The sequence below is a fragment of the Cydia amplana genome, chromosome 5, assembly GCF_948474715.1.
Source record: "Cydia amplana chromosome 5, ilCydAmpl1.1, whole genome shotgun sequence".
NCBI classification, from domain to species: Eukaryota; Metazoa; Arthropoda; class Insecta; order Lepidoptera; family Tortricidae; genus Cydia; species Cydia amplana.
Window position 1 is genome coordinate 16857672 of NC_086073.1, and position 123170 is coordinate 16980841.

At 37.6% G+C, this 123170-nt stretch overlaps 1 protein-coding gene, 1 long non-coding RNA gene and 7 other non-coding genes across 9 annotated transcripts; 7 read left to right on the forward strand and 2 right to left on the reverse strand.

Moving 5' to 3' along the window:
* The first annotated feature begins 27046 nt into the window (after nt 1-27046).
* LOC134648518 (uncharacterized) lies at nt 27047-27789 on the forward strand. Its single transcript, XM_063503040.1, has one exon. The coding sequence runs from the start codon at nt 27237-27239 to the stop codon at nt 27609-27611; it is 375 nt and encodes a 124-aa protein (XP_063359110.1). The 5' UTR covers nt 27047-27236; the 3' UTR covers nt 27612-27789.
* Nucleotides 27790-35710: 7921 nt separating this feature from the next.
* On the forward strand, nt 35711-35782 carry Trnaq-uug (transfer RNA glutamine (anticodon UUG)). Its single transcript has one exon. It is a non-coding gene; the product is annotated as a tRNA-Gln (tRNA).
* Nucleotides 35783-39572: 3790 nt separating this feature from the next.
* On the forward strand, nt 39573-39644 carry Trnaq-cug (transfer RNA glutamine (anticodon CUG)). The gene has a single exon. It is a non-coding gene; the product is annotated as a tRNA-Gln (tRNA).
* Nucleotides 39645-48419: 8775 nt separating this feature from the next.
* LOC134648401 (uncharacterized) lies at nt 48420-102669 on the forward strand. The gene is made up of 2 exons (XR_010096886.1): nt 48420-48508; nt 102552-102669. It is a non-coding gene; the product is annotated as an uncharacterized LOC134648401 (long non-coding RNA).
* A 1952-nt stretch (nt 102670-104621) lies between these two features.
* On the forward strand, nt 104622-104693 carry Trnaq-uug (transfer RNA glutamine (anticodon UUG)). Its single transcript has one exon. It is a non-coding gene; the product is annotated as a tRNA-Gln (tRNA).
* An 8394-nt stretch (nt 104694-113087) lies between these two features.
* Nucleotides 113088-113159, reverse strand: Trnaq-uug (transfer RNA glutamine (anticodon UUG)). The gene has a single exon. It is a non-coding gene; the product is annotated as a tRNA-Gln (tRNA).
* Nucleotides 113160-113294: 135 nt separating this feature from the next.
* Trnaq-uug (transfer RNA glutamine (anticodon UUG)) lies at nt 113295-113366 on the forward strand. The gene has a single exon. It is a non-coding gene; the product is annotated as a tRNA-Gln (tRNA).
* Nucleotides 113367-113791: 425 nt separating this feature from the next.
* Trnaq-uug (transfer RNA glutamine (anticodon UUG)) lies at nt 113792-113863 on the reverse strand. The gene has a single exon. It is a non-coding gene; the product is annotated as a tRNA-Gln (tRNA).
* Nucleotides 113864-115788: 1925 nt separating this feature from the next.
* Nucleotides 115789-115860, forward strand: Trnaq-uug (transfer RNA glutamine (anticodon UUG)). Its single transcript has one exon. It is a non-coding gene; the product is annotated as a tRNA-Gln (tRNA).
* Nucleotides 115861-123170: the final 7310 nt, after the last annotated feature.

Genomic DNA, 123170 nt, shown 5'->3' on the forward strand with positions numbered 1-123170 from the left:
CAAATTGCGGGCATTTTTCTCTGTCACTCTAATTACGCCTTCATTGGAGTAAAAGAGAAAGATCCCCGCAATTTGCGAATTTCGTTTTTCGCGGTAGCCCCTCTGATTTTAGACATACCTACCTTCTCATATCATAGATACCTAGGCTATGCATTTTGTAATCTTTTTTTAGGGTTCCGTAGCCAAATGGCAAAAAACGGAACCCTTATAGATTCGTCATGTCTGTCTGTCTGTCTGTCTGTCTGTCCGTCTGTCTGTCCGTCCGTATGTCACAGCCACTTTTCTCCGAAACTATAAGAACTATACTGTTGAAACTTGGTAAGTAGATGTATTCTGTGAACCGCATTAAGATTTTCACACAAAAATAGAAAAAAAACAATAAATTTTTGGGGTTCCCCATACTTCGAACTGGAACTCAAAATTTTTTTTTTCATCAAACCCATACGTGTGGGGTATCTATGGATAGGTCTTCAAAAATGATATTGAGGTTTCTAATATCATTTTTTTCTAAACTGAATAGTTTGCGCGAGAGACACTTCCAAAGTGGTAAAATGTGTCCCCCCCCCCCGTAACTTCTAAAATAACAGAATGATAAAACTAAAAAAAATATATGATGTACATTACCATGTAAACTTCCACCGAAAATTGGTTTGAACGAGATCTAGTAAGTAGTTTTTTTTTATACGTCATAAATCGCCTAAATACGGAACCCTTCATGGGCGAGTCCGACTCGCACTTGGCCGCTTTTTTGTTGATGGTGCGGAACCCTCCGTGCGCGAGTCCGACTCGCACTTGGCCGGTTTTATAATACTTGTCATTAAGTTTTTGGAAATGCTCTGGAAATTACAAGAAATGTGATTTTTACACATTTACTAAATAATTTAATCAAAGTTAGATATGACTATGCGTTTAATCAGTTTGATAATACGAGTAATATGGTGATATTGATGATAATGTAAACAAAGTACCTACTACCTACGTCATTAATTCATGATAGCCATATGTTTTTTCTGCGGTGGTAGCACGGTCGCATTTTTATCCCCTGTCAGCAATGTCAGCATGTCTGTCACGTTCTAACAAGTATGTAAGTGTGAAAGTGACAGGCATAGTGACAGGCGATAAAAATGCAACCATGCTGCCACCCCTGGAATTCCCTCTAATATGTTGATGTATGTAGCATTATCTAAACTACTCTTCTCAAACTCTTCTTCTTTTTAGGGTTCCGTATACTTACCCAAAGCCCCAAAGGGTAGAAACGGGACCGAATTACTAAGACTCCGCTGTCTGTCTGTCACCAGGCTATATCTCATGAACCGTGATAGCTAGGCAGAAAATTTTCGGAAATTTTCACAGATAATGTAGGTTTGTATTTCTGTTACCGCTATAACAGAAAATACTTAAAATAGAATAAAATAAACATTTAAGCCCATACAACAAACGTGTTTTTTTGCCGTTTTTGTGTAATGGTACGGAACCCTTCGTGCGCGAGTCCGACTCGTACTTGACCGGTTTTCTTCTTTTCTTCTTATTACTTTGGTTTTAAACAGAAGGATGTTGTTGTTGTTCTCATTTAGATAACCAATTCTTTGAAACGATACAATTACGTTCTTAGAAGCAACATTGTCTCAAAAATGACAATGATTGACTTATCTGGATTCAAAGTAGCGTAATAGTTATCAGGAGAAAATCTCGCAAAAATCACAAGTTTATTGTACGACCATGAAATGAGACCTTATATTTTAGTGAGTAAGGTCTATTTTTGAAAGGGGCAAAATCGATAGTTTTTTCGCTTGTCACGATTTAAGAGCACAGAAGATTAGATACAATTTGAATTTGAGCAACGTGTCTAGTGTTGAATAAGATAGATTTACTGGAATTTATCTTAAAAACATCGTTTGAAAAATATCTGTCTTTCACATTGAACTTAGGGATATTATGCCAGTATTCAGGTAAGTAGACGGTATGACGTGAGGTCACCTCAACATAAACATAAGTAAATAAAACAAATCCCGTTGGACAAGTCAGAGCTAACTTGCACTTGAAAATTTAAGGTTAATTAAAGATATCTGAGTCAACTTGTTAATATCCTATTTGAGATACAGATACGGATGTTTCTAAACAAACATCCGTTAACATATCTTATCTAATTAATTAGATAAAAGATTAAACATGTCGATATAGGTACGAGTGAGTTGTTTATGTATGACACCTCATATAAAACTTTGTTATCAAGTTCTAGTATTCCATAATATGTTAATAATAAGATATGCTATTGAAATAGGTAGGTATGTATAGGTACGATACCTATAGTCAGTATTAAATTATAGTGACGGCCAGGCCAGAGTACCTATCCAAAATGCCCAAATATATCGGAACACATCCTTATTTCGAGGTTAACAAGGGTATGTACAGTCGCCTTCAGATATATCGGAGCGGCCAAGGTGTTCACAATATCTGAGCACGCACTCATAACGTCTTGACAATAGAGATGTGTTCAGATATTTGCGAGCGCCTTGACCGCTCCGATATATCTGATGGCGACTGTCTGTAAGTACAAAGAACGTGCCTCACTTTACTCCTTACGCATCTGCTAAAACAGCGACAATAGCAACAGGAATGCCGGCACAAAAACCTGGCATTCAGTGCCCTTAGGGCTCGCGGGTCTGCAATTTGATGACTCACACGTATCGGGTACGTATCTTATCGAGACACGTGCGGTGATTCATGCAGGTGACATGTTGGTGGTTAGGCATTGCGTAAATATTGTGCATGAACTTTAGGCAGTACGAGTTAAGTGTAACTTTCATATGGACGGTCGTAGGTTAGAATCTAATAGGAACTTAACTTACGTAAGCAGCAAAAATCTGTTTTTAGTTTTAATAAATGACAACTACATACAATTGGGATAATCGACCTATCATTTAGCTATCCGGGTTATGGAAACAAGGGTAGGTATACCCCGGCCACACACTCGACGAGTGGTATGGGAAGTAGTGTAGTGAGGGAAGTATGCATCGGGGCAGTATGGCGGCCGACGACGAGTAGCGCGGCCACACTGCGTCTCTGCCTACTCCCCTCACTACTTTCCAATTTCCATGCTTTCCAGGACATTTTTGTTAAAGGAAAAACATTTTGAAGAGAAAAGGAAACCATAATAATCCCAGAAAGTCTAGTTGCTTTCTAAATGATCAAGAACTCTGGTTTTAAAGATTTGCAAAAAAAAAATACGTAGATAGCGTCTGACGAAGCCAACTCTGTATGGCAATAGCATTTGCAATGACGATTTGAAGTGTAGAATGTCATGACTAATATCAAATTCTTTAAAAATATGTCGTTTCTAGACTGTCCCTCACTTTGTACTGTCCAAGTCGGACTTGAACGCCATAGGTAAATACCTACCTATCTAAGCCTAAGTAAGCCTAGCTACCTTCTTAAACAAGAATTACATCTGAGCGATCGCGAGCTATGGAGGATGGAACCTAAACACAAACATACGATTCGAACTTCTAAAAAATATATCAGTAAAACCATTAATTACTGTCACTATGAGTCGAACCGTCCCGACACAGACTGTTCCAGAGGTTAATAATAGTGATTACGCACTGTCGTCTAGACTAGAGATTTAACACGATATCCTCACAAGTTCGCACTTCAATATGAAACTCATGAGAAATCGTCAATTGGAGAAATCACTGAGCGGTAGATGAAGTTACCTGAGGCCTTTCTCACACCCAACGCACCTTGAAAATCAGTTTTCGATAAATTGTTGCGTATTGCGACTTGTCAGAGCTGCCAACGCAGACGCGTTGTTGCCGTGGCAACAACTCGTCTGGTTGCGTTGCAGTTGGCAACTAGTCATTTTTGGATTCCTTCGTGCTTAAAAGGCCTAAGCGCAGGCTTACAGCCAAAAAATTGACGCTCGAAGTCAATTATGCCTACAGATTTAGGTACACCTCGTAACTTGAAACTTGTAGGTATTACTTGTATGAGTTATTCCCCTTTCCAACCGCTCTCCAACCCTAGTTCAATTCAATTCCAAAAACAGGCGCCAGGAAATTCCAAGCAATTTTCAGTAATTTCCCAGCCATGTGTTGATAACTGATAAGTTGATAACGACCACTTATTTCAAATGACAGTGAAGTGCACCGATCAAGTGTTATTCATTATGCGGCCAGTGTGGCTACCACCAGTTTGGCACTGACATAAACGCCGTCGAGAACGTAATTTACTTTCTATAAGTAGGTACATCTCGCTCATACTCGCATATTAGTGCAAACGAGATGTATAGAAAGTAAATTACGTTCTCGATAGCGTAAATGTCAGTTTTGACACTGTCAGTGACTCATGGTACGGGCTCAGTTAAGATTGTTGAATGCTGTTTACGTAGGTACTCACTTCAGCTGTAATTTTATTATATTTAGGAATTTTATATCGATTTGGTACTTGTCGGGGAATTTTAGAAAGTTTTTCCCCATCGTATGTTTGAGATTATAGTAAGTACTTATCGTTAAGTATAGATAATCGTTTTGACTTTTTCCTCTTGTTTTATTAGGCTATAGGTACATTTAAGGCGAAAGCAGAAGTGTAATTTCCTTTTTAATCGAAATCAAAAAGGAAGAGTCTCTCTTTCCGTTGGGATCTTTTTTTAATCGACTTAAAAAAAAATCAAGGAGGTAATTCTCAAGTCATCGAATTGAGGGATATCCTAAACTATAGACACACCTATTTGGTTTGAGTATTTTCGATATAAGGTGGCTAAAAAATAACTGCATTCCCGTTGCCAGGGAGGTTTTGGGATTATACTGAGCAACTTTTACTATGGGACCAACCTCGATATCACGAAAAACAATTTACCCTCCCATAGAAAATGGACCATCCAAAATGTATGAAACAGCCAAATTTTTTTTCACGATTTCGGTGTTGGTAGCCATAGTAAAAGTTGCTCAGTATAATCGCAAAACCTCCCTGGCAACGGGAATGTACTTAGTTATTTTTTAGCCACCGTGTAACTCATTTAATTTTTTTCTCGGAAAGCGACATTTCGTGAAGTGGAAATTGCTGTAATGTTGAAGACCGTGAAACGGTGGCATACTGTTTTGTGAGGTTGGTATTTTTTGTGTAAACTAAAACGTTTTTTTAAATTAGACTTTATTTAACAATGACGCCAACGTCGGGTGTCCCCTAGGTAGCTCTAATTTTCAAAGCGGCGCCAGGGTCGACTGTATAACAGATTTTATAGGGCAATGTTCCCAATTAAAAAAAAAACCGGCCAAGTGCGAGTCGCACTCGCGCACGGAGGGTTCCGCACCATCAACAAAAAATAGAGCAAAACAAGCAAAAAAACGGTCACCCATCCAAGTACTGACCCCGCCCGATGTTGCTTAACTTTCGGTCAAAAATCACGTTTGTTGTATGGGAGCCCCACTTAAATCTTTATTTTATTCTGTTTTTAGTATTTGTTGTTATAGCGGCAACAGAAATACATCATCTGTGAAAATTTCAACTGTCTAGCTATAACGGTTCGTGAGATACAGCCTGGTGACAGACGGACGGACGGACGGACAGCGGAGTCTTAGTAATAGGGTCCCGTTTTTACCCTTTGGGTACGGAACTCTAAAAATGACGCGTCCGCTGACCTGTTTTGTTGACAAACGTGTTGGCAAGCTGCCTGATGATGATGATGGCTGGCGCCTGGCGCCTGGCGCCTGGCGCCGCTGTGAGTCGCCGGCGTCTTGCAGCTACAGTCAGAGTCAAATATAAATGATAACAACCAAAGTCGCTAATTATACCTATAGCAAGTTAAGTACTTATTTCTATCACTACATAGTATAAAACATAGTCGCTTCCAGTTGTCTGTCTGTCCCTAGTATGCTTAGATCTTTAAAACTAGACAACGGATTTTGTTGCGTTTTTTTTTAAATATACAGAGTGATTCAAGAGGAAGGTTATGTATCAATGCCGGGACGGGTCGATAGTCTATTATAAGTCTTCCTGCCTTGCACAAGTAAACTGTGGAATGAAGAGAATGAACTGATTGTCGGCCACAGTATTTCCGGACCGATACGACCTTCAAGAAAAGAGCATACTCCCATCATAAATTCCGGTAACGTACTTGCAACCTTTCTGGTGTTGTAGGTGCCCAATCTATTTAATGCAGAGCTGCTGACTGTACATGACAATCCGCACAGTAAGGTTTCGTGAACATTTTTGCGAATAACAAAAAAAATCACGATTATTTTAATTAGAGTATTTTAATTTAAATAACAACATTTGTATTAAGTACCTTAGTACAGTTAGTAGTGTTAGTAAGTACCTATTACAAATTTATTAAAATGCAATATATTAGGTACATAAGATACATTATTTGTGCTGCCAATTAGGTAACAAAATCATTCCGGAAAATATTAAAGTCAGTGTATAGGTACCTAAATAAATGTGATATTTCAATATATTTAGGTACTTATTTTAATATTTGTAACCTGTCTTGTGTCACGCACTCACATGGTTTTACTGAGAATGTACTTTCATGGCGATATTTTTTGCACAGTTCAACAAAAACTGAAATCGCGAGAAAAAAGTCATAATGCTCTGATTCACAGGGCAAATAAAAATATGCTATTTTATAAATGCCGCGAAACATCGTAAGTCAAAAATTAATAGTCATTCCAGAAAGGCATCTATTGCACTCTTAATACGTTTCAATTTTGAATGCGTTTTTTTGTCTATGCATCGACTCATGTCTATCATGAGTCAGCTGAACCTTGGAGACGAGCTCAAATAAAAGTCAAAATGTTGTAAGCGCATATGATTTTCTATAAACTTATGATTGTTTCATAACAATATATTTAAGCGTGATTCCGTTAAAACGTATGTGATGTATCGATTATATAATCTCACGATTTTACAGCACTACCGTGTAATATGATCGGTTGACCTGTCGTTGATTAATTTGTTTACAAACAATTATATGGCGATGTGATCGATGTGTTATTTTCGTAGTATTTTTATTATTAGGAAACATGTGTGTATTATATATCTACGACTCAACAAATTAATTCGAGGAATAGTTACAAAAATAATTGAATTAAATGCAAGATCTTTATATAGGTCTCTGGGTGGCTAGGGGATCAATAATAATAATATTATATCACAATCATACAATAATAATATCAACAAATATCTTTGCATAAGAGTAATGATTCAACGTTACTATGTTACAGTAACGCTATCAGGTTTTTCATATGACATAACTCACATAACCCGTCCTATCCTTACTCGACCAAGACAACTAGAGACCCGCCGCAGAAACAAGCCCATAGATTCCCTGGGTCTAGTTATCTTGGTCATTGACTCATGTCACCGGCCAGGACAACTGGACCCGTCGGAGAAGAAAGCCCATAGATTCCCTAGGTCTAGTTATCTTGGTCGATGAGTCATCTCACCGAATTGGTGCGTGTGAGCCCGGAGACGGTGAGTCATGCGCCCGCGTCGGTATGCGACGAGTTTGCTGGGGTCCAGGCTAGGGGTTAGGACATACAGGATACTCCGACAAGTATTTGGGGACTTGACACCTCATTTACTTAAATAAATTATAATTTTAGAGTAGAGACTCCTTTCAGGATTCAAGAACTTTACAAAACATACCTAAACCGCATACCTAACATAGAATAAAAATGGAAAAACCAGAAAAACACTAGAAATCGCCGTAATACAAGTGTTGTTCTGTTCACGAAATGTCGGCAAAAAAGCTTATTTAAGGGAGATGTGATGACATCAATCAGACAGAAGCACAGGTTTTTTAGACACATATATGTATATAGGTACCTACATATTTCAAAATTAATGACTAAATGAGTAATTTTTAAACAAAATTCGCCGTGAAGATAAATAAGTAGTCGAGGCCGGCGTGGCGTCTTATAATTTAGAATTAAATAGTCTTATAATATGTAGTTATAATTTAGAATAGAACCAAAATATCTAACGGTACAATATTTGTACCCCGAAAGTTCCTTTACCACCTCCACCACGCACTTCGCAACTTACTTCGTTTTTCGCACACAACGGGCTCATTAACTCGTCAATGACGATTATGATGTATCAATATGAGTATGAGAGCAAATGTTGACGTATATGGAAGCGTGACGTACCTACCGTTGCACTGTGGTTGTAAGCCAGGGAAATACCGGTAACATCCTGCTCAGGGCTCAGATGCCGGTCGAGGTGAAGACTGAGGCGTTATGATTGTGTCAATTTAGCTTTATGTTAGAGTTTGTAATCTTATTCTTCAGCACGGATATGATGGTCGTTGTTGTCTATTTTTTTGTCCGAGCGATCAGTCATTTGAGTATTAAATTGGTACAAAAACAGGACGATTCGTTATTAAATCATTAGCTAACCGAAAAAAGCTGTCATTTTAATATCTGAAGTATAAAATTAGTTGCAATTAGGTTTTGTCAAGTTAGTGGGTGAACTCACTTATCAACTAACGTCTTAATCTTAACTTGTCTTCAAAAGTAACGTAACACTCAGTCAGTGCACGGAATACAGTCGTTAGTACGAATCGACCCAAACTAAAGGAATTTCCAATATGGACTGTTTTATCTACGGCGGAAAGATCCTCGTAAAAACGTTACTTGGAATGTCATTTTGCTTATTGAGGGCGAGATATACCTGGCAGGTACTTAAAGAAAGGGATTGTTTAAACATTAGCTAATGCTTACCAGCTTCACTGTGCCATGGTCGCATTTAAAAGTTTACTCGTGTTTCTATTAGTGTTTTGTATTGAGGGAACTTATTGCAAGCCAGCTTACGGTAAGTAATACTTTTCACGTTTAATTTTATAGGGCTATTTATTGTGTCAAATAATTATGTTTAGTTTACATAGTCCACGAATATACTGCCGCCTACTGTTAACGTATAATTTGAAACCTTATTACAAAGGTATAAGGTCCACCAATGGTTAGTAAAGAGTGTTGTTGTTAGTCTTAGACTAAGACTCTTAGTACATATTTTTGAAGTGAAAACTTCTTTAGCAGCGCTGGGCACTTTTTGAGGTGGGGAAAAAATTATAAACTCGAGAGCGTAAGGACCGTAATGGGACCGTAAGGACTACTCAATGACATTAATATAATTCAATAAAGCTACATCTTGATGAAATCGCTAATAAAAGTGAACTCTTGTACTGGTGAATAAAACTCAAAATACCATGACCAAATATATTTAGATGCGAGGTCTGCAAGGTAACTTTACAATTTCTCAAATTTTAAACAAATAAAGCTACATCTTGATGAAATCGCTAATAAAAGTGAACTCTAGTACTGGTGAATAAAACTCAAAATACCATGACCAAATATATTTAGATGCGAGGTCTGCAAGGTTACTTTACAATGTATATTCGAATTTTAAACAATTAGAGTCTGTGCGGAAAGAGAAGAGTCGTAGAATGTATTGGACCCCACACATTTCACGACTCTTCTCTCTCCGAACAGACTCTAACGCTACAAATTTGAATTTCGAATTTTAAACAAGCGTAAGGCCCTATTCGCATGGCAGCTTTTTCAACGCGCGTTAAAAAAGCGTTTGAATGATACAAATATATAAGGATACATGTGTAATAATTCACACGACTGCGACTGTGACTGATGATGGCTTGACCGTCTGTGTAAAAAAGGGGAAGAAAATGAGTGAGTACTTTATAAATATACTAGATGAAAACCCGGCTTCGCTCGGGTGAAATGTAGAGATTTCTGTAGTTATCGGTTCTCAAGGAATATTAAAGGCAAAGCAAGGCATAGATTTGTATAGCATCGTTCATTGTATTTAATAAATATAGGAAATTAAAACTGCAAAAGTCAAGAAAAAATATGTTGACGTAAGACGTAAGACGCTTCGTAAGACGGACACGTGACCTAATCAAAAAACTGTTACAATGTCATTGAATTTTCACTACTGCCGGCACTCCCGGAGTGCAACCCGTTGCTTGTTATTTTTATGAATTTGACGTCATGTCCTGTAGATGAGAATCGCTATTAAGAGTGCCTACAGGTAAATTCCAATGTAGCGTTACTAGCAATTTATTTTATTAATTACTATCATCTTTCAAATGAATAATCCTCGCTTTCAGATGAGCAAGCCGTGGCTCCTGGTATTTGGTCCAGAATCTGGGGATGGGCCACGTACCTCAACCCGTCGGGTTCGGCTGTCGATACAAGTGCGACCGCTCCCGTGCTCAAGCACGATGCCAATTCAATTCGAATAAAAAACCCACCAGTTGTCGAAGCAAGGCAGTTCACTGCCACAACTATACCTGGCAATTTTACAGCAGCAGTACAATCCTTAGCAGATTATTCTGTGGAAAATGTAGAGACAACTACATCTATGATATCAGTTCAGAATGTTCAGATCTCGACAACAACAGAACAACACTCGTTAGAAGCTAATACATCATCTAGAGTTATAACGTCAGGCCAAAACAATACGTCAACATTGGAAAAATCCGTGACAGACTCGCGGGAACCAAAAACGTTAACTACACCCGTAGAGTCGGTCCACTATAACCCAATAGCAACTGAAGAACTTGTGTTAGAACATCATACAGAACCAAACCTATCAACTACAATTATTAATCAGGACGTTTCGCCGACAACTGAAGAACCTGCGATAGATGAACCTGAAGGAATAAAAACATCTACCACACCTACCGTGTTAGATTTAATCAACCCCATAACAGCAGGAGAGATTGTTACAGAAGAACCTTTAGAACTAGAAGTGTTACCGATGGACCAAAATAAACCTCTGAAACCAGAAGTCACAACTAAATCCTTCATCCCGGATACAGACAACCCGACAATAGTAGAATCGGTAACCTCGAACTATGTATCAGCATTTGACACCCCGGCAGTATCAGAAGGTTACGCGACAGATTACCCATTGGCACCAGAAGCGTCAACCACAACCATCGATATAGACCAAAATATCCTGACATCAAAAGAACAGCCAGTGACAGAACAAACTTTTGAACCAGAGGTAACAACTATATCATCCATCGTGCCGGATACGGATACCCTGACAACAGCAGAAGAACCACTAGAATCGGAAACGTCGACCTCTGTATCAGCTTTGGACACCCCGATAGTAATAGAAGAACCCGTGACAGAGCACCTATCGAAACCAGAACTGTCAACCACGCCTATCGCGATGGACCCGGATCTTCCGAGATGGACAAATGAGCCCGCAATGGAACAACTATTTGGATTTGAGTCGCCAACCACCGCTTCGGCCTTGAACAACGCAACAACAGAAGCACTCGCGGCAGATTACCCCTTCGTACCAGAAACGACAACCACAGACCAGAGAGACCAGAATACAATTACCAAAGAAACCGTAACAAATACGGGAGAACTTCCTTTAAAAATTGAAGTGTTTACTGGTAAGATATCCACACAATCCACCCGCGATGACGATCAAGAGTCTATAAAAAGAAGTGAAGCAGTGTCAGGTAAAGACGAAGCCACAGAAAGAAGCGAAGGATCGATACTAACTGAATTGGTCACAAGTCCGTACCCAGATGTAGCCGTCGCGGTGTCAGAGAGACAAGAAGAGCCTACATATAGAGGGGAAGCGTGGATAATGTCTGAATCTGTCACTGGCCAGTATTCAGGAGTAGCTCCTGCGGTTACAGTAAAAGAAGAAGAGTCTATGGACAAAAGCAAAACGTTAATATTCTCTGAAACTGCTATTGAACCAGATGATGCCATTACGTTGCCAGGTAGAGGCGAAGAGTCCATAGAAAGAAGCGAAACGTCGACACTGACTGAAACTGCAACTGCTCACTACCCAGAAGTAGTCGTTGCAGTGTTAGGAAGAGACGGAAAATCCACAGAAAGAAGCGAAGTATCGATACTAACTGAACCTGCTACAGATTCCTACCCAGGAGTAGACGTTGCAATGTCAGGAAAAGAGGAAGTATTCACAGAAGAAAGTAAAGCATCAATACTAGCTGAAACTGATCCATACAAAGAACTACAAGAAATGTCCGTTTCGACGGTGACAAACCCCAGTCAGTTTTTAGAAGTAGAAAAGGCTTTATCCACACGCGTGATCGAAGTGTCCACGAACGTAAATGCCGCATCTACATCTGTAAATGAAGTTGAAACAATGTTTACAGAACAAGATGAATTTGCTGCACCAAGAGTGTCGAGATCACACAGTGCAGGATATCGACTCAGTTTTGATCATCTTCCTTTCATGTTTTTATTCTACGCAGTATATTTTTGAGAGCTTAGTATCAACTTAAATTTAAATTCATTGGTTAATTGGTTGATTGTAAATTATAAATAGATGAAATTTTATGGAAGCCTTCATGACTCTGACGATCAAAAATATGACAAACTGTGAGTAAATGTGACGATTTCAATTAAAAGGATAAGACTTCAAGGAAAGAACGTTGTCGATAAGGTTGATTTTAAATTTAAGCTTTATAGAAATAACGTCTTTGACAACCGAGAATAATTACCCTTTTGGTTGAAAACAGGACAAATGATTTATTTATTTATTTCTTAATGTTACAGATGTATATTTAGAATTTAATGATAAACAAGTAGCTATCAGTCCATTTTTAGAGAGATTTAAAATTTTCCATTTTACTTATCGTAAAATCATTGACCAAGTTATTTTGGTGGAAATGTCTATTTTGGTTGCCGTTATCATATCCAAATCACATACATGTCTTATATCTTTAATGTCAACTTCTAAGATATAGGTACTTATAGATATTTTGCACGTGATTTAATATTTGTGTTGTTTTCAAAAATATCTCTTATAAGTAGTTTACTTTTGTAGGCCAGTAATATTTGTAAACAAAATTCTTTATTCCTCGATTGGACGCAGACTATTTTTTGCATTGAATATTCTGACTGTGTAAGTCCTGACAATTATATTTAAGTACTTAAATATATAAAAGTTTGTTGACACACAAAGCGCAAGTTTCTCAATTAAATAATCATAATTGATTACATCTTATCTTATACCTTTAAACCAGCGGTCGGCAACCCGCGGCCCGCGGGCCGCATGCGGCTCTTGAACCTGTCACTTGCGGCCCGCGAGCCTCCCTGGCTATTTTGTATGTAATATTGACAAACGATAGTCTAGTCATAAATATTAACAAAGTGCCGCCCGCGTCAACTTCGTTATTAACTACTATGTGGCCCTTGGCTGCTAAAAGGTTGCCGACCGCTGCTTTAAACGAGCAATTCTTGTATATTTATTTATTTATATGTATATATATTACGGGGATCTCGGAAACGGCTCTAAAACATAAAAATAATTCGGCGGATTTCGATGAAATTTACTATATAGGGGTTTTCGGGGGCGAAAAATCGATCTAGCTAGGTCTTATCTCTGGAAAAACGCGCATTTTTAAGTTATTATATGTTTTCCGAGCAAAGCTCGGTCTCCCAGATATTTACTATTTAATCTACACGCATAAAATAAATGGCCGTATTTATCTCAAGCTGTAAGTAAGCATATCTAAATTATATATTCAATGAATGTTTACTCTATGACACATCAAATAGGTAGGCTAGTTCCAAGCATGATTATATTATATTACCTACGATAAACATTCACCTAGCGTGAATAACTATCCGGTGGCGAATGCACTAGTCCCAAAACGCACTATTAGTCAATACACTCTAATTTCGAAAGCCCCTCTTCTCATAAGAAACTAGGCCCAAAATACCATATTTCCAAAAAGGCTCATTCTCGATTTACACGAGAACCATTGAGAACTAGTCCCAAAATACACCTTTCCCAAAATACCCCAAATTGTGTTCACCTGTGCGTGGCGTAATACTTTATTCTCATAATGCGTAGGTCTCAAAACACTCTAGTTCCAAAATACCCTATTTTTTTGGAATGTCTCTTTATGACTGCTTTCAGCCGTAATCATTACCCGTTTGATGCCTAAAATATTTTTTTCAAAAATAGGATTTATTTAATTATTATTTTGAGCTATACAGGGTGTAATCGTTAAGTGTTGCTCGGCGATAGTTCCGTAAATATATATCCGTTCCACGGATCACTCTTGATAGAGCTACGCTTTACGATTGGCATTTTGGACGATCAGATAACATTATAAATTAATAATGATTGTTTTGATAATGATCATTGCTCCGGTGATTCCCTGGCTGTTTATGCACGTTATACTGTCTAATCTGTCTAATGAATATTGATTGCTGATTATCGATGAGCTTTATTATTGCCATGCCACATCTGTGCCATCAACAATTGTCAGCATTCAGCATTAAAAATATAAAAATAAATCAATATTGCATATAAACACACAAATTATGGCTCCTCTTCACGATGGGCCAACGCCGGCCACTCCAAGGGATGCATTTATGCGTTAGAGGGAGCAAGTGATATTGCTATCTCATTCTACCGCATGGCTGCGTCCCTTGGAGTGACCGGCGTTGGCCCATCGTGTAGAGGAAGCCATTATACCTAATGACCTTATCTAAGGATACGAACCCGAGACCTCCTGATACGTAGCGGGAGCATCGCTTTTATATACGAGGGGTGTTCAAAATATTCTCGGTATGAGAATGAAAACAAACAAGTACGAAAAGTTTGATATTTTTATTTTTCAATATGTTCATACACTTAAAAGATCGATCAATTATTTTTTTTAATCCCTCGTAAAAATGTTTTTTTTCTTTCGTGTAAAAATGCTCCTCCACTGCCGCCTTCAATGCTTCATCGTCAGAAAATTTATTTCCACGCAGATCCTTTTTAAGATTGGGGAGCAAACAGAAGTCGCTGGGGGCTAAGTCCGGACTATACGGTGGGTGAGTAACAGTTTTAAACCCACATTCAACAATAGCTGCCTTGGCAATATGAGCAGTATGGACGGGGGCGTTGTCATGCAGAAGCATAATACCTTTGGTTAACTTTCCTCGCCTCTTTTCTTTAAATACATCCTTTAATTGACGTAGAATGTTAGCGTAGTACTGTCCTGTGATATTTACACCTTTTTCTTTATAATCGATTAGTAATACTCCTTCACAATCCCAAAATATCGTGGCCATGACCTTGCCAGCTGAAGGGATGACCTTGAACTTCTTGGGATGAGCTGAACCCTTAATGTGCCACTGCATGGACTCTTGTTTACTCTCTGGGTCATAATGATGAACCCAGGTTTCATCTCCAGTAACTATTCTTTGCAGCACCTCATCAGGATTTTCACCGCACAGGTCAATAAAATCGGAACAACAAGCTACACGCATATCTTTTTGAAGCCGAGTCAGCATTCGCGGAACCCATCTTGCACTTACTTTTGACATATTAAGATGGTCATGTATAATATCATGTACGGTACTGTAGTAAAACTCCACAATACGATATAATATATAATTTTAATCGATTACTATTACACGGTAGGTACTACAATGATCCCCTATAATAGGTAACTTTGTTGAACACCTTTCGCTTGTCCCAAGCGTCCGAACCGTACGGCCGTTAACCTTCGAATCCCGCCATGCTCCCACTTGCCGCCAAACCAACCTGACAGCTGTCACCAGCTGTCATAAGTGTCATAACTGACAGCTGACTTCCAACCGATTTTAATAATACCCTCAAATGATTATTAATTCAGTCAAATCACCTTACACTCGTCCATCCTGACCGCGTGTATGTCCCCATACACGTAGCCAGAGTGGTTGTATTAAAAGAAACTATACTTTCACCTTACACTCGGCAAGTAAGAGCATCGTGGTTTACAAAATATCTAAATGTAAGTCATGATTACGTACATCAACATTACAAAAAAATATATATATTACAAATGTTAAACATTAGTTTACCCAATCCAACTAGATATGAGCGCCGATAGGCAGTTAGCCGGCGGCGGCGCGCCGGTCAAAATTGGTCGGCGGCGGCGGCGAATCGGCGGCGTGGCCTTGAAACACCTTCGATGAATGAAAAAAGAATTCAAACCAAAATTTTACCGAAAAAACATGTTTTTGCTGTAGGAAAGTTATGAAATAAATGCATTTTTTATTTTCAATGATAATTTATTGAATAATGGTACGAAAAAAAATGATATCGTATAAACTGTGGATAAGCGGTATCGCGCGGCATCAGAGGCGGTCTTAATCTTGGTGAGGCACTGGCCGTAAGATCTTAGCGAGGCCCTTATCTTTTGAGCTAAGTTAAAAATTGTGAAATAACTGTATCAGGGAAACGTCTTGTCGACAGTCCAAAGAAAATCGAGCTCCGTCATTAACCAATATCGATTCAACAAAACCGATTTATGTCAAAAAGTGAGGCCCAACGCCGAGCTCCATGTAACACCGAAGACTTGATTTCGACGCCTCCCAATGCGAGGCCAGAGGATGAGCTGCAGGTAAGCATACAGCTAAGAATCGAACGCCAAGTGTAAGCTTGGCTGACGGCCGAACGCCTGGAGCGCCGATTGCGGCGCGCTTCTGTGCAAGGCCGAGCTGCAAGAGAGCAGAGCGAGGGCGCAGGCCGATAAAGACTGAAGCCATAGTGTTAAAGATCTGGAGCTTTCTTGCGGGCGCATTCGTGCGACGCCAAAGGCCGAGCTGCAATGGAGCTAAGATCGGATAAGGACCAATGCTCAAGCGTTTTAAAACAGGCCGAAAGTTGAGCTCCAAACAGGGCCAAAAACTTGCAGGTTCAGATAGCGGCTTAATTCCATACGAGCGATGCAAGGCCAAAGATTGAGCTGCGAGAGAGCAAAGCTTGAAATTTAAACAGTGGCCAAGTTTAATTGAGACCGGATTCCGACGCCCTTCCGTGCGAAGCCAACGGCCGGACATTTGGACGTGGAAACGCTTAATATCTCAAAATTAACCCCCTTTTATGCCTTTTAAAGACTTTTAACCATGCTTGCAATGGTTAAATTCGCGGTAAATGACGGATGGTTAGCTGGCAAAATTAGTTAAGCATTGGATCGGTTAATCGGTAATCCAAAGATGTGGGTTCGAGTCTCACGTTAGCCAGAGTTGATCACAGTTAATTTTTTAATTGTGATTGACATATGTGTAGTGTATATTATATACAATCTATAAATTGTAATGTGGAACGTTCCACAATAAAATGGAAGGAAATCAGTATGTTTATTACAAGCATATTGATGTTAAAATTGATATTAAATCATTTCGTTTCCCCAAGACTACTACGCGGTTACTAGACAGATAAGTTTGCATTTGCCTTCGATATTTTTGAATTATATGGGCCTAAAATACCTTGTGAATGCCTATAAACTGTTTGAAGTGGCGCCGTTAATGATCTAAACTCGATTAAAAATATATTAACTGATTCCGAAAGTAGTAGTAACTACCAAGGTCACGCCGATGCCACGCCGATAGCGCAGCGTCGGCGGCGGCGGCGCGAAAATTTTGTCGGCGGCGGCGGCGCGCCGGCGCGGCGCTCATATCTAAATCCAACCAACATAATCAACAAAACAATCAAATAGGAATAAATTATCCTCCTACATTGTCAAAGGAGGTGTAGGTATTCTATTTTTCCCTCTTTCTCTCTTTTGTTTTTCGCTTATCAACTTTTCAATTTTCCATTTTTCTCTCTTTTAGCGAAATCAATTTCACAACCTCGTGAACCCATCCATTCTCACGAGGCACCATTATTTAAAGAAATATCATTTTACTAACCCATCCATTCTAGTAAAATGTATTTCATTCCAAACAACCCAAGCAGATTTCGTGAACCCATCGATTCTCACGAGTACATATTATAAAATCTTATGTTGCTAGCCAGTCCATATTAGCAAAAATAGATATCACAACAACCAGTTCAACATAACATTATCCACAATCAATAATTAACAGACTATATTAAACATTTATCCATAGAAACTTCTACATTCGTATACTTGGTACCAAACACCACCATAATATACTTAAAATAACAGCAAAATCGACATATTCAATCACCGTGTGCGACAAGTACAATATATTTAAACATCATCATCACCATCTGACATGGAGCAACTTATATCATCATGAGAATCGCTATCCTGAACTTCAAGGGCAGCTATATGCACCCAAGGCATCATGCGGTCTGACGCAACAACTGTAGATCGCTTGTGTCTACTACCAGTTAACCCCGGAATAGCAGCCACTTTATAGCGATCATGACCTAAAACCGTAACTACTCTATAAGGACCAATATATGATGGCATAAGTTTTGTGCTTTTGCCGTCATTGTTGAAAGATACCTTCGTTATTTTAACCAAGTCTCCTATCTCGTAAATTCTAGCTGGTTTCCTATTTTTATCGAAATTCTCTTTTTGTTTTATCTGGCTCTCCTTGATTTTATCCTTAACCTCTTCTCGTATGGCTGTCACGTCACTATTTTCTTGTAAACTCTGCCTAATCTCATTAAGCCTCGGATCTACCTCAGCGTTCATTGAAACTCCAAACATGACCTCAGAAGGAGCCCTGCCGGTTGTCTTCTGTTTCGTGTTGTTAAGGCCCCACTGCACAATACCAACTCTCTCATCCCATTCCCTCTCGTCATGATTCAGGTTTTGCGCCGTCAGTGAGTCCAAGATAGAACGATTGTATCGTTCTACTTGTCCGTTCGATCTCGGACTCGCCACGGCATTCAAAATATGCTTTATGCCCTTATCAAGACAAAATCTACGAAAGGCATTGGATGTAAAACACGAACCTCGATCACTAATCAATCTGTCTGGAAACCTAAATGTATAGAACACGTCTTGTAGCGCTCGTATTGCATTCGCGGTGTTCGTATTCCTGACAGGGCGAATGAAGACAAATTTGGTAAAGGCCTCCACCAAGACTAGTAAATGAGTGTTTCCCCGTTTCGACCGCACAAAGGGCCCGAGATGGTCGATGTGCACGGTGTGAAAAACAATATCAACCTTTTCAATGACATGCAACTGTCCTTCTTTTGAATGAGATGACTTCTTGGCATAAGCACACTGAACACAAGCGTTTACGTACTTTTTGACAAACTTTGCCATCTTCGGAAACCAATAAGTATCTTTAATTCGATCAAGTGTCTTTTCAACACCGAAGTGACCCATCTCATCATGATTGAGACGGCACAACTGCCATCTCGCGCCCTTCGGCACAACCCAACGTAATTTACTTTTATCGCCATCTACACATTTGTACAGCTTGTTGTCCTGAATTACGTAGCTGTCCTTAATGTCCTTCAACTCGTCAACATCTATGTCTGAAGAAAGAATATCCCTGATTCTATTTAGCTCAGTGTCCCCTAGTTGAAGAGTTTGTAACCAATCGTCACTAGTTATAGACATTACTGATGGGTAAGAGTCTAAAGCGTCGAGTGTTTCTTTATCTGGAATAGGATTCCGAGACAACGCATCCACATGTGTCATTTTGGAACCGGAGCGGTATTCGATGGAGCATTGAAATTCTTGTAAGAGAAGCCACCACCTAGCCACACGTGGTATGATGTCTCGTTTAGAAAACGTACTCCTTAAAGCACTACAATCCGTTACGACTTTAAAGTCTTGGCCTATCAAATAGACGCGAAATTTCTTTAAGGAGCATATTACCGCCAAAGTTTCCAGCTCATAGGCATGGAAATGTTTTTCCTCAGGGCTAGTCTGTCGGCTATAAAATGCTACCGGACGAAAAGTGTCATTGCTACCTCGCGGGCGTTGCAAAAGTATACCGCCAATCCCTACTTTGCTTGCGTCCGTATGTAATTCAGTCTCGGCATTGGGGTCAAATATAGCTAAGATTGGTCGCTCTACAAGTCTATCTTTCAGAAGGGTGAACGCATTTTCTTGTTCATCTGTCCAAGACCAGGCGGCCTCCTTTTTTAATAATTTACACAATGGGTGTGCGACTTGTGCAAAATTTCTAATGAATTTGCGGAAATATCCGACCAATCCCAAGAACTGTCGAACCGAGTGTTGATTTGTGGGTCGAGGGAAATCTAAGACAGACTGTATCTTCTTGTCACCCGGTCTAACACCGGCAGCACTAATTTCATAACCGAGGTAATCTATTGACTCGCGCAAGAATTTACATTTCCCCAAATTCAACGTCAGATTGGCTTCATCAAGTAATCCCAGAATTTTGTCTAATCGATCCAGACATTAATCTTTAGTTTTACCATAAATCAACACATCGTCTATGTACGCAGTAGCCTCATTATAACGAGCTGATCCTAATACCCTGTTCATCATACGCTGAAAGACAGCGGGCGCGTTTGCAAGACCGAAGGGCATACGATTAAATTCGTACTGCCCGTCCGGTGTTACAAACGACGTCAGAGGCTTGGATGATTCCGATATTGGGACCTGATAGTAGCCCGATGCCAGGTCAAGCGTGATGAAATAAGCTTGTCCCGAAAGTCTTGCGATTTCATCTTCGATTACGGGCATCGGGTAACGTTCTTTAACCGTAGCTGAATTTAGTAACCTATAGTCAACACACATGCGCAAGTTACCATCTTTTTTCCGTACTAATATTATTGGGCTCGCAAATTCCGATACGCTCTCCCGTATAATATCTGCCTCTAACATATCATTTACCATACTGCGAACTTGTTCGCGTTCTTTGTGCGATAAGCGATATGGGCGGTAGACTACAGGACGCTTGCTATTTAATTCAATAGACATTTCGGCGGCATCAGTACAACCTAGCTCTTTTAATTCAAACGCAAAACAATGCCTATATTTATGCAATATATCATAAAGTCTCTGCCTGTCCGCATCGCTTGCACATTCACCTGTATGTATCAAGTCCTTGTCCAACTGTTCGGGCAATGAAATCGAATTGCTACCAGGAACAATACGCTTGACAATTTGAACTTTTACTGCTCGACACAAGGTCATTCCGGCAAGCAGCTGAACTCGGCTTGAAAGGGGTATGATATTTAAGTGAGCTTGACCATTTTTAACTTGACAAATACCTTCACATACAAAATACTGTTGACACGGTTTTCCAACAACTTTGCCACTTACGAGAATTTCGCCATCAATACTCGGTTCAGTAACGACTCTAACAGTAGCAGGTCCACCTATGTCAACACATGACAAAACCTTAACCCTGACTGACCTATCATCATCTATCACGCTCTTTGGAGCTGGTATTTCTTTTCCAATATCGTAGAACATCAGATTTTGGGGATCCTTAACGACAATTATATGGGGTAGCTCCGTGAACGACTGCCCTACCAGTATCGGAGAATCAAGAAGATCGTCATCAACTATATGGACTTTAATTTGAGCTGGCACACCGTCAACAGATAAATCAGCAACTACACTTCCATACGATTGCACAACCTTATTGCCAAATCCTTTAAAAGGGACAGGAGCATTATTGGACACGAGCCCTAACGAATTTGCAGCGAATTTTGTTATTAAGGTTGCTGCACTTCCGAAATCTATGAAAGCTGGGAATTGCGTATTGTTAAACAAAACGTCCTTATAATATTTTGTGTTTGATGCAACTGAATTAATGCACATCTGTTTGCGAGCTATCTCATCTTTAGTTTCAGTGCTGCCTAGCTTAGTTCGACAGTTGTCGGCCGCATGACCAAACCTATTACAATTTGCACATTTAGATATGGGTTTAGGGCATTTCGAGTAAGGATGACCTTTCTCTTTACAATTGTAACAAGTGATTTGATTATTAATTTTAAATTTGTCACCATTTTTATGATCTGCATTACTATTAATGGACTTGGCATCTGCAACCAATCTATTCTTAAATTGAGGTCGCTCAAAACTCTGTGAAATGTCTTTATTTGTAAGTAGAAACTGTAGCAATTGATCGGGTTGTGAGCATCGAATTGCGTTGGCTGCAGATCTCATAGTTCTATCGTTTAATCCGTGTATTATGCAGTCTACCGCATGCTTACCTTCAATGCCACATCGATTCAGGAGAGCAATCTTCTCGTAATAGTAAACTTCGATCGGTTCATTGAACTTACTTTTACGCCTGAGCATATCTTCGAGGGATTGGCCATAATTCTGTTCATACGGGAATGCTTCTTTAAGCTTATCCTGCCACTCTGCCCACGTGAACAGAATGGTTTGCAAGCTATCGTACCAGGTTTTGGCCAATCCCTGAAGCTTTTGCACAGCAAAATGTACAATCGTTTTGTCGTCCCAGCCGTAGACGGTGGCACATTCATTGACCTTCTTAAGCCAGGTGTCTATAGTTTGGGTCTTCACCGACGGGTCAAACTCTGGCAGAATATTTTTATGGCTTAATTTGCCACTGTTATTATCGAATGGGCCATTCTGCGGCTGAGACGACTGTGGTTTTATTTTTTTAATAGAGCTTAAAATACTAGCTACATCTTTAGCAGAAAAACCAGGGCTAGCCGACCTTTTACCACGCGTTCGACCTCGCTCCTCTTCATGGTGACGTGTATGCTTCTCCCCTGAACGTGGCTTCGAAGATCGTCCACCGTGTGCTGTGTTGCCTAGATTTGTCACGACGGAAACCTTACTAGTAGTGCCACGCAATCTCTGCTGCTCTGAGCGAAGCTCTGCCATTAAATGTTCCAGCTTTTCACATTTTCGTTGCAGGTCCTCCTCTGTTCCCCGGCGACTACTGCTGCGTCTACCAGGGCTGCGACTCCTATGACGAGTGTGACTTACATTAGACCCGCTGCGTCTGGTATAACTTCGGCTGCGTCGACTACCTCTATGGTCTCTCCGAATTGGACTGCGGCTTCGGTTACGCGTGCGGCTTCCGCGAGAATCCCCTCGTCTTTCAAGAGTTCGGCTTTTCCGGCTAGTGCGATTGTCCTCTCTCATTCCGCTTTCGCGCCGAGCACTAGGCGTTCGCAAGCGCCTGCTGCGGTCTGGTTCCTTGTCACTCATTATCTGGAACTCGTAAACAATAACATATATGTCTCAATGTCATAATTAATTAAAACATGTTTATAGAGAAATATTAGTATTTGTTAATCATCATTTGTCCCTCTGCACGCATTAAACTAATTGCATAGTGTACAGTGATTATTACATTATTATTGTCGAAAAACTAAACTTAACTCTGCTTTCTCTATGCTTAATATATTTGTCATATTAAGGTATTTGCTGAAAAGGTCTTTCAATGCTTACCACGTGGTTGCTAAACCATGTGTTATGGCTTTCAATAATTTAAGTAAAGGTTCACATACTCACTGTCAAGATATAAGATATATAATAAGCTAGCGACCCGCCCCGGCTTCCCACAGGTTAACAAATTATACTAAACCTTCCTCTTGAATCACTCAATCTATTAAAAAAAAACCGCATCAAAATCCGTTGCGTAGTTTTAAAGATCTAAGGCTACATAGGGACAGACAGCGGGAAGCGACCCTGTTTTATACTATGTAGTGAAGTATCGCAAGTATCAAATACCTACTATTATACAAGGAAAGGTTAGTTGCCGTCATACAAAGTAGAATATCTTTATAGGCCTTTATCTCCTAAACCGTGCATCGTAGCACAAAAATAATGAAATTTTCGTTCCCCTTTAATACCCCCTACCCTGAATAACCTATCACATGAGGGCATGAAACATTGTTATCATCATCATATCACTGTGTATTTATGTCTGTGTATAACTTAAATCATCAAGAAATAAGAAGATTTATATTGTAGAATCTAAATAAAACATTAAGCTTCATATTGTAGTTGTTTTTAGCTTCATATTGTAGTTGTTTTTTTTTTTTCTTATCTACCAAACTATTTCAGGGGAAATTCGTGACAGATTACACAAACAAAGCGCACAGCAATTTCGACTATTAATTCATTAAAAGAACCGTTAGGTAATCAAGTATATTATTTCTAAATATTACAGTTCGTAAAAATCATTATTTTCGTTAAGGTTTTTTTTTTATAATTCAAAAGTACAGTCAAGAGAATGTCATTATACGTAAGTCAAATTATTAATAAATAATTGACATAGCTTTATCTTTGTACGCGCATCTAGCCATAACAATCATAAGTGTAACGAATGTTCTATACACATACACAGACGCAGCACATACTTAAATCACGACACTGACAAAATATGTGGGCATGTACTTACCACGTCTGATCTGTAGTAAAACTCCACAATACGATATAATATATAATTTTAATCGATTACTATTACACGGTAGGTACTACAATGATCCCCTATAATAGGTAACTTTGTTGAACACCTTTCGCTTGTCCCAAGCGTCCGAACCGTACGGCCGTTAACCTTCGAATCCCGCCATGCTCCCACTTGCCGCCAAACCAACCTGACAGCTGTCACCAGCTGTCATAAGTGTCATAACTGACAGCTGACTTCCAACCGATTTTAATAATACCCTCAAATGATTATTAATTCAGTCAAATCACCTTACAGTACCAATAGAGAGATTGGTTACTTGTGCTATAGATTTTACCTTCACTCGACCATCTTCCAATATAAGTTTTTCCACTTTATCAATATTTTCTTGTGAAGTAGCTACTACAGGCCGGCCAGGTCTAGGGTCATCTTCAATACTCTCCCTTCCGCGTTTAAACTCGCTTGACCACTTTTGAATGGTAGATAAAGAAGGAGCAGACTCACGGTAAACACAATCCATTTCCTCTTTTATGGTTTTTTGATTTTTACCCTGTTTTGTCAAGAATTTTATCACGCATCGATGTTCTAATTTAGTTAACATTGTCAATTCGCACATGATGTTCATGTTTGTTCAGCAATTGCAGAAAAACAAAAGACTATCTCGGTTCGAATTATACTTTTTTTTAATGTCAATGAACAAACCTCAGCGGCCAGTAACGAAAGAAATTTTAGAAGAGGTCGTAAGATATCAATACCGAGAATATTTTGAACGCCCCTCGTAACTCGTTACTTAATTCAATAATGTACAATTCTTGTCAATTTGTAACCAAATATTTTCAATCATATTTTTGCTTAGGACTATAAAAAAGTTTTTCTGTACGTTTTTTTTGTTTTCTTTCTTAGTATTTTCTTTTTTAAAGTCTTAAGTACTAATATGTATTTCTGATTATTTTACGTCATTGACTCTATATTTGTCATTAGGTAAGTATACCTAATAAAGATAAAATCAATAACTTTCACGAAATAGTGTCATATTTCTGAAAACCCCATAATATATAATATTACTAGTACCTAGTACTTATACTGTAATCTTATCACAGGTGTAATGTGAATTGAATTTCACTGAAAATAACAAAATTTCGCGGAATTTTGTAAATTCTTTCGAACTTGGGAATTTACTTTTTAGTCATTATTATTTATCAGTAAATATCTGAAAAACAATAAACCCGGACATAGAAAATAAATTTCCTCAAGAATATGTAGGTCGCAAATTATTTAGGACGTTCTAAAAACACTAAATCTCAGTTTTTAATACAGTTTTTTTGTTGATTCTAATCAGATTTGTATCTATCTAAGAACTACGCTGTCAATTTAATTGTAGTTGTTACCTACGCCTGTATTTTATGTACATTACCTATTACAGTAAATAAATACAGATATGGACTTGCTACTTAATTTTTTAAATTATACTTCATTTATTCGAAAATGTAGAATTCAATAATCACATCTAAACTAAACCTATCTTAACCTATGGGGTCTAAATTACTTATATGTAAAAATATCCCCTATGCCGCTCGCACTTGGGAGTGTACCCACAAAACTGGCCGCGTTTCCTCGCTGGATGGCAATGCCAGCTGAGCGAAGCACGAGCCAGCCCTGCGGTCGCCAGTGGAACGGATGAGAAGAATATATTATATCAATTTATAAGGTTTGATATTGCTAGAATCATTCTACCATGATAAAAGGAAGTAAATAACTAAATATTGAGGGTCATGAACAGGAAGAGCCTTGATAAAATCCAAGGTCACAATCACAACAGTACTAGGTCAATGACTCAACCTGACCAAAATATACTTCTAATTTTAAATGCCACGGTCATGAATCTGCCAAAATACAAACATATTAATAGGTAGCTGTATATGTAGGTACTTAATCAATAACTCTTTCCTGTTTTGTACCTTATAGTTATTTTATTACGTAATTTTTATTTAAGAATTGTCTACTAACAAAAAACATAATGACGAGCATAATTACAAACCCATACCTAATGGATACAAAAAATAGAGTTGGTATGTTGGTAAAGAATACCTACTTATTAAAAATACTTATCTGGGTACGCTACATATCATAACTGGTGAACAAGATAATATTCGTTTGCGAAAAAGCTAAAGTTTTATTTTGAGTTTTATAGTACCCATACCAACCCATGCAAAGCTATTAAATAAATATCTTATTATATTATTTGTTAGTTATCTATACATAAAGAGACAATAAATTACCATATAATGCATAGAGAATCAAAACAATATGAAGTATTAGAAATTATACTAGATATCCGCTTAGAACCGAATTGTCATTGCTAATCGTAGAGTAAAACACCCTAGGACCGAAACGTATCACTTTTAATTAGCATGCATGAGAAATGAAAAGTAATTATCTCTTCCGTTTACTATACTAAAGTACCTAACTTATTGGATTATGATAACAGAATACGCAAAGGTACCACATTTACACATTGATGTTACAAATGTAAACATGACGTAGTAGCGTAAGACTAAATTAAATACAAAACAAAACAACATAATTATAACGTACTTACGTACCGTAAACCGGGGTGACTTTCCAATGCAGGGGCAAATTCGATATTTCAGTTTTTCAGCCGTTACATATTTTTATTCGGATTTTTTAGTAGTAGGTAAACAAGTATGTATAATAATCTAACTTGTTACACGAACAGTTCGAGAAAATAATGAATAATGATAATTTAGTGGCAGTTTTAAAACTATCAAAGTATCCCCAAAATTTCCTAAAGTCACCTCGTTTTACGGTACTACCTAATGAGAAAATTAAAACATTTTTTTAACCCGTTAGAAAGGTGGACACCTGAATTCGTCGGGGAATAACAGCTCTACAATTACAAACGCCGAAACTCGATGAATGAGTGACGCATTGCTAGGGGAATCCTCCGCGGGGAAGGGGCTGCGCACACGCCGGCGCGGCCTATAAAACGAGCACATGCGGCGAGCTCGAATCATTCTTTATACAACCAGCCAGTAAGAGGCAATCAAAATCTCTCCAGCCAGTATCAACACTAAAAAAATCGATACAACTAGCCAGTTTTTTAAAAAGAATAACATTCCAATTTCAAAAATGAAGCAATACTCGATCGTCGGCAACAAGAAGAAAGTCACCATGGAAACAAACGCCACGCGCCTAAAGGTCGTTGGCAACGGCTGCGTCATCATAGTCAAAAGCAACCGGGGACACATCGAGGTCATCGGCAGCGACTGCAAGATCGACGTTGTTGATAACTTTGGGACCATCAACCTGGTCGGAGCCAGTGGTCTAGTGACAGTTTCCAAGCGCTATAAGAATGATGATATTCAACTTATTGGTGCATCTTGTCACTTATTAGTGGATGGGAAAGAAAAAGCTACATTTGAGCCGTTCTCTGCTCAACTGTCGCCGTTCAGCAAGAACTTGGATGACGTTATTGAGTCGATCTTCACCTTCGTCATGCGTTGAAGAAATGAGACTTAGTTATGTGATTGAACTTTGCCGCTCAGTGCTATCTGTGACGCGTTGTTTTTGATAAGTGACGCGTTGTGCCAGCCGGTGCGTGATATGATAAGTTTGATACCAGTGATTCCTCGTATCAGTTTGTAAGGAGGCCGCTTTTTTCATCTGAATGTAATTTAAGTACGTTCTGGAATTGTAGAATGGAATTACGTTGTTTTTGAAAACTGTGTTGTTTTAAATGCTTGCTTAGTATCTGTTTCTTAAATGTTAGAAAAAAAATGATGTGAAAATAAAATAATGAGAGCTATTTTTACTTTTATTATTTAATTTATCCTTACTGTTACACTATACCTTTTAGTTCTATTCTAATTATCTTCTCTGGCTTATTTTTTAGCAGCAGAGCAACAGGATATATTTTAATTCTAGAATTTTTTTAAAAAGTTAAAGCGTTCCGAGTGAAATGCTTCAAAACGGAAAAGTTCTCAAAACACTTGCCTAAATATGTTTGTTCATTGATAAACCAATGTAAATAGGTATGATTATGATTAAGTTTAAATAACATATAATAACACGAATGGTATTTATTACTTGATCGTATATCATACAGGGTTACCTATCGGTCCCAAAAACCCACATGCCTCTATTAGATCAATTATTAATCACCAAGGAGTGGTGACACTGTTACGTAGGGCTGGCGAAAGTTAGATAATACTCACTATGACATCATATTTCATTCACGGATACATAATATGACGCACTTTTTTCAGTGTAGGTACATGATTACATTGATTAATTGCACTACGAGTAAAAAGTTTGTCATAATATAGGTAAGTACCTATGACTCTTATGAGTGTAACTTGTCTAAATGTTTGTGGTTAAGTATGTTATCAAACAGTTCCCAGCAGCAAAAGCAGAATCGACAAAAAATCTATTTAATTATTGAACTTTGTGCAGGTTAGTTAATTAATTAATTAAGGTAAGTTAAGGCTAAATTTCACGAAAATCGGTTTAGAATTGCGACCAGTGAAGCGAACATTCGGACATATGAAAGCATTTTAACTGTTAATTATTTGTCTTTTATGTACTTAATACATGTCACGTATTTGACTACTCTGTAAGTGGTATGTAGGTATAGATGGTTATAAAAAGGGTTTATCAAAGGTTTATAAACTATAGTTTGTTAAAGGACTCTCATTTCAAACATAGACAGAGGTAATCATACTATCTTTGTCGTACACTTGTACTAGCACCCAAGAGAAAAGGATGAGTATAGTTTTTTTTTGTTCTCATTTCCTGACAATTTGGTTTGACCAACTATAGATGCTTATCAGGATCGGCGACAGCCCTGTGTACACGGATAAAGACATTCCGTGACTGCCGGTAGTTTGGTCTCTAGTTAACACATTTGCTGTAATTACCATACCATAACTTCACCATATAATTGCGCAGGGTGACATCGGTTTTAATTTTTTGGGGATAAGTCCCGTATATATAAGTTTAGTCAGTGTATTTCAAAATGCTCTAATTTGTTTTGATTCTTGATATTTAATTGATAGTCCTAGCCAATCTACTACACTATCCTGTTTTTGTTACAATTGTTTATTAAAGTTACAGAACGTTTTGATAAATTGGGGCAATTGAAATACCATACTTACTGTCAATTTAGTAAAATTAGTGGTTATATTAGTGGTTATATATTCTCTTTGTCTAAAATGAGAGCTTTAAAATATCTTTAGTATCCTATGTCTTTATTTTATCGTCTGTAAGTCCGTGATCAGTTTTGTATTTTTGCAGTAATTCTTGAAAATACATAATCTCCATCATCATAATTTGTATTGTATTGTATTGTAATCTCCACTAACTACCGTTTCTGTGTATTCTCTCAGTAAAAAACGGGAACAACCCAATTTACATAGATAAGTTCCGAGAATCTTAATTCCCGATTGCGTGGGCGCATGCTTGCCGACATCCAGGAATTTATCACAACCAAATATCATCTCTATGACATAGTACAATGAGACGAAAACCGAATGGCAGGTGTTTGGACTTAATGTGTTATGGATTTGGATGCGGGAAGTAAAGAGTAATGTCCCGATTTCGTGCCAAGTTCATTTACAGGAAGCTTTAAAACAATAATGTGTGAATTTTCCTGCCAATGTGCCATGAAGTCTTCAGCGAAACTAGAGCATATAAACGTATCAAGGTGAATGACATTTGTAAACAAAACTACCAGCACGTACTATTATTTAAATATACGCAATGAAGGCCACTGCATTTTTAAAATACATACCTACCTACTATATATTATATTTAAAAAAAAATCACATCGTGTCGCTTGTATCGGTTGTAATCAGCAGATGGTAATTGGATAACATGCTGTTTGTTTGTTAGCGTGTTGTTGACTTGTAATGTAAGATATTAATGATAACATGATTTATATAAAAGAGGCCAAAGGAAATAAGGACATGTGAGTAATTATTAGTCCGCCCCGTCCGGATATTCCTGGGATTTCCCCGGCCCGTCCTTGTTACGTCGATGCACGTCCGGTTTATATCCGGAATTCGTTCTAATAACCATCTGGCTTCATATTGGAAAATAATACTTTCAACACATTACCGGTTTGAATCATACTTTAATATTGACTCGATTGTTTTTAATAGCTACCACATTTTTAAACCAACATGTTTAAATGTAGGATATTTTACGATCAAAAACAAAATTATATTAGAAAATAATTCGGAAATATGTTGCACACCGTTCACAATAATAGTGTACGTGTAAGTATAAGTATACGGGGGTATGTACTCAGGTTAGTGAGTACTGAGTAGTAGTTGATTTAAAATTCAGTTCAAAAATAGTTGTTATAAGTACAACGGTATTAACCTACTTTACTAATCGTAGCCAGAACCCCATAGAAAATGTAAACGCTAATATGATTAGCCTCCTAACTTTCATGTAACGGACAACTGGTTCAGTCCATTCTAACTTCTAAGTTTAAACTTTCTATTCCAGACTTGGCAACGATTTCAAAATTGGAACATTACTTCACAAGAATTAAATGATAACGCGTTGACGTAAGATTGATAATTTTGAAGACTCTCATGGCCCCTATAAGGTAAGAAAGGTGTTGAGTCAGTAGTTTCCTGTTAACGGCCAAAATACTAGTGAATAATAATGCAAACAGGCGTAGCTGATTAGATTAGATAAGATGGTCTCAGTCACAGTAGGTAATTATATCAATAGTGAATGTCTGCTTACGTATTTAATTTGTATTTATAAGTAGTAAAGTATGTAGGTACAAACTCTTTAACGAGATGGATAAGCGGCGTATAAAAGTAATACATACATGTTTTAAACCAATAAAGTCAAAAGAAATTAAGTAAAATCACAGTTTATAATTTCATTTCAAAATTTACTTTGCTAACAAGTAGGGAGGGTGTAGGTAAATCACCTCATTTTGTATCCATATTTACAAAGCAATCAACAATATTTTGATGTAGGTAGGCATATAGGAGGTGTGTACAGGAATAAGTATAGGTTCTAACATAGGTCATATGCCTACTCGCTTACAAAATAGCAGACAAACGAGTATAATATCATTTAAATATACTTATTCAAAACATTTTTTTTTATCGCCTAATATTTTAATTAGGTATCTGATTATCAAAGACGAGTCAGTGTCTCTATTATTTTTTCCACAGAAGTCTCCTAAAACTTGAAAGTATTGTCACCCTACAGCCAAAGAGTGGCCATTAGGTAAATGAGTGAAAAACACTTGGACGACGAGCCCTGAATTTGGAGCGTACTACAAAAAATACCTGCGGATTGATACAATCGCGTGCAAAACTGTTTTATTATAAACTTTTTATTTAAGTGAGTAAGATATATAATTATATTATAAAGCTATCTCTTACCTATATTTAAATGGAGTAATTGGCAAAGAGGAAATATTTATTAAAACCCTTAACCTAATCATTTTGTACCCATAACTCTTTTTTTTTATCTGTTGTTCAATTCAGCCTGCTAAGAAAGCAACATACAAAAATGTACAAAAAATCGGTAAACAAATAAATTGCGCGGTCAGTTGCTGTTTTCGCAAAGTGACCTATAATTAGTTTTTAAACAATAGAAGACATATTTTCAAATGACAATCATTACAAAGTATTGTAAAAACGGAAGACGATCATTGCAAGCGCGCTAAAGTGTCATTCAATAGAACTTGCTAACTATGTAAACAAAAGTTACTAGTAATTTGACATACAGTGTCGATTTTAGTATGGCGGTTTGTTTACATAGTTAGCAAGTTCTATTGAATGACATTTTACATTTTGCTATGATTACCGTTGTAATTATGTGCATTACCATTATGTTTCTATTACGTCTCTGGTAGGAACCCCCGCATATACCTACTAGGTTAGTTATGGAAAAGTTATTTTAGATACCTATTCTAGAAACCTAGTGCCTCATGCTCACTTTATTAGAAACAAAAAACACTCTTAAGAATTAGGTAACTTTGATTTCTCACTTAAAAAAACTTTCAGTGTTGCCTATGTGGGGTCATTGCACTAGTTTTCGTCCGGCTTTAGTTTTCGTCCACTTGACGAAATTTGAATATAAACCTACATTGCTGCACACATTTGGACTTATTGCAAATATTGCAATCCTTGATGTCTAAACAATATATCTATCTACATAAAACATATTTCGCTAGTAGCAAATTCAACATGAAATAAGTATATTATTTGCTAATCAAGTTGACGAAAACTAGCGCAATGACCCTAGTTGTGGACCTTATTACTAAAGGCAAAAGGTCCACCGATGAACAGTTAACAGTATGAGCGATGGTATAATTATTAATGTGTTTTACCTTCTATTTTATTTGTGAGGTATTTATTTATTTATTTTATTTTTTACGGAGTACCAACAGCTACAAAAACATTATACAGATTTAGGTAACAATACAAAGCATATTGTTTATTTCATTTCTATCTGTGAGTACATTACAGTTCTTAAGTACTCACAGATAGAACTATACTATACTATACTATACTATACTATACTATACTATACTATACTATACTATACTATACAGATAGAACTCCCTTCGGTCGTGTTTTAATTTATCGCCACTCGTTTCGAATTTCCTCTTTTTCGCACTTGTATCGAAAATAACTATTTTAGGGTTCCGTACCCAAAGGGTAAAAACAAGACCCTACTAAAATTCCGCTGTCCATCTTTCTGTCTGTCTGTCTGTCCGTCAGTTTGTCTGTCCGTCTGTCCGTCTGTCTGTCTATCACGAGGGTGTAACTCATGAACCGTGGTAGCTAGACAGTTGAAATTTTCACAGATGATGTATTTCTGTTGCCGCTACAACAACAAATACTAAAAACAAAATAAAATAAATATTTAAGTGGGGCTCCCATACAACAAACGTGATTTTTTTTGCCGTTTTTTGCGTAATGGGTACGGAACCCTTCGTGCGCGAGTCCGACTCGCACTTGGCCGGTTTTTATTTTAATAGTGCAAAGGAGTTGCGGATGTCGAATTCTGTACCTAAGCAATTTATGGTTAGGTAGATAGTCAACCTTCGTTACCATGGGGAGTCCCCTGTGATGTCGCAGTTTCGCAAGGTGCAGATGCCTTCATTTTTGTACTGTGCTGTGGAATGATGAAAAAAGAAACGAAAATGGCCAATACACACATAAAATTATTGCTATAGTTACTAAAGGAACGGTACAGTAGAAATATTACATTTATAATGTAAATTATGTATTAGTTATGTATTCTTAAATTACGTTGTTCTTACCTACCTTTTTATTTTATTAATATTGTATAGAATAGAATAGAATAGTTTTTTATTCGTAAACACACAGACAATAGACATACATAGAAATAACATAATGAAAGATAAAGTGTCACGAAATGGCCCCATCTCAGCATGTTGCTGGCGACTTCCAGCGCTGATCTTCCGATGAAACCATCAAGTGAGAAATAATCACGGAAGGTAACAGACAAAAAAAGAAACATAAAATAAGCCGAAAAATAAAATTATACACAATAAAGAGATACAACATGACGACATAAGTAAAGTACATGACAGTGACAGTAAAATTAGAAAATTACAACGGATCAACCGAGTGTGTGAATCTAACATTTAATTTTAATATTTTATTAGGTAAATCTCAAACCGTTCTTAATCATGAAAACAATTAAACAATGTTATAAAGTTGGCCAAAATACATAAACAAAACAACACCAGAGTTAAACGAACAGAAACATACAATGACACAGACAAAAAGGATGGCGTGTCGGGAACGGTGTCAACTCCAATGCGGAAGGAACAAAAACATTGTGTTTAATGAACCTCCAGGTCTGTTTGTGTACTACATATGTGATATGTTTATTATGACTGTTTGTGTTCTAAATAAATTAAAAAAAAATCTCTACATGTCTTTTTATATGAATAAAGAATTACATATTACTATGATCAAAATGAACTTTACTCCATTAATAGTAGTTTATGCAACAGTGATATAATAAGGGTTCTTAAAATTCAAGGGTCGAAGTTACAAAACGAGACGTAGTCGAGTTTTGTAAAAAAAGACCCGAGAATTTTAAGAACCAATTATATATATATATAGTTATCCATGCCGTAATCGGCAACGGCGACCCTAGCTAATTACGAGCGTGAGCTCTGATATGGCTGGCAAAGCCGAACTTATTTTTAAAAACTCTATCGCAGGTGGGGCAGTAAAGTTGACCAGAATTATTGTACGTATAATTATAGGAGGGTTTTGGCCGGGATTTACGTATCTGACGTTTCGCATCAAGATCAGTGAGACGAGCGTCTTCAAAGTTCTTTACGCTCAACTTAACGCGAGAACGCCATTCTGGCCGCTGAGAAGCAAGCTTCTCCCATTTGTCAGGTGGTATACCGCAGGCAGTTAGGTGGCGCTTAAGCACATCCTTGTAACGTAGGTGCTGCCCACCTTGCTTCCGTTTACCAGCTGATAGCTGGGAGTAGAAAACGGCTTTCGGTAGTCTGCAATCACTCATACGCCAAACATGCCCACACCATCTTAGCTGACCCTTCATCAAGAGCGCCTCCATGCCAGGCATCTTGCAGCGACGAAGTACTTCAGTGTTGGGAACGCGATCTTGCCATTTTATACGCAGAATGGAACGTAGACAACGCAAGTGGAACGTGTCTAGCAAGCGAATGTCGCCTTTGTACAAACACCATGTTTCCGAAGCATACAAAAGAATCGAAAGAACCATGGCTCTGTACACCGACAACTTCGTCCGCAGCTTTAGATCATGCGATCCCCAGACACGATGCGTTAACCGACCGAAAGTGGACGCAGCCTTAGCAATTCTAGATGGGATCTCGGAGGCTAGTCTGTTATCCTTTCTGATCTGGCTCCCAAGATACTTGAAAGAGGACACTTCGGTTAGGGGTTTCCCTTCTATAGTTAGGTCGGAAGTGTCCGCTTCGCAATTACGGGCTGGTTGTTTAAGCACTTGAGTCTTGGATATGCTTATTACTAAGCCAAATCTAAGGCACGACCTTTGCAGAGCATCCATGTAGGACTGAAGCGCCTCCATGCTATCGACCAACCATGAGCTGTTGCATACATTACTTTTTCTATGACAGCTGCAGCAAAAAAAAAAAAGTTATTATTAAAAAAAAAGAGTTATTATTAAAAAAAAAGAGTTATTATTTAAAAAAAATTGAGTTATTATTTAAAAAAAAAAGAGTTATTTTTGTAAATGAAAACATACCTCTTTCAATCAAGATGATCGGAACTTGTATCTTTAAAAAAAATAAAGCAGTTGTATTATACTCATAAGATGACTGCTAGCAGTCATCTTATGAGCCTATAGACAAAGCATTCAAATGACATTGCTTTAGATATCACTGTCAGTCATTTAATTGACACATTTAAGTGCTGGAGTAGAAAAAGTTCTAAATGATATCGTTTATTCGAACTAAATCAATTACAAAGTCGTGAACTCTATCGAATTGAGTAAATAGAACACGTCACATTCTAGGCGTGCCGAAGAGCATGCGACAGCTAGTCGGTAAATTCGGCCGCCATCTCACCGGTTCCATGGTGTAATGGTTAGCACTCTGGACTTTGAATCCAGCGATCCGAGTTCAAATCTCGGTGGAACCTTGAAGTACTTTTTGCATTTTTTTCCCTCTCTTATAGGTTCTTTGTCGTATATGGATTGTGATAATTGGGTTTACAGTACGATATTGATAATTGGGTTTACAGTACGATATTGTCAATTTGTATCTTTATTCTTACATGATTTTATTCTTTGATGACAAATACTACAATTTGTATTGTTTTTGAATACCGTCACTACATGTGGCTAGTTTAATTTAAATCATTTGAATCATGTGACGGTTTTTCCATCTTTTATTGATTTTTTATAGTTAATATTTAAGTAAAAATTGTAGGCCGATTTTTATCCACTTTATAAATTCAGTTAATTGTAAGTAAGTATATTAGTAATGTAAAAAATATTTTTGACATGGACATTTAAAACAATTCTCTGAACACTCCAGTGGCCTCCAGGCCTTGGTAATTTTTTCCTGCGTGGCATCAACATAACAACTATTAGAATCAGCATAAATTAATTTGCCATTAGTACCTACTTATCACTAGAACCATCTAGAGCTCATAACATCCCTATTTTAATTATGTTTGTCGTTGTCAGGCTGTCATGGTGCCCAAGGTTATACGATACCTATATCTATATATTATGATCTGCACTGCATAGAAAACATAAAATAAAAGATTCAACTTTTTCAATTCAATGGCTACCTATACGCACCTGTATCGTACAACGTTTTACAGTACATATGGCAATTTAAACTTTCTACATACCCACGGAAAGTGCTATTTCCCGCACTAGTTCGGGAAAATAGCACCATATGTGCTGTAAAGTATTTTTTTAAATACACAAACCTAACATACTCGTATTATACATACTGTATTCGTAACCCTAATAAAAAGTCACAACTAACCTACTAGCCCCGCCTTTCCCCAGAGCTCTATAGGGTTTAATGAAAAAACATCAAATTCCATAAATGATGGTATCACCAGCGGTGACGCTAGGGACGCAATTTATTAATCAGAAATAATAATTCACAGGTAATGTTTAGTGTTAAGATATATGTGAGGGTTGGGCACTGGGCAGTGAAGGGTTGAGGCCGGTGGAACCGTTAATAGTTAATGATATGGTTTATTCGAGTAGGTTTAAGGTAAAATAGAGATGCTTATGCTTTATTTTATATCATGAAAGTTATGAAATGTTTAGCCTATCATTTTCTTAATTTATCTTTCATTAGATTTATTTATTAGTCAGATCTAAAAACAATGTTTTTAAAATGATCTGCCATATTCGACACGACGCCGGTTTAGCCACTTATAGGTACTAATGGTTGTAGCCGTTGCTGTAGGTAGTTAAGAGTAAAGATATGAGTGCATACAACTTACTCAAAAATATGTCCTATTAGTCCTTAATTCGCTGACATAAGAGCTATGGGACATATTTTTGCGTGTGATGAATGCACCCATATTTTTACACTTGGCTGTACAACACAGAAAGAGAGGGATAACCCTCTCTTTCTGTGTCATAAGACAGTCTGCATTATGCGTCATTTACAGGCCTATAGACGCTACTGTAACACTGTTGTTGGATTAGAATTCCTTTTTATTAATGGTATGTCTTTTAGTACCGGTCTCTACCTTCTAGCTGAATGAGAATTGAGCAAAGTGTGAAAATCATGTGTATGTGATCTACTCGCTAAATAAATACAAAATTTGGTACAGCATAAATGTGGCCAAATAAAAATAAAAACCATTTAAAAGTTAACTTTAGTTTAATTAAAACCACCAGCCCTTAGATTTTGTCGTCCCATGGGCCGGTAGCGAAAGAGTTAGTGTTTTTAATTAACTAATCAGTTAATAGGGGTGTGTCGTTCAAATGCTAATAGTGCAACCGCCAGAGGATTGAATAATCTTTGTATCACGGAATAATGGGGCAAATCCATAATGGGGGTAGTTTGCCTAAATACTAGTCCGTCTAAGGTAACTTTGCACAGATTTGTATAGAAAAAAACCGGCCAAGTGCGAGTCGGACTCGCGCACGGAGGGTTCCGTACCATCATTAAAAAATAGAGCAAAACAAGCAAAAAAAAAACAAACAAAAAAACGGTCACCCATCCCCTGACCCCGCCCGACGTTGCTTAACTTCGGTCAAAAACCACGTTTGTTGTATGGGAGCCCCACTTAATCTTTATTTTATTCTGTTTTTAGTATTTGTTGTTATAGCAGCAACAGAAATACATCATCTGTGAAAATTTCAACTGTCTAGCTATCACGGTTCGTGAGATACAGCCTGGTGACAGACGGACGGACGGACGGACAGACGGACGGACGGACGGACGGACAGCGGAGTCTTAGTAATAGGGTCCCGTTTTTACCCTTTGGGTACGGAACCCTAAAAAGTAAGGGAACGTCATTGCAAAAGTCATATGTTCATTGAAATTTGGCATTAATAATGACATTGCCACACTTTCTCATTGAAAATACCATGTAGACTAATGTAGAGTTATCTTGGTCCGATTCTAGAGACAATCATGTTAAGTGTCATTAAAGGTTAAAACGGGACCCTATTACTAAGACTCCACTGTCCGTCTGTCTATCAACCGTGGTAGTTAGACAGTTGAAATGTTCACAGATGATGTATTTCTGATGCCGTTATAACAACAAATACTAAAAACAATAGATATGGTACGGAACCCTTCGTGCGCAAGTCCGAGTTAGCCGTTTTTAGGGTTCCGTAGCCAAATGGCAAAAAACGGAACCCTTATAGATTCGTCATGTCTGTCTGTCTGTCTGTCTGTCCGTCTGTCTGTCCGTCCGTATGTCACAGCCACTTTTCTCCGAAACTATAAGAACTATACTGTTGAAACTTGGTAAATAGATGTATTCTGTGAACCGCATTAAGATTTTCACACAAAAATAGAAAAAAAACAAAAAATTTTTGGGGTTCCCCATACTTCGAACTGAAACTCAAAAAATTTTTTTTCATCAAACCCATACGTGTGGGGTATCTATGGATAGGTCTTCAAAAATGATATTGAGGTTTCTAATATAATTTTTTTCTAAACTGAATAGTTTGCGCGAGAGACACTTCCAAAGTGGTAAAATGTGTGTCCCCCCCCTGTAACTTCTAAAATAAGAGAATGATAAAACTAAAAAAAATATATGATGTACATTACCATGTAAACTTCCACCGAAAATTGGTTTGAACGAGATCTAGTAAGTAGTTTTTTTTTATACGTCATAAATCGCCTAAATACGGAACCCTTCATGGGCGAGTCCGACTCGCACTTGGCCGCTTTTATTTTTATTTTTACAATTATTAGAATGAAAAAGCTATGATGTTGGCATACTATCGCCAAAGAAAATAGTTCAAATTCTCTTTGCTATAGCTCAACATACTACATAGTAGGTATTTTTATATTGTTTCACTACCTTAGTTATTATATTATTATCAAGTTAGCGAACCTAGGCAATATTTTATTTCAAACACTGTCAGCAGTTGTATAAATATAAAAGACATTGTTCTATAGATCGTAATACATAGTCACCAATTATAATTATTAACAACTAATAATAAATAAGTAGGTTCACAATATTTGCAACATGTAGTTACGAGGTTCCATTTTATTCAATTCACTGTCAATAGTAATGTCATTTCTAGTATCATTACTTTGACATAACTCAAATGACCACGCCTGTTGGCTCTTAATTCGGCATGATTGAACTTGGGTATGTGCCATGCCAAATTCACAATATGTGTGTCACGCTAATGTATGACGTATCCGGGTGAAAGTGTTTTCAGCCGTGCCAAAAGAGATGCTTCTATTTCGCGCGTTGGTCAGCCGGTTCCATGGTGTAATGGTTAGCACTCTGGACTCTGAATCCAGCGATCCGAGTTCAAATCTCGGTGGAACCTGTTCTTTTGTTAATTGATAAATTTTCTAATAATTATTAAAATAACCTGATAATTATACCTACTTAAGGTCTATGTGGCTAATTCCGTCATAGGGACTATTCCGTCCATTAGCGTTTTTCTCGAACAACGAACAAAATTGATATATTCATCGACAAAGCAGCGATTGGTTTTAGTTTCAGCAATCAAAAGCAAATGCGTTTTTTTTCCTACGGTTGAAAATCAAAGAAATATACGCTCGTGGATGGAATAATCCTTATGACGGAATTAGCCTTTTTACTTTGTTGAATTGTATAGAGTTTTATAACCATTTTTTATAACCAAGTGGGCGTTTTGAAGTGAAACATCGATTGGTTGAAGATGAATAACTAATCATCTTCAACCAATCGATGTTTCACTTCAAAACGCCAACTTAAAGATTCGACCGTATTCAGAACATATATATGTCGGAGGCAGATCGTAAAATCGGCCATATCGAGATATTCCTAGGCATACCATGAAACGCCGCCATTTCATGATCTGACTAGCGACTACCAGCCATATCGTTTAAACATAAACGTTTGACGATTTGCCTAGCGACGTTTAGGCATATCAAATAAGTAGGGTGTGATATTCCTAGGCATATCATGAAACGCCGGCATTTCATGATCTGCCTAGCGCGACCATCAGCCATATCGTGCAAACTCAAGGGGTGATATTCCTAGGCAGATCATGAAACGCCGGCATTTCATGATCTGCCTAGCGACCACCAGCCATATCGTGCAAACCTCAATGGGTGATATTCCTAGGCAGATCATGAAACGCCGGCATTTCATGATCTGCCTAGCGACGACCAGCCATATCGTGCAAACCTCAATGGGTGATATTCCTAGGCAGATCATGAAACGCCGGCATTTCATGATCTGCCTAGCGACGACCAGCCATATCGTGCAAACCTCAAGGGGTGATATTCCTAGGCAGATCATGAAACGCCGGCATTTCATGATCTGCCTAGCGACGACCAGCCATATCGTGCAAACCTCAAGGGGTGATATTCCTAAGCAGATCATGAAACGCCGGCATTTCATGATCTGCCTAGCGACGACCAGCCATATCGTACAAACCTCAAGGGGTGATATTCCTAGGCAGATCATGAAACGCCGGCATTTCATGATCTGCCTAGCGCAACCACCAGCCATATCGTGCAAACCTCAATGGGTGATATTCCTAGGCAGATCATGAAACGCCGGCATTTCATGATCTGCCTAGCGACCACCAGCCATATCGTGCAAACCTCAAGGGGTGATATTCCTAGGCAAATCATGAAACGCCGGCATTTCATGATCTGCCTAGTGACGACCAGCCATATCGTGCAAACCTCAAGGGGTGATATTCCTAAGCAGATCATGAAACGCCGGCATTTCATGATCTGCCTAGCGACGACCAGCCATATCGTGCAAACCTCAAGGGGTGATATTCCTAGGCAGATCATGAAACGCCGGCATTTCATAATCTGCCTAGCGACCACCAGCCATATCGTGCAAACCTCAAGGGGTGATATTCCTAGGCAGATCATGAAACGCCGGCATTTCATGATCTGCCTAGCGCGACCATCAGCCATATCGTGCAAACCTCAGTGGGTGATATTCCTAGGCAGATCATGAAACGCCGGCATTTCATGATGCCTAGCGACGTAGCGACCACCAGCCATATCGAGCAAACCTCAAGGCTCAAAAGGAACGTAAACTTGTATTAAAAGGTACGATCTGGCAACACTGGACTCGGACGCAGCGCCATATAGAATGCAGCGCCACCAGTGGCAAAAAATGCAATTATTTTACGATGCGATCGGTATGAATGAAGCTAGGAATTCGACGAATACATTGCTCCCATCCCATCGATCTGCCGAATCTTTTATAAGACAGATCGTGATATGCCTGAGTTAATTTTAGTCAGATCATGAAATGGCGGCGTTTCATGATATGCCTAGGAATATCTCATCAATTATTTTACGATGCGCCCGGTATGAAGCTAGGAATATCAACGAATACATTGGTCTGACCGATCTGCCGCCTCTTTTATAAGGCAGATCGTGATACGCCTGGGTTAATCTTAGTCAGATCATGAAATGGCGGCGTTTCATGATATGCCTAGGAATATCTCGATATGCCCGATTTTACGATCTGCCGCCGACATATATACGCAGAGATATTATGTCAGGCGCCCGACACACGCTCCCCCGGCGCCCGAGTTTATCCCATTGTAACACGATTCGACATTTAAACGATATAATAACCATTATTAGTTATTCATCTTCAACCAATCGATGTTTCACTTCAAAACGCCCACTTAAAGATTTGACTGTATTCAGAACATATCTAAACGCAGAGATATTATGTCAGGCGCTCGACACACGCTCCCCCGGCGCCCGAGTTTATCCTATTGTAACTCGATAAGATATTTATTGGCGGGTAACGTTCCAAAATGGAGCACGGGCACTCGATGTCTACATTTTTATATTGTCAATATTTAATGTGATGCCAGGACGGCGTGTGATGCGGTAGAGTAAGGTATCCGAAGATATCTATAATATCTCAAGACTGAAAAGAGTGAGACCTTTCATATGTGGGTGGTGGTCAAAAATTGTGGGTTCAAACCTCGGTTTTGCTGTAAGTATAGAGCAGAAATAGGGTAGACCGAGGCGAATCGGATCCGACTAAAATCTGTTAGTACCTATTTAAAATATATCTTATCGTTCTTGAGAATAATGCAAAAAGATGACTAAAAAATCGGCCAGGATTTTCAGAAGGACAAAAGGGATGTTTATTATCAATATTTAAAAAAATGTCTAATGATGCTTCTATCTATACCACAGTAATATAACTTTATATAACATGGAATAACGGTAATAAAACTATGTAAAATGCTACAGTCCCAAACCTATGAACTCATCTGGAATGTTTGGATCACCGGATAAGGGCAGCGAACGAACAGTTGTATTCTAGATTATTTCCAAGTAGAATATATTCTTGAACGCTAGTTTTTTTTCTGACAACTTATTAAGTTTCAAAAGTTTCATATAACTTGAACTTCTCCTTAACTGTAATTTTAACACGATTATTTTAAAAGCGCGTTGGTGCTCACCACTTTCACCAGCCGAGTTTAAATTGTCCGATACTAACAGATTGCTGTATATGTATATACTTACCTAACAATAGTGCATCAACATTCCGTTCTTTTATTTTTTATCAAAATACCTGTTACCTATCTCGAGACACATCCCGGACTAGATATCTCGTACAAGTTTACCCGTGTATCGTCCACGGCATACATTTGCGGCGAACGCTTAGCGACCGGTATAAAATATTGTTTTTTGCCAATATCCCGACTGGGGAGACGGGTATCACCGCCCGAATAGGCCAGGAGCCAGGAGTAGTTCCATTAGTTCACTTTATATTGATACAATTTTATAGTGTTGGTCGGCTTTCCTTCCGAAATTACAAATCTATAGAAACACCTATAGTTATTTATTCGGCCCGTGTTTAAATTACCTGCCGCATTCTAATTGCTTTACGTACATAGAGACATGTCTCTTTTTATAATGTAATTGACACACACTGTTGTGGTTAATACTTTTGACGGTAAATCTCATCAGCTTTGTTGTTACTGACTGCCTTTACTTTGTTTGTATTAGTGAATAGAAAACTAGGGTCCGATGCAAGCAGAAAGGGCTGGTCTACGTAAAGATAGAGAGTGGCATATTCAGAATCATAAGATAGTGTATTATTTTATACTTAGATACCTACTATACATTAAATTTTATTATACCAAACTGTTTCCAATGAATTGACCTTTTCCAGGTACTAATATTAATTCAGAAGTTTAAGTAAGAGATACCTCAATTGTATCGTAAATTAACGAAAAAACTTAACTAAAATTTTTAGGTTCCACCGAGATTCGCTGGATTCAGAGTCCAGAGTGCTAACACCATGGAACCTGTTAATTGCTCATTATAAACATCAATTGTGTTTTTAGTTGTCGGTGGCTAATTATTTTATGTACTTACCTATGTGACGTATTATTGAATTAGTTGGTTTGAACAATAGGCGATGGCACGAATGGTGTTTTTGTCTTACTTTATACATAGTTTATTTTTCAGCGTCGTCAGAGACTGCGCACTACTGAGTAGCCAATTGTGGGTGGGGTATTAACTTAATACCCACTTAAAGGTTCCGTCACACAGGCGCGTTTTCCGGGCGGGGCGTGAGCGTTTTATATGTCGAAGCCTTATTAATACTAGTGGGCCTGACGCAAAACTTTGTAGTTTGACGCAATATACCTAATTGTTTTCGACTTCGTTTTCGACTTCAAATATATACGTGAGTGAGCCGTTTCTAATATATTTAATATGTCTGTGTCTCACGGAAGTTTTGTTATTAAAATATCTAATTGTTGTAAAGAGATAAACCTGTAAACGATTGTGTAATAGAAGTTGCACGATGTAACAAACAAAGCATTTTTTTGTTAACACCCACTTTGATAAGCTACATAGCCAGACCAGATGTCTTTTAAATTTTTCTGTAAATGTTTAACAAAAAATATTGGTAGGTACAGTACCTAACGATTTTCTTGATTACCTATGGGTCGTGTGGACGTAGTAGATTAAAATTCTATCTCTTCCATATTGATCTTTGGTTCAATAATTCGTCAGTTAGGTACTTAAATCTTTCTAATTATAATAATTCTTCACACAGTCCATTCACTTCATAGTACAAAGTTGTTATTTAGTAACATAATTTACAAATTAAAAAAACGGCCAACTTACGGAATGAGTGTAAAAAAAGTTCCTAGCTCTCGGCCTCGAATAAGTACGCTGTAGGCGGCAATATGGAACATGCTCGCTTGTACATGATTGATATCATGAATGCTTCACTTTAACTCTTTATACATACCGATATAAGGCAGAATACGAAAACCTTGTTTCCGTGTGACTGGTTCAAGTCTTTCTTGAGTTACTTGTAAGGTTTTTAAATTCAGTTGACTTTTGGGACCCTCGCTGGATCCATTTGTGGCAATCAAATAACAATTTTGACTGTAGGTACCATTTGGAATTAATCAGTGTTCTTAATTAAGAATTTTATGACTAGCCAAGTCAAATCCTTTATAATTTCAGGATTTTCTACATAGTACACAACTTGGCATCCATATAGATGTTATAGATCTTAATTCTTTTATCGCCGAGTCAACAACATATTCTTAACATAGAACTTGGCTCTCTTTTAATATTGATGTTTTTGTTAGAACCTTCCAACGATTTGAGATGAATTATATCGCTATTTCTTATTCCTTGCACGCAGGAATTTGATTACAGTGACAATAATGTGAAATCTAGCTGATTTCATATTTATTATTGACACACAATATTTTTCTTATTTTTGTAATCTGCAACGAAATAAAAGGCTTTTTTTTATTTATTTTATTATTGACACTGTGACAAGGAAAGTTATGGCTTAAAAATCAAATTCCTTGACTGTACGGATACATTTTTTGATATTAGTGCAAAAAATCAGGTTCCACCGAGATTTGAACTCGGATCGCTGGATTCAAAGTCCAGAGTTACTTTACTTACACCATGGAACCGATGTTATTTATATATCAATTTATAAAACGTGATCAATTATATTTACCATACGTCATTTAATTTATTTACTCAAGTGCGTTGCTATGTAAGGTGGCACGTGGCTTACAATATTTTCCATTGGTCTATAGAAGTTTACAATGCTATTTTCATTTGCATATCTTATACCTTTAAACGAGCCATTCTTGTATATTTATTTATTTATTTTCCTTTAACGATTTCGATGAAATTTGTTATATGGGGGTTTTCGGGGGCGATTTTTGAGTTGTTCCGAGCAAACATCGGTCTCCCAGATATTTTAATTTAAGGTCAATGTGGCTAATTCCGTCATAGGGACTATTCCGTTCACGAGCGTATATTTCTTTGATTATCAATCGTAGGAAAAAAGCCCATCTCCTTTTGATTGCTGAAACTAAAAGAAATCGCTGCTTTGTCGATGAAATTATCAATTTTGTTTGAGAAAAACGCTAGTGGACGGAATAGTCCCTATGACGGAATGACGGAATTAACCACATTGACCTTACCTAGTACTCGTAGTACCTAGTTTATTTTAATTATTCAACAGAAATGTTTTTATTTTATTTTATTTGGGGCATCAACAGCAATACAAAAAGTAATACATAGCACAATACAGATAACATAGCCAATAGGTAATATATTATGTCCACAGAAATACATACAGCTAACATGCAATAACTAAGACGAAAATATTTAAGCTAAGAAAAGGGAGTAAAATTACATTTTATACAATGTAGCTATGTGCTTGCGTTATGTTTGTGTGTGTGTGTGTGTGTGTGTGTGTGTGTGTGTGTGTGTTTACTTTGCGTGTACGTGTTTGTGTTCGTGTGTGTGTGTGTCTGTGATTGAGTATGGTGTGAGAAGACTGGTTACTTAATTTATTTAAGAATGTATATGTAGGGAGTAGCATGTAGATGCTGCTGCTGCTGCTGCTGTAAGTTGCTGTAAGTTGACAGTCAGATAACAGCTGCACCGCAGCTGCATTACTGTTGCAGAATTGAAAATTACTGCTGCAACGTTAACGCCGGCGCTGTCACTGTCAATTTCCTTGATAAAATGACTGTCGGTGACTGATTGAACATTATAATCGCGGCAGCATTGCGGCAGGAAACTTCACTCATTTAATTCAGGATATTAACAGTGACAGCGGCCGCGTCATCGCCGCAACGTAATGCAGCTGCAGTTGCCATGCGAATGCATCCTTTAGTACAGGGGTCACCAAATGGCGGACCGCGTTCCGGATCCGGACCTATATTATTTTTTTACTTATTTAATAAACTCAATTAGAAACAGACCGCGATGGTTTTTTTTAAACCGGGCCCACTGAAGAAACTAATTGGTGACCCCTGCTTTATTGTATTTTTTATATGAACTTATGATTGATGACTACATCCATGTATGCTTCTCCCACACGCTCGCCGCCGCGCTCAAAACTGAGAAATAGGCGCCCCTTCTGCAACGGGAACGTCGAGAGCATCGGCAGATTCGGGATGGAGTGGTTCAAGAATTTATATTCTCCCTGAAAAATAAGTAATTGTTAAAATATTGTTTGTAATACTTACCTATAATATAATCGACTAAAGCCTTAAGCGGGATTTACATTAAAATAAAATAAAACCGGCCAAGTGCGAGTCGGACTCGCGTTCCAAGGGTTCCGTACATTAAGTCCGACTCACGCTTCACTGCACATTTCTAATAGGTTTTCCTGTCATCTATAGGTAAAGAACTATTTTGTGTATTTTTTTTTCAAAATTTTAGACCCAGTAGTTTCGGAGATAAGAGGGGGGGGGGGGGGTTGGTAATGTTTTGCCTACTTTCTTGAATAACTGCTAAACTATTTATCCTAAAATTATAAAAAAATATGTATTTGAGATTTTTACAATGAACTCTTTCATTTGATATATAACACGATATAGTTTGAAAAACTTTATTTTTAATTTTCTCATTTACCCCCCAAAAATGGCCTCCATATTTAAAATTCATTTATTTACGTTACACGTCCATCTTTGGGTCACAAACTTACATATGTGTGCCAAATTTCAACTTAATTAGTCCAGTAGTTTCGGAGAAAATAGGCTGTGATAGACGGACGGACAGACAGACGAGTGATCCTATTAGGGTTTTACCCTAAAAATTAGAGTCATGCATGTTGAAATAGTTGAAATCAGTTTTAAGAAAGTAGTTTCGATATATTCGCAAGTACCTAATTTCGTGAAATTCTCAGTATCGCAGTGACCATGGCGCCATCAGCATCGAAACTACACGTCCGCACAGCGGAGGCACTTTCACGACACTAAGTTTACGTCACTACGAAATTAGTTGCATGGCACTAATTTCATTAATAAATCGCAGGACGCGCGTTATCCCTTGGACGGTCGACCGACCGACGACGCCACGCTGCACGCCCCGCCTCAAGCGCCTCTGGACACAGTGCCACTGTATTTTACGTAGAGCGGCCGTACGTGCCTCAGCTCCGGTCCGGTGCTTGAAAATGGAGACCTAGGCTCTCCGAAACGCTTGAGACGGTGGCGGCGGCAACCATAGGTGGGAACGAAAGCTCCGATCGCTGTGTCTCGCTCCAACCTATGGTTGCCGTCGTCGCAAGTCGTGCAATGTCGTGGCCGAACCGAACGATGTTGCGTAAGTGGCTAAGAATTTTATGACATAATATAAAGACGCTTCTTTACCTTTGGAAAAGGACAAGATGAGGCGTTAAAATATTTCGAGGTGAACTGCCTAAACATGGCATATTTAGGTTCTGAAAACCAATCGCAAAGCTTGAAACGCATGATGAACATGCTGGGGCGATACTCATTGCTCAGGAACTCGTATACATTGACCGTCATCTGTAAAGTAATCATAAAACCCCGTTTTGAATTGAGCACGACAACATATCATTGTTAACCCACAACGTCTACAGATTTTTACATAAAGGTGATGTCCGGAATGGGAACTGCAGTATTTGGGAGGGGGAGCATCTCAATCTGTCAGTAACATTTGGATTGAGATTGCACCAGCCCGCAGCATTGCTGCAAGAAATGTCAGTTTTCTAGGACATCGGAACTGAGTTAGTCATTTGTGAAACAATACCGCAGACTCTAGACTCTGGCCTAGTGGGTGTGAAACCGATGGTCCTGGGTTCGAATCCCGGTAAGGGCATTTATTTGTGTGATGAGCACAGATATTTGTTTCTGAGTCATGGATGATTTATGTGTATATAAGTATGTATATCGTCGTCTAGTACCAATAGCTACAAGCTTTAATATAAACAAGATTTGCAGTTTGGGGCTAGGTTGATCTGTGTAAGATTTCCCCTGATATTTATTTATTTCATTATTATTTTGATAAGCACGATTTTCATCGAAGTCCGATCATCTCACGAGTTTATCAACATTTAAATAAAAGTCAACTCACTACAATGTTGTTTCCAAATTCAGTTAAGGTTTTTAAATTAAAGTTTAAGTAGTGGATGGGGTCTCGACGGCTGTATCTCTGGGCTCTGATTTTCACATACTCCAAATATTTTGGATTCCAGTACGTAACGTTTGGATGCTCAAAGTCAAGGTAGTATATCTATAAAAAATAGACAATAAGACATAACAAACAAGAGTTATAGGTGAACCAGGATCTATTGAGGGTGCGCCATGTTACGGAAATTTGTTGGTACTAATTTCTAGCAATGGCAACAATTTTCTCTATGATAGTTGTCAATATTGACAATGTAAACATTGCTTTGTCAAGTTTCGTGTGAATTATTATTAGACTGCAATAATCATACCGAAAGTTTTAGATTTTACAGAGAAAAAAGTTGTAAATAGTGTATATAGTTATTTATTGGAAAAAAAACGTGCGGGAGAGAAATTTCTTCCATTAGAAAACATAACGAAATTAGCATCTGAATTGACGGGTAAGTTTCAAACTTATGGACAAATGTCACTATAGTCAGGTCGTCACGATTTGGTTGATGTCTTGTAATCATTTGATTTGTGTATTAGGTGTATCGCATGCATCGGTATCACGGATTGCTAGCGAAGGGCGTTAGGGCGGAATTAAACGACCAAACCTAAAAAAAAGAAAACAAAAAAAAAGAAAATTGACTTTACGCTATTCATTTTATCTAAATCGAGTCAGCCATTTAAGCGTAAAAACCGAAGAAATATCCAAACATCAAACTTCGCACTTATTAAAGTTGTCGGAATAAAACAAAAATCATCTGCCAATTTCCATTGTCCCCACTATACAAATTGTTGCTATATAAAATTCAAAACGAGCGCCCTCTTGACAATACTCCCAAAGTTCTGGTTTACCTATACAAGAAAAAATAGGTAGGTAATTGACACAAAATACAGATCGTGGTAGCAGACGCAAATACACTAACGCATACCTTTTGTTAAAGCTTACTAATTAACAAAAATAAAAGTAACCAACGATGCCCGCAAGCCGCAATACACTTGCCTTTTGTATATGCGCAATATATATATATATATATATATTGCAGCGTAATTCTTATTTGCGATGTTAATGCAAGAAATGCTACCGGAATATTCGGACAAATAATATTTAGTAAGTAAGTCGTATAGTAATGACCATGTCTGAGCGCCATAGGTTAAGATAGGCAGAATACATACATACATACAGCATCTCCATAAAAAGTCAAATGTACAAATTACTGACCAGTTCCTTGCCGGTGAACATTGCTGCATAAACAACGACAAGCAGCATTGACATGGACCACATCTCTTACAATTATAACAGTCTACCAAAAGGAACCCAACCTATTAGGGCTATATTAGCAAAGTGTCCGTCCGTCACAGTTTCCAGTGCTGCAGTGATCACTCCATTTGATAAATCCACTAAAGTCAAATTAAATCTGAAATAATCTGTTCCGCTTTTCTAGTGCTGTTGACCGCGGTAATTCACGCTTTTTTAGGGTTCCCATGCCTAAAAGGAGACAGTCGGAACCCTATTGCTAAGCTTACATAGTACGTCTGTTAGGGCTCTATTACATTACGACGCGTCGAGTTGCGGAAACTATGCCCGCGAGAACTTATAACCTATTAACATAACCTATAGGGCTCTTATCAGGTTTCGGTTTCAGGGTAGGCCAGAAAGAATTTAAGCAAGCATTTAATAAAAAAGGTTGACTGCCTCATTACTACAAATTCTCTATTCTAAAAACTTTCAGTGTTGCCCTTGTTTATTGTTTATTGTTTATTTTATACATACTAGCACTTACAGATAAACCTTACGTGCTAATAGTGTTGTTAGTATTATTTATTATATTATATTATTGTATACATTCTAATATTATACAATTCAACATATTAATCTCTCTGTGATTACAACATATTAATCTCTATGTATACAATTCTATCAACTGTTTCATGTCGAACTATATCATAAAATAGGTCACTCATTTTTAACCGACTTCAAAAAAAGGAGGAGGTTATATATTATTATGTCATAATGAAATTACAATAAATTATTCTTATTATGTATGTATGTATGTCACATTATTAACTACTTTTTTATTACCAAATATTACACTACAATATAATCCAAACGAAATTTCAACATATTATCATTATTTCACAGTACAATATAATCTAATCTTACTTACGAGTGATCATTATCATTATGTCACAGATTCTACAATTGAGCTAGGGGTTACAATATTTTCCAAGTAGCGAGATGATGCACTTAAAAATTTAGTATCGGAGGAGAAGAAAATGTCAAGCTGCTTGTCACTGTCCAGTATGTCATTCATCAATTTCAACGCGTGGTGCAGTGGAGAGGAGGCAAGAGCGCGCGTGCGCGCCGGAGGGATGCCGAACAGATCGCGGCGGCGAGTACGGAGTTGTTTGTTTGATAAACGGGGAACGCGCAACGGTATTTGTGCTAACAGCTGGGAATTTGTTAATTGACCTCGTATTAAATGGAAAAAATATTTAATTAAGTATATGTTTCTTCGGGCTTCAAGGGAAGTATAGTTTACCATACCATATATGAAGAGCGTTGGATATAGGAAAGGGTATGCGCCGTATATTTTCTTATATAGAAATCGCACAAACGATTTTTGCACTCTTTCCAATAGCAGCACGTATTGTTGCTCATGGGGGCTCCAGATGATGGCATTCGTCTCCAGCTTGCTACGCACGTAAGCGTTATACAAGATGGTAATGGCGTGCTGATTGGTAAATGGTTTAGCTTGCCGAATGATGAATCCCAAACATCTTCTAGCGTCATTACCAATGTTGACTATGTGTGGATTAAATGTTAGTTGGGAATCAAACGAGACACCAAGGTCTTTAATTTCATTGGTTCGCTTCATGGATTCGCTCTGCAGAGTATATTGGTAGGTTATAGGCTGGCGAACTCGGGCATATGTCATTACCGAGCATTTGTCTTTGTTTAGGGTGAGGCTATTTTTTGATGCCCAATTACAAGTGGCCTCTCGTGGCATTAGAATGACAGCTGTCAAACCGGTAATACGTACAAAAAATCGTTGCTAGTATTTAATTAATAAACTTACATGCATCGTATTATATAGGCCCGAGTGGCCAACCATTGTGTAGAACATAACCTCACTGCCGTGCACCAACATTTTCACCATCGAAACCGTGAGTTTATACAATTTATGGCTAAAAAACGAATCTTACAATACCAAGACCACTAGACGCACACATACGCAAGCCAAAATAACGTTAATTACATTTTGAAAATATTTAACATCTACCGGCTACATCAATCAATCAATCAATCTTTGGGTAATATGGCTCCATCGATACTGTCGATGATTTCGCCAACGTCGAAGTGGATCCCTCGTGGGATCGAATTAATATTATTTGTAATAAATAAACTTCAGCCAGTGTACGGTATATAAAACTATAAAATTATGGCCTCTAGGGCTCTAGCCAGCCACGGTTAGAGGTAGAAATACCAAAGAAAGCCACTAAGTGCTCGTTCAGAAATCCTGCCCGCGTTTATGGAGCTAGTTAAAGAATCTACTTATTAAGCAAACGGACATTATGGAGAAATGCGCAAAATGTACTGAAAATATTCTAGAAAGACGTTTTCTCACTTGCTCGCGATGTAAAAAACTATTTCATGTGAAATGCACAAAAATTTCGGAAAAATTGTATGACCTAATGAGAGCAAAGGAATCCAAAAATTGGAAATGCAACGCTTGTGTTCATGTGCCTGAAAATGCAAATTCCTCTCTGACGACGTCATCTAGAGCAACGACATCCTATCCACGAAATGTACACACCCCTTCAAACTACGTGACGGAACGTGTTAAAATAAAACCAAACATACCAACAGAAAACTCTTTCGACTCACTACCATCGGATGAATCTAGTAACGAAGACTACTCATCAATCCTAAACAGAAGTTGTCCTGGAGACGGGTATAGTATAAAAGAAGAGTTAGAAGAATTGAAAATTAAAATAACTAAATTAGAAACGCAACTCCAAACAGCTGAAACGGAAATTGAAAATCTAGGGTTGGAAAATGTTGGCCTAAAAAAACAGCTTTTGGCATATGAGAAGAAAACTGAAAAATTAACACAAATATGTAAATCGACACCTACAAAACTCATCAAAGGACACAGAAGTATAAATAGGACAAGGCTAAATTTTACAGACGCAGAAACGTCGGAACAATCTAATATTGAACAGAACACGGACACTGTAAATAGGACAGAAGGAAACATAATGACGAATAATCAAAACATAGTGGAGATAACAAATACAAAGGTAGGAAATGTGACAGATTTAATTAAGTTGAACAGGGAGAACACACGGAAAAAGAAAAATGAGGAAGCAAACTGGAAAAATCCATCATATATGCATGCTACGTACTCAAGCTTTACTTCAAAAAAAAAAGTGATAATTTTTTGCGATCAACAAGGCAAGGGACTTCGGAAAGTACTACAAGATTTACTAGGAGACAACTATAATGTATCGGCTATTGTTAAGCCTAATGCACGTATTGAGCAAGTTTTATCTTCATGTGATATTATATGTAGAGACTTTACAATGTCAGATTTTGTACTGATAATTGGCGGATCAAATGACATGAACCCCTTTAGTTTTAATTCCACTCTTCTGAGTAAATTATCATTGCTTTCGAATACAAATGTGTTAATCGGAGAGATTGGGCACAATCAATATCTAAATGTACATAGTCTTAATGACTCGGTTCGTAAGGCTTGTTCTAGTTTTTTTAATACAACTTACGTAGCTTTTGAATATAATAATAACACACAAAGTCGAAAACGCACTGGTGGCTGGTTATTAAGGGAAATATTACGCATTGGTTACAAAAATAGAGTTACAGATAGCATAAATTCAAAAAATCAAATAGCAACAAATCACCCATGTACAAAACAAAAACAAAAATGTATTACTGAATTTTTCGCGAGTACGAATAAAATAAATATACAAAAACAAAATGTAGATAAAATACGGAAATGGCGAAACACCACAATTCCGCAAATGTTTGAAGCAATCAAATCTAAACAAGGCAGTGAAGCACAAAATGGAAAAAAATACTCATTGGTAAGTAAAAAACATCAAAACCAACAAACCTTTTTTCGAGCAGAAACATAAAAATATGTTTAAAAAGACACAAAATAACCTCGTCATATTGCATCTAAATACACAAAGCTTAAAATCAAAACAAGAACAATTAGAATTAACGCTGTATGAAAAGGATATCGATATCTGTTGCTTCACGGAAACATTTTTAAAAGATGAGGAAGTTGAAATCTTACAAATTGACGGTTATAAAAAAGTTGCTCATTTCTCACGCAAGTGGAAAAAACGGGGTGGAGTAGCAATCTATGCAAAACACGAAATAGAGTGTTGCGAGCTGGATTGGATAACCAAAATGTCGGTAGAACGTCATTTTGAATGTTGTGGGGCAACAGTGTGTGGTCTCAACTATCTGATAATATGTGTATATAGAACGCCAGATAGTAACCTCGACGTCTTTCTTGTAAACATAGAATTTCTTTTAAACAAGCTAGTGACAAGGCAAAGACACAGCTATAAAAATATTTTTATCGTGGGGGATTTCAATGTTAATATTCTTGAGAAAAACAATAAAACTGAACTTTTCCTAAATACTTTCCATTCCTACAAACTTCAGCCTAAAATCTCAGTACCAACTAGGATAACAACACATTCACTAACATGCATAGACAACATTTTCAGTAATGCAAAAAACTGTCAGGTAGAAGTGCTGGACCTGGGACTGTCTGATCATACTTGTCAGACTATTACGGTATATACGGTTCCAGCTGGCTTAGAATTTAAAGAACGGTATTGGTACATATATACGCGTAATCCAGATAAGTATTTGGAAATTTTTCTAAAATACATCTCTAAAATTAGCTTTGCAGACGTCTACTCCTCAACAGATCCAAATTATGCTTATAAAGCATTTATTGATACTTTCAGTCTTGTTCTTGACCTGTGCATACCGACTGAAAAAATTACAGTTACTCACAAAAAAAAGCCAAACTGGAAGACTAAAGGGATTGTTGTAGCTAGCAAACGGAAACGGCAACTATACTTGCAAACCCAAAAATCAGGGAATGAAATAGTCAAAAATGAGTACAAAAAATATTGCCGGATCATGAAAATGGTAACGAAGCAGTCGAAAAGAAACACAAATATAAACTATATTACCCAAAGTACGAATAAAAGTAAGGCTACGTGGCAAATAATAAAACAAAATACCTCACAAACAAACACAATAAAAAGTACAGTAGAGTCTATAAAGATAAACGATATGGTTCTGGAAAATACTCTTGACATTGCAAATACAGTAAATAAGTTCTTTATAAATTTTAATAATTCTAGTACACAAAATGACATTCAATATAAACCGCTGTCTCGGCCAATTTTAACTAGCATTTTTATGAGACCAACGACAAAAGAAGAGATCGTGAAAATTGTTAAAGAATTAAAAAGTAAGAATACCACTGGTCATGACCAAATACATATGAAAGTAATAAAAGCAAGTATTGAATACATAGCGGAACCCTTGACACATATAATCAATTTAACTTTAGAAAACGGTATCTTTCCGGACGATTTAAAGAAGGCGTTAATAAGACCTTTGCATAAAAAAGGATCCAAACAGGAATTAAACAATTATAGACCCATTGCTTTGTTGCCAAATTTTTCAAAAATATTTGAAAAAGTTATATTGCATCGCTTGACATCATTCTTTGACAAGTATAAAATATTAAACGCTAATCAATTTGGGTTTCAAAAAGGGAAAAACACAACCTTAGCCGTATTCAAAATTCTGCATCAGATATGGATAGATATGGACAAGAAAAAACCTTCATTCGGATTATTTATAGATCTGTCAAAGGCTTTTGACTGCGTAACTCACAACATTTTACTTAAACAGCTGGATCACATTGGGATACGGGGAGTTGCCTTAAAATTAATAGAAACCTATCTTGATAAAAGAACTCAAGTCACTGTATTAGATTCATATGACAGGACTACTAAAACAGTAAAACGAGTGCAGTCAGATTGTGAAATAAATCGACAAGGGGTACCGCAAGGCAGTGTGCTGGGACCACTATTGTTTCTGGTATATGTAAATGAGTTCCCCTTGATAGCTCACCACTTGTGTGTTATGTTTGCCGATGATGCCACTATCTTTGTCTCCGAAGAGAATGAGTCAGATATAGCCAACGAATTACATAATACCTTAACTCAGGTAATTGATTGGTTGTCTACTTTAAATCTAAATGTAAACCTAGACAAAACGAAAATTGTACAATTTCTAAATTATAAACAGGTATCAAAAAGTGTTAATGTAGTTATGAACAGTAAACAAGTTGAACAAGTAAATAGTACAAACTTTTTAGGAGTCACAATAGATAGCAACCTAAACTGGAAGCATCACATAGACAAAATAAATAAAAAACTAGCTAGCGCATGTTACGCATTATCAATATTGGCCAATATAACCTCAACTGATGTCGCAAAGAAGGCGTACTATGGAAATGTTTATCCTCACTTGACATATGGCATAATATTTTGGGGAAATTCGGTAAACGTTGAATCGACATTCATTCTTCAAAAAAGATGCATGCGTATAATATTTAAGCTTTGGCATCTGGAATCTCTTAGAGAAGTTTTTAAAGACAATGAAATATTAACTCTGACATGTATCTATATTTTGGAAATTTGTGTATTGGTTAAGGAACAAAATGACATATTTATGAAAAAAAGTGACTCAAAAAATAATATAAGATCGCAATATAAATATGATGTTTGTACAGTTAGGTCGTCTAGCTTTATACTAAGCAAGAGCACATATGTCTCAGGTATAAAAATATTTAATCACTTGCCTGAATATATTAAGGCCCAAGAGGGGATTAGATTCAAAAACAAGCTCAAGAAATGGCTGTTAACAAAAAGTTTCTATAATTTAAATGAATATTTTATGTACATAGACAATGAATCGTTATGATGTTATGTTATTGTTATTGTTTTTTGCATGCACTAGGTTAGTTTATAATTGTACGCCCGAAATGGGCAAGCTGATGGACTTTTTTGATATTAATAAGACCTATGTACCAGCTTTGACAATAAAGAAATCTTATCTTATCTTATCTTATCTCTATATCAAGCTGAAGTAACGTGGGATCACTGGGATCACTAATCGGGAGAGCTAATTTTAAATCATCAGCAAATAACAGACAGGTCGAGAACTTAATTTCTGCTGGTAAGTCGTTTATGAGAATGAGGAACATTAAGGGTCCCAGATTACTTCCCTGCCCAATACCAGAAGTGACCAAGAATGGGGAAGATCTATAGCCATTAAACTGGACGTACTGGTGCCTATCTGAGAGGTAACTGGCTAAAAACTGAAGTAGGTGTGCAGTAAATCCGGCCATAGACAGTTTTTTAAGTAAAATATCGCAATCCACTCTGTCGAATGCTTTTTGGAAGTCAAAGTAGGCAACATCTACTTGCCTTCTTTGATCCAAGTTATTAGCTATTAACGTGACAGTATTAATCAGGTTTGACGTAGTTGATCGCTTTTGCAAAAAACCGTGTTGCTCGTCACAAAACCAACCATTCAGCTGCTTTCTCGCTTGGGCATATATAATGGACTCAAATACTTTTCCGAATATCGATAATATTGCAATCGGTCTGTAATTATGTGTATCAGATTTGGATCCGGATTTGTGTATTGGTAGGACTTTTGATGTTTTCCAAACCGACGGGTATGCTTTATTTTTTAATGCCAGGTTGAACAAATAATTGAGTGGCTTGACAAATGCTTCACGGCAGTCCTTCACTACGAATTGAGGTATGCCATCGGGGCCCTGAGTAGACTTGGGTCGTAGACGATTGATAGCCGTGCGAATATCCGCATCATTAATATGGTCAATGCTAACGATCCGACCAATTTTATCTTGTGACTCTGCCGTAGCAGAAGTGCATGCTGCCGTTACATCCTTGTATACATAATAGAGAGAGGTTTTTTATTTTATTTATAGGTGGACATAAAAATTTCTCTATTTTTCTATTCCTACTATACCAAAAAAAAAAGATAAGAAAGCGGCGCTTACAAAAAAAAGTTTTTTTGTTGTGTTTTTAAGAGCGATATCGCCGGATTCATCTTATGAAGCGTAATGGGTCCAAAAGTTTTCATACAAACCTCAAACTCGGTACCTATAATCATAGAGAAAAATATACTACATATAAATAGCAAATAGACGGCCATTTGGGGCAAATTTTGTATCTGGGTGATTATCTCAACGATTTTTTTTTGCGGCGGAGCTGATAATGACAGTGTGGACTAATTGTTTCACAATGATATTTTTTTTCTGAAACCCTTGCACAAATTATTATCTTAAGCCAAATCGCAAAATGTTATAAAAGTTATTATTATTAATTAAAAAAATTTTTTCGCCGCAATTATAATTTTGGTGTAGTGTCCCGAATCCGTTTTTCTTGAATGATTTCTATAGTAGAACCATAACATCCATTGATTTAACTAAAACTTCACAAACTTTTACTCGTTATTAGTCTACGTATATTATAAGAAAATAAAAGTGAAGATTAGTACATGAATTGATACTCTAAACTAAGCATTATTAGTTGTCCTGGTAAAATAGTAAATTTTGGTGGTAAATATTGAAAACGAATTTTATAGTCGAACGAAACGCAACAAGGCTAACAAACGTGGAGTAACCTGTTAATTCAGGTCTGCTCCGGCACTGAGCGATGATGCACGTGTCGTATGACGCTGGATCTGTCCAGCAAACGCGTAAGTATCTAATTTTGGTGTATTAAAATACTTTTTAATGCAATTTTGGTGGTGTATCTAACTAATGACCGAAAAGTAGTTGTTTTTGTGTGAACTGTATTTAAAGCATGTTTATAGTTTCTAGTGAGTGATACGGTTTACTTTTAAATATACTTTTATGCAATGGTTCTAATTTTGGTGCATCGATTTTGGTGGTTTTGGTGGTAATTTGAAAACCACCAAAATTGCTTAATGCCACCAAAATTGATACTTATGAGCCATAACTAAGTAATTTTGTATTTGCTGTCATATATTTATATTTTGTATTCACAGCATTAATGACTAAGTGCATTGATTACCAGTAAAAAATAAATACTTTACAATAAAACAAAATTTCACTTTTTGTAATTGCACTGACTTTAACCTACATTATTTGATAGTGTAATGTTTTCATCTACCCTCAACTAACTTAAGGAGACATTTGAGGGTAGATTTCGTTTACTTTTATTGAAATACCTAAAGATACAGACTATAATAGGGATGGTGGCCAGTAAATCTAATTTTGGTGGCAACCAAATTATTAAAATCATAATATCTCTAAAACTACCATGTATAATGAAAGGCCATTACTACACAATATCGATTGTGACTAGTTACGTATTATCGATACATAATTTAGATATAAACTACAAAAATAAAAAATCCCACCAAAATTAGGTAAATTTTGGACCTGTTGAAATTCACCCATCTATAGTTTATTTTTAAGCTTAGTTTTTAATTTTAGTTTGTAATTTTTTTAAAGGCTTTTTATTGTTTCTTATATACTAATTGTTTTAAAATAAATTCAGCTTTCTATTATGACAATGCTCTATCAAATCATAAAGAACATGTCAAACGTGAGTCGGAAAAAAATAAAACATTGTAAATATTGTGTGATGGTATGGAACCCCTAGGGCGCGAGTCCAAATCGCACTTGGTCGGTTTAGTTACGCGTGTGCGCACATCCACAATTACCGCTTTTATATTCATCATTTTTAGGGTTCCGTAGCCAAATGGCAAAAAACGGAACCCTTATAGAATCGTCATGTCTGTCTGTCTGTCCGTCTGTCTGTCCGTCTGTCTGTCCGTCCGTATGTCACAGCCACTTTTCTCCGAAACTATAAGAACTATACTGTTGAAACTTGGTAAGTAGATGTATTCTGTGAACCGCATTAAGATTTTCACACAAAAATAGAAAAAAAATAATAAATTTTTGGGGTTCCCCATACTTCGAACTGAAACTCAAAAAATTTTTTTTCATCAAACCCATATGTGTGGGGTATCTGTGGATAGGTCTTCAAAAATGATATTGAGGTTTCTAATATCATTTTTTTCTAAACTAAATAGTTTGCGCGAGAGACACTTCCAAAGTGGTAAAATGTGTCCCCCCCCCCTGTAACTTCTAAAATAAGAGAATGATAAAACTAAAAAAATATATGATGTACATTACCATGTAACCTTCCACCGAAAATTGGTTTGAACGAGATCTAGTAAGTAGTTTTTTTTTATACGTCATAAATCGCCTAAATACGGAACCCTTCATGGGCGAGTCCGACTCGCACTTGGCCGCTTTTTACTTCATTAATTTTTAGATTACAAAGTGAACACCTATAATATTTTGAGATAAAATTCGCATTGCAGAATGGCATCATTAAAATGCGAATTCACTATTAAATGGCCATAAATTGAGTTGCAATTAGTATTTATCACTAAAATCATCTATATAGTTATAGAGCTCATGATATTAAACGTTTTATTTAAATGTGTTTCGCGTGGATTAGCCAGATTTTATAACCTGTTCAATTATTTGAAAATTCTAGATCAAAACTATATTACAGGTTTAACTATAAACTTAATGACCGTCATTTGTTTATCTATATATATAAATGCAAGTGTCCTGACTGAATGACTGACTGATTCATCAACGCAGAGCCGAAACTACAAAAGATAGAAAGTTGAAATTTGCACACCAGGTTACAGTTGTAAAGTGTACAAGAGATAAGAAGCGATTTTGAGAAATTCAACCCCTAAGGGGGTTAATCTATTATAATTATTGCTATCATGTCATGAGTAACTATTGCCATAACCAAAGACAATATTTTGAGAAAAGTATCTATAAGATCAAAAACCATAAGTAAAGCCTGACCAGTAATATATGATCCCATCAAAAACGCAATTCTTCTACTACAAAAAACAAACAAATAATTTTAATTCATTCATTACATCTCAAAACTGTTTTGTAGTAGAAGAATTGCGTTGCGAGACTTGCATCTTTTTACATGTAATGTTTTTGATGGGATCATATATCAGGTCAGGCTTAACTTATGGTTTGTGATATTATAGATACTTTTCTCAAAATATTGTCGTTAATTTTGGCAATAGTTACTCATGACATGATAGCAATAATTAAAATAGATAAACAAATGACACGGTCATTAAGTTTATACTAGTTTATAATTAAACCTGTACTTAATATAGTTTTGATCTAGAATTTGCAAATAATTGCACAGGTTATAAAACCTGGCCAATCCACGCGAAACACATTAAAATAAAACGTTTAATATCATGGCCTCTATATAGATGATTTTAGTGATAAATACTAATTGCAACTCAATTTATGGCGATTTTAATAGTGATACTATCGCATTTTAATGATACCATATGCAATGCGAATTTTATCTAAAAATTATATAGTTATTCACTTGTAATGTAAACATTAATGAAGTAGGTAAATAATGCTAAATATATAAAAGCAGTAATTGTGGATTTGCGAGCACGCGTAACTAAACCGGCCAAGTGCGATTTGGACTCGCGCCCTAGGGGTTCCATACCATCATACAATATTTACAATGTTTTATTTTTTCCGACTCGCGTTTGACATGTTTTTTATGATTTGCTAGAGCATTGTCGTAATAGAAAGTTGAATTTATTTTAAAACAATTAGTATACAAGAAACAATAATAAGCCTTTAAAAAAATTACAAACTAAAATTAAAAACTAAGCTTAAAAATAAACTATAGACAGAAAATTAGCCCCAAATTGCCGTCTACTTGCTACTATTTATATGTAGTATATTTTTCTCTATAATCATACCGAGTTTGAAGTTTGTATAAACTTTTGGACCAATTACGGTTCATAAGATGAAGCCGGCGATACCGCTCTTGAATACACAAAAAAAACAACGGGTTGCACTCAGGGAGTCCCGGCAGAAGTGAAAACTCAATCACTATTGCAAAATCTCTGCAGCACTATGTATAATTGAGGTTAACGCCATCTAGCGTTATTTCGTCGCATTACTTGAATCCCCTAAGCAGATCCCTGTAAGTACTCGAGTTATATTAATACCAGTTAGATCGAAACTCACTATATGGCATTTTAATCATTAAAGAAAAACTCAATGACATTGAAGTAGGTAACAATTTTTCGATCAGGTCACGTGTCCGTCTTACGGTCACGTGACACCTGTTACGAGTTTAACATCTTTTCCTCATCACAAAAAGTGCACAGCACTGCTAAAGAAGTTTTCACTTCAAAAAACCTCTCTCTGTTAAGTACAAGGGCAACACTAAACGTTTTTAACCGACTTCCAAATCTAAAAGGAGGAGGTTATCAATTCGGTTGTATGTTTTTTTTTTATTTTAATTTTTTTTTTTTTTATGTTTGTTACTCCATATCTTCGTAATTACTGGACCGATTTTGAAAAATTTTTTTTTGATTGTATGTACATGCATACAGATTGGTCCCGTTTTTGTCAAAACCCAGTTCTGATGATGGGATCCATGAGGAATCGAGGGAACTCCTCAAATCTTAAAGGCATACATATAGTGATTTTTGTGTTTTTATCAACAAATCAAGCATATACATTCAAAAAAGTGACATGTGATGAAGTGGAATTGCTGATGATGATCAGAACGGAACTCTTCAACGACGCATAGTACACGATTTGTCCTCTTCGTTATGTTTGTTAAGCAAGTTAAGTTTATAAGCCACATTTTTGTCAAGCTCGAGTTCTGATGATGAGATCCATAAGGAATCGAGGGAACTTCTCAAATCTTAAAGGCATGCGTATAGAGATTTTTGTATTTTCATCAAAAAATTAAGCATTTTCATTAAAAACTGTCGCATTTGATGCAGTGGAAATGCTGATGATGATCAGAACAGAACTCTTCAACGACGCATAGTTCACGTTTGGCGATTTGTCCTCTTCGTTATGTTTATTAAGCAAGTTAAGTTTTTAAGCCACATTTTTGTCAAGCTCGAGTTCTGATGATGGGATCCACGAGGAATTGAGGGAACTCCTCCAATCTTAAAGGCATGCGTATAGAGATTTTTGTATTTTCATCAGAAAATCGAGCATTTTCATTAAAAACTGTCGCATTTGATGAAGTGGAACTGCTGATGATGATCATAACGGAACTCTTCAACGACGCATAGTACACGTTTTGTGATTTTGAATTTCGATTTTGACTTGGACTGGGCCCCGGACTCCGGACTCGGACCCGTACTCGGACTCGGACCCGGATTCAGATCCGGACGCGGAGCCGGAGCTTGACCCGGAAAACCACTATGATACCTAAATTAAATAAACCACTATGATTACCATGTAATGTATACATATTACCAAATAAAGTATAAGCGAAGTTAAGTGGGTTAGGCTAGTAGTTAGAGAAGTCGGTTTTTTCTATTAAAGATTATTAGAATAGAGAATCCCACCAAAAACATTTTCATGTAAAATGTTGCCAAGACGAAACCATAAGGCTCGCACTGACAAAAAGTTATCAGATATCTTGTAGAGCCAAGCTTCTAACTCTACAGGCCCTACCTTCACAGACTCTACACCTTAGTCAAAATATGTGGCTTGACCGTTTCGTCACATGGGCGTAAGGTGAAATATGTAATCACTATGCATTATTTTTTATTATAAAATAGTTTTTGTAATAATGAAACGGCCAAGCCACATATTTTGACTAAGGTGTAGAGTCTATGAAGGTAGGGCCTGTAGAGTTAGAAGCTTGGCTCTACAAGATATCTGATAACTTTTTGTCAGTGCGAGCCTTATGGTTTCGTCTTGGCAACATTTTACATGAAAATGTTTTTGGTGGGATTTCACATCTTTTTGTAAGTTGCTTATGACAATCTTCTGATTTAAAGGGTTGCGGGTGATTTACTATTAAAAATCCTGAAATACGTACTTGGGGGCCATCTTTTACATACAATCTGCTTTTTTACTGATTCCCCATACAAACTTCGACCCCCTTTTTCCCCTAACGCCTTTTTCCACCCCTTTTCACCCTTACGGGGTGATTTTGGGGATGAAACTATTTTATATCCTTCCCCATAACAATAACTATCTACATACCAAATTTCAACTAAATCGGTTCCGCGGTTATCGATTTCCCATACAAAATTCCACCCCCCTTTTCACCCCCTTAGGTGCTAATAATTTCAAGTTTTTGATTTTTTTTGTTGTTTGTGGACTAATACTATCTCACATACCAAATTTTAGCTTCCTAGGACTTCAGGAAGTACCCTAGAGGTTTTGATGATCAACAGTGAGTGAATGAGTCAGTGACGAAATCAGGGTTTTTTAGACATTAATAAAATGCAAAGTATAAGAGCTATGCAATTGAAATTTTTTATGCTTAATAAGTCCACTATTGACATCATATCCCGAGAGTTTTGTTTATCTGGTATAATCCAAACCCAAGTTAAGAAGGTACAAAAAAAACGACGAAGCGCTTCGAGAAAAGGTAGGTAGTGCCCTTGCGCTTCGCTCGTCTTGGCGGGGGTACTACCGTGCCCCCAGATTTGTAGTAACAAGGCAGTCAATCTTTTGTTATTAAATGCTTTCTGGGTTACCCTGAAACCGAAACCTGATAAGAGCCCTATAGGTTATGTTAATAGGTTATAGGTTCTCGCGGGCTTAGTTTCCGCAACTCGACGTGTCGTAATAGAGCCCTAACAGACGTACTATGTAAACTTAGCAATAGGGTTCCGACTGTCTCCTTTTAGGCATGGGAACTTGGGAACCCTAAAAAAAGCGTGAATTACCGCGGTCAACAGCACTAGAAAAGCGGAACAGATTATTTCAGATTTAATTTGACTTTAGTGGATTTATCAAATGGAGTGACCACTGCAGCACTGGAAACTGTGACGGACGGACACTTTGCTAATATAGCCCTAATAGTCGTGGTTGGGTTCCTTTTGGTCGACTGTTATAATTGCAAGAGATGTGGTCCATGTCAATGCTGCTTGTCGTTGTTTATGCAGCAATGTTCACCGGCAAGGAACTGGTCAGTAATTTGTAAATTTGACTTTTTATGAAGATGCTGTATGCTGTATGTATGTATTCTGCCTATCTTAACCTATGGCGCTCAAACATGGTCATTACTACGGCTTACTTACTAAATATTATTTGTCCGAATATTCCGGTAGCATTTCTTGCATTAACATCGCAAATGAGAATTACGCTGCAATATATTTTTTTTTGCGCAAATACAAAAGGCAAGTGTGTTGCGGCTTGCGGGAATCGTTGGTTACTTTTATTTTTGTTAATTAGTAAGCTTTAACAAAAGGTATGCGTTAGTGTATTTGCGTCTGCTACCAGGATCTGTATTTTGTGTCAATTACCTACCTATTTTTTCTTGTAACTCTTGTTTGTTATGTCTTATTGTCTTTTTTTTATAGATATACTACCTTGACTTTGAGCATCCAAACGTTACGTACTGGAATCCAAAATATTTGGGGTATATGAAAATCACAGCCCAGAGATACAGCCGTCGAGACCCCATCCACTACATAAACTTTCATTTTAAAACCTTAACTGAATTTGGAAACAACATTGTAGTGAGTTGACTTTTATTTAAATGTTGATAAACTCGTGAGATGGTCGGACTTCGATGAAAATCGTGCTTATCAAAATAATAATAAAAAAAATAAATATCAGGGGACATCTTACACAGATCAACTATGGGTGCTAGGCGACGATATACATACTTATATAGATAAATACATACTTATATACACAAAAAAACCCATGACTCAGAAACAAATATCTGTGCTCATTACAGAAATAAATGCCCTGCCGGGATTCGAACCCAGGACCATCGGTTTCACAGGCAGGTTCACTACCCATTAGGCCAGACCGGGCGGTCGTATAAGTCTGCGACTCTCTTAGTAAGAGCCTCTAGAATCTGCGGTATTGCTTCACAAATGACTAACTCAGTTCCGGTGTCCTAGAAAATTGACATTTCTTGCAGCAATGCTGCTGCAATATCAATCCAAATGTAACTGACAGATTGAGATAAATAAATAAAATAAATAAATAAATATTATAGGACATTATTACACAAGTTGAGTAAGCCCCACGGTAAGCTCAAGAAAGCTTGTGTTGCGGGTACTCAGACAACGATAGATATAATATACAAATACTTAAATACATAGAAAACGACCATGACTCGGGAACAAATATCTGTGCTCATCACACAAATAAATGCCCTTACTGGGATTCGAACCCAGGACCGCGGCTTCACAGGCAGGGTCACTACCCACTAGGCCAGACCGGTCGTCTATATGCTCCCCCACCCAAATACTGCAGTTCCCATTCCGAACATCACCTTTATGTAAAAATCTGTAGACGTTGTGGGTTAACAATGATATGTTGTCGTGCTCATTTCAAAACGGGGTTTTATGATTACTTTACAGATGACGGTCAATGTATATGAGTTCCTGAGCAATGAGTATCGCCCCAGCATGTTCGTCATGCATTTCAAGCTTTGCGATTGGTTTTCAGATCCTAAATATGCCATGTTTGAGCAGTTCACCGCGAAATATTTTAACGCATCATCTTGTCCTTTTCCAAAGGTAAAGAAGCGTCTTTATATTATGTCATAAAATTCTTAGCCACTTACGCAACATCGTTCGGCTTGGCCACGACATTGCACGACTTGCGACGGCGGCAACCATAGGTTGGAGCGAGACACAGCGATCGGAGCTTTCGTCCCCACCTATGGTTGCCGGCGCCGCCGTCTCAAGCGTTTCGGAGAGCCTAGGTCTCCATTTCCAAGCACTGGACCGGTGCTGAGGCACGTACATACGCTCTACGTAAAATTCAGTGGCGAGCGCCCAGAGGCGTTTGAGGCGGGGCGTGCAGCGTGGCGTCGACCGTCCAAGGGTTAACACGCGTCCTGCGATTTTTTGGTGAAATTACGCAGCATACTACATAGGCGAACAACACACGAATGCGAAGCGAAGCGATGCGGCGCGGGGTGAATCAATCCTTTGATACCTATAGAAGTGTCCTACGTGGGCGAACTCGTTGCGAACGCGAACGCCGTGGGCCCGCCGCGCCGCGTCGCGTTCGCGAGTTGATCGCTTACGTAAGGCCCAAGATACACTTGTAAGTTTACTTACGTAGTAGGGACACAGCTATACTACAGAATGAGACATGAATATCGTTATCTCATTCTAACATATAGTTTTGTCCCTACTTACGTATGTAAAAATTACAAATGTATCTCAGGCCTAAGACGCAGAGCTGTCATGCAACTAATTTCGTAATAGTGACGTGAAAACTTAGTGTCGCGAAAATGCGTCCGCTGTGCGGACGTGTAGCTTCGATGCTGATGGGGCCATAGTCACTACGATACTGTGAATTTCACGACACTAATTATTTCACGAGATTACTTTCGAATATATCGAAACTACTTTCGTGAAACTGATTTCAACACGCATGACACTAATTTCGTAATGTAAATCCCGCTTAAGTGTAAGGCCTGAGTGGACGCTCGAGTTGGGCGTGCAGCGGGGCGGAGCGTGAGGCTTGCATGTTAAACAAATGCAAACGTATAGGAGCGGCCTTAGTGCACGCTGCTCAAATTACTCCTGATCCCGACGCCAGCCACGCTGCACGCCCCGCCGAACGCTCCGCTTCGAGCGTCTACTCAGGCCTTACACTTAGGCTTCAGTCGATTATAAGTATTACAACCGATATTTTAACAATTACTTACTTTTCAGGGAGAATATAATTTTTTAAACTGCTCTATTCCGAATCTGCCGATGCTCTCGACGTTCCCTTTGCAGAAGGGTCGCCTATTTTACAGTTTTGAGAGCGGCAGCGAGCGTGTGGGAGAAGCATTCGTGGATGTAGTCATCAAACATAAGTTCATATAAAAAATACAATAAAGCAGGGGTCACCAATTAGTTTATTTAGTGGGCCCGGTTTAAAAAAAACCCATCGCGGTCCGTTTCTAATTGAGTTTATTAAATAAGTAAAAAAATAATATAGGTACGGATCCGGAACGTAGTCCGCCATTTGGTGACCCCTTTACTAAAGGATGCATTCGGATGGGCAACTAACTACAGCTGCATTACGTTGCGGCGATGACGCGGCCGCTGTCACTGTCAATATCCTGAATTAAATGAGTGAAGTTTCCTGCCGCAATGCTGCCGCGATTACAACGTTCAATCAGTCACCGTCAGTCATTTTATCAAGGAAATTGACAGTAACAGCGCCGGCGTTAACGTTGCAGCAGTACTGCCGTGCAATACTTAAACAACAGTAAGTGCAAAAAGTGAGTTTCGAGAAAAACGCAAAAAACCCTTTCAAACCGTTTTTTTTGGTGGTCTCGATGATACGTGAATACTTTATTGTAATTTATCAATTATTGAATAAATTATTGCTATTTTTCAAAATTTTACAGTTTTACTGTACCCTAGGAAAGAAGTAAAAACACAATAAATGCAGAATAAAATGCAGTAAAAAAGCGGATTACTGTAAACAACCCTCGTACACTAATAGCTACTTGGATTAATTGCAAGCTAAAGTACAGTATTTATAACTATTTACTGTAATTTACTTAGTATATATATTGATTAAGTTCTGCGAGACACCAACACGTGGTACAAATAAGGTATGTTTATAAATACTCATACTCATACTAATACTTTATTGATAATTATAAATTACAGGTCAGGCTTATATGATATACATGGATTCTATGCCCTAGTGTCCCACTGCTGGGCAAAGGCAATTGTATTACACTTAGGAAATTAAAATAAGTATCTCTTACTAAATAAGTACTTAGTTGTAATTAGTTGACTTTTCTCCATGGCACTTAATCCTTATAAGTGGAAACTTATTATTAATCAATTTATAGAACTGCGTTATGCAATTAATAACAGACCTAAGGATGGTTTTTGAGAGCTCTCGATCTTTGGAAATATCTCATCATCATCACGCGTGACTCATGACAGCCTGTTTTGAATATCTGTAATTATTAGTCAAACTTCTAATTACGTAGCATTATAAAAATGATAATGATATAGGCATAATATGTATGAGCAAACTTTGATACATGTTTCAATGACCTAGCTGAAATTAACTGTTTTCTTTAGAGGGGTACCTCGCTATTACAGACTTAAGGTATGTTAGACCAACCAAAAATTGAGTAACTATCTACATGACTTTATTAATTATCACGAGTTGCCTAAATAATTTGCGTGCCAATAATAAACAAAAATTAGTTTGTAATTTATTCTGGTTACGGAATAATAAAATTACCCACATAATATTTATTTAATTATATGGTTGGATAGGTAGGTACATCACAAGTTATGTTTTAAAGTAAACTACTATGTATTTATTTTTGTCATTTCGGCCAAGGCGCGCCTTGAAAAACAATAATTATTATTTATCAGACGAAAGCTAGCTTAACTCTTGTTATTGAAGTAAATCGCACTTATTCATCCTCTCTCTCTTATTATATAATCGCTGTCACGAATGCAGTAAATACATTTGAAAATATCCAAACGACAGTTTAAATCACAGTAAAAGTGAGCTTATAGTACTGTACTTTAGGTTGTATTTTGCTCTCTTATTTACGACTGTTCGACTACTTAAATTATAGTGAGGAATATTATTACTGCATTTTAATTAGTAATTATGCTGAAAATACAATAACATTTCAAACACAGTACATACAAATATTTTAGAACATTTATATTGTACTGCATTTTAAACAGTTTCTGGCGTAAGCATTAACTTCCCTTTACTAGTTAATTTAGGATTATCGTGACACCTTTACTGTATTTTAATCAGTAAAGTCTCAAAATTCACAGCCGACAACTTTATTACGGCAGTTTAGTTAGTTTTACGTCAATAATTTACCAAATTCTTCTGATTTACTGTACATGGATGATTCGATTTTTATATGTTCCCATTGTCATAATCGCACGTGGACTATATACATGTGTGCGTCTTGACATGGTGGTCCAAGATCAAGAAAAAACAAAAAATCGCAAAAGTAGCACTTAGTACTGCACGGCAGAGTAATTCTCAATTCTGCAATAGTAATGCAGCTGCGCTGCAGCTGTTATCTGATTGTCAACTTACAGCAACTTACAGCAGCAGCAGCATGTAGTCCCTACAATATAAATTCTTAAATTTGATAAGTAACCAGTCGTATCACAACATACACTCAATCACAGACACATACACATACACATACACGAACACAAACACGTGCACGCAAAGTAAACACACACACACGTTACGCATGCACATAGCTACATTGTATAAAATGTAATTTTACTCCCTTTTCTTTGCTTAAATATATTTGTAATCTCTGGTTTCGTCTTAGTTATTGCATGTTAGCTGTATGTATTTCTGTGGACATATGTTATAGTCTGTGCGGAAAGAGAAGAGTCGTGCTGGAATGTATGGGGCCCGATACATTCCACGACTCTTCTCTTTCCGAACAGACTCTATTGGCTTTGTTTTCTGTATTGTGCTATGTATTACTTTTTGTATTGCTGTTGATGCCCCAAATAAAAAAAGTAAAAGATAACATTACTATTGAATAATGAAAATAAACTAGGTACTACGAGTACTAGGTAAGGTCAACGTGGTTAATTCCGTCATGGGGCCTATTCCGTCTACTTGCGTTTTTCTCAAACAACGAAAAAAATTGATATTTTCATCGACAAAGCAGCGATTTCTTTTAGTTTCAGCAATCTAAAGCAGATGAGCTTTTTTCCGACGATTGATAATCAAAGAAATATACGCTCGCGGACGGAATATACCCTATGACGGAATTAGCCACATTGACCTTAACTTAAAATATCTGGGAGAGATCTTTTTGATGGGATCTCATCTCTTTTTGTAGGTAGTCTTTCTTTCCGGGTACTACTTACTTCTTGTACGTCAGCTACCACTTTTCTCAAAGCTCATACCTACTCATACCCATCCCGCACTATACTTACGAGTATCAGTTCTTAAATCTTTAAAACCTGACTGATATTGCAATATTTTTAGGTTTTTTATGGCTTGATAAGCTGAACACTACTTATGTTTAAAATTTGACGCTTGTGGGTATGCTAGAAGTACCTTAGAATTATGATTATCGTGAGTGTGTCACTGTCGAAATTAAGGAAATTTGACGTACAATAATTCTTAAACTACAAGCTCAAATTGAATGTTTTTGAGAATATATCTAAAGCGTGTTAAGCCCTATATGTCACTGAAAATTCAGGGTTCTAGCTTTAGCCAGCACAAAATTACAGGACGTCGAAAATGGACTGAATCGCTTCGAGAAAAGGATGGTACGGCCGTGCCTCTTTGTTTTGCTCGACTTGGCGGGGGCACTGCCGTGCCCCCAGATATATCATTGCCAAGAGGGCGCTGTTATTCTCCCGTATAGGGTGACAGTTCAGTATAGTATGAAAAAATTAGTTCCAGTGAAATTCCACAACATCGTGCGTGATTATATATTCCTGACTTCGATCAACACGGGCTTCCGACACGTTCCTGGTCAGGCTTTATCACAGACAAGACATCCTCTAGACTGAGCATAGTAGCGCTACCCCCTCTGCCACAAATATATGGTAGTTTTACTCCATTTTCGAGTCAAAGTGTCTTTGTGTGACGTCTGCGTCTTTGAACGGACCAATCACGGCACGGGACTCGCTCACCTCGTCCCCCGCACCCCAGTATTTTTGGCAGCATCGGTTTCATGAAATAATTGTTATAAACTCCGTCTAGAGGATTTCTAGTCTATGGGTTTTATACATATCCAAAAGTCATCATCATCACCATCGTCCGAACGTTTGTCCCGGGTTTTTGCCAATGCTATTCACACCTATTTATATCTAGAACTATCACAGAAATAAAACAAAACAAAACACAGAAAACAAATGAACGCGCGAAAAGAATTCCCCGCGAAGCAAATCAGTCAGGTTGACACCCGGGCGGACAAGTATTTACGACGGGGGATGGGAAAAGTTTTAAAAACTAACCACTTTTCATTTCCAACGCAATCTACGGGGCACGACAAATGGACTTGGGACATGACCATGCTTGTTCCACGTTCCATTTTTTTAGCTGTTGCTTTTCATTTTGAGGTTATTTGGGTTCCGTACGGTTTTTTTAATAAAATTATCTGGTTTAGACTTGAATGAGCACTATAATCCACGCATATGCTTCAAGAAGTTAGAGTGTGCAAAAACTTAAAATACCTGTTTTTTATTTCGCCAAAAATATTACTAGTGGCTCTGTGAGCTGTAGACCTCGCGAGCAGAGCTTAAAACTGAATAAATGTATGGCAAAAATATTTATTAAAATATAGGTATAGTACCTACATGTAATATAAATAAAAAATTAAAAACTACATAAAGCTACAAACAAAAATTAAACGAATACGCTTAACCCGCGCTTGATAAATAAAAAATACGAAATTTTTCATTATTTCAAAATAAAAAAATAAAATAAAAAACAACTATACGAAATTTAAGTAATAAAAAAACACAAAAAGTTATGTAGCAGTATACAATTACTGGGGATTGAACCAGGGACCTCCCGATGCAAACAAAAAAAGCGAACGTTTGCAAAATACGCTATTATAGTTCTTACTAAAGCTGACGAAATTTAGCTACTCATTCTCAACTAAAAACTAAATATCTAAATACCGCACAAAACCAGCGATACAAATTTTCTGAATTTTTGGCCATTTAATCTATAAGCTTATCTCAAAAAGAAAAAACTCTTATGATACCGATACGACTATTTGTTTAGACGGGAGCTATCACGACTCCGCCATTTTGAAAAATTTTCAAAAACCGGATCGACAAAAAATTTTTATTTAGTCATAGAATTCGGTCACAAAATTTCACGAAAATCGGTTACGAATTGCGGCCTGTAGAGGAGAACATCCGGACATACAAAAGCAAAATGCCCGAGTCAAAACGTAGACCTTCGCTACGCTGCGGTCAATTACGCCATTTACGCCTTATAAAGTTCACTACAAAGTTTTAGTTGTGTTTGAAGTTGGCTGATAGAGACTATCATAATATATGTATAGTGTGTCAAAGGACTGTTCCATTTCAAACATAGACAGAGAGAGACACGCGGTAGCGTGTCCAGCCAAGTTAAAAAAAAAAAGGAACTGGCGACGTAGCAACCGTGTGTAATATTACACGAACCATTTCGAGCTACTTTTGACCCCTTCACAACTTGAAACCTACTTAACCTACACACATGAAATTTGGCACATGTATTCAAGTCCCTTACCTTGTACAAAATACAAAATTTCATAAACATAGCTCAAACAGTTATTGATAATTTAAAAACCGCCATTTTTGTGACTGACTGACATATAGATCAAAAACCTAAAGTTGACCTAGAAACTTGAAATTTGGCATCAAGGTAGACTATTAGGTGTATATAGAGGGAAAAATCTGAAAACTGGAATTTATTGATATTTAGGTGGATTTTTTTTTATTAATACTTATAGACCAAAAACCTAACCTACTTCTAGATGACTTAGAAACTTAATATTTGGCATCAAGGTAGACTATTAGGTGCATATAAAGGGAAAAATCTGAAAACTGGAAATTATTGATATTTCGGTGGAAAAAAATAATTAATACTTATAGACCAAAAACCTAACCCACTTCTAGATGACTTAGAAACTTGATATTTGGCATCAAGGTAGACTATTAGGTGCGTATAGAGGAAAAAATCGGAAAACTGGAAATTATTGATATTTCGGTGGAAAAAAAATAATTAATACTTATAGACCAAAAACCTAATCTACTTCTAGATGACTTAGAAACTTGATATTTGGCATCAAGGTAGACTATTAGGTGCATATAGAGGGAAAAATTGGAAATTATTGATATTTCGATGAAAAAAAAATGAATTCTTATAGACCAAAAACCTAACCTACTCCTAGATGACTTAGAAACTTGATATTTGGCATCAAGGTAGACTATTAGGTTCATATAGAGGGAAAAATCAGAAAACTGAAAATTATTCATATTTCGATGGAAAAAAAAATTAATACTTATAGACCAAAAACCTACCCCACTTCTAGATGACTTAGAAACTTGATATTTGGCATGAAGGTAGCATATTAGGTGCATATAGAGGAAAAAATCTGAAAACTGGAAATTATTGATATTTCGATGGAAAAAAAATAATTAATACTTATAGACCAAAAACCTAACCCACTTCTAGATCACTTACAAACTTGATATTTGCCATGAAGGTAGACTATTAGGCGTATACAAAAGAAAAAATCTGAAAACTGAAACTTTTTGACAATTAACCGCGCGTTAGCGAGGGTTTCCTTTTCAGCTTAGGCTATAGTAATTTCATGAATACTATAGTAATTTCTGTACAAAAAGTAATGATATCCCAACAAAAACATAAATGTGAAATGAAAGCCAAGTTCAATAGGCATTAAGAATATGTGTCGTTGTTGACTCGCCGGCAAAAGAATTGAGATCTATATGGGTGCCAAGTTCTGTGCTGTGTAGAAAATCCTGAAATTATAAAGGATTTGTCTTGGCTAGTTTTAACAACAAACCAAATTTTTGAAAAAGTAACATACCTATATAACCTATATGCCTATAGGTAAAAACTAGCCAAGACAAATCCTTTATAATTTCAGGATTTTCTGCACAGCACAGAACTTGGTACCCATATAGATCTCAATTCTTTTGTCGGCGAGTCAACAACGACACATATTCTTAATGCCTATTGAACTTGGCTTTCATTTCACATTTATGTTTTTGTTGGGATCTTTGTCTTACACTAGTACCAGCACCCAAAAGAAAAGGATGAGTATAGTTTTTTTGGTTCCTATTTACTGACAAGATTTGGTTGACCAGCTATAATTGCCAAGCCGTAAACCGAAAAAATATAAATTAGAAGCGGCGCCTGATATTTTTACTTAAAACTTAATTGTGCGCCTACAATTTTTTCTAATCACAAAAAATGGTTGCTGAGACTATTGCTATTAAATAATATTAATAAATAGCATTTTTGTGCAAGTAAGAAGGGTTTTCGTCTCTGCCCGCGGATCTCCAGCGTAACCCTTAGAAAAGTTGTCGCAAAACGATTTGTACAGCGTCGCGCGATATTGCGCGCGAGACGAATGGTTCAAGCGCCCGCCCTTTCATAAAATATGTACTAGGTAGTCAAGTCCGAACGAGGAAATTAAATGACTTTAAATATGTATTGTATGGTGACTTAAGGAAACACTTGTGATGGGATTTCACTGTAAATAACACCTCGGCGGCTCCGATATATCTGATGGCGACTGTTGTTTTAAGTAGGTACCTGTTGAAATTTTTTAAAGTTTTGGAATACTACTAATCAACATTGTTTACAAATAAGGATTTTTATTGAATTTGAAATACCTATATACAAGTGGATAAAAACATACTTACAACGAAATATGTGCAAGTGGATAAAAACATAATAAAATACTTAAATGAAAACAATACAAATAATAAAAAAAACCTAAGTCTTCGTCGCTAGCTAGGATGCCCAGAAGGTTGGAGCAATGTTAATCCGTTGAGCAAAATATTGGCCAGCCCTCTGGTCACCCGAAGGTCCCGAAGCGAAGCCTCCATAAGGCGTTTTGATAATATACAAATTGTATAAGTATGTCGCTATAGTTTCAGACAGTTTTTAAATACCTACCTAATTATATGGATATATAGAGTTTTCTTGAATACATTGTTCAAAGTTTTCCTGCCACTATTCCAAAACTCCCTATTTATTTAATCACCACCTTGTGATAACGATAACCCTACAATAGAAAACGCAGCACCCCTCAAACCCTTCCTATAATTCGCACATTACTACTTACTCCCACCCTCCTCACTCCATTTCCAACCTTAATTCCTTGTTTTAAGGTTGATATTCGTTGGAAGGGTTTGTAGTAGTTACTCTTGGGAAATTGGCGGGTGTGTCTAGGGTTGTCACTCGGCAAGATGAAGCCTCGTCCGATGGTGGAAATCTTAATCCAATACGAAACGACAGCGCATGATTTATACGGAGTCGATCAGGGCGCTAAGAGGGTGTTTTTCCAAGTGGTTTTTTATTCGACTTTTAAAGATAAAAGTCTTTTATTCGCGACGATCACAAAACATCTACGGACATGTACAGACAACAACAATAGCAAGAAAGGAAGAAATAATTAAGTGTGCATCACGAAAATAACACATCACTTTTGTGAATGTAAAGCTTCAAGATCGACAATAAATAAATATTAGGGGACATCTTACACAGATCAACCTAGCCCCAAACTAAGCATAGCTTGTCTATGGGTGCTAGGGGACGATATACATACTTATATAGATAAATACATACTTATACATACATAGAAAACACCCATGACTCGGGAACAAATGTGTTTTTCACACAAATAATTGCCCTTACCGGGATTCAAACCCGCGACCATCGGCTTCACAGGCAGAATCACTACCCACTAGGCCAGACCCGTCGTCGAGTTCCGTCCCCGCACCCCGCACCAAGGTGCAAGACGTGGGTTGCGTCATTACCAAACTAAAATGGAGTTGGGCGGGACATGTTGCTAGGCAGAGTCATCACTCTGCCATCGCAGGTGCTTAATGTTAACGGAATGGTGGCCGCTTTCGGATGAAATAAGCGCCTGGCGTCCGTTGGCTCGTTGGGTGGACGACATCCGGAAGATTGCGGGTCACTTCTGGATGAGATTAGCTCAGGAGTCTCAGACCCCGTAGCCAACGTGCCAATCGCTTACGCTCCGTAGCGATCGAAACGCAACTGTCACTGTCGCACTAATATGGAAGAGTGATAGAGAGACACAAAGCGATTCGATGGCGAAGCGATAGCGATTGTCACCTTGGCTAGGCCGCCAGGACCGAGACAAGTGGCATACTTTTGCGTGGTATAGTGGCGTAGTTTCAAATTTCTATTCGCTACCAGACATAGCATAGTACCTATACCTATGTTACGTAAAAGTTTCATTAAAAGTACATTTTATTATGAGAGCGAAACTGCGATTTTATGGAAACGGCGTTTTAGCGGCTCGTTTAACTGAAACAAAACTTTTGAAAATAAATATACAAAATATTCTCCGCAAACACATTATTGTTAATGAAAATTATTACATGTACTTACCTATGGACGAAAAGATCCATCTTAGTGGCCCGGCCAGCAATACACTCAAACGCGCACCTGCGCGCAATCACATTACCATCTTCGGCGTCGTCGGGCAAATATGGGATTTCCAAAAAGTTTGCCTCTAAAGTCTAGCCAGAACGATACATCGGTTTTTAGGGTTCCGTAGCCAAATGGCAAAAAACGGAACCCTTATAGATTCGTCATGTCTGTCTGTCTGTCCGTCTGTCCGTCTGTCCGTCTGTCTGTCCGTCCGTATGTCACAGCCACTTTTCTCCGAAACTATAAGAACTATACTGTTGAAACTTGGTAAGTAGATGTATTCTGTGAACCGCATTAAGATTTTCACACAAAAATAGAAAAAAAACAATAAATTTTTGGGGTTCCCCATACTTCGAACTGAAAATCAAAAATTTTTTTTTCATCAAACCCATACGTGTGGGGTATCTATGGATAGGTCTTCAAAAATGATATTGAGGTTTCTAATATCATTTTTTTCTAAACTGAATAGTTTGCGCGAGAGACACTTCCAAAGTGGTAAAATGTGTGTCCCCCCCCCCTGTAACTTCTAAAATAAGAGAATGATAAAACTAAAAAAAATATATGATGTACATTACCATGTAAACTTCCACCGAAAATTGGTTTGAACGAGATCTAGCAAGTAGTTTTTTTTTAATACGTCCTAAATCGCTTAAATACGGAACCCTTCATGGGCGAGTCCGACTCGCACTTGGCCGCTTTTTTGAGAAATAGACCCGCGCGTTAATAGACGACATCAAAAGAGCAGCCGGATCGAAATGGGTACAATGGGTACATTGTTTTCCAAAAGTTTTAAGTCATAATAATATATTGTTTACCTGCATTTTCGTTAGTCATAATTCATTTGGTGCAGAAACGCGTCAGTTTTCAGGATTACCATAAAACAAACCTAACCTAACCTATCTATAGGCAGTGGGGACTCCTGACTTCAGGCAAACTCGGCTCCGTTTGGCTCAGAATTGCTCCGAGCAATTATTAGGGTTGACACAGCTTGACGTGCCTTTGTGTGCACGGCCACAGATGAGATAATCACTTGAATTTTGACAACCCTAAATAGCCGAAAGGGATAGTGCCATAAGTTCAGTAAGAAAGGGATATCATGATTCGACCCTGAATCGCTGTCAAACTTCGGTTTTGTAGGAAGTGTCCTTTCTGTACGGTAGTACCTACTATTACTTATTCTGTGCTGATATCGTTACGAAAATCCTGAAAAGTTAACGGTTTCAGTTTTATGACTAATTATGACTTAAAACTTTATCGGAAACAATGGTACCCCGGTACAAAGAGCACAAAATAGAGCAGAATGGCAAAAATTTAAGGATCATCTCAAAGATTGAAAAGGGCTACAAGAACAAAATGAAGAGAGACCTGCGCGTTAAGGATACGGTTGCCAGATGGTCGGGATTTGACTGGATTCTCCCGATTTTTAGCATGTATTCCCGATTCCCGACCAAGTGAAAATTGTCCCGAAAAACAGCTTCACGTTATAAAACAATAATTTCATGTTCCGAACTGTCGTCGAGCGAGCGAGCGACCCGCGCCGAGCCGTAATGGACAGAGCAGCTGACGTAGTGCCAATAATGTAAAATATCGTTGTTTTTAATACAATTACTTTAATTTGAATGTTTTTTTCCCGGCCTAAGTCCCAAAATCCCGAAAAAATTATTTTTTTCCCGATAATAGCGCTTTTCGATCTGGCAACCCTAGTTAAGGATGACACGTGCCCGGGCCGAGGTGTCCGACATGTCATTTTCTATGACGGCTGATCGGTGATCACGTGGTGCTTTCCATAGAAAACGAAGCGCCGGAAGCTCCGGCCCGGCCCCGGCCCGGTCTAGCGTGAGTCATCTTTTAGGCGCCGGATTTAGGTCAAAATGTTCATTACACTATCCAGGTCCTAGTCTCCAAATAGGACTATGCCTGGATTTCGGGCTGCATTCCCGCGCGACGCCGTTATAAATTATGGCCGTGATTTATTGCATCGAATTCTCGTCGGTAATTAGTGCGTGCCACCGGGCCGGTGGTACTTTGTTAACTGTAGTTTAAATTTGGCGCGCTTGATTAGTAAACTAAACAGTTTACCTGATTTAAAAAGTGGAAGGAAGGGTCGTGTCTTATGAGTTGATATTATGTTTGTACGTCTACTTTTAACATGAAAATTCCTAAAATCGGTCGGTAATTCACTTGCAAAAACTAAATGTACCTAATGTAAGTAAGTATATGATAGTGTTGTGGTGCGATCGTTTGCAAGCTTGCAACTATATAGTGACAACCAGCTTTATTTTGTTGTTTAAGGAAAGTAAGTAAGCCATTTTGTTTGCATATTTAGGTGACACCATAATCACATCATGCACAACAATACGCAATTAATCAAAATAAAGTACCGACCCATTGTTGCTGATTATTTATCGATTATACTCGCACTTACTTACATATTACAATAACTAGTAAGCGTGATAACTCAAATTGATGTCCATTGTAAATAGTACAGTTGTAAAAAATTGGCTATGCTAAGGCGCCAGCGCATGCAATATGTGAGTACACATCTTCTGTCCCTCTCTCTCATCTTCTGTCTCTTGAAGAGAAGAAATATATTTCAGCATTTTACGACCCCCTTGAACCCAGTTAGTGTGGTGTGAGGCGAAATACCAACATATCCTAGTTTCTTTTTGTCAAAATGCGATTTCAAATCACTTAATTATTTCTATGATATAGTACGGCTCTTCTGAGGTGAACTTTTCGCTTCAAACCGTAATCTTTCAAACAAAGGCCATTGTCTCTATTATCGCAAAAGCGCTTGCTCCCGACTTGGCACGTGCCAGTACAACATTCATATTGAAAAACAACCGGTATCGTCATAGTATTAAGGTTCAAATTTAATGTCACTGATATTCGAGATATTACGTTTTGGTAGTGTAGGACGATAAACCGCCCCGAAGCGATACGGCGCTCATATTATTTTGATACTTAGTGTGGTGTTAAAAATGAAACGCGGTTATTTATTATATTGTTTTATTTAAATTATTAGCTTGCGGTGGTAAATGTAATAATTTACAAAGGTGCAGCTGCAAGCATTGTTATTTTTTCTTATCTTTAAAATAACGATACTGTGAAATTAGCACCTCTGATGTGATGCCGACGCATAGTAACAATAAAAACACTGATAAGGCAAACGTGGAGCTTTGAAGCGTACAGCTTTTCTAACAAAACGTCACGTGTCAACGGTCAGAAGAAAGGTCGGTTATAATATAAGAAAGAAATTGATTATATCTGATTTTTTATGACACGATTTTATCTAGTAGTACGTATAACTGTTTATATACCTACACAGAAAAATTTTGATTATACCTATGTTAAACTTATTAATCTTAAATTTACATTGTCACCTTAGATTTTATTATATAACAAATATACAACGCTTTATCATAAATAACCGTGTTTCATTTTTAACACCACACTAAGTATCAAAATAATATGAGTGCCGTATCGCTTCGGGGCGGTCTATCGTCCACTACCAAAACGTAATATATAGAATATCAGTGACATTAAATTTGAACCTTAATACTATGACGGTACCGGTTGTTTTTCAATATGAATGTTGTACTGGCACGTGCCAAGTCGGGAGCAAGCGCTTTTGCGATAATAGAGACAATGGCCTTTGTTTGAAAGATTACGGTTTGAAGCGAAAAGTTCACCTCAGAAGAGCCGTACTATATCACTATATTGCTCTATAGTGCTAACATTAAAATTAGGTATTAGTTATGTTTGCACAGTTTAGTACCTAGTGTAAATTGGTAAGTAAATGCAATAAGTAAACAAACTTTGTCTTTTTTTCTTACCGTTTATGCAATTCGCTTTCTAAAACACACGTTGCACGATTTTGCGATCCCTGATGGCCATGAAATTCTGTACCTAGTGGCCCTAATTCAGCTTCCATTAACCGCCGATATCACCCTACTTAAACTCCAGTTTAACCAACTGTGCCACCGGGCCCCTCCCCGCGGATTATCGGAGATTGAGTTTAATCGGGCCCGGCGCGTCCCATTAATAACCGAGACTGTTAATTGAACTTCTACCGACTGTACAAAGTGTGCAATACAAATACATACAACCCTAGTACAGTCAGCAAGGGTTTGACACGTGTAAAGGGGCAAATCAGGTAACCGGCAATTCGTAAACTAAATACCTATAAGTATTACAGGTATATTTTTAACTCTGCTTTCTGTAAGGTAGTAGGTATTCAAGTAGGTATATTAGTATCAATAGTCTCTTCTCGAGGCATCTGAAGAAGAAGATGTATTTATTGCCACAACAGCGAAAACAGAACACACAATATTAAAAAAAGAAGTTACTTAACCTATAAACTTTATCTAAACCCTTAACCAGACTATTGTAACTTAATAACTAAACATTTGCTGTGACAAATGGTTTGGGCGTCAGCATAATGCTGAAATTGCTTTATACAGGGTGAAATTTTAATCAGCAGTCACACTTGCGTAGCGACTTTATTTACATACTGAACAACTTTTATTATGGAACCAATCCCGAAATCGCGAAAAAATATTTGGTTGTCCCATAGAAATCAGCAGCATCACAATCATCAACCGGGATGTATAAAAATGTGAAGTGAGACAAGTACATATATTTAACTGGCTGAAAAAACCCCTTTTTCCGCGCCGCCGCGGTACTTATGTGCAATATACCGTCCTTTTCACACTCAACTAGTCTCTGTTTCTGTTCCACCCTAGTGTGGAAATCAGTCCGACAAATTAAATCCTGCCTCAGATTATTACATAGCTCAGTGTCACCTCATAAATAACCGTTGGAACGCGCGAAATTTGAATTTAGAATAGAATCTCATTTTTTGCGCTGTTTTGGTAAATTGGAAAGGGAAGTGTGAGTGATTATGACTTGGGGAAAAGGTCCGGGACGCGTTTATTTGTTTTTTGGAACGGTGACGAGATGGGTTAAATGTGAAAAGTTTTTATTTTATGGTTATCGACTCAAAATTACTTAGGTAGAATCTGTTCGGAAAGAGAAGAGTCGTGGAATGTATTGGGCCCAATACATTTCACGACTCTTCTTTTTCCGCACAGACCCTATAATCTCTATACTTAAGTACATTAATATAAGAACTTCGTTATTAAGGCTAAATAAAAAAGGTTTAATAGTTTTTGATTTTCAGTTATTTCGGCGGTTTAATTTTTTTGTTATAAAGTTTTTTGCACTTAAGCCACGGGCGGACAGACAAACGGACGGACATAGCGAAACTGAAAATGTTCCTCATTGACTATGGGACCTTAAAAAAGTACGTCACAGGGTTTTACCCATAATAACACTGAAACAGAAACGGAAAATCCATAATAATATTTTGCTCGCCACGCCATTTATCTAAGCACCTGTTTACACAAAACTAATGAGCCATTCATACACTATCACAATGTTACACTTTGCACCCTTGGCAACAAAGTGCCAAATTTACCGTTTCATTTAGGCCACACCGTCAATATTTGAATAAAGTGCCCCCAAAATGTACAACTATAATAATCCCGTTATAAACGCTACAATGAGCTTTTATAAATAAAAATTCAATCAAGAGGACCTAGGCTCAACCATTGTGCCTAAACAATAGACGAAATGTCGAAAAAACTTAACTAAAACCAATCCAATATCAACCTAAATAAGAAACCTTTAAAGTCCATTTTCGATTAGGGATGGTAATAGAGATTTTAAAAGGGGGCTTCCATTTTCATCGTCATCACTAACTCGCGCCACTAACTCAAAACTCAACTCTATTTGCGTTTGTGTACAGTCGATTTTCAATTGCGTTTAAAAACTAGGGGTGTGCAAAGCCGTAGGCCTATTTGTGTCGGTTTCACACTTACAACAATAGTGTCATGATTCCTGATCCGGGATTATGCCGGTGTGTACCCGGGCTTAGGTCGCCGCGGGAAACAAATGGTTGCGGGCTAACAAGTGTGCATCCCTAATGGGACTCCGGTTTCAAATACACCCTGTATACAAGAATGACGTAAGCGACTATACTTCTGGAATAGGATAAGTACGTTCTTTTGACATCAGTGACTAGTTTCTGAAATAAAATGTTTGGTAAAATCTTTATACGAGTAACTATAATCAGGGTGCATGCAATTTACTCGTATAGCAGCTCTGATCTGTGTCGTTTTTGGCTAAAATGAATTTATTTTTATTTTACTTTCAGCCGTATTCGAACAATAAGATACGTCAAATATGTATAGATATTGAAACGATATGGATCGGATATGTCAGTGTCAAAGAAGTGTCAAAAGTGACGTTTCTTCAAACAAAAGCGTCACTTTTGACACTTGTTTTTGACACTGACATATCCGATCGATATCGTTTCAATTTCTAATATTTGACGTATCTTATTGTTCGAATATGGCTGTTTGTTACTTCTAAAAGTTCTAACTGTATATAATGTACCTACCTATTTACTGAGTGTTAGTGTAGACTGAGTGTTTGCGTCATAATTTCATAGAAGATTGACGTTTATAAATAACAATATCTGGGTGACCATATAAAAACTCGAAAATGCGCGTTTTCCCAGAGATAAGACCTAGCTAGATCGATTTCTCGCCCCTGAAAACCCCCCTATAGTAAATTTTATCGAAATCGTTAGAGCCGTTTCCGAGATCCCCGAAATATATATATATATATAAATAAATAAATATATAAATAAACAAGAATTGCTCGTTTAAAGGTATTAGATTGTTGCACTGCGTGTGCTATCAAAGTCGTTGCAGATTTATCTTGGTCTAACTCTATCTACAACTTGCTGAGTTGCTGAGAATATAAAACGATAGAACAACCACCACTCACCAGTTTGGCACTGACATAAACGCCATAGAGAACGTAATTTACTTTCTGTGCATCTCGCTCGTACAGCTCGTCTCGTACTCGCATGTATAGAAGGTAATTTACGTTCTCGATAGCGTACGTATATGTCAGTTTTGACACTGTCAGTGAGTCATGGTACGGGCTCAGACAGTTGCACGGACACGGACACATTATGAATTATGAACCCACCAAAAACATTTTCATGTAAAATGTTGCCAATACGAAACCATAAGGCTATAGCTAGCACTCTGCCGTATTCGAACTTCAAGATATACACAAGAGACGACACGTACTAGATCCATTCTAGATACGTTATAGTTTAGATTTCAATTAGTTCTCTTTTGCAGCTCAATTCGGGCAACCAATGTCACTTTTACGCATAGAATTAATATGACTAGAACAACTGTCAATCTTCAAAAGTGCGACCAAAAATGAAATGCAAGTGTGTGCGTAAATTGTCCATGTGAGATCAAAAATAGTGATGTCATGTTACAACATATTAATAATCTGTCGATGTTTGATTGCTTTATCGACTACTTTTTCAAATGTGTTATTTGAAACGTTAAAATTCTACGACATTATGACGTATAAATAACACTTGCATTGCGTGTGCTATCAAAATCGTTGCAGACTTATCTTAATGTAACTCTTACTGTGTTGGAAAGTGAAGTTTAAATTTACCGCTAAACATGAGCACCTTCAAAAAGGTATAACAATCGTTATTATTTGAAGTCGGTTATAAAAGCTAATATCTTAATGATGTCTTGTGAAGAAATAATTACATAGCTATTAATATACCGACAAGTTATCGATACTGTCATATGAACATTTTGTCAAGCCCTAGCGTAAAGTAACAGGTTATGTTTTTACACAAAATATTTTAAATTATAGACTAATATGATAAAATATTAGCATACAAAGGAAGAAAAACTTATAATGAACTTTATAAACCGGCTTCTTACACCTTTTACGCTGTTAATTTGACAAAATATCGTTATGAAAATTTCGCTCGAAATATCATAAATCCTCTGAAATGAGTATTTGCTTGGATTATTTGGCACTGTAACACTGAAATCCGGCACACTACAAGACACCATCTTCACTGAATTACTTTATTTAATACTTTTCGTCCTAATCCGTGTATATTTTTCAATTAGAAAATTACCGTGATACGCTCTTGGCCGTCCGCGGCCGTCGTCAAAGTCAAAAGTGGTTACGTTTTCTCATTGGTAGTCTGACTTTTTCGCACTCATGGGATGTTCATATACGTGATGGCTTCCCTTTCGCACACTTAAGCTGTCTGTCAAGCGCGAGCGGGAATTGTATGTCTGTGCTTTTACGTTAAAATATCGTATGAAGGAACGATTTCCATTAGATATCTATTAGATGTGACTTGGATGAGTACCATCTCCAGAATCGCGTAAATGTCAAATTTGACAGGCTAGATCTTAAAAATATCGTTGTCGTATCTTGGTGATATCTAAATTGTCTAATACTTAGATGTTTAGTTCAAAATCCGAATCGGGCCCAATGTCAAAATGTTATCATATCTCTTGTAGAGTCAAGCTTCTAACTCTACAAGCCCTAACTTCACAAACTCTACACCTTAGTCAAAGTCAAATAATGGCTTGGCCGTTTCGCTACCGTTACATGTAAGTGAAAATTTTATTCACTATTCATTTAATTTAATCCATATCCATACTTCCATAGTAATATAATAAATGCGAAAGTGTGTCTGTCTGTCTGTTACCTCTTCACGCTTAAACCGCTGAACCGATTTAGTTGTAATTTAGTAAGTATCGGAAATAGTTTAGGACATAGGGTAGTTTTTATCCCAGAAATCATCCTTTAAGTGGGTGAAAAGGGGGGTGGAAGTTTGTATGGGAAATCGATTAAAAGCAGGTTGGGTAAAAATAAGCTACCCAAATTACTAACTCCACGCAGACGAAGTCGCGGGCAAAAGCTAGTATTATAAATGCGAAAGTGTGTCTGTCTGTCTGTCTGTTACCTCTTTACGCTTAAACCGCTGAACCGATTTAGTTGTACTTTGGTATGGAGATAGTTTGAGTCCCGGGGAAGGACATAGCGTAGTTTTTTTTCCAGAAATCACCCTTTAAGGGGGTAAAAAGGGAGGTGGAAGTTTGTATGGGAAATCGATAAAAAGCAGATTGGGTAAAAATAAGCTACCCAAATTACTAACTCCACGCAGACGAAGTCGCGGGCAAAAGCTAGTAATACAATAGTTCTTGTAACTGTATGTATCTCCTAAACTAAGTTTAGTTGGCTAGAATATTCGATAGAAGTAGTTGAGCCACACGCATGGGGACGATACATTTTATAGCATAAGGGGCGACCGAAGCAGTTGCATACGTGGACGATTCGACTCCGAATGCAAGTGGACGTTATGCAAGCACTAAATTTAATGGGCCGTTGCCGTTACGTTTACGAGAGGCCTATGGGCCACATTTGGGTGATTCTCATCCATCTTAAGGCTTCGTCACACAGGCGCGTTTTCCGGGCGGCGCGTGAGCGGGGCGCGCCGCTTTTACATATAAAACGCTCACGCGCCGCTCACGTTCCGCCCGGAAAACGCGCCTGTGTGACGAAGCCTTTAAGGTACGGTAAGTCGACAAACAAATGTGGTTTTAAAACAGAGGAAGGCCCTTTATGCTTCATCTGCAATAAGGAAGTTTCTATCAGAATTTCTATTATAATTTCAGATGGAAACGTCCTTATTGCACTCGAAGTTTACTTAACGACCCTTCTGTGATGGAAAACCGCAAATTGTCGTTTCCCTCTTGCTTGACAGAGTGGTCGTATGGTCACCATAGATAAATAGTTATAATCGTTTATAGGAGAAGTATGTTGTATATCAAAATATGCATAACTACTAGCGCCATCTATGCGCAACTTGTAAGAAACTTCTCAGTTAATAAAGCAGTCACTTTATCATTCGAACAAAACTCGTCGTTTTATTAACCGCCTTCAAAAAAAAAAGGAGGTTCTCAATTTGACCAGTATGTATGTATGTATGTATATTTGTTCGCGATTATCTCGCGTTTGGCTGAACCGATTTTGATGCGGTTTTCAGAAAAGTGTTTGTTACATTCTGGAGAAGGTTTTAGTATACATAGATCTGAGCTGATGCTGAACCCTGGCTGTACCTAGTGGAACTCAGGTTTGGTGCAACATAGGTAGACGCTGTTTTGGTCATCCGACACGCCTTGATGAGCACTTGGGAGAGCAGTACCCAAGATAGAGCTGATGCTGAACCCTGGATGTACCTAGTGGAACTCAGGATGTGCCTAGTGGAACTCAGGTTTGGTGGAACATAGGCCCACGCTATTTTGGTCATCCGTCACATCTTGATGAGCACTTGGGAGAGCAGTGCCCAAGATAGAGCCGATGCTGAACCCTGGCTGTACCTAGTGGAACTCAGGTTTGGTGCAACGTAGGCCCACGCTATTTTGGTCATCCGTCACATCTTGATCAGCACTTGGGAGAGCAGTACCCAAGATAGAGCTGATGCTGAACCCTGGCTGTAACTAGTGGAACTCGGGTTTGGTGCAACATAGGCCCACGCTACTTTGGTCATCCGTCACATCTTGATGAGCACTTGGGAGAGCAGTACCCAAGATAGAGCTGATGCTGAACCCTGGCTGTACCTAGTGGAACTCGGGTTTGGTGCAACATAGGCCCACGCTACTTTCGTCGAGTTCCGTCCCCGCACCCCGCACCAAGGTGCAAGACGTGGGTTGCGTCATTACCAAACTAAAATGGAGTTGGGCGGGACATGTTGCTAGGCAGAGTCATCACTCTGCCATCGCAGGTGCTTAATGTTAACGGAATGGTGGCCGCTTTCGGATGAAATAAGCGCCTGGCGTCCGTTGGCTCGTTGGGTGGACGACATCCGGAAGATTGCGGGTCACTTCTGGATGAGATTAGCTCAGGAGTCTCAGACCCCGTAGCCAACGTGCCAATCGCTTACGCTCCGTAGCGATCGAAACGCAACTGTCACTGTCGCACTAATATGGAAGAGTGATAGAGAGACACAAAGCGATTCGATGGCGAAGCGATAGCGATTGTCACCTTGGCTAGGCCGCCAGGACCGAGACAAGTGGCATACTTTTGCGTGGTATAGTGGCGTAGTTTCAAATTTCTATTCGCTACCAGACATAGCATAGTACCTATACCTATGTTACGTAAAAGTTTCATTAAAAGTACATTTTATTATGAGAGCGAAACTGCGATTTTATGGAAACGGCGTTTTAGCGGCTCGTTTAACTGAAACAAAACTTTTGAAAATAAATATACAAAATATTCTCCGCAAACACATTATTGTTAAAGAAAATTATTACATGTACTTACCTATGGACGAAAAGATCCATCTTAGTGGCCCGGCCAGCAATACACTCAAACGCGCACCTGCGCGCAATCACATTACCATCTTCGGCGTCGTCGGGCAAATATGGGATTTCCAAAAAGTTTGCCTCTAAAGTCTAGCCAGAACGATACATCGGTTTTTGAGAAATAGACCCGCGCGTTAATAGACGACATCAAAAGAGCAGCCGGATCGAAATGGGTACAATGGGTACATTGTTTTCCAAAAGTTTTAAGTCATAATAATATATTGTTTACCTGCATTTTCGTTAGTCATAATTCATTTGGTGCAGAAACGCGTCAGTTTTCAGGATTACCATAAAACAAACCTAACCTAACCTATCTATAGGCAGTGGGGACTCCTGACTTCAGGCAAACTCGGCTCCGTTTGGCTCAGAATTGCTCCGAGCAATTATTAGGGTTGACACAGCTTGACGTGCCTTTGCGTGCACGACCACAGATGAGATAATCACTTGAATTTTGACAACCCTAAATAGCCGAAAGGGATAGTGCCATAAGTTCAGTAAGAAAGGGATATCATGATTCGACCCTGAATCGCTGTCAAACTTCGGTTTTGTAGGAAGTGTCCTTTCTGTACGGTAGTACCTACTATTACTTATTCTGTGCTGATATCCTTACGAAAATCCTGAAAAGTTAACGGTTTCAGTTTTATGACTAATTATGACTTAAAACTTTATCGGAAACAATGGTACCCCGGTACAAAGAGCACAAAATAGAGCAGAATGGCAAAAATTTAAGGATCATCTCAAAGATTGAAAAGGGCTACAAGAACAAAATGAAGAGAGACCTGCGCGTTAAGGATACGGTTGCCAGATGGTCGGGATTTGACGGGATTCTCCCGATTTTTAGCATGTATTCCCGATTCCCGACCAAGTGAAAATTGTCCCGAAAAACAGCTTCACGTTATAAAACAATAATTTCATGTTCCGAACTGTCGTCGAGCGAGCGAGCGACCCGCGCCGAGCCGTAATGGACAGAGCAGCTGACGTAGTGCCAATAATGTAAAATATCGTTGTTTTTAATACAATTACTTTAATTTGAATGTTTTTTTCCCGGCCTAAGTCCCAAAATCCCGAAAAAAATATTTTTTTCCCGATAATAGCGCTTTTCGATCTGGCAACCCTAGTTAAGGATGACACGTGCCCGGGCCGAGGTGTCCGACATGTCATTTTCTATGACGGCTGATCGGTGATCACGTGGTGCTTTCCATAGAAAACGAAGCGCCGGAAGCTCCGGCCCGGCCCCGGCCCGGTCTAGCGTGAGTCATCTTTTAGGCGCCGGACTTAGGTCAAAATGTTCATTACACTATCCAGGTCCTAGTCTCCAAATAGGACTATGCCTGGATTTCGGGCTGCATTCCCGCGCGACGCCGTTATAAATTATGGCCGTGATTTATTGCATCGAATTCTCGTCGGTAATTAGTGCGTGCCACCGGGCTGGTGGTACTTTGTTAACTGTAGTTTAAATTTGGCGCGCTTGATTAGTAAACTAAACAGTTTACCTGATTTAAAAAGTGGAAGGAAGGGTCGTGTCTTATGAGTTGATATTATGTTTGTACGTCTACTTTTAACATGAAAATTCCTAAAATCGGTCGGTAATTCACTTGCAAAAACTAAATGTACCTAATGTAAGTAAGTATATGATAGTGTTGTGGTGCGATCGTTTGCAAGCTTGCAACTATATAGTGACAACCAGCTTTATTTTGTTGTTTAAGGAAAGTAAGTAAGCCATTTTGTTTGCATATTTAGGTGACACCATAATCACATCATGCACAACAATACGCAATTAATCAAAATAAAGTACCGACCCATTGTTGCTGATTATTTATCGATTATACTCGCACTTACTTACATATTACAATAACTAGTAAGCGTGATAACTCAAATTGATGTCCATTGTAAATAGTACAGTTGTAAAAAATTGGCTATGCTAAGGCGCCAGCGCATGCAATATGTGAGTACACATCTTCTGTCCCTCTCTCTCATCTTCTGTCTCTTGAAGAGAAGAAATATATTTCAGCATTTTACGACCCCCTTGAACCCAGTTAGTGTGGTGTGAGGCGAAATACCAACATATCCTAGTTTCTTTTTGTCAAAATGCGATTTCAAATCACTTAATTATTTCTATGATATAATCACTATATTGCTCTATAGTGCTAACATTAAAATTAGGTATTAGTTATGTTTGCACAGTTTAGTACCTAGTGTAAATTGGTAAGTAAATGCAATAAGTAAACAAACTTTGTCTTTTTTTCTTACCGTTTATGCAATTCGCTTTCTAAAACACACGTTGCACGATTTTGCGATCCCTGATGGCCATGAAATTCTGTACCTAGTGGCCCTAATTCAGCTTCCATTAACCGCCGATATCACCCTACTTAAACTCCAGTTTAACCAACTGTGCCACCGGGCCCCTCCCCGCGGATTATCGGAGATTGAGTTTAATCGGGCCCGGCGCGTCCCATTAATAACCGAGACTGTTAATTGAACTTCTACCGACTGTACAAAGTGTGCAATACAAATACATACAACCCTAGTACAGTCAGCAAGGGTTTGACACGTGTAAAGGGGCAAATCAGGTAACCGGCAATTCGTAAACTAAATACCTATAAGTATTACAGGTATATTTTTAACTATGCTTTCTGTAAGGTAGTAGGTATTCAAGTAGGTATATTAGTATCAATAGTCTCTTCTCGAGGCATCTGAAGAAGAAGATGTATTTATTGCCACAACAGCGAAAACAGAACACACAATATTAAAAAAAGAAGTTACTTAACCTATAAACTTTATCTAAACCCTTAACCAGACTATTGTAACTTAATAACTAAACATTTGCTGTGACAAATGGTTTGGGCGTCAGCATAATGCTGAAATTGCTTTATACAGGGTGAAATTTTAATCAGCAGTCACACTTGCGTAGCGACTTTATTTACATACTGAACAACTTTTATTATGGGACCAATCCCGAAATCGCGAAAAAATATTTGGTTGTCCCATAGAAATCAGCAGCATCACAATCATCAACCGGGATGTATAAAAATGTGAAGTGAGACAAGTACATATATTTAACTGGCTGAAAAAACCCCTTTTTCCGCGCCGCCGCGGTACTTATGTGCAATATACCGTCCTTTTCACACTCAACTAGTCTCTGTTTCTGTTCCACCCTAGTGTGGAAATCAGTCCGACAAATTAAATCCTGCCTCAGATTATTACATAGCTCAGTGTCAGCTCATAAATAACCGTTGGAACGCGCGAAATTTGAATTTAGAATAGAATCTCATTTTTTGCGCTGTTTTGGTAAATTGGAAAGGGAAGTGTGAGTGATTATGATTTGGGGAAAAGGTCCGGGACGCGTTTATTTGTTTTTTGGAACGGTGACGAGATGGGTTAAATGTGAAAAGTTTTTATTTTATGGTTATCGACTCAAAATTACTTAGGTAGAATCTGTTCGGAAAGAGAAGAGTCGTGGAATGTATTGGGCCCAATACATTTCACGACTCTTCTTTTTCCGCACAGACCCTATAATCTCTATACTTAAGTACATTAATATAAGAACTTCGTTATTAAGGCTAAATAAAAAAGGTTTAATAGTTTTTGATTTTCAGTTATTTCGGCGGTTTAATTTTTTTGTTATAAAGTTTTTTGCACTTAAGCCACGGGCGGACAGACAGACGGACGGACATAGCGAAACTGAAAATGTTCCTCATTGACTATGGGACCTTAAAAAAGTACGTCACAGGGTTTTACCCATAATAACACTGAAACAGAAACGGAAAATCCATAATAATATTTTGCTCGCCACGCCATTTATCTAAGCACCTGTTTACACAAAACTAATGAGCCATTCATACACTATCACAATGTTACACTTTGCACCCTTGGCAACAAAGTGCCAAATTTACCGTTTCATTTAGGCCACACCGTCAATATTTGAATAAAGTGCCCCCAAAATGTACAACTATAATAATCCCGTTATAAACGCTACAATGAGCTTTTATAAATAAAAATTCAATCAAGAGGACCTAGGCTCAACCATTGTGCCTAAACAATAGACGAAATGTCGAAAAAACTTAACTAAAACCAATCCAATATCAACCTAAATAAGAAACCTTTAAAGTCCATTTTCGATTAGGGATGGTAATAGAGATTTTAAAAGGGGGCTTCCATTTTCATCGTCATCACTAACTCGCGCCACTAACTCAAAACTCAACTCTATTTGCGTTTGTGTACAGTCGATTTTCAATTGCGTTTAAAAACTAGGGGTGTGCAAAGCCGTAGGCCTATTTGTGTCGGTTTCACACTTACAACAATAGTGTCATGATTCCTGATCCGGGATTATGCCGGTGTGTACCCGGGCTTAGGTCGCCGCGGGAAACAAATGGTTGCGGGCTAACAAGTGTGCATCCCTAATGGGACTCCGGTTTCAAATACACCCTGTATACAAGAATGACGGAAGCGACTATACTTCTGGAATAGGATAAGTACGTTCTTTTGACATCAGTGACTAGTTTCTGAAATAAAATGTTTGGTAAAATCTTTATACGAGTAACTATAATCAGGGTGCATGCAATTTACTCGTATAGCAGCTCTGATCTGTGTCGTTTTTGGCTAAAATGAATTTATTTTTATTTTACTTTCAGCCGTATTCGAACAATAAGATACGTCAAATATGTATAGATATTGAAACGATATGGATCGGATATGTCAGTGTCAAAGAAGTGTCAAAAGTGACGTTTCTTCAAACAAAAGCGTCACTTTTGACACTTGTTTTTGACACTGACATATCCGATCGATATCGTTTCAATTTCTAATATTTGACGTATCTTATTGTTCGAATACGGCTGTTTGTTACTTCTAAAAGTTCTAACTGTATATAATGTACCTACCTATTTACTGAGTGTTAGTGTAGACTGAGTGTTTGCGTCATAATTTCATAGAAGATTGACGTTTATAAATAACAATATCTGGGTGACCGAGCTTCGCTCGGAAAACATATAAAAACTCGAAAATGCGCGTTTTCCCAGAGATAAGACCTAGCTAGATCGATTTCTCGCCCCCGAAAACCCCCATATAGTAAATTTTATCGAAATCGTTAGAGCCGTTTCCGAGATCCCCGAAATATATATATATATAAATAAATAAATATATAAATAAACAAGAATTGCTCGTTTAAAGGTATTAGATTGTTGCACTGCGTGTGCTATCAAAGTCGTTGAAGATTTATCTTGGTCTAACTCTATCTACAACTTGCTGAGTTGCTGAGAATATAAAACGATAGAACAACCACCACTCACCAGTTTGGCACTGACATAAACGCCATAGAGAACGTAATTTACTTTCTGTGCATCTCGCTCGTACAGCACGTCTCGTACTCGCATGTATAGAAGGTAATTTACGTTCTCGATAGCGTATATGTCAGTTTTGACACTGTCAGTGAGTCATGGTACGGGCTCAGACAGTTGCACGGACACGGACACATTATGAATTATGAACCCACCAAAAACATTTTCATGTAAAATGTTGCCAATACGAAACCATAAGGCTAGCTAGCATTCTGCCGTATTCGAACTTCAAGATATACACAAGAGACGACACGTACTAGATCCATTCTAGATACGTTATAGTTTAGATTTCAATTAGTTCTCTTTTGCAGCTCAATTCGGGCAACCAATGTCACTTTTACTTTAAAATATCGTATGAAGGAACGATTTCCATTAGATATCTATTAGATGTGACTTGGATGAGTACCATCTCCAGAATCGCGTAAATGTCAAATTTGACAGGCTAGATCTTAAAAATATCGTTGTCGTATCTTGGTGATATCTAAATTGTCAAATACTTAGATGTTTAGTTCAAAATCCGAATCGGGCCCAATGTCAAAATGTTATCATATCTCTTGTAGAGTCAAGCTTCTAACTCTACAAGCCCTAACTTCACAAACTCTACACCTTAGTCAAAGTCAAATAATGGCTTGGCCGTTTCGCTACCGTTACATGTAAGTGAAAATTTTATTCACTATTCATTTAATTTAATCCATATCCATACTTCCATAGTAATATAATAAATGCGAAAGTGTGTCTGTCTGTCTGTTACCTCTTCACGCTTAAACCGCTGAACCGATTTAGTTGTAATTTAGTAAGTATCGGAAATAGTTTAGGACATAGGGTAGTTTTTATCCCAGAAATCATCCTTTAAGTGGGTGAAAAGGGGGGTGGAAGTTTGTATGGGAAATCGATTAAAAGCAGGTTGGGTAAAAATAAGCTACCCAAATTACTAACTCCACGCAGACGAAGTCGCGGGCAAAAGCTAGTATTATAAATGCGAAAGTGTGTCTGTCTGTCTGTCTGTTACCTCTTTACGCTTAAACCGCTGAACCGATTTAGTTGTACTTTGGTATGGAGATAGTTTGAGTCCCGGGGAAGGACATAGCGTAGTTTTTTTTCCAGAAATCACCCTTTAAGGGGGTAAAAAGGGAGGTGGAAGTTTGTATGGGAAATCGATAAAAAGCAGATTGGGTAAAAATAAGCTACCCAAATTACTAACTCCACGCAGACGAAGTCGCGGGCAAAAGCTAGTAATACAATAGTTCTTGTAACTGTATGTATCTCCTAAACTAAGTTTAGTTGGCTAGAATATTCGATAGAAGTAGTTGAGCCACACGCATGGGGACGATACATTTTATAGCATAAGGGGCGACCGAAGCAGTTGCATACGTGGACGATTCGACTCCGAATGCAAGTGGACGTTATGCAAGCACTAAATTTAATGGGCCGTTGCCGTTACGTTTACGAGAGGCCTATGGGCCACATTTGGGTGATTCTCATCCATCTTAAGGCTTCGTCACACAGGCGCGTTTTCCGGGCGGCGCGTGAGCGGGGCGCGCCGCTTTTACATATAAAACGCTCACGCGCCGCTCACGTTCCGCCCGGAAAACGCGCCTGTGTGACGAAGCCTTTAAGGTACGGTAAGTCGACAAACAAATGTGGTTTTAAAACAGAGGAAGGCCCTTTATGCTTCATCTGCAATAAGGAAGTTTCTATCAGAATTTCTATTATAATTTCAGATGGAAACGTCCTTATTGCACTCGAAGTTTACTTAACGACCCTTCTGTGATGGAAAACCGCAAATTGTCGTTTCCCTCTTGCTTGACAGAGTGGTCGTATGGTCACCATAGATAAATAGTTATAATCGTTTATAGGAGAAGTATGTTGTATATCAAAATATGCATAACTACTAGCGCCATCTATGCGCAACTTGTAAGAAACTTCTCAGTTAATAAAGCAGTCACTTTATCATTCGAACAAAACTCGTCGTTTTATTAACCGCCTTCAAAAAAAAAAGGAGGTTCTCAATTTGACCAGTATGTATGTATGTATGTATATTTGTTCGCGATTATCTCGCGTTTGGCTGAACCGATTTTGATGCGGTTTTCAGAAAAGTGTTTGTTACATTCTGGAGAAGGTTTTAGTATACATAGATCTGAGCTGATGCTGAACCCTGGCTGTACCTAGTGGAACTCAGGTTTGGTGCAACATAGGTAGACGCTGTTTTGGTCATCCGACACGCCTTGATGAGCACTTGGGAGAGCAGTACCCAAGATAGAGCTGATGCTGAACCCTGGATGTACCTAGTGGAACTCAGGATGTGCCTAGTGGAACTCAGGTTTGGTGGAACATAGGCCCACGCTATTTTGGTCATCCGTCACATCTTGATGAGCACTTGGGAGAGCAGTGCCCAAGATAGAGCCGATGCTGAACCCTGGCTGTACCTAGTGGAACTCAGGTTTGGTGCAACGTAGGCCCACGCTATTTTGGTCATCCGTCACATCTTGATCAGCACTTGGGAGAGCAGTACCCAAGATAGAGCTGATGCTGAACCCTGGCTGTAACTAGTGGAACTCGGGTTTGGTGCAACATAGGCCCACGCTACTTTGGTCATCCGTCACATCTTGATGAGCACTTGGGAGAGCAGTACCCAAGATAGAGCTGATGCTGAACCCTGGCTGTACCTAGTGGAACTCGGGTTTGGTGCAACATAGGCCCACGCTACTTTGGTCATCCGTCACATCTTGATGAGCACTTGGGAGAGCAGTACCCAAGTTAGAGCTGATGCTGAACCCTGGCTGTACCTAGTGGAACTCAGGTTTGGTGCAACATAGGCCCACGCTATTTTGGTCATCCGTCACATCTTAATGAGCACTTGGGAGAGCAGTACCCAAGATAAAGCTGATGCTGAACCCTGGCTCACCTAATGGAACTCAGGGTTGGTGCAACATAGGCCCACGCTACTTTGGTCATCCGTCACATCTTGATGAGCACTTGGGAGAGCAGTACCCAAGTTAGAGCTGATGCTAAACCCTGGCTGTACCTAGTGGAACTCAGGTTTGGTGCAACATAGGCCCACGCTATTTTGGTCATCCGTCACATCTTAATGAGCACTTGGGAGAGCAGTACCCAAGATAAAGCTGATGCTGAACCCTGGCTCACCTAATGGAACTCAGGGTTGGTGCAACATAGGCCCACGCTATTTAGGTCATCGTCACATCTAGAAAACCAAACCAAATTAACTTAATACTAAATTACACTAAAACTAAATGGAGAGCCTAACAAACTGGTATATTTTAGCCCAAAACCTAAAATAAATGAAGTACCTACCTATCACTAAAAAGTAAAAAATAAAATAAATAAAAAAAGTATTACAAAATTAAAAATAAACAAAAATAAAACCAAAATATAATAACTTAATATAATATCTTTTTTTAAAAAAAAGGGAACCGCCTTCAAAAAACCAACCCACTGAAAAGCACAAAATAATTTTTATATGGCACCCCTATACGACTCCAGTCCCTATCCCGTCGTAAAGCAAATTTCTGCCAAAAAGTAATTAATACCTAATAATAAGAAAATTAATAATCATCCGGGTAATTACTTAGTTTTTGAAGGCGGTGCCAAACCAACAAAAACATTCTTTACTACCATTCAGCACCTACAAGAACTAAATTAATGAGTAAACTAAGTATGTCTTTATAATGCAAGTAAGTGCAGTTCTTCGTTGTCTAAAATATCGGTTCTCAAAAATTTTGGTTTGGCACCGACTGCAAAAACTAAGTAATTACCCGGATGATTATTAATTTTCTTATTATTAGGTATTAATTACTTTTTGGCAGAAATTTGCTTTACGACGGGATAGGGACTGGACACGTATAGGGGTGCCATATAAAAATTATTTTGTGCTTTTCAGTGGGTTGGTTTTTTGAAGGCGGTTCCCTTTTTTTTAAAAAAAGATATTATTTTAGGTTATGGACCCAGCCCCTTAAAATTACTATTTTACAAGTTAATAGTCAGAATTATCAGCAAAGTTTTGTGTGATGGACTAAAGGACTTGTGTGTTTTACGGTTGGAATAAAAAGTGAAGTAACACTGTGTGAAAATAGTACTTCGTGAAAACCGTTATTAGCTGCTAGCTCAAGTTATTTAGTGAACGTACCGAAACTGAAAGGTCGCGAGAACTATAGTGAGTGCATGGTTTTTTGCAGTCGAGAACTTTCTGGTGCTGGAAGGCATGGTCAAGTGTATAAAAAAGCCAGATGACGCAAATACAACGCCGGCGGCGTCAGCGACAGAAGATGGCAAAACAAAAGCTAAATTGATTTTGACAATAGATCCATCTATATACATTCATAGGAGGCGGAGTAAGGCCTTAGTTGAAAATATTTATATTTCTTAACCCTTTCAGTCGCAGAATAACCCTCAGACGTGTATAGCCGTTCGATAATTATCGCCGGTTCACGACGCCCGCGGGCGTCGTGCGCGACACGCCGCCGTTTAATGCCATGTAAATTTATTTTTATTTGTCGTGCGGCGTAAAGTCCACCATTACTGATATTGCTTTCGATTTGGTGGGCTGCCAGTTTTATTGCTACGTGAGGTACTTATGTATCCAACGTACCTATGTAAAATTGAGATTATTTAAAAATTAAAGTACTTAGGTATTGGAATTGGAAAATCGTTAGAGGTCTAGACAAGAGGAATTATAACGATTACCTAATTAATATTGAGCGCTTTTTATTTAATTAAGAAATCAGTGAAGTGGGTTTACACACTTTTACAGCAAGCAATCGCATCCCGAGATCCCGACCTTTTAGGAGCACACTTTTTAAAATTCAAAAGCATATTTTTTGGAAGCAAATATCTAATGTGCTTTCAGAAGAAACCTGTTTCTCATTGGGCTTCGTTCATTGACATATATATATATATATATCTCTCAGGACTAGCCCTACGGGCAATAAGAATGGAGCGTGAATGGGGCCAGTACAGCGGTGTGAAAACGCTGCAACGCGATTGGTTGATGAGTTCGCATCACGCGCGCGCGGCCGCGCGATTGGTCGCAACTAGTTGCGTTAGACTACAAGATTGGCTCGAATTCGTGAGTGACACCACTGAACTAGTACCATTCTTAGTGCACGCAAGGCCCGTCCTGAGATATAAGTCCAGGCTTCGTTTCCATTGAGCTTAGTTTTCAGTAAAGTTTACATATAAACAGATACAAACACAATCAAATACAAAGCACACAACACAGCCATACAAACCATTAACACGGACCAAGATCGCTTTAAAGCAGATACAATGGCTTTTAATCCCATTGTCACGAGCTTAGCCTGATTAATTAGTATAAAACGTCAGCCGCGCGAATATAAACCTTGTGGAATTGAGATATGGTGCATGATGTGACGTTTTAGAGAGGACCACAATGTAATTAACGTTTAATCTTGAATGGATATTCTACGCATAGGTTAGGTTAGGTGTAGGTACTTAAGTACTCAAATTTGAACACCTAGTGGATTAGTGTCGTTAACAGAACAAATTAGCATTAAAATTATGTAATAGCACAACGTGTATTTTAAAATACTAATATACTTAATATAATATGTGTAATATTTTAATGACTATGATGAAAATTGCGCCGTAGCGAACGAAACGCTATCTGCCACTCTTTAGTCACTAAGTCTCTGTATCACACTAAAGTTTAGTGTGATAGAGAGAGTGTTAGGTTTAGACGCAAACGATTGTTATCTTGGCTAGCTGCCTATGATATGATTTGGTATTTTTATTTTATTTTATTTTTATACCATCTTAAACATTTTTATAAAAATATATAAAATAAACATTTGGACAGATGTGTTTTATTTGGTTGTCATTTGTAGGAAATTCATCATCAAACATTTTTTCGTATCGTTATAACTTTCATTGTGGCTCAGCCAACAATGTTACAGCCGGCTTCAGTTACAGCGATAATATCACATTATAGTGATGTAACGTATAATGCGAATTTGGTTTATAAATTGTATTCACGGACAGTTTAACTTTCAATGGTTATGTAGGTATATTGATGAAGATGCTTTCAATAATAAATGCTGTAATTGTGGATGCGCGAGCAACACGCTTAACTAAATTGTAGACATTTTTTTTACCGGCAAAGCGCGATTTTAACTCGCGCTCTAAGGACTCCGTATACCTACTAAAAATTCTGCACAAGAGAAAATACAAAAAGGTGATGTTATATAGCGGTATTTTTGAGTCTTTTGCCCTATAAAGGGTAAGTAACATACATACAAAAAATACAGTCGACTCGATAACCTCTTCCTTTTCTTTTGAAGTTGGTTAAATATAATAAAATTAAAAACACGAGTGTAACCAAATATCAAATTAAATATTAAAAATATTTAATTTGAGTAATTTATTGTTTAAAATATTTTCATCGCACTTGCTCGAAAAAGATCTTATTCATGCAGGTGCACTAAAGAGGAAAGGCCTATATTGCTCCCGCGGGAGTTATGAAGCCATGGGGGTTCGCGAGGTCTGCAGCTCACAATCACTAGTATATTACGATATTTACGATCAATAGAAATTTAGAAATAAATAAATATTATATGCAATTCTTACGCAGAAAACATTGCTCCACTTGTTTTCAAAGGCGCTCAACGACAAAGCAGGCCAATTCGAACGTACATACACTGATATCAGAATTACATCATTAAATTAGTGTGCATTTCGCTCGTACTATTCCGTTCATGAATTGGCGCGAGCGAGACGCACGATAATAAAGTAACATGATTCAAATCACATTCTGAAGTTAGTGGACGTTCGAAGATTTAAAGCAGTGTTTGGCCGAAACGTTAAGCGATAGGGAATATTACGCGAAACTATGCGTAGGGGGCGCCACTCGCACAATAAGTCACAATCTAAGGGTCTACCGCAAACGAGAGTACGGGCATTTAATTGTGTGATGAGCACAGATATTTGTTCCTGAGTCTTGGATGTTTTCTATGTATGTATTTATAGGTATTTTACCTATAATATCGTTATCCGAGTACCCACAACACAAGCCTTCTTGAGCTTACTGTGGGAGTGGGACTTAGTCAATCTGTGAATGATTGTCCTGATTTGTCCTATTACATTTATTTATTTATTGAAATAAAGGAAACGTGCCTTTCACATTGGGAATAAGCTGGATGGTCTGGCAAACTCAATTCTTTCCTCAAATGAAGATACACTTCCCTAATTGATGAACTAAAGTTCGCGTGCCGAGCGCCATCTAGCGAACTAACCAAGATTTACCGAGCGCGGGAGATTCCTTACACTACCAACATACATTATACGATCTATCAAACCTTTAATTGTTACACATAAGGCTTGCTTTCGCGTAATTGTGAGTAGGGGTAGGTTTGTGACGCTGTGCCGAGTTGCCACATTGATTTGTTGCTGGCAACTTTTATTGCCAATTAAAAAGCGGTTACGTTTAAATAATTAGAGTTCGATGGGGGTTCGATAATTGCCGATACTACTGACGTCACGCGAAGCACAAGTCTATGTAGTTTATTTATAGGGACATCAATAAATAATTCTACATTGTTCAAGTTGTATAGGTTCAGACTTTAGTCTGGCTAGACTCCGGATCCACAGCCATAAGTTTAGAAGAGATTGTTGTGGTCATCTTTAACAGCCTACCGATCATTAAATATGACTGTACATTAAATAAAATGTAGGAACTTTTATAACTAACACAGGACTTAATCTTAATCGGGGATATAAAAGTATGAGTGAGAATGGTGTTAGTTTAAATTAATATAAAAAACGTAGGAAGTTCATTTTCAATTTCTGACACAAGTTTTTATTACTGGCCGTACTTTTCTTTCAACAGGCAACTACACTCAGTCAATCTTCTATGAAATTATGACGTTTAAATACTTTAAATTAAATAACACTTGCGCTGTCTGGGCTATCACAATCGCTGCTAAGCTTGGTCTAATTTTTAATCCCCACTTGTCCAGTCGACGTCAAAGATATGTTTACATTTTTCGCCTTATTACAAAGGAGTAAGGTGCAAAAGTGTTAACATATTTTTGACGTCGACTGTCCTGATTAAGGAATTAACATAACAAGAAGTAAACTAACCATTAACCTTTTCGACGCCGTGTCAAACACAAAAGCTGTCACGCTGACGCCACGTCACCCAAGTGTCAAAACTGAAATTCAACTTGATGCATATGCACGTAGGTCTATGTTGCTCTGTGATCTGTGACCGATTTATCGGTCTTTGGCGTTGAACCTGCGGTGCGGATATATCGGTCATTGGCGTCCAAAAGGTTAAATCCCTAAAAAAAGTTAAATACTCAGGGGCAAGCTAAATAACTTGAGTGAGCGTTGAACAGACTCCGCACCCTTCAGCTAAATCACATGCGGACAAGATCCCAGGGGCAGTGGGTAATTGTTGCCATGCGTATTAATTTTCACCCAATGAGGGTAATCGCGTTAATTCTTTATCGGGGCAGGCAACTTTGCCTGCTTAACGGTTTCTTTTCTAAGCAAGTGCGCAAAGTTACATCTACGAGTTTAAGTTACCTACTATAGACTTTTATTCACACCTATTATTAGACTTTAGTTAGAAGCATACCTATTTTAACAGGTACTTAAATGAGATAACCAAGAACGGGTCTCTATTGTTTCCCATAAAGTTTTTAATCATAATGTACCTATTGTTTGACGACCGGTCTGGCCTAGTGGGTAGTGACCCTGCCTGTGAAGCCGCGGTCCTGGGTTCGAATCCCAGTAAGGGCATTTATTTGTGTGATGATCACAGATATTTGTTCCTGAGTCATGGTTGTTTTCTATGTATTTAAGTATTTGTATATTATATATATCGTTGTCTGAGTACCCACAACACAAGCTTTCTTAAGCTTACCGTGGGGCTTAGTCAATTTGTGTAATAATGTCCCATAATATTTATTTATTTATTTATTGTTTGTCCGCATTTTCGTTAGTCATAATTTGTTTTTTCTCAGAAACGCGAAACTTTTCAGGATTGCCATAAAACAAAGCTAACCTAACCTAAACTATCTCTAGTTTATAACCTAACGAAAATCCTGAATAGTTAACGGTTTCAGAATTATGGCTATTGATAATCTGACAATCATTACATTATGACTTTCGATAATTATGTCAAACAAAGGGATCCGAACCAAAGTACTTACACATCTTTATACACATATTTCTACTTAATTGTACACATCTTTATACATTGTCCTATAGTAGGTCTATCTACTCTGAAATGTACCTACTTATTTATTATACATATAAACATTTCAAACTTTCGCGTTTTGAACATATAAATTGCGTCGCAACTTGCGTCGAAATGTCGGAAATAAAGGTACTTACCTATGTATCAAAATAAATTCTCGATAGACCCGGTTTTAAATATGTTTTAATATACCTACATATTAATGATGTTTAAAACTTTTCTGTCTCTTATGATTACATTTTTGAATGTGAACCTTCATAATGTAACCTTTATCTTTTAAAATTAAAGTGTGATCATCAGGAGCCATAGACAAGGTGGTTTATTAACAAACGCTAATCAAAAAGGTTTCCACTGAAGAATTTCTTATTTCTAAGTTTGTATATTTCACGTTTCATTATTATAAAATACCTTATACACAGCCTAAGGTAAACCACAGTATAACTACACTAGAGCGACACCCTCTGTCCCGTTTTATGTCAGCCATCCAATACCTATCACGGACCGTCCTGAATTTTGCATAAGGAAAATATGGCAAAAACGCCTCTGAATATAAAGTAAGCAAAGAATGATTGATTCTATATAGCGAGTGAGATGTCACATAAAATATTGATGTCGCATCATAAAGGGTTCCTTTAGTGTCCGAAGTGCGGGCTTTTTGGAAATTAGTGGTATTGGTATCTGGTTTCGGTGAAGACACTTGATAAGATTAGATTGTTTTGCTCTCAAATGGAATAAAATAAAAAACAAAAATAAAGCTACTCTATGATGTGTTCTGGAACCGTATGTTACGGCCACCATGCATTGCGTCATTTGTTCAAACCGCGTTATTCGGAAAACAAGATCCGTTCTAGACTAGAGAATGATACGATAATATGTACTAGGTAGATACGCGTTGTAGTTTACATTTCAACTAGTTCTCTTTTGCAGCTCAATTCGGGCAAAAATGTCACTTTTACGTTAAAATATCGTAATAATATCTTGTGGAAATCGTTCAAGAGTATCTTCAGAATTGCGGAAATGTCAAATTTGACAGGCTAGATCTTAAAATTATCGTTATCGTATCTTGGTGATGTCTAATAGATGTCTAGTTCAAAATCCGAATCGGGCCCAAAGTTTCAAACTGTTAGGTACTTAGCAATTGACATTCCATTTCGAATAAAACGTCATCCCGATTTTACGCTATTATTTTTAAACAATATACTTAATATGAAATTAGACAAGAATATTTAATACCAAATGACGATTTGATGACCTGTCTGGCCTAGTGGGTAGTGACCCTGCCTATGAAGCCGATGGGTTCAAATCCTGGTAAGTGCATATTAGAAAAGTGGTCAAATCAAATTCTTTTGTTTTTCAGAGATGTTTGGAATGTCATTAAGAAAAGCGTTTCAAAAAAAGAAAATTGCGAAAAAAAAAATGATTAGAACACACATGTAGTCGATTAATGTTGTATTAAGATTGCAATTGTTTTTATTCTATGAGTTGTATAGTGCCATCTGTATTTACCGTATTTTATAAAGGAGGTACCTTTATGAAATACGGTTACGTCATGCATTATGACAAAATTTATATGATGATCACTGAACAAGAACAATACCTACCAAAGTACTTATTTGTTCAACTGATTGTTTTCTAGTATCACCATCTTTGATTATTTGGATTGTTAACCAACTGGTTCCATGGTGTAATGGTTAGCACTCTGGACTTTGAATCCAGCGATCCGAGTTCAAATCTCGGTGGAACCTGATTTTTTACACTGTTTCAAGTGGTTTGCAAGATTTATAAAATGAGTGATTTTTTTACTTGTTAGCAATTTAAGTGTTTTCTTATTCTAAAGCTTAATCTTAGTTAAGTTCATTTTTCGAAAGTAGGTTCTGCAGCGGTATTATGGTGGCGTTTTTATCACCTGTTATGTCATGCGTCACTTTCGCACGTACATACCTACTTGTTAGAACGTGACAGGCATGGTGACAAATGATAAAGAGCCGGCCATCTTAGCCCAACTCTAGGTTTGTCCCATTGACCAAGCTTCTCTATATATTTGCCATTATGCTTCTAAAAACATCTTTGCTAATTTCTGGTTTCGGTGAAACCAAATCACCAGCCCAACTCTAGGGTTGTCTCATTGACCAAGCTTCTTTGTATATTTACCATTATGCTTCTAAAAACATCTTTGCTAATTTCTGGTTTCGGTGAAACCAAATCTCCAGCCCAACTCTAGGGTTGTCCCATTGACCAAGCCTCTCCGCATATTTGCGGCACGCACCTTGATTCTCAGGAGTGTTATGCCGGAATTATGTTGAATTTGGAATTGAATTTCTGTTGATCGTTTCCCGTATTTGAGTTGTGTGGGTTTACGTTCGCGGTTTTATGTCGCATGCATTTGTTAGTTATTTTAGAAAATATATTTAGGTAAGTGCAACAATGTTTACATTTGAGAAGTTTGCTGTAGCTTAGCCATCTGCTAGACTGAGCATAGTAACGCTACCCCCTCTGCCACTTATACGGTAGTTTTACTCCATTTTCGAGTCAATCCCGTGCCGTGATTGGTCCGTGTCTTTGAACGGACCAATCACGGCACGGGATTCGCTCACCTCGTCCCCCCGCACCCCCGTATTTTTGGCAGCATCGCTTTCATGAAATAATTGCTCTAAACTCCGTGGCCATCGGTTATTAAAAAACTAGGTATTACGTTAGTTTTAAAGATACAAAAATTACGAATGATCTTTTTGCATATACAATAGCAGCTGTCGCGTTCCACTGTATTTATTAAGTAATAGAGTCAGACCAAGCTAACTTTTCATATCATTACCAATGACAAATTCGGACAATGTTATCATTAATGTCTAATTTATATGAAAATTCAATATCGGCCGACAATCACCTCTCACACTAACGAATAAAATGCTAGTGTATAAATGCATTAATATCTGGGTGACCGAGCTTCGCTCGGAAAACATATAAAAACTCGAATATGCGCGTTTTCCCAGAGATAAGACCTAGCTAGATCGATTTTTCGCCCCCGAACCCCCGTATAGCAAATTTCATCGAAATCGTTAGAGCCGTTTCCGAGATCCCCGAAATATATATATAAATAAATATATAAATAAACAAGAATTGCTCGTTTAAAGGTATTAGATAAAACCCATATGGACACATGAGATTGAACTCTGGGGAACGGCCAGTAACTCAAACCTCGAGATTCTGCAAAGGTTTCAGAATAACGTCCTAAGGGCTGTAACATGTGCACCATGGTTTGCAAAGAATGCAGAGATACATGAATACCTAAAGATTCCAACAATCACAGAGGAAGTTAACAGATATTGTGTTAAGTACAAAGAACGACTAAAAAAACATACAAACAAACTTGCAAGGGACCTGGTAAACACCAATGACAATCCGAGTAGGCTGAAAAGGTGGCAAATACTGCGGCTAGACCAGAGGCACTAAGTGGCACTAGAAGATAAATTCTATCAAAGTCAAGAGAGAGTATTTAATGGAATACCTCTCAAAACCCTCAAAAAAGACATAACATCTGATTATGGCTAAAACAGCCGATTGCAGATAAAAAGAGAGAAAAAAAAATGACACCTCGTCCCTTTGTTCTATTCAAATCGGTGTAAAGTTTCCTAAAACGGACTTTATCATGATTTTCAAACGCCTAATACGAGCCTCTCTAGTCCTTTATCTATTCTGTTTTTTATATTAAAATATATATAAATAGATCGAAACTAATTGGCGGCCTAACTCTTTTCAAGTAAAATACTTAAAGTACTCTTAACATAACACTCGACCATAAACGAAAACCCAATAAGGCAATATTAATTCCCGCGGTTAGTGATTACTGCGGTAAACCGCCATATTTTTATGTCGCCGTAAATATGGGCTTGTCGTATTTACGACAGCAATACGATAAAGTGATATAAGTGATAGGAGATAAAGTTTATGTCGTGCGTCATGAGCGTGCTTTTGGAGATGGCATTATTTAGAAATGAGATCCGACATCCGAGAAGATCGTTCTCAAAAGTCTTGCTAGAGTCCATCTAATCTATCCTGGCACCGATTTTATTAGAACGAAGTGAGGACGTGTCATTATGACATGAGCTTTAACATGCCGACCGCCTGTTGTCTACCATAGTTTAAGTTATGATTAATTTGAATAATATATAATATATCATGTTCTTTGTCATATTGGTGAGCAATAAAGAATATTTGTATTGTATTGTATTGTACGAGTATTAGCAATGACATAACCACACTATGTCATTGCATTGCCCTTCATAGTTGTCTTGGCCCGGCTCTACTTTTAAGACTAACAAATCCATAAAACACAGAGTGTCCGCGTGCCTCATTATGTTGTAGATGGCGCTTTTTTACTATTTTTTACAAGCTTTTATTTAGTTTCACCTGTCCCGTTGTCTGTCTGTCGGTCTGTAATCAAATCTTGCAAGTTAAATTTGATCCACTTCCCCGTTTCCGATTGAGCTGAAATTTTGCATACACCTGTCAGTCGGGTGACAATGCAATATTATGGTACCATCGAGCTGATCTGATGATGGAGACAGGAGGTGGCCATGTGATGAAACAACGCCACCTAATTGTGTTAGGGGTTTTTAGAATTGTCTCGATGAGTATCAGTGGTCTGTCGTAAGAAAAGTACAGTCAGCGATAAAAGCTTGTACCAAAAATAAAAATTTTGCCATACACTTTTTCCATTTTAGCTTTATGCGTTCAAAATTTGTCGTCTATTTATGACACTTAAACATGAAATCGTTGCCTGGCCGCTGTTATACGCACAAACGTATACTTAACTTTATTGAAGCTTTAATGAAACGATGAGATTACTTTAAATGCAGTATTTTTTTTTTCATTTATTTATTAACACAAAATATTTACATTCAAAAAATTATGACAGCGATCAAAGCCCCCTGAGGCTTAACTGCCGCTGTAATCGCTCTTATATTAACTCTTAATACCGTAAAACGAGGTGACTTTAGGAAATTTTGGGGATACTTTGATAGTTTTAAAACTGCCACTAAATTATCATTATTCATTATTTTCTCGAACTGTTCGTGTAACAAGTTAGATTATTATACATACTTGTTTACCTACTACTAAAAAATCCGAATAAAAATATGTAACGGCTGAAAAACTGAAATATCGAAGTCGCCCCTGCATTTGAAAGTCACCCCGGTTTACGGTATTATATTAAACTATGGAGTATTTCATTTCACGAAGTCGGCAATCATGTCTCTTATAATGAAGTGTTAGAGTCTAGATTCCGCATGCACCCCGTCTTCGTGATATGAAACATTCCTATATTTCCTATAAGTAAGTGTGACGTAATATAATTTACTTAACTAAGATATAGAGCTAATATTATTCTTTAATTTGTTAGATAAGATCCATTTCAGTTGCAACAGGTTACATTCTTTTGGTAAGAAAGACATCACCATGGATTTACCCGTCACGTTCCTTTATATCAATTTAATCTGCAATTGAAATTCACTTGGCGCGCCCACGAATCAATTACGGAGGCTGTGGCACATTCAAATACGCTGGAAGGGTGGCCATGGCTACTTGAAGGAACGGGACAGAGGAGCTTATTTTTTGTCAAATTAATTTTGAGATAAAAAGTTTAGCTACCTACCTCTGTCCTATGTGCTAAACAAAACAAATATAAAATTTAGGCACCAACTTCAACGCAACTTTATACATTTTTAAACTTGATGATAATATTTTTGTCCTAACACTCTTAATTGAACATCGAAACCGAGACAGCGCTCGCAAACTTAATTGTCATTGTTTACTTACTTACTGGCATTGATTTTACGTCACTCATTAAATGTTTTACAAGAGCCAAAAACTGGCTAAAGACTGGAAACTCAGAAACTATTGTACTATGTAGAACTTTTGAATTCATAGTTTTGTAACTTCTTTACAACAAACAATTTTTCCATTTTAGCTATAGGTAAATTAAAAATATACTTAAAACAATTCCCGCACCAGCTCATTAAGAATTTTCTGAATTTATCGTTGCCCACCAATTTTTTTTGAGTATGTCCTACAAAAAACATTGGACGTGGTATCCCTATCACGGATAGAAATGTTATTGAAGAATGCGCGTGTGATAGAATGTGAGCCAATATTGTAGGTACGTGTGCTTGCTTGTTCGGGCCCTTTGCATGTTGGCTCTATGAACGGCTGGTTTCGGTAAATAAATACATATATTTACGGTATTTCTAGTACCTAGTTACATAGGTACTCGGATCTAAAACTTCTAAAAAACTGTTTCTTCTTTCTTCTGTGTCCAGCCCTTTTTCCAGTCCAGCTGGGGTTGGGCCTAGGTTTTGCACGACGGATTCGAAATGTATGGGAATATCCACGGATCCGGATTAAGATCCGGATAATTTCATACATTCCGGATCCGGATTGCAAACCCTAGTCGGGCCTCCTCGTAGGTTAACGCCAGGACAATCATCCTGGGTTGTCTGTGTGGTCAGGTTTTTTGTCCTCATCTCTAAAACAAAAAAACTCTTTCCATTCCAGTGAATTTTCTCTTTTAAGGATGACTCACGATAGACCGGGCTGTGTCCGGGCTGGAGCTTCCGGAGCTTCGTTTTCTATGGAAAGCATTACGTGATCACCTGTCATCTGTCATAGAAAAGTAAGCTCCGGAAGCTCCGGCCCGGACACGGCCCGGTCTAACGTGAGTCATCCTTAATTTCCCTTTTGCTACGTACTCCAAAATCGAGGAGCCTAGACCAAAAACCCAACAAACATCGGACAACAAGATCTTCATACTAGAACAATATTTTTCAAAGATCAGTTTAAGTGGTTATCTAATTCAGACTGAAAACTTGTTCATCTACTACCTGCATGATTTTATATTGTTAAACATGGCGTCAATCAAAAATCGAAGCATCTTAAGCCCTTGCTACACGGTCGCCGACAAGCCTTCTAACCGTCTGACCTTGGTCTTACCTTGGTCAGTTTTGGTCAAATTTTGTTGGAAACAACTGTCTACACGGTCCGGGACGGACCAAGACCACGCGGTCTGAAGGCTTGTCGGCGACCGTGTAGCAAGGGCTTTATATTTTGGTGTACCAAATTACCAATACATTCGTGTAGTTCAAATAAGCAGATATTATCATATTACCAATAGCAGTATGTCCAAAACTGTCCGCTGTACTTCAAGGCGCTATTATGTAAATACCCGGATTACCACCGACAATGGATATTATAATGGCGCTGATGCGATCGGCCCGGTGTTGGGGCGCGTAACTCAATACGCAACTTGGACGCCCCCAGTGGCGCAGGGATGGGGTGATGTCGATACTGTCGATAGTTTAGGCGGAAAATTTAAATATTCTAGTATTCTATCTTATGTTATCTTGTATTTCGGGGGCAACCTTTTGCCTACTCTTGAGCTTTTCCGACCATTTCCATTTGTCGGATGATTGAGCTCAAGGCTCAAGTATTTTTCGAAAAATTTCGAATACCTATGAAATACCTAATGCAAAACAAATCAATCCAGGAGTTGTGGTAGAAAACCTTATGAATTATGTATTCGTAAAGAAACAAATTACTTAAAAAAAATGTGGTTAAAAATTGTTAAGCATTTGTTTGGTACTTGATAGTTGTTATGCTGACAAAACGAAATTATATTACTAGCGAATTATGGATATACCTACTATTTACCTGTTATAAAAAAAAAGTCAGGATCCACCGAGATTTGAACTTGGATCGCTAGATTCAGAATCCAGAGTGCTCGCCATTACACCATGGTGATTGTCTGGTTTGATATCAAGTTGCGCTATTTGCATCTATTTCCTAAATAGGTCAAAAGAAAGTGAAGCAGCACTACTATGAATTAAGTAGCATTAGATACACTGGCCTCTCGCTCGTCCAGTGTTTTTTTTAAATCCAGGAAAAAAAAACTGTAACACAGAACGATGTATCGATAATCCGCCATCACTAACCTCTCCGTAAACTCGCAGAAACTCGGTAAACGGATTCGACATCTCAACTAAGCGACAGTTTTAAAGTACCCCCCTTCCTAACTCGATTCTGAGACGTCTCAACTCTCACCGGCCATCTTTATGTAAATTCGACAAGGATAACTTTGCGTGCGCAAGAACCATCAACACGCAGAACCCCAAAGAGGAATGTAGCGATGTAACTGTAAATATATATTTGTGATCGCGCTCAAGAGATGTTTGATTATGTCGTGTCGTGAGGGTTTTTTAAATGTTAGAAGGTTGTGTTCTAAGTTGATTTGTGAAAGATACTTTACAAGAACATGCGTGAAAATGGAGTTCTGAAGAGTTCTGTTTATTTGAATTGTCGTGAAAGCGGCATTTTCGTTTCTTATATTTGCTGTAGATACTTTTGTCAATAGGTATTTCCGACAAAGAAAATGAAAAGATAATGTGTCAGATTAAATATGCTATGTTATGATCTTAGTTATATATTTGCTTATAATTTAATCCACTGTATGTACCTACCTGTACACATTGTAACAAGAAATGCCAGAAAGGCATACACTTTAGCCAGGGACAATTTCACTATAGGATTGCGGCTAGACCCTTTGGAAAAAATTTGAAGAGTCTCGTATCAGTCGTAACCCTACAATGTAATTTTGAGATTTTCGGATTGGGTGACAATCTTAATCTTAATGAGGATATAATACGTATATATATATAGTTAACCTAAATCCTAAAGAACATTGAAATTCAGCAACAATTACCTATTTCTTATCACTCCTATAAAATACTATAAATGCACTTAGTGAGTTTCGAATCAAGGACTTTCAGCTTCGTAGGCCAGATTATTATCAACTTTACAAGACTGAGATACTGAACTATTACCTACACGCATTTCAGAACAAAGAAAACGGGTTACATGTGATTTTTTTTATACAAAGTGATCAAGTTTTAGTGTTTTTGACTGTATTTTACTGTGTGCATGTCAAAATGTATTCTCAGCAGCATATTATCGAGTCATGCACCCTTCAGACGATCAGACCAAGCACCCCGACAAAAGGCACGTCTCCGTTACAAAGGCAGACGTTTCAGCTATTCGCCATTTACTTAACTACACGACTTATATGTATAAGCTCTATCTCAAACAAACATCAACTCTATGACACAATAATAAGGTTTACTTTAAGACAAAGATGACTCTAAGGAGCCAAGTGAACCTCTGCTAAGAGGAAACGGATGTTATTTTGAGTGGAATAAGAATTTCTATCTATAATCATATATCGCAATGTTCGGAATTGCGATCAACACGTCTCACTCAACTTTGAAACTTATCTAGCTAGATTCTCGGTTGGTTTTAGCTCGGTGGTTGTTTAAACCAGGTGCGATGGGAGTGCGGTGGTGACACGGTGCAATTTGAATAAATTTGATCGCGGCACCATTTCGGTCGGGACGGTATTGGAAAGTGATGTGGTGGCTTGATGAAATTTTGTCCAACTGCGATGTTTATTCTTGGCCGCTCGATTTGGGATACTGTTACAAAAAGGGAGGAATTCAATGCGTGAAAAGTGCGCACTTACATTACAAATGGAACGATGTCAAACCCTCTAGTTTGATAATAACATTTGCCATTTTCTACCTGACTTTGGGAAGGATTATGATTTTCAATAGTAATAGGTGCGTTATACATTATATACATAGTTGGTTCTTGTCTTCCAGTGTCGCTTCAAAATTAGTAATAAGATAAACAAGCAAAAACGACAATGCAACAACAACAATTTAAATTAGGTAAAGTTCTTATTATTAGAGTCCAAGTTTAATGAAAGAGTTCTCGACTATAATGTGTACATATTATATTATTTAAGATCATCATAATTATATCAACCTGTATATACCACACGCTAGGAATCTCCATTACAGAACATGTCCTGTTTTGTAGGACGCACTCACGTACTGTTTATTAGGCCTGAGATACACTTGTAAGTTTTACCTAAGTAAGTAGTATAGGGACAAAGCTATTTGTTAGAAAGAGATAAGGATATTTATCTATCATTCTGTAGTATAGCTGCGTTCCTTTACGAGTACGTAAGTAAAACTTACAAGTGTATCTGGGCTTTAATTTTAAGCTAATTAACGGTAAATATGTTGATAAAAGTCAGGTTCCACCGAGATTTGAACTCGGATCGCTGGATTCAAAGTCCAGAGTGCTCACCATTACACCATGGAACCTCTTTTTTAACTTTCCAAATTACAATACAGGTTGTATTTTCTTTTACTGAAAGACGGAGTTTAAGTCGATGTATTTGTTCAACTGTAAACACTTTTATTTAATTGCAGCTATTATTTTTGCTGCTTTCATCAAGAGGTTCCATGGTGTAATGGTTAGCACTCTGGACTTTGAATCCAGCGATCCGAGTTCAAATCTCGGTGGAACCTGATTTTTGCTAAGTTATCTGAACTATTCTGAACCTAATTATTAATTTCAGAACTATGATTTTAAGTTTCGTTCGAATCATTATCAACAAAAACAGTTTGTTAATTTTACATAGGTATTTTTATACTTTTAGGGTCGGTTGCACCAAACTGTTTGTCATCGTTAAAGAGTTCGCTAAATTTTATTGTATGGAAAGTTTCATAGTAAACCACCGCGGCGCACCGGGTGACGTTGATCAGTCTCTCAAGTGCGGATGGTGCAACTGGCACTTAGTATTGTATTTCATAAATTGTACTAAAGACCGACTTTGCTCATGCCTAAAGACGTCATTAATTGAAACCATTGTTGTTAACAGATAAGATAAATATGAATACTTAGGTAATTAATTAGGTCACCTAATTATAAGCAAGAAATAAACTAAAAGTTCAGGTTCCACCGAGATTTGAACTCGGATCGCTGGATTCAAAGTCCAGAGTGCTAACCATTACACCATGGAACCACACATCAGTGGTGCTGAATATACGAGCGATATTGCGCCTCTCACCGTGACGTCACTCGCGAGGTTAAAGGCAGATGCGCGGGTGAAAGTTCTTGCCAATTGTAAAACAATTTGATAGTACAGTGCGCGTGATGATCAGTCACGACTAAAATGTTACTAGCGGCAGGATCTCCTCAATAGTGTATCAAGTGTATGTGTGTGCGTGCTTAATAAGTAGGATATACTCGTACAGCGAGGACCTGAATAATCTGATTAACATTGACAATTCGATGGCTACTTTATTTCCCCAAGGTGTAGGCAAAAAAGACTTCATTAACGACATATTGCTTGCTAATCGCCACAGACAAGACATCCTCTAGACTGAGCATAGTAACGCTACCCCCTCTGCCACAAATATACGGTAGTTTTACTCCATCTTCGAGTCTGTCTTTGTGTGACGTCCGTGTCTTCGAACGGACCAATCACGGCACGGGACTCGCTCACCTCGTCCCCCGCACCCCAGTATTTTTGGCAGCATCGGTTTCATAAAATAATTGCTCTAAACTCCGTCTAGAGGATTCCTAGTCTATGCCAATCGCCAATCGTTTATGGTTGTTAACTGTTTATAACCGTAGTGTGACTTAAGGCGCTGTTCATGAACAGCGCCTTAAGTCACACTACGGTTATCGATATTTATTTTCAGAAAATATATTTTTATGGCTAATAAGACCTGCTGAGACTGTTGATTTTCGGGGGTTTAATTGTCGGGTTTTTGGTGCCGATTCTGTTTTACAAAGTTGTTTAGTCCAAGCCTTCCGCAAACTGTGACAAAATAACCAAGTTTCTGAAGGTATACAATTCATGTATTTTTCCAATACATAATTACACATGTTGAAAATACACGTCACACGTCAAAAATGTCTCGTCTGTCCATCCAAATTACCAGCAATCTCACGCATCAACAATAATTTTCCAATGCATGTCTTGACCCTCGCAAAATTACTCGGACAACAAATTGAATAATACAAAACATCAAAGATCAATGCATATTTCGTGTCCCAACAAGCTAGCGAATTTGGACTCTACGAGTTAGAGTTTTTGGCATTTTGGCTAGAAAATGCTCCCGATTCGTAATTTTTCAAGAATGTCTCATGTTTGGGGGTATGCGATTTTGGACCGTATGTCTTAGAGTTTTTGTAGTTGAAGTGGTGATTCGTGAATCTCACGACGCTCGCCGCTCATCCATTATGCACCATACTGATTGCGTTCACGCACGTGCCGCGCATGAATTATAAATGCGCGGCGATTCTGCGCACAGGGATGGACTGGGAAGACTTTTCTTTTGTTTAAGATGTCCTTCATATTTCACTAAAATTCATTGTGTTGCTATTGTTTCAAGTCAACCAAAACAATAAGTGCAGTCGACGTCAAATATATGTTTACAATTTTCGCCTTATTACAAAGGAGTTAAGGTGCAAAAATCTTTGACGTTTTAAGATTAATACTGGTTTTATTGTTAGAGTCTGCGTGGAGCCCGATACATTCCACGACTCTTCTCTTTCCGCACAGACTCTAGTAATGGAGGTTTCAATTATAATTCTCGATCTAAAAGACAAAGTTCTAAATGGTTAATGGCATATAAATAATAATAAGAGGGTTAGGTCATATTATTTACCTAGGTATATTAAAATTGCCTTATATTCGTAAAAATATAATATTTAAGAGAAGATACGATGGGGCAAGAAGTCATCATGCCTTTTTAAAAGCTGTTCAAACACAAAGTAACATGAAAATGATTGATTAAATAATATTATGCGTAAGCGCGTTACAAATAATTACGAGCATTTAGTGTTATACACTTGCGTCAACATTTTAATCAAGGTTTTGTATTCAATATCCGAAAAATAATATAAGTACATAAAACATTTTTGGGAGCATTTGTATCCGGTTTCATGGTGTAATGGTGAGCACTCTGGACTTTGAATCCAGCGATCCGAGTTCAAATCTCGGTGAAACCTGCTTTTTATGTTATTTTTTAAGAACTACGTTGAATTTAACAAAAAGTCAGGTTATACCAGGCCCCAATTTCACCACGCCGACATTTGTCAGTGACATATGTCGGGTGACAATTGTCAAGTGACAGGTGACAAGTGACAACTTCGTAAACTGTTTTTGTATAGAAGTGCTTATAAACATGACAGGCATTTAGTTACAATTGTCCAATTGACAATGATTTGGTGAAACAAGAGTAGTTTTTATAAGTCGACATATTTGTCAATTTGTCGGTAATTCTTGACATGAGATCGGAGCTGTGTCAGGCTTGGGTGACAATTGTAGTGTTTTCGTTGTTAGCAAACCCCGTTATCATCGTTGCAGTTCATTGAAAATAAACGTTCGCAAAACTGTGTACCCTAAATTCGCCTTTAGGGTACAAATAAAAATCGCTTTAAATCGCTTTTAAATTCTTCTTAACTAGCATTAAATCATAATTCCATTATAAATTGTAATTGTTGCCTATGAAGGCGTTTAGTAATTCAACATTTAGGATTTGGAATAAGTCTCAGTATAGTTTTCATAATTAAAAAAAATATATAATGCGAAGTTGGGGACCGGTAGCGAAATTAGGTATGTTTAGATAGGTATTGTTTTTTTAATAATTTACTTGGGCGAAGTTGGGCACTAACAGTAAAGTTAGGGTTTTGGTTAGGTTAGGTTAGTTAGAAAATGAATCTCCGCGAAAGCAATAGTGGTGATATTCTTATACAAGGGAATATATAAAGTACGAATAGATTCCTACTTTGACGTCACTGACTTTGCATTTGCAGAAAAAAATACTTAAAACAAACAAAAAAATAATGCTTTGACGCCTTGTCAACAAATAATGTAGGTATTGTAATTGTAATTAGCCTTTATTATTGAAGCTGGTACATAACATATATTAATTTGATTTATCAACTTTAGCTTCAACTCGTCCTTTGACGTAGGCCTCCTCCATAGCTTTCCATTTGTTTCTTTCTTTTGCTGTTTGCATCCATTTACCTCCTATTCTTGTTAAATCATTCGACCATCTAAACTTTTGTGGGCGACTCTTTCTTTTATTATATCTAGGGCACCACTCTACAAGGTCTCTTGTCCACTTATCCAAGGTTTCTCTCATCATATAATGTAGGTATACGCTGCATTAAATGGGGTCGGGACACAGATGGGATCTCAATCAATATCACGTTAGTGATGACAACACGGCACATCGAAAGCAATTAACGATCACTTGTGAAGAATTGACAAATATGTCGACTAGTAAACATTACCCTTGTTTCACAAAATAATTGTCATTAAATTTAAGATGGACAATTGTACTAAACTACCTGTCATGTTTATATGAAGTTCTATACAAAACAATTTACGAAATTGTCATCTGTCACCTGTCACTTGACAATTGTCACTCGACATATGTCACTGACAAATGTCGGCGTGGTGAAACAAAGGTCTGTCATTTTTTTGACAATTGTCGTACCTGTCAGCTTGGTGAAATAGGGGCCAGTTTGAACTCGGATCGCGGATTCAAAAAGACCCATCAGATCTCATTTCTCATCGGACTCTCGTGGAATTATTTTCAGCAGGTTCGATACTTACATACATTGCTATTTTTAACAATTTTATTCAGTTTTTGGATGTTTTGTTCTCTACAGCTTACAAAGCCACTTGTTTTGGTTGTTATAAAGGTCAGTGCCCAGAGTGCTGCCCTGAGGTACGCCGGAGTGCGTGCTAACAGGCGTTTAGCGCGCGCGGGACAAATCCCACAGCCCGCCGGCGGTGATCAAGCACGACAGGTTTTATTTGCTTTTGTCTTCTATGTAACATGTAGGTACTCGTACATATGTACATATATGTAAACTAACCTTTGGAATAATGAATCTTCAAAATTGAATTGATAGCGATGTCGCTATGCGCCTTCTTAAAACGAGTAGCAAAAAGGAAGGCATGCAAATATTCCCTTCAGTAGCTCAGTTGGTTAATAAATATTAGGACAGTTTTACGCAGATCGACTAAGTCCCACAGTAAGCTCAAGAAGGCTTGTATTGTGGGGAAGCTTACTTGGTTAAGAGTGATTGGACAGGTGTTCTGAAAGGTCGCAAGTTCGAATTTTGCAAATCAGTGAATTCTTCCATTTCTCCCTTATTTAAAAAATGTATGGTGTGCAAAGCTAATAACTTTCCCTGCTGTGGCTCAGTGTTTTTGCAAAAATAAATAAGCACAAAAAATTCTATATAACCACTTATACACTTAATACAAGATAATTAAAAGCTTCACCCTCTTGCGCAACTAATATCAATCAACCGTTGTTCAATCACTTTAGCTGGTTACAGATAACCATTAAGTTAATGATCCATCGATCATGGGTCTTCAAACAGTAGTCATGAGCAAACACAGGGGCGGTCTCATTACTTTCCAATCGGCTATACTTTGATAGTTAGCTTGATTTGATCAAATTAATCTGCTTTTGGTTGACATTTGAGACTCGGACACTCCTTGGACAAATATACGGTAGGGTTACAATTTTGTTACTATGAAGGGCATAGGTAGAAGTATGAAATCTTTTTCTAAAGTATGTGTCCCTCTCCAGATTATCTCTATAATGAATCTAATCTTATACTTAGAGGCAACGCAGAGGCGCACACTCCAACGGCAATAGTAAAATGTTTGAAATCAAATGAGAGTGACAAACTTGCAACTTTTAAAATTAAAAACTTAGCAATGCTTAAAATTTCTACAATTACGACTTTATTCCAAAAACTTTCATAAACCTTTTCATTTCTAGACAATAAAATCAAAGGTGATGAAAAATTCAAAAATACTGATAGGGGAGCTTTAACGCTGATTTTCATACATTTCGGTGTGGAGACCTTTTGACCCGAGGGGTACCAGTGCCCACAACCTTTTTAAAGAAATACTTATGAGTATTATGTGGATTATCGGCGACCACATCTAGCAGCTTCTTTGCTCAACAAGGAAAGCAAATGCAATATTTATTTTTTAAAGTTCCACTTATCTTACAGCTTTTATTTGTCCTAAAGCTTTTACTTTTTCCAAGCAAAAAAGTCCCACATTGTCGCTTGCCATAAGGACGCCTTGACAGGTCGTCCTTATGGTAAGCGACAATGTGGGACCTTTGATATGACTCCGACATATTTTATTAGAATCATACTTACCGTAATTTACCCTCAAAAATCTGGCAAACCTAACTAACCTATCTATAGGATAACCTTACGAAAATCCCGAACAGTTAACAGTTTCAGTTTTATGACTAATGATAATATGACAAACAATACATAATGACTTAAAACTTTATGGGAATCAAAGGGACCCCTAAATAACAAGAAACCAGTTTTTCATACTAAGCCATTTTCATCTTGATCCACCCGGTTCCCAGTTCCCATTAAGTCGTCTCCATTTCGCCACCTAACCAAATATACATACATAATTGTAGTAACCGAAGACGCTCCGAGGATCGCAAATCATATTCCTCGCCTTCCCGTTAATGGGCAAACGAAGTTACTATCGTCGCTTGTATTTGCATAATTCCCGGCTGACGGCTCTTGCGAAATGAAATTCGACCTTAACGAGATGAGACTCCCTATAATGAAAGCTTCTAAGCTTTGAGTTGTTGGTGAAGATGTTGGATTATAAGGATCTCTATCGCTCAAATATAGAAGAGCGATAGAGATGCATATATAGCAATGTCCCTACAAGTTATAGAACTTAAAGAACATTGTCAAAATTTCTGAGAAATTCTGGAAACTTTCATGAGAAAATTCTCATATCATCCACTTAGAAAGTTCCCGTTCAGATTAGAGATTATTACTTAATGTCCTGGTTAACTGCTAACAACCGTTTCATTTAATATTTACGTCACTCATTGGAGTCTATTTTAAGTGTCATAGAAATCGAAAGTACCTAACTGCAAGAAGGTTTGGCAATAAACGTACAACAAATATACCGAGAACATTTCGTGGGAACTTTGCAAGTTTCGAAAATTCTTTTTGGCACATTGCACAGTCTCACAGCTCATACATATTTGGCGATTTTGGCGACACTATATAGGTACAGTTAGAATCTGTGCGGAAAGAGAAGAGTCGTGGAATGTAAGGGAGCCCATACATTTCACGACTCTTCTCTTTCCGCACAGACTCTAGCATCAAAAGTAACGGATCAAACTAAGCGTAGGTAGAGTCTGTTCGGAAAGAGAAGCGTCGTAGAATGTATTGGGCCCCATACATTCCACGACTCTTCTCTTTCCGCACGTACTCTGCATTTATTAACTCACATTTATAGACGGGTATATCGCGAAATTTATTTTTTACCGACTTTTCGACACAGGTTTCACTGTTCGTGGTCGCGGCTAACTGATGTCCCAGTAAAATGTCAAAACAAAATCACTAAATAGTACAAAACAAGGTCGCTTCCCGCTGTCTGCTTCAACGGATATTGATGTGTTTTTTTTTAATAGATAAAATTCAAGAGGAAGGATTATGTATAATTTGCTAACCCGTGCGAAGCCGGGGCTGGTCGCTAGCAAAGGTAATAAAATAAATTTCGCGATAGACCCGTCTATAAATGTGACGTGTGTGTAAGGTACATTCTCTAACAGTACGGCTACCATCAGTTTGGCACTGACATAAACGCCGTCGAGAACGTAATTTACTTTCTATACATCTCGCTCGTACTCGCATATTTGTTCAAACGAGATGTATAGAAAGTAATTTACGTTCTCGATAGCGTAAATGTCAGTTTTGACACTGTCAGTGACTCATGGTACGGCCTCAGGTAACTTAACAAAAAGTGATGTCTCTTTATATAGAGCTATAGAGCAATTAGACTGTGATAGATGCTTTTGGATGCGAACTTTAGAGATATATATATCCTATTTGAAAAAGTAACTATTCCATAGTGCAAAACTTTTGGTCCATTGTTTCAGCCGCTACTATTGAGTCAGTTTCAGATTTTAAATGGCTATATCCATTCATACGTACAGAAGTGATAATGATGAAATTTGGCAAGATGAAAGCTTACGCCCTGCGGAGCGATATACATATATTGCATGTATATGCATAGATAAGATAAAAATAAGTTTATTGCACATAGAACAGGCGTACAATACATAAATTGTTGTGACATCGGGTGGGTGTATAGCATGGGTTAAATAGTACCGAATTTCCAGGGGTCCCCGCACTAGGCTAGGCCTATACCGCGGGAGACCAAGTATGCATTAGTATGTCATGAGTGAGTTGGAATAATAGAGGAAACAAATAATAATTGTGAACTAAAAGTACTTTGTTAGTATGGTATGTATATAGGTATGTATATACATAAGAGCTGCGGATACAGCTAGTGTGATATAAAGAAAACAACTTCATAAACATCATCTTTTATTGAAGTGACTTGTCTTTAACATACTTTAGGTATTATATTACGACGTAGGATTGCACGTTTGTCTTTGGATCCGTTTATACGTACTTAACTATATGTTACAATATATACAATTAATATTAACATTAAGGAATTATGTGAAAACTTCGACACTTACTTTAAAATACAATTATACAAACATATTAAATGTCAGTTTAGCTGTACTTGGTGAGTTCAAATATGACCTAAAGTACATATGTGTTTGTTTGAATATAAAGAAACATTTAAATGTCACTTACAACTTATTTTGCATCTTACGCCAATGCGTACCAATGTACATAGTATATTTAAACTATCAACTGTTATAAATATATAAAGCATTCAAATAAAGGAAATTGTGTTATACTCGTATTATTGCCTATTTACATTTTTTCTATTTTGTCTTTGGCATTAAGGATTTCACTGACAGAATCTGTAGTTAAAGTAGACTTGGAGCTTTAAAAGCACTATTCACAGCTTATTAATATATTTCCAAACATTATCTGACGATAAAATCTTCTGTGCAAAGTTATAATATGTAATACTATTATAGCCATTATTGAAACATAATATTTTGTGGAATTATCAGGGCAAAGGAACCTAAAAGTTGCGACTTGCGTGATATCGGAGCGTTGTTATAGTTAGTCAAACCAATCAGGAACAAAAAAACTATACTCATCCTTTTCTTTTAGGTGCTAGTACTAGTGTAACACAAAGATAGTACCTATGATTATCTCTCTCTATGTTTGAAATGAGACAGTCCTTTGATAAACTATATATAATAATGACGTACTTACGCTTCTTTTACATTATGGTCCCTTTTCTCTGATAACACACTTTATCGACACTTTTTGTTTGTAATATTTACTGTAAATTCATTTCTGTCTTAGGTTAAGAAATTATTTTATTAAACTATTTTTTTGGTGCACGTACATACATATACATCATTTGGTGTAATTAGTGAGAACAAAAGGCATATAACTTTACAACGAATAATTGATGGAATTATATTAACCCAGTGCTTTAAAATGTAACTAAAGCTATAAAAATAGACAACATTTTGTACATTCAATATACTTAGCATAATAAAGTGAAATATTTACAACGCTGCAACAAATAACTTTCATTATAACTAAACAATACTATATGAGATATAGTGATATGTGAGTATTTGTTATTTTAATAAAATAAAATAAATTTGATCTCTAAGGAGTAATTTTAAAGTAAGGTATACTGGATAGCGAATTAAAATGAGATATTCAGTGATTGGATTTAAAAAATAATAATATGAATTCTGTAAAGATCACAATATGACATAAAAAGAAAATTTGTATGTCGTTGCCGACAGCTATGAAATTATTTTTTTCAAGTTTTCTGTGAATTATGTTTATTTCATCGTTTTGTAGTAGACAAAGCACAACAATAACTTGGTAATAAGGAAATAACTCAACTGGAATGACTTATTCGGAATTAATTTAAAACTAAGTCAAAAATCAAAAACAACATTCTCAAAATACAATATTTGGAATGGTATTATCAGTCTACTTACACATGTTATTCGCTTTTTACAATATTAATTAAAAGGAGATCAAAAACTCACATGCACGAAGCCTTCACAATATATATATTATTTTATCCTAAAATCAGCTAAATATTTTAAACAGCAGTTTTAACAATATTGTGTGGGTCCAGACATAGGACCATTTAATTCGTCCCTTACGACATTTGGTTTCACTTTTTAAAAAAGTTGTAAAGCATAATCTAGTTCAATTTAAATAAAATTATAAATTAGCACAGTTTAAATATGAGAATTTGTACATTAAACTTGCCACAACTAAGTTAAATGCCTTAAAATAATAATCTTTGGATTACCGTAGCGTGT

Excerpts from the sequence above, each read along its gene's own strand:
- LOC134648518 (XM_063503040.1), top strand. The coding sequence starts at position 27,237 with ATGAAGCAATACTCGATCGTCGGCAACAAGAAGAAAGTCACCATGGAA.